The sequence below is a fragment of the Musa acuminata genome, chromosome BXJ1-2 (genome assembly GCF_036884655.1).
Source record: "Musa acuminata AAA Group cultivar baxijiao chromosome BXJ1-2, Cavendish_Baxijiao_AAA, whole genome shotgun sequence".
NCBI lineage: Eukaryota > Viridiplantae > Streptophyta > Magnoliopsida > Zingiberales > Musaceae > Musa > Musa acuminata.
Genome location: NC_088328.1, coordinates 6,562,920 through 6,707,098, shown reverse-complemented (window position 1 = coordinate 6,707,098; position 144,179 = coordinate 6,562,920). Strand labels below are relative to the sequence as shown.

The 144,179-nt window shown below is 39.8% G+C and overlaps 1 protein-coding gene across 2 annotated transcripts; it reads right to left on the bottom strand.

Moving 5' to 3' along the window:
- Nucleotides 1-39,580: 39,580 nt before the first annotated feature.
- On the bottom strand, nt 39,581-95,292 carry LOC103988827 (RING-H2 finger protein ATL2). Of its 2 annotated transcripts, XM_065086105.1 has the most exons (3): nt 94,702-95,292; nt 84,983-85,091; nt 39,581-39,769 (listed from the first exon to the last, which is right to left on the bottom strand). In XM_065086105.1, exons 1-3 carry the CDS (start codon nt 95,182-95,184, stop codon nt 39,750-39,752), a joined length of 612 nt encoding a protein of 203 aa, XP_064942177.1. In that variant the 5' UTR covers nt 95,185-95,292; the 3' UTR covers nt 39,581-39,749. The 2 variants fall into 2 exon arrangements, 1 of the variants encoding a protein (XP_064942177.1); XR_010480353.1 differs by lacking the exons at nt 84,983-85,091; nt 94,702-95,292 and adding an exon at nt 41,776-43,546.
- Between the last annotated feature and the right edge of the window lie 48,887 nt (nt 95,293-144,179).

Here is a 144,179-nt window from a genome sequence, read left to right as displayed (position 1 = left end):
TAAGTTGGAAATGGGAGGTGATCCCATTAACTTAATCTTGGGGCAATTGGGCCCCTAAAAAACCCAAATTGGGCCGAATGGATCAACCCATTGGGACCCTGATTGCTGTGGGAGGTGCAACCGCCCAAGCCAAGAGGTAGCACCGCCTAGGCTAAGTCTCCGAGTGAGACTAGGCGGTGCAACCGCCCCAGCCAGGAGGTAGCACCGCTTGGGCTCAGTCTTCGAGCGAGACTAGGCGGTGCAACCTCCCCTAACAAGAGGTGGCACCGCCTGAGCTCGGTCTTCGAGCTCTGCCAGGCGGTACAACCGCCTTAGTCAAGAGGTGCAACTGCCTGAGCTCAGTCTTCGAGCTTTGGCAGGAGGTGCAACTGCCCCTGACAGGAGGTGACACCGCCTAGAGGCTCAGTCTTCGAGCTTTGCCAGGCGGTGCAACCACTTTAGTCAGGAGGTGCAACCGCCTGATCCCGGGATTCCGGGAATTGACAGTTTTGAGCTCCAAATTTGAACTGGGTTGGGGCCTATAAATACCCCACCCATTCAGCACTGAAAGGGTATGAACTTACACCGAAATCTTGATCCTTTCTATGATTCTTAGAGCTCAAAATTGTTGTAAAGGCCAAAAGTTCTTCTCCCTCTGTTCTTCCATGTTCTGAGTTGTAAAGAGAGGAGAGAAAATTTTGTAAGGGTTGTCTCCTAAGCCCGTCAAAAAGAGTAAAACTGTAAAAGGGTGTTTGGCCTTCGCCTATTGAAGGAAGACCTCTAGTTGACGTCGGTGACCTTGTCGGTGGAGGAAGCCAAAAGTGGAGTAGGTCAAGATTGACCGAACCACTCTAAATCTCGGTTTGCATTTACTTTGAGCATATTATCTTTACTGCAAACCTCCTCAGAAGCTTACTGCTTTCTACGCATATACAATTGGGTTTCAAGCCTTTCACTTTCCGAATCAGCATTTAGACGTAAATCTATTTTTTCGTACGATCATCATATTTCATATTGCGTGTACGTTTTGAGCTCTACCGTAACTGCAAACTGCCTTTATACTCTTGCTTAAATTGCATCTTGCTTAGAATCGGCTTTCACACAGAAATCATTTTTATCGTTCGAACGCAGTTTCGTTTTAATCGCAGAAAGTTTTCCGTTGCACTAATTCACCCCCCCCCCCCTCTTAGTGCTCTTGATCCTAACAATTGGTATCAGAGCCCGGTATTTCTCATTTCGAATTTACACCCGAGAGAAATGGCTCTTCAAGAGGGCTTATCAATTGTTCATCCACCGTTGTTTAACGGATTGGACTACTCTTATTGGAAAACTCGAATGAGAGTTTTCTTGATTTCTATGAATCTGGATTTATGGAATATCATTGAAAACGGTTTTCAACTTCCCTCTAAACCGATGAACAAATGGTCGGATTTGGAGAAAAAGTATTTTTCTTTAAATGCAAAGGCTATGAATGTGTTATTTTGCGCTTTGGACAAAAATGAGTTCAATCGGATTTCTACGTGCGTAACAACTTTTGACATTTGGCGAACACTTGAAATCACGCACGAGGGAACTAGTAGAGTCAAAGACTCGAAAGTTAACATTTTATTCCATGATTTTGAGCTTTTTCAAATGCAACCAAGCGAGATTATAGGCGACATGTACATCCGTTTCACGGATGTCGTCAATAGTTTAAGAGCTCTTGGAAAATGTTTTTCGAATTTTGAACTCGTAAACAAGATTTTGCGTTCTCTTTCTAAGAAGTGGGATTCAAAAGTAACTACAATACAAGAAGCTAAAAACCTAAACAACTTACCACTTGAAGAACTAATTGGTTCATTGCTGACATATGAAATGGTGCACAATGCACATGATGAACATGATGAACAAAATCACCTTCCAAAGAACAGGAAGGATTTGGTACTCCGGACAAATGAATACCACTTGAGCGATGACTCAAGTGATGAGGACAATGATGAACTTGAACTTCGAACACTAAATCTTAATAAGTTTATTAAACAAAAATCTAAAATAAACAATAAACTTGAACGAAGGAAGAGGTCAAAGAAGAAGAACACAAAGTGGGATGAATCGAGCTCCTCTGAAGACAAGGAGAAAATCAAGAAAGGCGAGGTAGCAAACTACGCCTTAACCACTTTCAATGATGAGGTAATCGAAATCCCCCTAATTTATTTTGAAATTACTTGATGCTTTCATGATATATTTTCTTTTTTAATTAATGTTTAAAGAAAAAAATATATATATATTATGATCATGCTAGTAATTTCGAAAATGATAATATTGCATATTTTATGATAAACAAACAAAATAATTTTGATTTAAATATGAAATAATAGTTAAGAAGTAATAATGTGTATCATGTTGATGTCCATTGTTATTTCTCGATTTTGAGTATATTAAATCATGTTTAATTTGAAGTTATGATTAATGAGTATATATTTTTGAAATTATATGTGATGATATGAATACATGAAATATTCATTAATTTATTTTGATGTATACAAATGAAAGGTTATGATCATGCATGGTAGGATATAATTTAACAAAATTGATACCATCATGATATGAAACATTTATGATTTGCAATGATGCACGCAATACTTGAGCTTTTTAATTATGATGTGATGTTTTGCATATGATGTGAATCATGATTTAAAATGCTATGAGTTGTTGCTAAAATGAAATATTCAAGATAAATGATGATAATGTCATGAATGCTCTAAATGATGAATGTTTGGTATCATGATCAAAATGAAGTGATAAATACTTTAAAAATAAATGTTTGTATCATGTTAGATGGTTTGACATATTGTGCATGATAAGCTATAAAGATGATTGAAACAATGATTGAAATAATAGGAATGATGATTTGGAATCATATAATAATGAGTTTATATGTTTTAAAAATATATATGATGATAATGATGCATGCAAAGATGAAATATTCATTATAAAATAATTGTTTTGACATTCAAGACTTGAATTTTCATCAATGCTATTTACCTTTGTCATAATTTAGAAATTAACGTAAAAGGTCTTCCCTTCTTTTTGATAATGACAAAGGGGGAGCAAAACATGCTTGAAAGCTAATTTGCTAGTTCATATAATTCAAAAAAGGGAGAAAGAAAATAATTACACTTCTCAAAAGAAAATGAATTGCTATCTTGAACATCACCAAGAAGTGCTATCTTACAAATCTCAAGATGCACAAATGCAAACATGCAAAATTTGTAATTTTGCACATCATTAAAATTTATGATGCTTTGGTGATTATGCATGTTCTAAAATGTTATAAGATTCACTAGCTTGCATGATGTAGAACTTGCTATATTGAACATCACCAAGGAATGATATCTTGCAGAAGCAAAAAGTTAACTTGCACATGTAGCAAAACTTATATTTCAAGAAGCAAGAGTTGCTTTCTTGAACATCTTAAAATTACTAGCTTGCGTGTCTTAAAATTGTAAACTTGCCATCGTACTACCATGTTGATGAGTCAAATTTGAATCATGCCTTATCTTCATGATTGTATTTGAAAAACTATGGCAAAAATACGTCCTAATGATTGAACGTGTTAAAATTATTTTTTGATTGAATGATCAAATCACTTGATTGGCATAATGATTTTACACAATTACATGTTGGAAATTATGTGCTTGAATACAAAACTTCCATGATAACAAGCATGCTTTACCTTCATGATTGTAATTGAATATCTATAGCAAAACCTTGTCCGAATGCAAGAAAGAGTCAAATTTCATTTTCGGATTCTCGTGATCCTAACATATCAAGTTTACTCTCTTCCGAACTTAACAAGCATATGTCATATCAAGTTTAATTCATATCATTAATTTTTGACATATGGAATCAATCAGCAAATACATCTCTTATACACTTATCATGTGAACAATATTTTGTTTTGAGAAATGGAATGATTCCTGCTTATAAATTCCTTCTTGAAAAAGGAAGTCATTTTTACGTACAAGGATTTGATACATATCTTGATACTTGTAAAAATGAAGCGTGCTTTAATATCTTATTGATTTTAACTTCATTCGAGTAAGCTCAGAAATAGCTTTCCTCCGTCATGCAAAAAGAAAATAACAAATAAAATGGAAGAAGATTTCAAAGCTATCTCCATGTCATGTTTTCGTTGAAATGTTTGAATATTTGGTATCTTATCACTTTTTGTTGAAAAATGACATGAACCTGCTTATGGCATCGCACTTATATTTAAAATTTGGTCATATCGTTCTCCTTTTTGTTGACGACAAAGGGGGAGAAATATATGAATTGATGCTATGAACACTGATGCTATGATTGCCAAATTTGCATTATGCCATGTCTGCATCATGTGTTAAGATGTCAAGAACTTGTATCGTAATTTTACGCGTTGATATCTTACCATTTGATGAAATGCTACAATTGATAAACACTTGAAATGTTTACGTTATGATATCACAAGCTTACATCGCAATTTTACATGTTGATATTTGATAATAGCAAACTTGCATGATGATAAAACTTGATATTATGTTTTTCATGCAATGAGTTGAACCAATATCACAAACGCTTGATTGTGGTACTTCTCCTTTTTGTTGATGACAAAGGGGGAGAAGTATGATGTTATGCATAAGTTTATGCATAAGTTCATGATGACGTGTTGCAAGTATTCATGATGAATATTGCAATGACTTGAATTCAGTTTGAATTCAAGGTTCTATCAATATGGCATATTGATAGGGGGAGTTTGTTTAAACTCCGGGAGTTTGTTTAAACTCCGGGAGTTAAGTTTAACTCCGTCATCAAGTGGTTGTCATCATCAAAAAGGGGGAGATTGTTGAATCTCGTATATTGATGATGAAACCACTTGATATATGTTTATGATTTAATCTGCGTTTTGAGTGACGCAGGATGCTTCGATCAGGATGAGACAATTAAAGCAGGAAAATCATGTTGTGCCGAAGGAACATGTCAGAAGATTGGACGTCGGGCCGGTGGATCAGTCGACGTATCGACACAAGGCTTCGGGCCGTGGACTCGGGCATCGGGCCAAGAAGAGCGGGTATTGTGCCAAGGATATCGGAGTTGCGGAGTCAACTGGCCGATTGGGCAATAGGCTGCAGGAAAGGACGATGCGTCGAAGAATCGGACGAAGCGTCGAGGGACCAATGACATGCCGGACAACTTGGTTAATTGCATAGGATTAATTGTCTCGATCGAAGTTTTGTTTACATGTGCAGAATTAACTATGATGAAAGTAAGACATGCAGTAGGAGTTGCGCTGGAGTCAAGACAATGATCACGTTGGGAGTTCGAGAGTTCGACGGAAGTTCGGACAGTCGTCGGAAGTTCTGCGGGACGAATCCGAGAAGTCCATAAGCTTGCCAAAGAAGCTCGTCGGAACTCGCCAAGTGGATCGTCGCAAGTCCAGGAGTTTGCCGAAAGTCCGCAGGAGCATCACCGAGGGTTCATCGGATGATCGACGGAAGTTCGCCGGAAGCTCGCCGGAAGAAGCGATTGACGCACCGGAGCTAGTTGCAGTAAATGTTGAATCTCGGATTTTGATGATGAAGTCAATTGTCATTTGTTGTCTAATCTATGTGTTGAGATAAGTGTGCAGGATTAACTACGATGAAAGTTAGACAAGCAGCAGGAGTTGCGCTGGAGTCAAGTTCATGATCACGTTGGGAGTTCGAGAGTTCGACGGAAGTTCGGACGGTCGTCGGAGGTTCTGCGAGAACAGATCCGAGAAGTCCAGAAGCATGCCAAGCGAAGCTCATCGGAACTTACCAAGTGGATCGTCGCAAAGTCCAGGAGTTTGCCGGAAGTCCGCAGGAGCATCACCGAGGGTTCATCGGATGATCGACGGAAGTTCGCCGGAAACTCGTCGGAAGAAGCGATTAACGCACCGAAGCAAAGCTGCAGAAATTGTCTTAGATTTAATCATAGTTAGCATGTTGATTAAGTTGGAAAATGGGAGGTGATCCCATTAGCTTAATCTTGGGGCAATTGGGCCCCTGAAAGACTGAAATTGGGCCGAATGGAGTTAACCATTCGGACCCTGATTGCACCAGGAGGTGCAACCGCCTAGGCCAGGAGGTGGCACCGCCTGGGCTAAGTCTCCCAGCGAGACTGGGCGGTGCAACCTCCCCAGCCAGGAGGTGGCACCGCCTGAGCTCAGTCTTCGAGCTAGACTGGGCGGTGCAACCTCCCTGACAGAGAGGTGGCACCGCCTGAGCTCAGTCTTCGAGCAAGACTGGGCGGTGCAACCTCCCTGACAGAGAGGTGGCACCGGCCTGAGCTCGGTCTTCGAGCTCTGGCAGAGAGGTGCAACCGCGTCAGTCAAGAGGTGGCACCGCCTGGGCTCAGTCTTCGAGCTCTGCCAGGCGGTACAACCTCTCTAGTCAAGAGGTGCAACCGCCTGACCCCGGAATTCCGGGATTTGATCGTTTTGAGCTCCAAATTTGAATTGGGTTGGGGCCTATAAATACCCCACCCATTCAGCACTGAAGAGATATAGATCCACACCGAATTCTTGATCTTTTCAGTGATTCTAAGAGCTCAAATTTGTGTAAAGTCCAAAAGTTCTCCTCTTTTCTGTCCTTCAAGTCTTGAGTTGTAAAGAGAGGAGAGAAAGGATCTGTAAGGGTTGTCTCCTGAGCCCGTCAAAAGGAGAGAAACTGTAAAAGGGCAGTTGGCCTTCGCCCATTGAAGGAAGGCCCCTAGTTGACATCGGTGACCTCGCCGGTGGAGGAAGCCAAAAGTGGAGTAGGTCAAGACTGACCGAACCACTCTAAATCTCTGGTTTTTGTTTATTTTGAGCACTTTATCATTACTGCAAACCTCCTACATAGCTACTGCTCTCTGCGCTTTTACGAACAAGTTTCTAAGCTCTAATCTTTCCGAATCTGCATTCAGACGTCAAAAGGTGTTTTCGTACGATCTTTACATTGCAGCTTACATTTACGTCTTGAATCTGTTTATAACTACGAACTGTCTTCTGCGCTTTTACGAACGAGTTTCTTTGCAGTTTACATTTACATTTTGATTCTATTTATAACTGCAAACTGTCTTCTGCAATTTTACGAACGGGTTTCAACATTTAGACGTAAAACTGCATTTAGACGTAAATCGGCTTTCATCGCACAATCATCAGATTTCAGTTTACGTTTACGTCTTGATTTCAACTGCATACTGCCTTCTGCGAGTATACAAACGACTTTCAAAGTTCAGACGTAAATCTGCGTTTAAGACGTAAATCTGCATTTAGACGTAAATCTGCGTTTAGACGTAAATATGCTTTTTGCAGATTGCTTTTTGAGCTGTACAATAGCAGCACATTATACTTCTGCTTAAACTGCGCTTAGACGCAAACTGTGTTTAGACGCAAACTGCGCTTAGACGCAATCTGCGCTTAGACGCAAACTGCGCTTAGACGCAATCTGAGTTTAGACGCAATCTGCATTTAGACGCAAACTGCGTTTAGACGCTAACTGTGTTTAAACGTAAACTGCACTTAATCATAAGTAATCTTAGAATCGGCTTTTGCATCAAAATAGTTTTTATCGAACGAACGCAGCTTTCGTTTTTAATCGCTGAAAGATTTCCGCTGCACTAATTCACCCCCCCCCCCTCTTAGTGCTCTCGATCCTAACAATTGGTATCAGAGCCCGGTTAACTCTCAAACGGATTAAAATCCAAGAGAGATGGCTTACGCCGGAAACCAAGAGGGCCATTCCATTACACGTCCACCCATGTTCAGTGGGACGGACTACACCTACTGGAAGACCCGAATGAGGATCTTTCTTATTTCTATGGATTTTGAACTGTGGAATCTTGTTGAAAACGGATTTTCGAAGTCTTCTCTTCCAATGATCGATTGGAATGATTTGGAGAAGAAGGCTTTCGCTCTTAATGCAAAGGCTATGAATGCCTTATTTTGTGCACTTGATAAAAACGAGTTTAACCGTGTTTCAACTTGTGAAACTGCATTTGATATTTGGCACACACTCGAAGTGACCCATGAGGGCACAAGTAGAGTAAAAGAGTCAAAAATCAATTTGTTATTACATTCTTTCGAACTTTTTCAGATGAAACCGAGTGAAACCATTGGCGACATGTTTACCCGTTTCACGGATGTCGTCAACGGTCTAAAAGGACTCGGAAAGAGCTTTTCAGATTTTGAGCTTGTTAATAAGATACTAAGATCCCTTCCTAAGAGTTGGGATCCTAAAGTCACTGCTATTCAAGGGGCAAAAGATCTACGAAATTTCCCTCTTGAAGAACTAATCGGGTCACTAATGACCTACGAAATGACTTGTAAAGCTCATGAAGAGCAAGAAGACATCCTTCCAAAGAACAGGAAGGATATGGCACTCAAAACTTCTGAATGCCACTTGAGAGAAAACTCAAGTGAGGAGGACTGTGATGATGACTTGGCACTTCTAACAAGAAAGTTTAAAAAGTTCTTTAAAAGAAACAAGTTTAAGAATGATGCAAAAAATAAACTTGAACCCAAGAAGGACCAAGTAATCTGCTATGAATGCAAAAAGCCGGGACACTACAAGAGTGATTGTCCCCAAGTCAAAAGGAGAACATCAAAGAAGAAGGCGCTTCAAGCAACATGGGATGACTCGAGCGCATCCGAAGAAGAGGAGTTCAACACCGAGCAAGTTGCTCATTACGCCTTAATGGCCATCGAAGATGAGGTAACAAATTCAATAGATGCAGATTTATCATTCGATGAATTATTAAATGCTTTCCATGAATTGTTTGATGAGTGTAAGACTATCAGTAGTAAATACAAATTGCTAAAAAAGGAGCATGATAGTCTTATTTGTAATTTCGATAAGTTAAATGCTGAACATCATGATAATTTAAGCCCATGCATAAAATACCATGATCTAGAAACTCTCCAAAAAGAAAACTTGCTACTTAAGGACACCTTGAAGAAATTCGAGGTTAGTAGCAAGTCATTGAACAAGATCCTTACAAACAAGGGTCACATTCCCAAAAGAAGTGGAATTGGATTCGTGAGAAGTCCTCACCAAAATTCAACCACCTTCATAAAAGGCTCCATCTTACATATTCGACATCAAGACAAATGTAACTTCTGTTGTAAATTTGGACACAAGACACATTGTTGTCCATTCAAGAAAATAAGTCCAAACAAAAAGGAACCATGATAAACTCTATGCAACATGATAAACAATGCAGATCTATCTTTGAGGCACCCAAAAGCAAATGGGTACCTAAAAATCATCCTTTCGTGTAGAAACACACGCCATCGCAAGCTAGGAGCAAGAGATGGTACCTTGATAGTGGATGCTCAAGGCATATGACCGGAGATCCATCTCAATTCTCTAAGCTCACTAGCATAGACGAAGGCTATGTCACCTTCGGAGACAACAACAAGGGTAAAATCATTGGCAAAGGAACCATAGGTAACAAATCCAACCTTTTTATTGAAGATGTTCTGTTAGTTGATGGTTTAAAACATAACCTCTTGAGTATTAGTCAATTATGTGATAAAGGATATACTGTCAAATTCGAATCTAATGCTTGCATCATTGAAAAACCACATAAAAATATGTCTATGATTGCATTAAAACAAAATAACGTATACACTATTGACATCAATGACTTATGTGATGAAATGTGTTTTCGGTTATTAATGAGGATGCTTGGCTATGGCATAGAAGATTAGGTCATGCTAGCATGAAACTAATCACTCAAGTATCATCTAGGGAACTTGTAAGAGGAATTCCTCATATCAAGTTCATCAAAGACAATGTATGTGATGCTTGCCAATTAGGTAAACAAATTAAGGGTAGTTTTAAAGCTAAGAATCAAATAAGCACCTCTAGGCCCTTACAATTGATCCATATGGACTTGTTCGGACCAATCTCTACATCGAGTCTAGGAGGTAGCAAATACGCCTTTGTCATTGTTGATGACTATAGCAGATATACATGGACCTACTTCTTAAAACAGAAAAATGAATGCTTTAGATATTTTACCAAGTTTTGTAAACTTGTTGAAAATGAGAAGGGATCTATGATTTCGTCAATTAGAAGTGATCATGGTGGAGAATTTCAAAACCATGATTTCTAAGAATTCTGTGAACTCAATGGATACAAACATAATTTCTCTACTCCAAGAAATCCTCAACAAAATGGGGTAGTAGAAAGAAAAAAATCGAAATTTACAAGAAATGACAAGAACCATGTTGAATGAACTTGGCCTACCCAAATATTTTTGGGCCGAAGCTGTAAACACTGCATGCTATATTTTGAATAGAGTTCTAGTAAGACCCTTACTCACCAAAACTCCTTATGAGTTATGGAATAACAAAAAACCCAATGTCTCATATTTTAAAGTCTTTGGGTGTAAGTGTTTTATCTTGAATGAAAAGGATAACTTAGGAAAATTCGATGCTAAATCTGATGAAGGAATCTTTCTTGGTTATTCTTCGGTTTCTAAAGCTTTTCGTATTTTCAATAAAAGAACCTTAATTATTGAAGAATCCATCCATGTTGTTTTCAATGAGATTTCCGAAATTAAGAAAAATGATCTTGATGATGATGTTAACTTTGATTCTTTGAATTTAAACGAAACCCCGTCTCCAACTAGCAACTTGGATGCATCCACTTCCTTACCCAAGGATCCTCTTTTCAGAATTCTAAGGAGCTAATCTTAGGAGACACATCAAAGGGGGTTCAAACACGATCCTCTTTTCAGAATTTTTGTGCCAACGCCGCCTTTCTCTCGCAAATTGAACCCAAATGTGTTGATGAAGCCATGAAAGATGATTCATGGATTATCGCAATGCAAGATGAATTGAATCAATTTGAGAGAAATGAGGTGTGGACGCTTGTTCCTAGGCCAAATGACCATTTAGTTATTGGTACTTGTTGAATCTCGGATTTTGATGATGAAGTCAATTGTCATTTGTTGTCTAATCTATATGTTGAGATAAGTGTGCAGGATTAACTACGATGAAAGATAGACAAGCAGCAGGAGTTGCGCCGGAGTCAAGTTCATGATCACGTTGGGAGTTCGAGAGTTCGACGGAAGTTCGGACGGTCGTCGGAGGTTCTGCGAGAACAGATCCGAGAAGTCCAGAAGCTTGCCAAGCGAAGCTCGTCGGAACTTGCCAAGTGGATCGTCGCAAAGTCCAGGAGTTTGCCGGAAGTCCGCAGGAGCATCACCGAGGGTTCATCGGATGATCAACGGAAGTTCGCCGGAAACTCGCTGGAAGGAGCGATTGACGCACCGAAGCAAAGCTGCAGAAGTTGTCTTAGATTTAATCGTAGTTAGCACGTTGATTAAGTTGGAAAATGGGAGGTGATCCCATTGGCTTAATCTTGGGGCAATTGGGCCCCTGAAAGACTGAAATTGGGCCGAATGGAATGAACCATTCGGACCCTGATTGCACCAGGAGGTGCAACCGCCCAGGCCAGGAGGTGGCACCGCCTGGGCTAGGCCTCCTAGCGAGACTAGGCGGTGCAACCTCCCCAGCAGAGAGGTGGCACCGCCTGAGCTCAGTCTTCGAGCTAGACTGGGCGGTGCAACCTCCCTAACAGAGAGGTGGCACCGCCTGAGCTCAGTCTTCGAGCAAGACTGGGCGGTGCAACCTCCCTGGCAGAGAGGTGGCACCGCCTGAGCTCGGTCTTCGAGCTCTGCCAGGCGGTGCAACCTCTCCAGTCAAGAGGTGCAACCGCCTGATCCCAGAATTCCGGGATTTGATTGTTTTGAGCTCCAAATTTGAATTGGGTTGGGGCCTATAAATTCCCCACCCATTCAGCACTGAAAAGATAAAGACCTACACCGAAATCTTGATCTTTTCTGTGATTCTAAGAGCTCAAAAGTGTTGTAAAGCCTTTAAGTCTCCTCCTTCTGTTCTTCAAGTTTTCAGTTGTAAAGTGAGGAGAGAAAGGTCTGTAAAGGTTGTCTCCTGAGCCTGTCAAAAGGAGAGAAACTGTAAAAGGGCAGTTTGGCCTTCGCCTATTGAAGGAAGGCCCCTAGTTGACGTCGGCGACCTCGTCGGTGGAGGAAGCCAAAAGTGGAGTAGGTCAAGGCTGACCGAACCACTCTAAATCTCTGGTTTGCGTTTATTTTTTAGCACTTTATCATTACTGCAAACCTCCTTCATTACTACTGCTCTCTGCGCTTTCACGAACAAGTTCTAAGTGCTGTTCTTCCGAATCTGCATTCAGACGTAAATTCATATTTTCGTACATTACAGTTTACGTTTACGTTTGATTCTGCAGAACTATCTTCCGTGCTTTTACGAACGAGTTTCTTTGCAGTTTACACTTACATTTTGATCCTATTGATAATTGCAAACTGTCCTCTACAATTTTACGAACGAGTTTCAACATTTAGACGTAAAACTGCATTTAGACGTAAATCGGCTTTCCTCGCACAATCATCATATCTCAGTTCACGTTTACGTCTTGATTTCAACTGCATACTGCCTTCTGCGAGTATACAAACGAGTTTCAAAGTTCAGACGTAAATCTGCGTTTAAGACGTAAATCTGCGTTTAGACGTAAATCTGCGTCTAGACGTAAATCTGCGTTTAGACGTAAATCTGTTTTTTGCAGATTACTTTTTGAGCTGTACAATAGCAGCACATTGTCTTTATACTTCTGCTTAAACTGCTCCTAGACGCAAACTGTGTTTAGACGCAATCTGCGCTTAGACGCAATCTGCTCTTAGACGCAATCTGCGTTTAGACGCAATCTGCGCTTAGACGCAATCTGCGCTAAGACGCAAACTGCGCTTAGACGCAATCTGAGTTTAGACACAATCTGCATTTAGACGGAAACTGCGTTTAGACGCTAACTGTGTTTAAACGTAAACTGCACTTAATCATAAGTAATCTTAGAATCAGCTTTTGCATCAAAATAGTCTTTATCGAACGAACGCAGCTTCCGTTTTTTAATCGCTGAAAAATATCCGCTGCACTAATTGACCCCCCCCTCTTAGTGCTCTCGATCCTAACAATTGGTATCAGAGCCCGGTTAACTCTCAAAAGGATTAAAACCCAAGAGAGATGGCTTACGCCGGAAACCAAGAGGGCCATTCCATTACACGTCCACCCATGTTTAATGGGACGGACTACACCTATTGGAAGACCTGAATGAGAATCTTTCTTATTTCTATGGACATTGATCTTTGGAATCTTGTCGAGAATGGTTTTTCAAAGTCTTCTCTTCCAATGATCGATTGGAATGATTTGGAGAAGAAGGCTTTCGCTCTTAATGCAAAGGCTATGAATGCCTTATTTTGTGCACTTGATAAAAACGAGTTTAACCGTGTTTCAACTTGTGAAACTGCGTTTGATATTTGGCACACGCTCGAAGTGACCCATGAGGGCACAAGTAGAGTAAAAGAGTCAAAAATCAATTTGCTGTTACATTCTTTCGAACTTTTTCGGATGAAACCGAGTGAAACCATTGGCGACATGTTTACCCGTTTCATGGATGTCGTCAACGGTCTAAAAGGACTCGGAAAGAGCTTTTCGGATTTTGAGCTTGTTAATAAGATACTAAGATCCCTACCTAAGAGTTGGGATCCTAAAGTCACCGCTATTCAAGAGGCAAAAGATCTGCGAAATTTCCCTCTTGAAGAACTAATCGGGTCATTAATGACCTACGAAATGACTTGTAAAGCTCATGAAGAGCAAGAAGACATCCTTCCAAAGAACAGGACGGATATGGCACTCAAAACTTCAGAATGCCACTTGAGAGAAAACTCAAGTGATGAGGACTGTGATGATGACTTGGCACTTCTAACAAGAAAGTTTAAAAAGCTCTTTAAAAGAAACAAGTTTAAGAATGATGCAAAAAATAAACTTGAACCCAAAAAGAACCAAGTAATCTGCTATGAATGCAAAAAGCCGGGACACTACAAGAGTGATTGTCCCCAAGTCAAGAAAAGAACAACAAAGAAGAAGGCGCTCCAAGCAACATGGGATGATTCGAGCGCATCTGAGGAAGAGGAGTCCAACACCGAGCAAGTTGCTCATTACGCCTTAATGGCCATCAAAGATGAGGTAACAAATTCAATAGATGCTGATTTATCTTTCGATGAATTATTAAATGCTTTCAATGACTTATTTGACGAATGCAAGAGTATAAGTAGAAAATATAAATTGCTGAAAAAGATGCATGATAGTCTTACTTGTGAGTTTGATAAGTTAAAAGTCGAACATCATGATAGTTTAAATTCATGTAACAAATGTCATGATTTAGAAACTTTGCAAAAAGAAAACCTGCTACTCAAGGACACCTTGAAGAAATTCGAGGTTGGTAGCAAGTCATTAAACATGATCCTTGCAAACAAGGGTCACATTCCAAAAAGGAGCGGAATTGGATTTGTGAGAAGTCCTCACCAAAATCCAACCACCTTCATAAAAGGCTCCATCTTACATGTTCAACACCAAACCAAGTGCAACTTTTGTTGCAAATCTGGACACAAGACACATTGTTGTCCATTCAAGAAAATAAGTCCAAACAAACTAATCTGGGTTCCTAAAGGAACCATGACAAATTCTATGCAACATGATAAGAAATGTAGATCTATTTATGAGGCATCCAAAAGTAAATGGGTACCTAAACATCATCCTTTCTTGTAGAAAACTAAACCATCGCAAGCTAGGAGCAAGAGATGGTACCTTGATAGTGGATGCTCAAGGCATATGACCGGAGATCCATCTCAATTCTCTAAGCTCACTAGCATAGACGAAGGATATGTCACCTTCGGAGACAACAACAAGGGTAAAATCATTGGCAAAGGAACCATAAGTAACAAATCCAACTTCTCTATTGAAGATGTTTTACTAGTTGATGGTTTAAAACATAACCTCTTGAGCATTAGTCAATTATGTGATAAAGGATATACTATAAGATTTGAATCTAATGCTTGCATCATTGAAAAACCACACAAAAATATATCTATGATTGCATTAAAACAAAATAACGTATACACTATTGACATCAATGACTTATGTGATGAAATGTGTTTTGCCGTTATGAATGAGGATGCTTGGCTATGGCATAGAAGATTAGGTCATGCTAGCATGAAACTAATCACTCAAGTATCATCTAGAGAACTTGTAAGAGGAATTCCTCATATCAAGTTCATCAAAGATAATGTATGTGATGCTTGCCAATTAGGTAAGCAAATTAAGGGTAGCTTCAAAGCTAAGAATCAAATAAGCACCTCTAGGCCCTTACAATTGATCCATATGGACTTGTTCGGACCAATCTCTACATCGAGTCTAGGAGGTAGCAAATACGCCTTTGTCATTGTTGATGACTATAGCAGATATACATGGACCTACTTCTTAAAATAGAAAAATGAATGCTTTAGATATTTTACCAAGTTTTGTAAACTTGTTCAAAATGAGAAGGGATCTATGATTTCGTCAATTAGAAGTGATCATGGTGGAGAATTTCAAAACCATGATTTCCAAGAATTCTGTGAACTCAACGGATACAACCATAATTTCTCTACTCCAAGAAATCCTCAACAAAATAGGGTAGTAGAAAGAAAAAATCGAAATTTACAAGAAATGGCAAGAACCATGTTGAATGAACATAGCCTACCCAAATATTTTTGGGCTGAAGCTGTAAACACTGCATGCTATATTTTAAATAGAGTCCTAGTAAGACCCTTACTCACCAAAACTCCTTATGAGTTATGGAATAACAAAAAACCCAATGTCTCATATTTTAAAGTCTTTGGGTGTAAGTGTTTTATCTTGAATGAAAAGGATAACTTAGGAAAATTCGATGCTAAATCTGATGAAGGAATCTTTCTTGGTTATTCTTCGGTTTCTAAAGCTTTTCGCATTTTCAATAAAAGAACCTTAATTATTGAAGAATCCATCCATGTTGTTTTCAATGAGATTTCAGAAATTAAGAAAAATGATCTTGATGATGATGTTAATTTTGATTCCTTGAATTTAAACGAAACCCCGTCTCCAACTAGCAACTTGGATGCATCCACTTCCGAAACATCCTTACCCAAGGATTGGAAGTATGTAGATGCTCATCCTAAGGAGCTAATCCTAGGAGACACATCAAAGGGGGTTCAAACACGATCTTCTTTTAAAAACTTTTGTGCCAACACCGCCTTTCTCTCCCAAATTGAACCCAAATGTGTTGATGAAGCCATGAAAGATGATTCATGGATTATCGCAATGCAAGATGAATTAAATCAATTTGAGAGAAATGAGATGTGGACGCTTGTTCCTAGGCCAAATGACCATTTAGTTATTGGTACTAAATGGGTCTTTAGAAACAAGCAAGATGAAAATGGTATCGTGGTTAGAAACAAGGCTAGATTAGTGGCCAAAGGTTTCAACCAAGAAGAAGGTATCGATTACGAAGAAACCTTCGCACCTGTGGCTCGATTGGAAGCCATAAGGATGCTCCTTGCCTATGCTAGTTGTAATAATTTTAAGTTATTTCAAATGGATGTTAAAAGCGCTTTTCTAAATGGTTTTATTTCCGAAGAAGTTTATGTTGAACAACCTCCTGGATTTGAAAATAATAGCCTCCCTAATCATGTGTTTAGATTAACTAAAGCTCTCTATGGTTTAAAACAAGCCCCAAGGGCTTGGTATGAGAGACTTAGTTCTTTTCTCATTGAAAATAATTTCATAAAAGGCAAGGTTGATACTACATTGTTTATCAAGAATTTTGAAAATAATTTTCTCATTGTTCAGATTTATGTTGATGATATCATCTTTGGCTCTACAAATGAATCTCTTTGTGAATCTTTTGCTAAAACTATGAGTCTTGAATTCGAAATGAGCTTAATGGAAGAATTAACATTCTTCTTAGGTTTACAAATCAAACAACTAAGCAATGGCATCTTTATTAGTCAAACTAAATATGCCATGAATTTATTAAAAAGGTTTAACATGAACAACTCAAAGGCTAGTAACACTCCTATGAGCACCTCCACTAAGTTAGAAATTGATGAAAGTGGAGAAAGCTTTGATCAAAAAACTTATAGGGGTATGATAGGAAGTTTACTTTACCTCACTACAACCAGACCAGACATCATGTTCAGTGTAGGACTTTGTGCTAGATTTCAATCAAACCCTAAGATATCTCATCTCAAAGCAGTTAAAAGAATATTTAGATATCTTAATGGTACCATAAATCTAGGATTATGGTACCCAAAATCAGAGAATTTTGAGTTAATTGCTTATGCTGATGCTGACTTTGCTGGCTGTAGATTAGATAGAAAAAGCACATCAGGATCATGTCAATTTTTAGGACATGCCCTTGTTTCCTGGTCATCAAAGAAACAAAACTCGGTTGCACTATCAACAACCGAAGCTGAATATATTGCAGCTAAACATCAACTAGCTGACATTTTTACAAAACCTCTAAGTGAAGAACAATTTGATTTCATTAGAAGAGAATTAGGAATGTTGATGTGTCCGAACAGATAAATTTGTTAAAATCATTTTTTTTTCGGACTATATTGTATGATCAAATCACTTGATTTCCATGATTATATGTGAAAATCTGCAACAAAATCTTGTCCGAATGCATCTTATTTATGAAACAGATTTTCTCGTACACCTTCATGAAAATTGAGTTTCTGAAATAGATTTGTTGAAGTGATTCATGTGTATGTATTCCATCCTGCAAAATCTTTACAATGGATTATAACACAAAGGGGAAGAAGTATTTAAAACAATCTATGTAAAATTCCTCTATAAGCTTGCTATTATTTTCTGGTTACTATGATTTTTGTTGATGACAAAGGGGGAGATATATATGAATTGATAAACACTGCCATGATTAGAAATACTATGAATGATGCTATAAACACTACTATGATTATGCCATCCTTGCATCACCAAGAGATATATGAACATGTGCTAAAGTTTGCATTATGCCCTGAGTTGATATCTTATCATGTGACGAAAATACAAAACTTGCTAGAATATTTCAAATGTGTGCATCATGTAATAAGTTTCACAGCTTTATATGATAATGTTCAAACTACATGATGAATAGTTACAAACACAATCATACAAACTTATTGATGTATGTCAAACCTTGACATCATCCTTGAAGAGATACATCATGATGAGTATCATGATGGGAGTATTGATAAGTTTAACTGATCTAACTTATCAATACGACACTTGAATTCTTAGGTCTTGAATTCAAGGTTGACTTATCTCAAATATGGCATATAGACAGGGGGAGTTAAGGATAACTCCATTATCAATTGATTGTCATCATCAAAAAGGGGGAGATTGTTGAATCTCGGATTTTGATGATGAAGTCAATTGTCATTTGTTGTCTAATCTATGTGTTGAGATAAGTGTGCAGGATTAACTACGATGAAAGATAGACAAGCAGCAGGAGTTGCGCCGGAGTCAAGTTCATGATCACGTTGGGAGTTCGAGAGTTCGACGGAAGTTCGGACGGTCGTCGGAGGTTCTGCGAGAACAGATCCGAGAAGTCCAGAAGCTTGCCAAGCGAAGCTCATCGGAATTTGCCAAGTGGATCGTCGCAAAGTCCAGGAGTTTGCCGGAAGTCCGCAGGAGCATCACCGAGGGTTCATTGGATGATCGACGGAAGTTCGCCGGAAACTCGCCGGAAGGAGCGATTGACGCACCGAAGCAAAGCTGCAGAAGTTGTCTTAGATTTAATCATAGTTAGCACGTTGATTAAGTTGGAAAATGGGAGGTGATCCCATTGGCTTAATCTTGGGGCAATTGGGCCCCTGAAAGACTGAAATTGGGCCGAATGGAATGAACCATTCGGACCCTGATTGCACTAGGAGGTGCAACCGCCCAGGCCAGGAGGTGGCACCGCCTGGGCTAGGCCTCCCAGCGAGACTGGGCGGTGCAACCTCCCCAGCAGAGAGGTGGCACCGCCTGAGCTCAGTCTTCGAGCTAGACTGGGCGGTGCAACCTCCCTGACAGAGAGGTGGCACCGCCTGAGCTCAGTCTTCGAGCAAGACTGGGCGGTGCAACCTCCCTGGCAGAGAGGTGGCACCGCCTGAGCTCGGTCTTCGAGCTCTGCCAGGCGGTGCAACCTCTCCAGTCAAGAGGTGCAACCGCCTGATCCCAGAATTCCGGGATTTGATTGTTTTGAGCTCCAAATTTGAATTGGGTTGGGGCCTATAAATTCCCCACCCATTCAGCACTGAAAAGATAAAGACCTACACCGAAATCTTGATCTTTTCTGTGATTCTAAGAGCTCAAAAGTGTTGTAAAGCCTTTAAGTCTCCTCCTTCTGTTCTTCAAGTTTTCAGTTGTAAAGTGAGGAGAGAAAGGTCTGTAAAGGTTGTCTCCTGAGCCTGTCAAAAGGAGAGAAACTGTAAAAGGGCAGTTTGGCCTTCGCCTATTGAAGGAAGGCCCCTAGTTGACGTCGGCGACCTCGTCGGTGGAGGAAGCCAAAAGTGGAGTAGGTCAAGGCTGACCGAACCACTCTAAATCTCTGGTTTGCGTTTATTTTTTAGCACTTTATCATTACTGCAAACCTCCTTCATTACTACTGCTCTCTGCGCTTTCACGAACAAGTTCTAAGTGCTGTTCTTCCGAATCTGCATTCAGACGTAAATTCATATTTTCGTACATTACAGTTTACGTTTACGTTTGATTCTGCAGAACTGTCTTCCGTGCTTTTACGAATGAGTTTCTTTGCAGTTTACACTTACATTTTGATCCTATTGATAACTGCAAACTGTCCTCTACAATTTTACGAACGAGTTTCAACATTTAGACGTAAAACTGCATTTAGACGTAAATCGGCTTTCCTCGCACAATCATCAGATCTCAGTTCACGTTTACGTCTTGATTTCAACTGCATACTGCCTTCTGCGAGTATACAAACGAGTTTCAAAGTTCAGACATAAATCTGCATTTAAGACGTAAATCTGCGTTTAGACGTAAATCTGCGTCTAGACGTAAATCTACGTTTAGACGTAAATCTGTTTTTTGCAGATTACTTTTTGAGCTGTACAACAGCAGCACATTGTCTTTATACTTCTGCTTAAACTGCTCCTAGACGCAAACTGTGTTTAGACGCAATCTGCGCTTAGACGCAATCTGCGTTTAGACGCAATCTGCGCTTAGACGCAATCTGCGCTAAGACGCAAACTGCGCTTAGACGCAATCTGAGTTTAGACGCAATCTGCATTTAGACGCAAACTGCGTTTAGACGCTAACTGTGTTTAAACGTAAACTGCACTTAATCATAAGTAATCTTAGAATCGGCTTTTGCATCAAAATAGTCTTTATCGAACGAACGCAGCTTTCGTGTTTTAATCGCTGAAAAATATCCGCTGCACTAATTCACCCCCCCCTCTTAGTGCTCTCGATCCTAACAGTACTAAATGGGTCTTTAGAAACAAGCAAGATGAAAATGGTATCGTGGTTAGAAACAAGGCTAGATTAGTGGCCAAAGGTTTCAACCAAGAAGAAGGTATCGATTACGAAGAAACCTTCGCACCTGTGGCTCGATTGGAAGCCATAAGGATGCTCTTTGCCTACGCTAGTTGTAATAATTTTAAGTTATTTCAAATGGATGTTAAAAGCGCTTTTCTAAATGGCTTTATTTCCGAAGAAGTTTATGTTGAACAACCTCCTGGATTTGAAAATAATAGCCTCCCTAATCATGTGTTTAGATTAACTAAAGCTCTCTATGGCTTAAAACAAGCCCCAAGGGCTTGGTATGAGAGACTTAGTTCTTTTCTTATCAAAAATAACTTTACAAAAGGCAAGGTTGATACTACATTGTTTATCAAGAATTTTGAAAATAATTTTCTCATTGTTCAGATTTATGTTGATGATATCATCTTTGGCTCTACAAATGAATCTCTTTGTGAATCTTTTGCTAAAACTATGAGTCTTGAATTCGAAATGAGCTTAATGGGAGAATTAACATTCTTCTTAGGTTTACAAATCAAACAACTAAGCAATGGCATCTTTATTAGTCAAACTAAATATGCCATGAATTTTTTAAAAAGGTTTAATATGAACAACTCAAAGGCTAGTAACACTCCTATGAGCACCTCCACTAAGTTAGAAATTGATGAAAGTGGAGAAAGCTTTGATCAAAAAACTTATAGGGGTATGATAGGAAATTTACTTTACCTCACTGCCACTAGACCAGACATCATGTTCAGTGTAGGACTTTGTGCTAGATTTCAATCAAACCCTAAGATATCTCATCTCAAAGCAGTTAAAAAAATATTTAGATATCTTAATGGAACCACAAATCTAGGATTATGGTACCCAAAATCAGAAAATTTTGAGTTAACAGCTTATGCTGATGCGGACTTCGCTGGCTGTATACTAGATAGAAAAAGCACATCAGGATCATGTCAATTTTTAGGACATGCCCTTGTTTCCTGGTCATCAAATAAACGAAGCTCGGTTGCTCTATCAACAACCGAAGCTAAATATATTGCAGCAAGTGCATGCTGTGCACAAGTTGTATGGATGAAAAACACTTTAGAAGATTACAAAGTTAATCTTAAAGATATTCCCATTAAATGTGATAACACGAGTGCAATATGCTTAACTAAGAATCCTATACAACACTCAAGAACAAAACATATTGATATTAGACATCACTTTATACGAGATCATGTCACTAATCATGACGTAACCATAGAGTTCATTGATACTAAACATCAACTAGCTGACATTTTTACAAAACCTCTAAGTGAAGAACAATTTGATTTCATTCGAAGAGAATTAGGAATGATGATGTGTCCGAATAGATAAACTTGTTAAAATTATTTTTCGGACTATATTGAATGATCAAATCACTTGATTGCCATGTTTCCATGATTATATATGAAAATCTGCAACAAAATCTTGTCCGAATGCATCTTATTTATTCGAATGCTATAAAACAAATTTTCTCGTACACTTTCATGAAAAATAAGTTTCTGAAATAGATTTGATGAAGTGATTCATGTGTATGTATTCCATCCTGCAAAATCTTTACATAGACAATGGATTATAACAAAAAGGGGAAGAAGTATTTAAAGCAATCTATGTAAAATTCCTCTATAAGCTTGCTATTATTATTTTCCTGGTATCATAATTACTATATTTTTTGTTGATGACAAAGGGGGAGATATATGAATTGATAAACACTGCCATGATTAGAAATACTATGAGTGATGCTATAAACACTGCTATGATTATGCCATCCTTGCATCACCAAGAGATATATGAACATGTGCTAAAGTTTGCATTATGCCCTGAGTTGATATCTTATCATGTGACGAAAATGCAAAACTTGCTAGAATATTTCAAATGTGTGCATCATGTAATAGTGCTTCACAGCTTTATATGATAATGTTCAAACTACATGATGAATAGTTACAAACACAATCATACAAACTTGATGATGTATGTCAAGCCTTGACATCATCTTTGAAGAGATACATCATGATGAGTATCATGATGGGAGTATTGATAAGTTTAACTGATCTAACTTATCAATACGTCACTTGAATTCTTAGGTATTGAATTCAAGGTTGACTTATCTCAACTATGGCATATAGACAGGGGGAGTTAAGGATAACTCCATTATCAATTGATTGTCATCATCAAAAAGGGGGAGATTGTTGAATCTCGGATTTTGATGATGAAGTCAATTGTCATTTGTTGTCTAATCTATGTGTTGAGATAAGTGTGCAGGATTAACTACGATGAAAGTTAGACAAGCAGCAGGAGTTGCGCCGGAGTCAAGTTCATGATCACGTTGGGAGTTCGAGAGTTTGATGGAAGTTCGGACGGTCGTCGGAGGTTCTGCGAGAACAGATCCGAGAAGTCCAGAAGCTTGCCAAGCGAAGCTCGTCGGAACTTGCCAAGTGGATCGTCGCAAAGTCCAGGAGTTTGCCGGAAGTCCGCAGGAGCATCACCGAGGGTTCATCGGATGATCGACGGAAGTTCGCCGGAAACTCGCCGGAAGAAGCGATTGACGCACCGAAGCAAAGCTGCAGAAATTGTCTTAGATTTAATCGTAGTTAGCACGTTGATTAAGTTGGAAAATGGGAGGTGATCCCATTAGCTTAATCTTGGGGCAATTGGGCCCCTGAAAGACTGAAATTGGGCCGAATGGAGTTAACCATTCGGACCCTGATTGCACCAGGAGGTGCAACCGCCTAGGCTAGGAGGTGGCACCGCCTGGGCTATGCCTCCCAGCGAGACTGGGCGGTGCAACCTCCCCAGCCAGGAGGTGGCACCGCCTGAGCTCAGTCTTCGAGCTAGACTGGGCGGTGCAACCTCCCTGATAGAGAGGTGGCACCGCCTGAGCTCAGTCTTCGAGCAAGACTGGGCGGTGCAACCTCCCTGACAGAGAGGTGGCACCACCTGAGCTCGGTCTTCGAGCTCTGGCAGAGAGGTGCAACCGCCTCAGTCAAGAGGTGGCACCGCCTGGGCTCAGTCTTCGAGCTCTGCCAGGCGGTACAACCTCTCCAGTCAAGAGGTGCAACCGCCTGACCCCGGAATTCCGGGATTTGACCGTTTTGAGCTCCAAATTTGAATTGGGTTGGGGCCTATAAATACCCCACCCATTCAGCACTGAAGAGATATAGATCCACACCGAATTCTTGATCTTTTCAGTGATTCTAAGAGCTCAAATTTGTGTAAAGTCCAAAAGTTCTCCTCTTTTCTGTTCTTCAAGTCTTGAGTTGTAAAGAGAGGAGAGAAAGGATCTGTAAGGGTTGTCTCCTGAGCCCGTCAAAAGGAGAGAAACTGTAAAAGGGCAGTTGGCCTTCGCCCATTGAAGGAAGGCCCCTAGTTGACGTCGGTGACCTCGCCGGTGGAGGAAGCCAAAAGTGGAGTAGGTCAAGACTGACCGAAAGACTCTAAATCTCTGGTTTGCGTTTATTTTGAGCACTTTATCATTACTGCAAACCTCCTACATAGCTACTGCTCTCTGCGCTTTTACGAACAAGTTTCTAAGCTATAGTCTTTCTGAATCTGCATTCAGACGTCAAAAGGTGTTTTCGTACGATCTTTACATTGCAGCTTACATTTACGTCTTGAATCTGTTTATAACTGCGAACTGTCTTCTGCGCTTTTACGAACGAGTTTCTTTGCAGTTTACATTTACATTTTGATTCTATTTATAACTGCAAACTGTCTTCTGCAATTTTACGAACGGGTTTCAACATTTAGACGTAAAACTGCATTTAGACGTAAATCGGCTTTCATCGCACAATCATCAGATTTCAGTTTACGTTTACGTCTTGATTTCAACTACATACTGCCTTCTGCGAGTATACAAACGAGTTTCAAAGTTCAGACGTAAATCTGCGTTTAAGACGTTAATCTGCGTTTAGACGTAAATCTGCGTTTAGACGTAAATCTGCTTTTTGCAGATTGCTTTTTGAGCTATACAATAGCAACACATTATACTTCTGCTTAAACTGTGCTTAGACGCAAACTGTGTTTAGACGCAAACTGCGCTTAGACGCAATCTGCGCTTAGACGCAAACTGCGCTTAGACGCAATCTGAGTTTAGACGCAATCTGCATTTAGACGCAAACTGCGTTTAGACGCTAACTGTGTTTAAATGTAAACTGCACTTAATCATAAGTAATCTTAGAATTGGCTTTTGCATCAAAATAGTTTTTATCGAACGAACGCAGCTTTCGTTTTTAATCGCTGAAAGATTTCCGCTGCACTAATTCACTCCCCCCCCCTCTTAGTGCTCTCGATCCTAACAGTAAACGTATTAGAAAATATCGTAGTTAGCATAATGATTAAGTTGGAAATGGGAGGTGATCCCATTAACTTAATCTTGGGGCAATTGGGCCCCTAAAAAACCCAAATTGGACCGAATGGATCAACCCATTTGAACCCTGATTGCTGTGGGAGGTGCAACCGCCCAGGCCAGGAGGTAGAACCGCCTAGGCTAAGTCTCCGAGTGAGACTGGGCGGTGCAACCGCCCCAGCCAGGAGGTAGCACCGCCTGGGCTCAGTCTCCGAGCGAGACTGGGCGGTGCAACCTCCCTTGACAAGAGGTGGCACCGCCTGAGCTCGGTCTTCGAGCTCTGCCAGGCGGTGCAACCGCCTCAGTCAGGAGGTGCAACCGCATGAGCTCAGTCTTCGAGCTCTGGCAGGAGGTGCAATCGCACTTGACAGGAGGTGGCACCGCCCAGAGGCTCAGTCTTCGAGCTCTGCCAGGCGGTGCAACCGCTCCAGTCAGGAGGTGCAACCGCCTGATCCCGGGATTCCGGGAATTGACAGTTTTGAGCTCCAAATTTGAACTGGGTTCGGGCCTATAAATACCCCGCCCATTCAGTACTGAAAGGGTATGAACTTACACCGAAATCTTGATCATTTCTGTGATTCTTAGAGCTCAAAATTGTTGTAAACGCCAAAAGTTCTTCTCCCTCTGTTCTTCCATGTTCTGATTTGTAAAGAGAGGAGAGAAAATTTTGTAAGGGTTGTCTCCTAAGCCCGTCAAAAGGAGTGAAACTGTAAAAGGGTGGTTGGCCTTCGCCTATTGAAGGAAAGCCTCTAGTTGACGTCGGTGACCTCATCGGTGGAGGAAGCCAAAAGTGGAGTAGGTCAAGATTGACCGAACCACTCTAAATCTCGGTTTGCATTTACTTTGAGCATATTATCTTTACTGCAAACCTCCTCTGAAGCTTACTGCTTTCTGCGCATATACGATCGGGTTTCATGCCTTTCACTTTCCGAATCAGCATTTAGACGTAAATCTATTTTTTCGTACGATCATCATATTTCAGATTGCGTTTGTTGAATCTCGTATTTTGATGATGAAACCAATTGATAATTATGTATATGTTTAACAGCATTTTAAGTGTTGCAGGTCTACTCGATCAGGATTAGACAGTTAACGCAGGAGGAATTGACGTTGCGCCGGAGGAGATCACAACAAGATATTGGACGGCAGAAGGCTTCAGACGTCGGACATCGGGCCAAGGAGAGCGAAATTACGCCAAGGATATCGGGGTTGCAGAGGTCAACCGCCGATTGGGCAACAAGCTGCAAGAGAGGACGATGCACCGAAGAATCGGACGAAGCGCCAACCAATGACGTGCCGGGCAACAGAATGTCAATTCGCGTTGTAATAATTGTCTAGACCGGAGTAGAATTTTAGCTTGTGTGTGCAGGATTAACTACGATAACGACGAAGACATAAAGCAAAACAAAGTGTCGGAGTCAAGCACGAAGGATTCATTGCGAGTTCAAGAGTTCGACAGAAGTCCGAAGGTTCGTCGGGAATGCTGCCGGAACTAGCCGAGAATGAGTAGGGAGCTTGCCGAAGGGTTTTTCGGAAGCTCGCCGAAAGGTTCGTTGGAAGTTCGCGGAGCTCACCGAGAAAGATTGGAGCTTGCCAAAGAAGCTCGTTGGAACTCGTCAAGATCAAATCGTGAAGTCTAGGAGCTTGCCGAGAGTCCGCAGAATGGTTTCCGAGAGTTTATCGGAAAACCGTCGGAAGTTCGCCGGAAGTTCGCCGGAAAAAGTCTTGACTTACGGACTTTGTAATAGCTTAGAAAATGTCTTTAAATTCGTAGTTAGCACATTAATTAGGGTTAGGATTAGGTGTTAATCTTATAACCCAAGTAGGGGCCAATTGGGCTCGAGTTCGGACTGGTTTGGGCCAAGTTTGGAGCCCAACCAGTGAGCTGAATTGGCCTAGGCGGTGGCACCGCCTAGACTGAGCGGTGGCACCGCCCAGCACTATCAATGTCTGACAGTGACAGGCGGTGGCACCGCCAGCATCGGGAACATAAGAGAATTCAAATTTTTTGGAGCCCAAATTTGAATCCTCTTGAGGCCTATAAATACCCCTCAAGTCTCAGCTGAGAACACAACTTTTTGAGCAGCAAGTGATCGAGAGAAAAGTCTTAGAAGAGTCTTTGCTAGTCTTGTTTACAATTTGCTAGTGTTCACCTCCTTCTTTCTTGCTGAAAATCTGTAAGAGAGTGAACCGCTTGTAAAAGTTGTAAGAGGGGTATTTACCCTTCCCTTTCAAGAGATTTGCTAGTGGAAGGTGGGAGCCTCATCGAAGAGGGGCCTCACAAGTGGATGTAGGTCATTTGACCGAACCACTATAAAATCGACGTAATATCTAGTTTGCATTTACTTATTGTCATTTATATTACTGCAAACCATTTGCACTTTAATGCTATACTGCTTTGTCTCCGTCTTACTTATCTCTTCAAGTTAAAACGCAATCGAAACGGTTTTAAACGAAAACGTTGCTTTTATCGTACGAAGTTTCCGAAAAGTGTTTAAATCGTGAAAAGTTTATCGCACTTCACCACTGTACTAATTCACCCCCCCCCCTCTTAGTGCCGCTCCGATCCTAACAATTGGTATCAGAGCCACGTTTTTCTACCTTGGTTTAACACCCAAATAGAAATGGCTCTTTACGGCTTTTAAGAGGGTCACTCTCTTATTTGTCCTCCCTTTTTCAATGGGACGGACTACACTTATTGGAAAACTCGAATGAGAGTTTTCTTACTTTCTTTGGATTTGAATTTATGGCACATAGTCGAAAATGGATTTGAAATGTCTTCTCTTCCAATAAACCATTGGAATGATTTGGAGAAGAAGATGTTTTCTTTAAACGCAAAGGCTATGAATGCCTTATTTTGTGCTTTGGACAAAAATGAGTTCAATCGGATTTCTATGTGCGAAACGGCTTTTGATATTTGGCGAACACTTGAAATCACGCACGAGGGAACTAGTAGAGTCAAAGACTCAAAAGTTAACATTTTAATGCATGATTTCGAACTTTTTCGAATGAAGCCGAGCGAAACCATTGTTGACATGTACACCCGTTTTACGGATGTCATCAATGGTTTACAAGCTCTTGGCAAATGTTTCTCAAATTTTAAACTTGTTAGTAAAATTTTACGATCACTTTCTAAGGCTTGGGAATCAAAAGTAACGGCAATACAAGAAACAAAAGATTTAAATATTTTTCCACTTGAAGAACTTATCGGCTCATTAATGACATATGAAATGGTGCGCAATGCACATGATGAACACAATGAACAATTGAACCACCTTCCAAAGAATATGAAGGATTTGGAACCCCGGACAAATGAATACCACTTGAGCGATGACTCAAGTGATGAGGACAATGATGAACTTGAACTTCGAACACTAAATCTTAATAAGTTTATTAAACAAAATTCTAAAATAAACAATGAACTTAAACGGAGGAAGAGGCCAAAGAAGAGGAAGGCAACCAAGGATGAATCAAGAAGTTCCAAAGGTGAAACGGCGAATTGGGCTTTGACGGGCTTCGACTACAAGGTAAGTAACTCAACTCTCTTGAATTATTTTGAAATTACTTGATGTTTTCCATGATGCATTTTCTCTTTTCTTTTGAATAATTATTTTTCTTGAAAATTGTATGTTTTATGTTAATAGAATAAAATGTTAGATTTAAATAATCATATATATGTGCTTGAGAAGTAAGAATGTGCATTTTGATGATTTTCATATTAACTTTCAATGATGATGCATGGTTTTTATATGGAAGGCTTGATGATATTTTTTTTAAACCTTGTCTTTGGTTTTCAAACATGATGTATGTTTTTGACATAAGAATAAAACTTGAGCATGCTAATATAAAGTCAATCACATAAATTAAAACTAAAGAAGTTTTAGTTATCTATAAGAATCATTCAAAATTATGTTCAATGAAACCATTGCATAATGATGTAATGAAAATATTAAACATTTTAAAACCATGTTTTAGTGTCATGCATAATGATCATGCTTAATAAATTTCAAAATTATGCATATGAATCTTGTGATTTATGGATTATTGATTTTTACCATAATGAAAGTGCCTTATTAATCTTTGTTGTAATAAATCTTGCACTTTCGGTTTTAAACATTATACATGTTTTTATTTGGTATAAGTGAAATAAAATCATATGAATTGAAACAACTAAAAAGAGGAAAATATTTTTTTCCTTGAAAAATTATTTTTCTCTATCCTATTGATCTTGATGTTTATTATGATAAATCTATGTATACCATTTTGAATCTCTTGAAAGTAATGTTGATATTTTGATGATTTAAATTTGAAATGAGTTTTATCAAAATCATGATATTGATTTCTTGGAATAACATGAGATTACCTTTGATGATCATTTTGATTCATGGAATTTTGGATTCATGACTTGGTCTTACATTTGTTTATGAGATGGTTGAAATCTTTGTACGTTTGAATTCTTCCCTTCTCCTTTCAATTTATGCATGTTATATGTTAAAGATTTAAAACCATGTTTTGGTATCATGCGTATCTAAGAAATATTGATGTGACAAATTGAATAAGTTGAAAATGAATGATGATTTTTCTCTTGAATATAACTTGTGATATTTTTTTTATATAAATCATCATTTTGATTTCTCGACATTCGATACATGAGATTTTATTATAAATCAAAATTTCTCATTAATCAATCTTCTACGATTTTACTTGATATTCTCTTGAGAGGAGATTTTCTAAATGAATCATGATTTTTCCTTGTGAGTTCTTGGAGTTATTACTTGATTTTTCTTTTAAAACAAGATCTCTTCTTTGTACTCCTATGATTTTTCTTGATATTTTATTTAAAGAAGATATTTACTATATGAATCATGTCTTTTGGTATTCAAATGATTTTATCCTTCATGACATGATTTCTTTGTATTTATGGCTTGCATGGCTTGAAATGTTTTGGTATGATGCATGCAATGATGAAATATTCATAAAGTTAAAATGATGTATGCAATACTTATGATAATGATGTACATGATGTATTTATTGCATATGATGTGTATCATGAATGCTTTAAATGATGAATGTTTGGTATCATGATCAACATGTTGATAAATGCTTGAAAATTTTAATGTTTGAGTATCATGTATGATATGCTTATTAATGATGATTGATTTATTTTTCGGTATCGTGCATGAAAAATAAGGTTATTGAAATTGTGTATGTTTTAATTTGAATATATAATGATGCACAAATAAGAATGATACTTACTTTTGTCATAATATGAAAATTGATATAAGGGTCTTCCCTTCTTTTTGACAATGACAAAGGGGGAGCAAGAATTTCTAGCGTGGACATCATGAAAAGAGGCAAACTAACTAGCTTGCACAATTCAAGATGAAAGCAAAAATTGCACTTCTCAAAAGAGAAGATGCAAATGTAACATTTGCCAAATTGTTTGCTTGCCTCATTTAAAACATTATCTCTTGCTAGTTTGACATTTTTGCTAGCTTGTATGTTGCAAAACTTGATCACTTTTTTAAACATTTTGCTAGCTTACATTTTGCAAAGAAAGCAAAAATGACACTTCTAGAAGAAAGAGCTTGTTATTTTGAACATCACAAGCTTGCCTATCTTAAGAAACAAAAATTGCAAAAGTGCTATCTTGCCTATCTCAAGAAGCAAAACTTGCAACTTGCACATTGCAATAGGAAGCAAGAATTATGAGCTTACACAAGAAAGCTATCTTGCATTTCCTTTCGAAATTTTTGCTAGCTTGTATATTGTGAAACTTACATATCGTAAAAATTGCTAGCTTGTAGTCTAAAGAGAAGCAAAAAGTTGCTTTCTCAAAAGAAGCAAATGTGCTATCTTTCCTATCTTAAGAGGCAAAAATGCTAACTTGCACATCTAGCAAAACTTGACAAATTTGCATATTTCAAGAAGCAAGAGTTGCTTTCTTGAACATCTCAATATTGCTAGCTTGCATGATGTAGAACTTACTATCTTGAACATTACCAAAAGTGCTATCTTGTATGCTGTAAAACTTGCATATCTAAAACTTGATAGCTTGAATGTCCTAAGCATGATGCATTACTTGCTAAATTTTCTAGCTTCAAAACTACATGATGATAAAACTTAATATTATGTTTTTTCATGCAATGAGTTGAACTTATATTACAAACACAAAGAATAGTTGTACTTCTCCTTTTTGTTGATGACAAAGGGGGAGAAGTATGTTGATGACATGATATGCATATGTTCATGATGATGTGTTGCAAGTATTCATGATGAATATTGCAATGACTTGAATTCAGTTTGAATTCAAGGTTCTATCAATATGGCATATTGATAGGGGGAGTTTGATTAAACTCCGGGAGTCAAGTTTAACTCTGTCATCAATTGGTTGTCATCATCAAAAAGGGGGAGATTGTTGAATCTCGTATTTTGATGATGAAACCAATTGATAATTATGTTTATGTTTAACTACATTTTGAGTGATGTAGGTCTACTCGATCAGGATTAGACAGTTAACGCAAGAGGAATTGACGTTGCGCCGGAGGAGATCACATCAAGATATTGGACAACAGAAGGCTTCGGACGTCGGACATCAGGCCAAGGAGAGCGAAATTACGCCAAGGATATCGGGGTTGCGGAGGTCAACCACCGATTGGGCAACAAGCTGCAAGAGAGGACGATGCACTGAAGAATCGGACGAGGCGCCAACCAATGACGTGCCGGGCAACAGAATGTCAATTCGCGTTGTAATAATTGTCTAGATCGGAGTAGAGTTTTAGCTTGTGTGTGTAGGATTAACTACAATAACGACGAAGACATAAAGCAAAACAAAGTGTCAGAGTCAAGCACGAAGGATTCATTGCGAGTTCAAGAGTTCGACGGAAGTCTGAAAGTTCATCGGGAATGCTGCCGGATCTAGCCGAGAATGAGTAGGGAGCTTGCCGAAGGGTTTTTCGGAAGCTCGCCGAAAGGTTCGTTGGAAGTTCGCGGAGCTCGCCGAGAAAGATCGGAGCTTGCCGAAGAAGCTCGTTGGAACTCGTCAAGATCAAATCATGAAGTCTAGGAGCTTGCCGGGAGTCCGTAGAATGGTTTCCGAGAGTTTATCGAAAAACCGTCGGAAGTTCGCCGGAAGCTCGCCGGAAAAAGTCTTGACTTACGGACTTTGTAATAGCTTAGAAAATGTCTTTCAATTCGTACTTAGCACGTTAATTAGGGTTAGGATTAGGTGTTAATCTTATAACCCAAGTAGGGGCCAATTGGGCCCGAGTTCGGACTGGTTTGGGCCAAGTTTGGAGCCCAACCAGTGAGCTGAATTGGCCTAGGCGGTGGCACCGTCTAGGCTGGGCGGTGGCACTGCCTAGGCTGGGCGGTGGCACCGCCCAGCACTATCAATGTCTGATAGTGACAGGCGGTGGCACCGCCAGCATCGGGAACATAAGAGAATTCAAATTTTTTGGAGCTCAAATTTGAATCCTCTTGAGGCCTATAAATACCCCTCAAGTCTCAGCTGAGAACATAACTTTTTGAGCAGCAAGTGATTGAGAGAAAAGTCTTAGAAGAGTCTTTGCTAGTCTTGTTTTCAATTTGCTAGTGTTCACCTCCTTCTTTCTTTCTGAAAATCTGTAAGAAAGTGAACCGCTTGTAAAAGTTGTAAGAGGGGTATTTACCCTTCCCTTTCAAGAGATTTGCTAGTGGAAGGTGGGAGCCTCATCGAAGAGGGGCCTCACAAGTGGATGTAGGTCATTTGACCGAACCACTGTAAAATTGGCGTAATCTCTGGTTTGCATTTACTTATTGTCATTTATATTACTGCAAACCATTTGCACTTTAATGCTATACTGCTTTGTCTCCGTCTTACTTATCTCTTCAAGTTAAAATGCAATCGAAACGGTTTTAAACGAAAACTTTGCTTTTATCGTACGAAGTTTCCGAAAAGTGTTTAAATCATGAAAAGTTTATCGCACTTCACCGCTGCACTAATTCACCCCCCCCTCTTAGTGCCGCTCCGATCCTAACAGCGTTTACGTTTTGAGCTCTACCATAACTGCAAACTGTCTTTATACTCTTGCTTAAACTGCATCTTGCTTAGAATCGGCTTTCACACAGAAATCGTTTTTATCGTTCGAATGCAGTTTCGTTTTAATTGCAGAAAGTTTTCCGCTGCACTAATTCACCCCCCCCTCTTAGTGCTCTTAATCCTAACATATAGATTCTCACAACTATGGACTTATGATGTGGTTATGGTTTAGTTAAGTTACCTTTGGATTTTAAGAATCATCTAGTAACATGATGTATGATTATAAACTATACAGGTTTTGTGAATTGTGGATTGTAGAGGTGAATGACTTGAATGTTTTTCTTAGTGACCTCAAATGTGTGATTGGATCCTGGATTGTTTATTGAATTATAATATTATCAATTTTGAGTTAGGTTCACACCTCCTGAATGAAAATTAAATTCAGGGGGCGTGACACCTTTGCTGCCATCTACCACAGATTTAAAACTTTCATCCGTAGCCCTAAAATTTTACCAAACTATACCCTCAAACTGTACCCAAAACAGCCATAAAACAAACCTAAACCGCAACCTACATCCACCAATCCACCAACCCTTTCGACCATCACTTCTCTCAACCTATACATGCCTTTAACCTGACAACAAAAGAGAGATCTTAACATCACATATTTGGAGGCATATATTATGGCATCTGAGAAGGCAATCAATGCTAAATTCGAAGCCTTCGAGGTGTGAATGGAGGATAAGATTCAGACGCTCTTTACCAAACTCAGATTGGGCCGACCACTAAGCCCAAAGAAATCACATCAAGGAGAGAGCTTTGCCTAATCGCACCAAGCCCGAGAGATGACTTCCAAGGGAGGGGAGGCTCTATGACCGACCCAACTATCCATGCATGAGGGTGGACTTCCCTAGATGGGAAGATGGAGATCTGATTAGTTGGATCTCGTGTGTGGAGAGATATTTTCGGTACCACAAAATCACAGATGCATCTATGGTGAAAATTATGACTCTACATCTTGAAGGGGATGCCATACAATGATTTGACTGGTTTGAATACACTCATGGAATCCTCTCATGGCGACAATTCAAAGAAGGACTGCTAATCCGCTTCGGACCAACTAATTACGAGAACATTGACGGACAACTAACAAAGATCCGACAAACCTCCACTATTCAAGAGTACTAAACCAGGTTTGAAAGGTTATCTAATCAAACTCATGATTGTTCTCAAGCTATTGGGGACCTTCATTGAGGGCTTGAAGCCGGAGATTCGGGGAGAAGTTAAAGCGCGATAATCGTTTATGCTTATGGCAGCCATCTCTTTCGCACGACATCAAGAGGAGCAATTGAACCATGAAGCTTGAAGGACTAGGGTCACTCCTCGACCAGCAATACTAAAGCCCTCAGCCCTCCCTACTATCGAACGACTCCCTACATAAAAGAGGTTAACAAGAGAAGAGCTTCGGGACCAATATACGAAGGGGTTATGTTGGCATTGCGACGAGCCGTCTGTTAGGACTCTAACTAGGAGAGTCCTAATTGAGAGGGACATTCATGTAAAACCTACCTAAGTCAACCCCTATTAAAGAGGTGAAGAGGCCGGCTAGGGTTAGGAGGTTGTTTCTTAGAGATGAATTAGGAGTTGTAAAGGAATAGGAGTCTTGAGTAGAAGTCCTATTAGGAGTTGATTAGACGTAGGAGTCTTGAGTAGGAGTCCTATTAGGAGTTAGGGTTTAGAAACCCTATAAATAGCCATGTATTTCTCCTCTTTTGATAAGCAATAGATGAATCTTTTCTGCAGCCTTTGAGCAGCAACTTGGAGGGAGGAACCCCTATAGAGTTCCAAGGAGGCCGATCCCCGAAAGAGATCAACCCCAAGTTTAGAATCTGCAAGGGTTCTATCACCTGGTATCAGAGCAGCGTTCTTGGCATCTCGCTGCCCTTCCACAGCCATCTATCAACCCTCCACAACCACCTAAAGCAATTCCCACAATTGCTTAAGCGATCGTTACCAAATTCCGCCGTCATCTCCACCACCACGGATCATCCTTTGATCTCCCCGTGAATTGCAACAGGTTCTGGTTTTCTACCTTACTACTGTTGCAATTTAGTTATTCTTATTTAAAAATCCTAAATAAATTATTCCTATATTGCTGCATAAACTTTTCATCATAAAGTTTACATCTCTACAACGAAAGATACATTGCAGAATTCCAAACGTATAGCACCGTCTGTTTGATATTGCTACTGTGTTTTTCCTATCCAAATCTCTACGAAATTTTTATAACATCTTTGACATTTCCTACCAGCAGATTTCCTTTGATTTTGTCAAAAAATTCTCAATATAAACCATTGATATTTTACCTCTAATCCGCTATACTTGAAAATCTGCACTATAAAATTTCAGCCGCATAGCATTGTTTGTTTGACACTTCCTAACAGTAGAATTCCCTTTGGTTTCATAAAAAAATTCTCAATATAAACCACTGATCTTTTACGTCCAATCTGCTATACTTAAAAATCTGTGCTGCAGAAAATTTCAGCCGCATATTGTTGCCTTAACCCATCTATTTGCAATCTTTTTTGAATGAAATTTCTTATACACTTTATAGATCATCTTAGCTTCCATCTAAGATTGTTCTATTAAGAAATTCATCTCTAAAAACTATTTTGTGTTACTGTAAATTTTCGTTGTAACCTATTGAAATTTCTCGACGAGAATTCTGGAATCGCAACTTGCACCAATTTCCTTGCTGTTATACTGCCGAAATTTTCTTGATTAAATTAGATATCCTTGCTGTCATATAAACTGTGATTTTGCTATCAATTCCCTCCTCAATTATCTCAAGTTTTTGGTGGAAATTACGTCGAGAAACCGTTGTTTCTTCGACGACAATTCTACTCTAACAAGACAGCACATACTTGCTGCAACTTCCACTTATTTCTATCAAACCTTTGCTACCATCTACCACAGATCCAAAACTTTGATCTACAGCCCTAAAACTCCACCAAACCACACCCTCAAACTGCACCCAAAATAGCCACAAAACAAGCCTAAACCGTAGCCTACATTCACCAATCTACCAACCCTTTCGATAATCACCTCTCTCAACCAATACATGCCTTTAACCCGACAACAAAAGAGAGATCTTAACATCATAGATTTGATGGCATATACTATGGCATTTGAGGAGGTAATCAATGCTAAATTCGAAGCCTTCGAGGCGCGAATGGAGGATAAGATTTGGACGCTCTTTACCGAACTCAGATTGGGCCGACCACAAAGCCCGAAGAAATCACATCAAGGAGAGAGCTTTGCCCAATCGCACCAAGCCCAAAGATATGACTTCCAAGAGAGGGGAAGCTCTATGACCAACCCCAACTATCCATGCATGAGTGTGGACTTCCCTAGATGGGAAGAAGGAGACCCGATTGATTGGATCTTACGCGCGGAGCAATATTTTCGGTACCATAAAACTGCGGATGCATCTATGGTGAAAATTGCAGTTATACATTTTGAAGGGGATGATATACAGTGGTTTGACTAGTTTGAACATACTTATGGAGTCCTTTCATGGCGACAATTCAAAGAAGGACTGCTGATCCGCTTCAAACCAACCGATTACGAGAATATTGACGGACAACTAGCAAAGATCCGACAAACCTCTACCATTCAGGAGTATCAAATCAGGTTTGAAAGGTTATCTAATCAAACTCGTGATTAGTCTCAGAAATAGCTATTGAGGACCTTCATTGAGGGCTTGTGTCATGCCCCTCAAATAATATCGATGATATTAAAAATTTTCAACACAAACCAATCCAGGATCCAAACACACATTTGAGGACACTGAAAAATATTCTATCAAATTCACATCTATAAAACCTGTGCAGTTTATAATCATATATCACATCACTCGATAATTCACATTTATGGCAACCCAAGCTAACTTGACAAACATGAACAATATTTATAAATCCACAAGCTAAATAAATTATACAATCAGAACTCCAACTATTCACCACAAGTGCATATCATTATAAATTAGACTTAACATTCCGAAATTCCAAATAAGAGAGATCTTCTAACACTTTTACACAGTATATCCATTTCGATTCATCGACAATATTTCATTACATACAAAATATACTTATACAACAATAATATAATAACCAACAAGACTTGCCCATAATTCTGAATAGCTCTCCACTGCCTCAACCCAATTCAAACATCTCAAAGAGTGACAAGCTGACCTGAAAGATTTATATAACAACGGAGTGAGCTAAAAACAGCTCAGCAAGTAACAAAGCATATTCAGAACAAAAGAAACGATTTCAAACAAGTAAGATATCATAATGCAAGGCATAATACAAGAATTCTCAAAGATACCATCTCATTAGATACAAAATCATATGTGTCATGTCATTCAAAACCTATTTGGTTCATAACAGATGGAGCATAGAGTAATTGGAGCATATCAATAGCGTACGAGATGTTCCGGAGCATATCAATGGCAGATAGGACATTTCAGAACATATCAGTTCATAGCAAATGGAGCACAAAGTAACTGGAGCATATCAATAGCGTATGAAATGTTCCGGAGCATATCAATGACAGATGGAACATTTCAAAGCGTAACAATAACAAATGAAACATTTCGGAGCATATCAAAGGCGTATGAAATGTTTCGAAGCATATCAATGACAAATGAAACATTTCGGAACATATCAATGGCATATGGACCATTTCGAAGCATATCAAAGAACGAATACGAAATAGAAGCTCAGACGTCGTACCCTAGCATAGTGCATGTGAGGTTTAACTCAGTGGTGGCTCCACGCCGTGATGAGTTCTCGACTCCATCCATGGGTAGCCCTTTCCTACTCGAGCCCTCTCACCCTACCCAAGTGCTAGGTCAGCTCTGAATTTCATATCAAATAGTTAGAAGGTGAAGTGGGATTCCAAACATAATATGGTCTATTCATTTCTGAATGACCACCAAACATAATCTAGAGCATCGCGGGCTCTAAGCACATACCCTTTACCATTTCTGGCAAAGGTCCAAATAATCCCACAAACACCAGAGTACAAAAGGGTATTGTGAACAATAAATTGGGACATATCGGAAGCACATGCGGAACAATGAAATGTACATGTGCCTTTATGAAACATTACGATACAAACATGAAGTTTACATAACAGATTTAGGTATCCAAATACATGTAGGACAAGAGCATATAAGAATTCAAAGCAGTAATATAAAGCTCAATTGAATAAGAAAGCCAAAGGATATCAATTTCCAAAGGAATGAAACTAGAATATGCGAAATCGACCAAAGCTCGATTTATGGGAGAATTCAAGAGGCACATTGAACAAATGATTCAAACTATCAATCGTGCTCCAATATACTCAAGAAAGCTATCAAAAGAAAGGTTTATGAGTCTATATTTTGATCAAATAATTTTTGTCCAAATCAGAGGTCAATACATGAAGTTATAATCATAATAAGGTAGAAAGGTCAGAATCTCAGACGTTGCACAGATTCGGATCGATATGTCTAAACAAGAGATATATCAAATGCAAGGCTAGAACAATTCAAAGTTCCTCATATTCAAATCAAATGTAGAGATATAATTTCAGTAAGGAAAGATCAAGACACTTGCAATAGGAAAGATTAGAACAATAACAGGAGAAACGATCGGGAAACTTGCAATAGGAAAGATTAGAACAATAACAGGAGAAACGATCGGGAAACTTGCAATAAGAAAGATTAGAGCAATTACAAGATAAACGATCGGGAAACTTGCAATGAGAAAGATTATAGCAATTACAAGATAAACGATCGGGAAACTTGCCATAGGTAAGATCGGAACACTGACAATAGGAAGGATTGGAACACTTGCACGAGGAAGATCATAATACTTACAATAAGAAAAATTAGAACAATTACAGGAGAACGATCGGAAAACTTGCAATAAGAAAGATTAGAGCAATTACAAGATAAACGATTGGGAAACTTGCAATAAGAAAGATTAGAACAATAACAGGAGAAACGATCGGGAAACTTGCAATAGGAAAGATTAGAACAATAACAGGAAAAACGATCGGGAAACTTGCCTTTTGAAGGTTTTGATCCAAAGATTCGAAGAAGGTGTATGCTCGAATCCTTTTTCTACTTTTCCTCCGTCCCCTCCTTGTTTCGTTTTGTGTACTCGTTTTCTATCTTTCTTCGCAACTACACCACGTGTCGAAGATCGAGGCATAGTCACCTGCTCTCTCTTACTCTCATTCCTTCTTTATCTTTCCCAAATGCAGCTGCCATAGCCACCGCCGCTGCCGCTGCCACAGTCACAGCCCCTTCCACCACACTACCTTCCTTCCTCCCTTCTCTCGTTCCTACTTTTTCTTTCCCAAACACAGTTGTCGCAGACGCAATCGCCACCACCGCAGTCGCAATCACGGCCACTGTCACGCCCCTCAAAATATCCATGATATTAAAACAATTTCAACACAAACCAATCCAGGATCCAAACTCACATTTGAGGACACTGAAAAACATTATATCAAATTCACATATATAAAACATGTGCAGTTTATAATCATATATCACATCACTCGATAATTCACATTTATGACAACCCAAGCCAACTTAACAAACATGAACAACATTTATAAATCCATAAGCTAAGTAATTTATACAATCAGAACTCCAACCATTTACCACAAGTTCATATCATCGTAAACTAGACTTAACATTCCGAAATTCCAAATAAGAGAGATCTTCTAACACTTTTACAAGGTATATCCATTTCGGTTCATCGACAACATTTCATTACATACAAAATATGCTTATACAACAATAACATAATACCCAATAAGACTTGCCCATAATTCAGAATAGCTCTCCACTGCCTCAGCCCAATTCAAACATCTCAAAGAGTGACAAGCTGACCTGAAAGATTTATATAACAACGGAGTGAGCTAAAAACAGCTCAGCAAGTAACAAAGCATATATAGCATGAGAAGGGACAGTTTCAAACAAACAAGATATCACAATGCAAGACAGAATCCAAGAGATTCAAGGATATCATCTCATTAGATACAAAATCGCAAATGTTATTTCATTCATAACATATTTGGTTCATAACAAATGGAGCATAGAGTAATTGGAGCATATCAATAGCGTACGAGATGATCCGGAGCATTTTAATGGCAAATAGGACATTTCAGAATATATCAGTTCATAGCAAATGGAGCACCGAGTAATTGAAGCATATCAATAGCGTATGAAATGTTCCGGAGCATATCAATGACATATGGTACATTTCGAAGCGTAACAATAATAGATGAAACAAATAGAAGGTGAAGTGGGATTCCAAACATAATATGGTCCATCCATTTCTGAATGACCACCAAACATAATCTAGAGCATCGTAGGCTCTAAGCACATACCCTTTACCATTTCTAGCAAAGGTCCAAATAATCCCACAAACACCAGAGTACAAAAGGGTATTGTGAACAATAATTTGAGACAATAGCAGATGAAGCATTTCGGAGCATATCAATGGCGTATGAAATGTTCCGGAGCATATCAATGACATGGAACATTTCGAAGCATAACAATAACAGATGGAATATTTCGGAGCATATCAATGGCCTATGAAATGTTTCGGAGCATATCAATTACAAATGAAACATTTCGGAACATATCAATGGCATATGGACCATTTCGAAGCATATCAAAGAAAGAATACGAAATAGAAGCTCAGACGTCGTACCCTAGCATAGTGCATGTGAGGTTTAACTTAGTGGTGGCTCCACGCCGTGATGAGTTCTCGACTCCATCCACGGGTAGCCCTTTCCTACTCGAGCCCTCTCACCCTACCCAAGTGCTAGGTCAGCTCTGAATTTCATATCAAACAGATAGATGGTGAAGTGGGATTCCAAACATAATATAGTCCATCCATTTCTGAATGACCACCAAACATAATCTAGAGCATCGCGGGCTCTAAGCATATACCCTTTACCATTTCTGGCAAAGGTCCAAATAATCCCACAAACACCAGAGTACAAAAGAGTATTGTGAACAATAAATTGGGACATATCGGAAGCACATGCGGAACAACGAAATGTACATGTGCCTTTATGAAACATTACGATACAAACATGAAGTTTACATAACAGATTTAGGTATCCAAATACATGTAGGACAAGAGCATACAAGAATTCAAAGCAGTAATATAAAGCTCAATTGAATAAGAAAGTTAAAGGATATCAATTTTCAAAGGAATGAAACCAGAATATGAGAAATCGACCAAAGCTCGATTTCTGGCAGAATACAAGAGGCACATTGAACAAATGAATCAAACTATCAATCGTGCTCCAATTTTACTCAGAAAATATATCATTGGAAAGATATTTCAATCTAGTTTCTAATGAAATAAATTTCGTACGAATCAAGGTTTTCAACAAGGAGTTACCATAGATTTAGTAACCCAATATCAAAGAACAAATCTCAATTGTTACAGAATTCACAGGGTCGGTTTCAATAGAAAACTGGGCAGAAAAACTTACTCCGAATTCCTAAAATAAGCTATCAAAAGAAAGGTTTATGGGTCTATATTCCGATCAAATAAGTTTTTTCTAAATCAGAGATCAATACATGAAGTTATAACCATAACAAGGTAGAAAGGTCAGAATCTCTGAAGTTACACAGATTCGAATCGTTACGTCTAAACAGAAGATATATCAAATGCAAGGCTAGAACAATTCAAAGTTCCTCACATTCAAAGCAAATATAGAGATAAAATTACAGTAAGGAAAGATCAGGACACTTGCAATAGGAATGAATTGAAAGCTTGCAATAGGAAGGATCGGAACACTTGCAATAGAAAGGATCAGAACACTTGCAATAAGAAAAAATAGAACAATTACAGGAGAAACGATCGGAAAACTTGCCTTTTGAAGGTTTTGATCCAAAGATTCGAAGAAGGTGTACGCTCGAATCCTTTTTCTACTTTTCCTCCATCCCCTCCCTGTTTCGTTTTGTGCACTCGTTTTCTTTCTTTCTTCGCAACTACACCACGTGTTGAACATCGAGGCACAGTCACCTACTCTCTCTTACTTTCATTCCTTCTTTTTCTTTCCCAAACGCAGCTGCCACAGCCGTCGCCGCTGTCGCTGCCACAATCGCAGCCCCTTTCACCGCACTACCTTCCTTCCTCCCTTCTCTCGCAGACATAACTGTTGCATACGCAGTCGCTGCCGCTGCGGCCGCAATCCCGTCCGCAGCCCCTTTTTTCCCCTTTCCTTTCTTTTCTTTCCCAGCTGCAACTGCCGCAGTCGCAGTCGCAGCCATGGCCGCAGCCACCACAGCCGCAGCCTCTTCTTCCTCCCCTGCTCTATTTCCTCTCCTTCTCTTCCCGCTGCAGCTGCCACTGCCACAGCTGCCTCCCCTTCTCCTCTTCCTCTCTTCTTCCCTTTTCCTTTCTCTTCTTCTTCCTTTCCTTCTCTTCTTTCCCAGCTGCACTGCTGCAGTCGCAGCCTCAGCCATGGCCACAGCCTCTTCTTCCTCCCCTGCTCATCTTCCTCTCCTTCTTCTCTTCCAACTGCAGCTGCCATCGCCGCAGCCGCAGCCCCTTCTTTCCCTTCTCTTCTTCCTCTCCTTCCCTTCATCCTTTCTCTTCCTCTTTCCCTGCCATAGCTGCAGCTGCCACAGCCGCAGCCGCAGCTACTTCTTTCCCTTCTCCTCTTCCTTCTCCTTCCTTTCTTCTTCTTCTGTTCTTCTCCTTCCTCCCCTTCTTCTCCCCGACGAACAGCACCTCCTTTCCTCTGTTTCCTGCTGCAGGAAACAGAGGTTCCGCCTCTTCACCCGCTTCTACTTCTTCTCTTCTTCCTCACCATCTCTTCCTCTCCTTCTCTTCCAGCTGCAGCTTCCAACGCCGCAGCCGCAGCTCCTTCTTTCCCTTCTCTTCTTCTTCTCCTCTTCTTCTTCCCTCCTCCTCCCCGGCGTCACACACACCCTCTCCTCTGTTTCCTCTGCAGGAAACAGAGGTATCACAACCTCTTCTCCTGCTTCCTCTTCCTCTTCTTCTTCTTCTCCTCTTCGAACGCCCCACACCTCTCCTCTGTTTCCACCTGCAGGAAACAGAGGTGCTGCAGCCCTAGCTGCTGCCACCTCTCGCTCCTCTCCCTCTTCCCTCTCTTTTCTCTCTTCTTCTCCTCTTCCCTTTTCCTCCCCAACGCCACACCCCTCCTCGCTGCAGCCTTGCCACAGCTATCCTCCTCTCTTCTTCTTCTTCTTCTTCTACTTCCCTTCTCCTTCCCAACGCCCCACACATCCTCTCCTCTGTTTCCACCTGCGGGAAACAGAGGCGCTGCAGCCCTAGTTGCAGCTGCTGCCTCTCTCTCTCTCCTCTCCATCTTCCCTCTCTTCTTCTTCTTCTTCTTCTTTTCTTCTCTTCTCCCTCTTCTTCCTCTTCTTTTCCCTCTTCTTCTCTTCTTCTTCTCCCCACGCCCCACCTCTCGTCTCTCTGTTTCTCGAAAGAAACAGAGAGACGTGGGAGGCGGTGGGATAAAACCTGAAATTTTCGGTTTTCTTTATTTTTTTCTTTTTGTAACTTAACAGTTTAGTCCTTGAAATTTCTATATTTACATATAGATCCTCCAATTTACATATAAATCCTTATTAATAAATTTTCAAAAGTGAGGGATATTACAGCCACAGCCCCCTTTTTTTTTCCCTTTCCTTTCTTTCTCTTTCCCAAAAGCAGTTACTGTAACCACCACCGCTGCCGCAGCTACCGCAGCCAACGTCGCAACCGCAGCCACAGTCGCAGCCACGGCCGCAGCCACCACACTCGCAGCCTCTTCTTCCTCCCCTGCTCTGTTTCCTCTCCTTCTCTTCCGCTGCCTCCCCTTCTCCTCTTCCTCTCTTCTTCCCTTTTCCTTTCTCTTCTTCTTCCTTTCCTTCTCTTCTTTCCCAGCTGCACTACTACAGTCGCAGCCTCAGCCACGGCCACAGCCTCTTCTTCCTCCCCTACTCATCTTCCTCTCCTTCTTCTCTTCCAACTGCAGCTGCCATCGCCGCAGCCGCAGCCCCTTCTTTCCCTTCTCTTCTTCCTCTCCTTCCCTTCTTCCTTTCTCTTCCTCTTTCCCTGCCATAGCTGCAGCTGCCATAGCCGCAGCCGCAGCTACTTCTTTCCCTTCTCCTCTTCCTTCTCCTTCCTTTCTTCTTCTTCTCTTCTTCTCCTTCCTCCCCTTCTTCTCCCCGACGAACAGCACCTCCTTTCCTCTGTTTCCTCCTGCAGGAAACAGAGGTGCCGCCTCTTCACCCTCTTCTACTTCTTCTCTTCTTCCTCACCATCTCTTCCTCTCCTTCTCTTCCAGGTGCAGCTTCCACCGCCGCAGCCGCAGATCCTCCTTTCCCTTCTCTTCTTCTTCTCCTCTTCTTCTTCCCTCCTCCTCCCCGGCGTCACACACACCCTCTCCTCTGTTTCCTCTGCAGGAAACAAAGGTATCACAACCTCTTCTCCTGCTTCCTCTTCCTCTTCTCCTCCTCTTCTTCTTCTTCTCCTCTTCGAACGCCCCACACCTCTCCTCTGTTTCCACCTGCAGGAAACAGAGGTGCTGCAGCCCTAGCTGCTGCCACCTCTCGCTCCTCTCCCTCGTCCCTCTCTTTTCCCTCTTCTTCTCCTTCTCTTCTTCTCCTCATCCCTTTTCCTCCCCAACGCCACACACCACCTCGCTGCAGCCTTGCCACAGCTATCCTCCTCTCTTCTTCTTCTTCTTCTTCTTCTTCTTCTTCTTCTTCTTCTTCTTTTTCCTCTTCCCTTCTCCTCCCCAACGCCCCACACATCCTCTCCTCTGTTTCCACCTGCGGGAAACAGAGGTGCTGTAGCCCTAGCTGCAGCTGCTGCCTCTCTCTCTCTCTCCTCTCCATCTTCCCTCTATTCTTCTTCTTTTCTTCTATTCTCTCTCTTCTTCCTCCTCTCTTCTTTTCCCTCTTCTTCTTCTTTTCTTCTCTTCTCCCTCAACTTCTCTTCTTCTTTCTCCCCACGCCCCACCTCTCCTCTCTCTGTTTCTTTGGGAGGCGGTGGGATAAAACCGAAATTTTTGGTTTTTTTTATTTTTTTAGTTTTTTGTAACTTAACAGTTTAGTTCTTAAAATTTCTATATTTACATATAGGTCCTCTAATTTACATATAAATCTTTATTAATAATTTTTAAAAAGTGAGGGATATTACAGCTTGAAGCCGGAGATCCGAGGAGAAGTTAAAGTGCGACAACCATATATGCTTATGGTAGCCATCTCTTTCGCACGATATCAAGAGGAGCGATTGAATCATGAAGCTTGGAGGACTAGAGTTGCTCCTCAACCAGAAATACTGAAGCCCTCAGCCCCCCCTACTGTCGGTCGAGTCCCTACAACAAAGAAGTTGACAAGAGAAGAGCTTCGGGAGCAATCTGCGAAGCGGTTATGTTGGCATTGCGACGAGCCATGGAGTTACAAGCATTGCTGTAGAAAAGAGAGACTTTTATGATTGAACCAATAGAAGAAGAGGTCATTGAACATTCAGAAGAGATCCTTGAACATAAAGAAGATGTGGAAGAAGAGTCACAACTGACTGACGTTACAGTACACACACATGCCGGCTACTCAAACCCGCAAACGATGAAAGTTGGAGGCCTTCTCAAACAACAACCGATCACTGTTCTCATCGACATGGGCAGTACTACTAACTTCCTAAATAGTAAGCTTGTTGTTCAGATATCATTACCTATCAAGAATCGCTGCAGGTTTGATGTTAAGGTCACCGACGGACAGATTTTGAATTATGATCGTAGGCGCCCGCAGGAGAAACTATTGCTGTAGGACCAAGAGATAATTGCATATTTCTTCCTTCTCCCTCTTAACAATCACGAGGCCATGCTCATAATTAAATGGTTGATGACATTAGGTGATATTTTCTGAAATTTTATGAAACTAATTATGAAATTTTACAATAAGGAGAAATAGGTGACATTGCACGGGAAATGTAGGGGTGACATAACAACAATTTGCACACAACAAATGGAGATGGTTTTGCATAAAACATGCAGCGGCTTTTTAGTACAACTTGAGCAGCAAACTAAGAGAGAGCCAACAGAATTTGAAGATTCAAATCTACTTCCTTTGCTTGCTGAATTTTCAAATATATTTGATGAACCGTGCAACCTACCTCTTACCCGTCGGCATGATCATTGTATAACGATCCTTCCAGAAAAATCTTAAGCAAATGGTCGGCCATATCAGTATCAACATCTCTAGAAGGATGAAATAGAAAGAATTGTAAAAGAGATGCTCGAAATAGGAGTTATTCGGCCAAGTTGCAATCTCTACTCTTCACCGGTGCTACTTGTACGCAAGAAGGACGGAACAAGGCGATTATGTATTGATTACCGAGCTCTCAATGGCATAACCATCAAGGACAAATACCTTATTCCAGTAGTAAATGAATTGCTAGATGAAAGGGAGCACAAATCTTCACAAAGCTGGACCTTTGATCCGGGTATCATCAAATACAAGCGTGCGAAGAAGACATACCGAAAACCACCTTTTGAACACTCAACAACCACTATGAATTTTTTGCTTTCTTCATCAGAAGGTGGAATATCTTGGGCATATCATATCAGAGGAAGGTATGGTAGTGGACCCCTTCAAAATTGGAGCAATGTAAAACTTGCCGACCCCGAGAAACATAAAATTGCTACATGGCTTTCTGGGTTTAATAGGCTACTACCGCAAGTTAATGAAAAACTATGGAAAGATCAATGCACCACTTACTTCCTTACTGGAAAAAGATGTCTTCCAATGGTTGGATAGAGCCTCCGCTTCTTTCGACAAACTTAAGGCAGCCATGACGACGACGCCGGTGGTAACACTACCAAATTTCAACCGACCCTTCATTATTGAGGTCGATGCATTTGGAGTCGGAATTAGAGCCATTCTCATACAAGATGGTCGATCACTCGCATACACTAGCAAGACATTATCTCCCTCCCATCAAAATAAGTCAATATATGATAAGGAGATGCTCGCCATTGTGCGCGCAGCAACGAGATGGAGACCCTACTTGATTGGTCGACGATTTCAAATTAAAACCGACCATAAAAGCCTCAAGTACTTTTTGGAGCGAAAGATATCATCCCCTGATCAGCAAAAATGGGTAACAAAACTTCTTGGATTTTATTATGAAATAACTTACAAAAAGGGGAAAGAGAATATTCTTGCAGATGCGCTTTCGCAGCTACCCGAGCAAGCTGAAGTTTTGGCCGTTTCACTTCCGACTAGCGACTTCCTTGAGGATATTAAGATGGAATGGCAGGAAGATTCAGAGACTAGTAAGATTATAAAAAATTTGGAGGAAGCACCAAGCTCTGTGGCTCATTACAATTGGGACTCAAAAGAATTACACTATAAGGGACGCATTGTGCTTATGATAAATTCTACTTGCATCTTCACGAGCAGATTTTGGACAAAGTTATTCCATATGCAGGGTACTAAATTGAAAATGAGTACGGCATATCACCCACAAATCAACGGCGAGACAAAAGTTGTAAATAGGTGCTTGGAGACAGCCCAAAGCCACCCACCAAATATGACTATCCAAGGAGAACTCCAAACCCAGCCAAGTGCCATTATTGATCGACGGATCGTGACTCGACGACGACGACCCACTACTAAAGTGCTAATACAGTGGGTGAACCTACCAACAGAAGATGTCACTTGGGAGAACTATGACAACTTGAAGATCAAATTCCCAAAATTCATGAATCGTCAGCCTCGAGGACAAGGCTAGCTAGGAGAGTCCTAATTGAGAGGGGCATTCATGTAAAACCTACCTAAGCCGACCCCTATTAAAGAGGTGAAGAGGCCGACTAGGGTTAGGAGGTTGTTTCTTAGAGATGAATTAGGAGTTGTAAAGGAATAGGAGTCTTGAGTAGAAGTCCTATTAGGAGTTGGATAGAAGTAGGAGTCCTATTAGGAGTTAGGGTTTAGAAACCCTATAAATAGCCATGTATTTCTCCTCTTTTGATAAGCAATAGATGAATCTTTTCTGCAGCCTTTGAGCAGCAACTTGAAGGGAGGAACCCCTATAGAGTTCCAAGGAGGCCGATCCCCTAAAGAGATCAACCCCAAGTTTAGAATATGCAAGGGTTCTAACACCGTTGAACCGTGAGCATCGCTATAGTAACGGGAAACTTCTTATTATTGAACCAGTAGAAGAAGAGGTCATTGAATATCCAAAAGAGAGCCTTAAACTTGAAGAAGGAGATGCAGAAGAAGGGCCATAACCGACCGAAGTTACGGTACATGCACTAGCCGACTACTCAAACCCGCAAATGATAAAAGTTAGAGGCCTTCTCAAACAACAACCGATCACTGTTCTCATCGACACAGGCTGTTGAATCTCATATTTTGATGATGAAACTACTTGATATATGTTTATGATTTAATCTGCGTTTTGAGTGACGCAGGATGCCTCGATCAGGATGAGACAATTAAAGCAGGAAAATCATGTTATGCCGGAGGAACATGTCAGAAGATTGGACGTCGGGCCGGTGGATCGGTCGACGTATCGACAGAAGGCTTCAGGCCGTGGACTTGGGCATCGGGCCAAGAAGAGCGGGTATTGTGCCAAGGATATCGGAGTTGCGGAGTCAACTGGCCGATTGGGCAATAGGCTGTAGGAAAGGACGATGCACCGAAGAATCGGACGAAGCGTCGAGGGACCAATGACATGCCGGACAACTTGGTTAATTGCTTAGGATTAATTGTCTCGATCGAAGTTTTTGTTTTGAGTGTGCAGGATTAACTATGATGAAAGTAAGACATGCAGCAGGAGTTGCGCCGGAGTCATGACAATGATCACGTTGGGAGTTCAAGAGCTCGGCGGAAGTTCGGACAGTCGTCGGAGGTTCTGCGGGAACAAATCCGAGAAGTCCATAAGCTTGCCAAAGGAGCTCGTCGGAACTTGCCAAGTGGATCGTCGCAGTCCAGGAGTTTGTCGGATGTCCGCAGGAGCATCACCGAGGGTTCATCGGATGATCGACGGAAGTTCGCCGGAAACTCGCCGGAAGAAGCGAGTGACGCACCGAAGCAAGTTGCAGAATATATCTTAGGAAATAATCGTAGTTAGCACTTTGATTAAGTTAGAAATGGGAGGTGATCCCATTAGCTTAATCCTGGGGCAATTGGGCCCCTGAAGAACTCAAATTGGGTAGAATGGTTCAACCCATTCGGACCCAGGTTGCTGTGGGAGGTGCAACCGCCCAAGCAGGGAGGTAGCACCGCTCAAGCTATGTCTCCCAGCGAGACTGGGCGGTGCAACCGCCCCAGCCAAGAGGTGCAACCGCCCAGGGCTCAGTCTCCGAGCGAGACTGGGCGGTGCAACCTCCTCTGTCAGGAGGTAGCACCGCCAGAGCTCAAGTTTCGAGCTCTGCCAGGCGGTGCAACCGCTCCAGTCAGGCGGTGCAACCGCCTGAGCTCGGTCTTCGAGCTCTGGCAGAGAGGTGCAACCGCCCCTGACAGAGGTAGCACCGCCCAGAGGCTCAGTCTTCGAGCTCTGCCAGGCGGTGCAACCGCCCTAGTCAGGAGGTGCAACCGCCTGATCCCGGAATTCCGGGATTTGATCGTTTTGAGCTCCAAATTTGAACTGGGTTGGGGCCTATAAATACCCCACCCATTCAGCACTAAAAAGACATAGACCTACACCGAATTCTTGATCTTTTCTGTGATTCTAAGAGCTCAAATTTGTGTAAAGTCCAAAAGTTCTCCTCTTTCTGTTCTTCAAGTCTTGAGTTGTAAAGAGAGGAGAGAAAGGTTTTGTAAGGGTTGTCTCCTGAGCCCGTCAAAAGGAGTGAAACTGTAAAAGGGCAGTTGGCCTTCGCCTATTGAAGGAAGACCTCTAGTTGACGTCGGTGACCTCGTCGGTGGAGGAAGCCAAAAGTGGAGTAGGTCAAGACTGACCGAACCACTCTAAATCTCTGGTTTGCTTTTATTTTGAGCACTTTATCATTACTGCAAACCTCTTACATAGCTACTGCTCTCTGCGCTTTTATGAACAAGTTTCTAAGTTCTGATCTTTCCGAATCTGCATTCATACGTAAATCGATGTTTTCGTACGATCTTTACATTGCAGTTTACATTTACGTTTTGATTCTATTTATAACTGCAAACTGTCTTCTGCGCTTTTACGAACGAGTTTCTTTGCAGTTTACGTTTACGTTTTGATTCCATTTATAACTGCAAACTGCCTTCTGCACTTTTACAAACAAGTGTCTAAGTTCAGATCTTTCCGAATCTGAGCTTAGACGTAAACTGCGCTTAGACGCAAACTGTGTTTAGACGCAAACTGCGCTTAGACGCAATCTGCGCTTAGACGCAAACTGCGCTTAGATGCAATCTGAGCTTAGATGCAATATGCATTTAGACGCAAACTGCATTTAGACGCAAACTGCATTTAGACGCAAACTGCGCTTAGACGCAAACTGTGTTTAGACGTAAACTGCACTTAATCATAAGTAATCTTAGAATCGGCTTTTGCATCAAAACAGTTTTTATCGAACGAACACAACTTTCGTTTTTAATCGCTGAAATATTTCCACTGCACTAATTCACCCCCCCCCCCCCTCTTAGTGCTCTCGATCCTAACACGGGTAATACTAATAACTTCATAAATAGTAAGGTTGCTATCCGAATGGCCTTACCTATCAAGAATTGCATCAGGTTTGACGTTAAGGTCACCGACGGATGGATTTTAAAGTATGATCGTAGGAGCCTGTAACACCCCTCATTTCCGAATTTTCGTATAATATTTCTGGTGATAATGTAAGCATCTATTTTTAATTGACACAAGAAATAGAGTATGAATCAGAGGTAACTTATTTTTAAGATTTGGGAGATCTGTTCAAAAAAAAAAAAAAAGAAAGAATCTGAGGACCTATATGTAAACCCTAAGGACCTAATCGTGAATATGATAAAAACGAGGACTAAACTGCAAAATGCACCAAATGACAAATTCCACCGTTTAAGCCTCTCTGCCTTCGTTGTTAAGGAAGCAGAGGAGGCAGCTCGTGGGTGACCAGGGAAAGAAAAGAAGAAAAAGAAGAAGAAGAAGAAGAAGGAGAAGAGAAAGAAAATTTGGGGCTTTTAGGGTTTTTGCTTTAATCTTGTTACTTCGGGTCAAAATTTGCAAAGGCAAGTGTTCTAACCCCATCCTACATAAGTATTTGACTCTGTTTTTATGTTGATTCAAAATAAATTGGAAGATTTCTATTTAGAGACTGATATGTCTCTCTTTGGACTTAAACCATGGATTCTGAAAGTCTTTCGGTAAACTGACCCCTAAGCACTGTTTCGGCTATAAGTTTTAATATAGAATGAGAATTCAGGCAGGAACTATTTTGTTTGAAATTAGACTCGTATGTGTTTCTTTTGACACCGATTTTGTAGATTTTGGACACCGAATACTTACCCAAAAATTTGTTTCAAAAGAGCCTATAGACGCTGTAAAACAGAGTTCAGATTTCTGACCTTTCGATACAAAAACGCCTATAACTTCCTGTTGAAAATTCTGATTTGTATCAAACTGATTTTATTTGAAACTAGACTTGAAATTCTCTCTTTTGACATATAGTTTGAAAATTTTGGAGTTCAATTGCCCACCCTATCGTCTGTTGATTCCGACCTTATAAATTCTGTAACACAGTGATTGTGATTTTGACCTTGTGTTACCAAATCAGAGGTAACTCAGTGTTGGGAGCCCTGTTTCATATGAAATCTGTTCCATCTTAATATAGATTGATATATGATTCGACCATAGCCTTATTATGGGTATTGGAGCATAATTGTTATTCTAAAATATTTGTTTGATGTGCCACTGGAATTCTGTCCGAAAACGAGCTTTGGTCGATTTCGCGTATTTGGTTCCATTCCTTTGGATATCTGAATTTGTCTAACCTTCTTATTGGAATTGAGCTGATTATGATTGCTTGGAATCCCTGTACACTCTTGCTTTCAATTCTTTCCTAAAATGAATACTTTTGTGAGAGATTTGTTCCTTGCATCATTGTTTTGAAAAGGCACATGTACGTTTGGTTGTTCCGCGTGTGCTTCCGTTATATGCTGCTTATTGTTGAAACTGCCTTCTTGTACTCTGGTGTGTGGGATATTGTGAACCTTTGCCAGAAATGGTAAAGGGAGTTGTGAACCTTTGCCAGAAATGGTAAAGGGAGTTGTGAACCTTTGCCAGAAATGGTAAAGGGAGTTGTGAACCTTTGCCAGAAATGGTAAAGGGAGTTATGCATAGAGCCTGCGATGCTCTGCCGGCCCCCTCTGACTTCACCTAGACGTGGGTGGATGGAGCTCCCAGACGTGGGAGACTTTTGTCAGGTGATCATTCAGAAATGGATGAATCACATTCTGACTGAGATCCCACTACACCCTCTATATGTTTGATATGACATCCAGAGTTTTGGTGAGTTATTTCTGTTCGTGCTCTGGATAAGTATGATATGATTGCAACGTCAAGGACGACGTTTGAGCTTCTGTACGACATATGAGTTTGATATGCTCTGAAATGCTTCATTCACTATTGAGTTTGCTTCGTAATGTTCCATAGATCGTTGATGTGTTCTGGAACATTTTACATGCCATTGATAAGCTCCGATATGTTTCCTTTGTTTCTGATATGCTCCAATTACTCTATGCCCCATCTGTCAGGAACCAAATATGTAGGATTAAAAAGGACAATTATGATTCTGCTCCTAATGATATTATGTATACGAAATCGTATATTCTGCTTTTGTGTTTTGATACTGAATCTCTTTGGAAATTGTACTATTTTGATATGGATATGTTAGTCACTTGCTGAGCTCTTTATGCTCACCCCGTTTGTTGATAAATTTTTCAGGATAGCGTATCGCTTGCTTAAATGTTAAGAATGGGCTGAGGCAGTGGAAAGTTTAGAAGACGTTGGGCAGAATTTTTGTTAGCATATATGTAGTTGTGTATAAGCTACCTTGCATCTAATGAAATGTGACTATGAATCTAAACCTGTGGATTTTGTGTAAGTTAAAGGATCCCTCATGTATAGGGTTTTGGAATGTTAAATTAAATTTGTGTAATGATATGAACTTATGGTAAATCGATGGTTGTGGTGACTGCATAGATTTCCCCACTTGTGGACTTATATTGTGGTTTTTACTTTGATGAGTCGGGTACAGATGGTATAAATTTTCGAGTGATGTGTGCTATGTTTATGAATTGCACAGGGATATGAATTGGTAGATTATAGAAGCGAAATTTTTGATTTGAATGTTTTCTTAGTGACCTCAAATGTGTGTTTGGATCCTGGGTTAGTTGTGACGAAAGATTTTAAATATCATGTATATTTTTAGGGGTGTGACAGAGGTGGTATCAGAGCATGATTTGAGACTCACTAAGAATGTTATGTTTTTTTTTGAGGTTTATTGACTATCATTTAGAGATTGATCACAGAAAATGTTCTTTTGATGTTTTAGGAAGCAAGGATGACGAGATCATCTGGTTCTCCTGTTGCATCTACTACTGATCAATTGAGTGGTATTATGCGGACTTTGGAGACTATGGCACAAGTGATGCAACAACAACAACAACCTGTCCAACAAGGAAGTAATGATGGAATAGAGACATCAAACCGGACGGGGTTGGGAATTGGACAGTTTAAGAAGCTTAGTCCTCCCAGTTTCAGTGGTGAGTCTGATCCAATGGTGGCGGAACGATGGATGATGCAGATAGAGAAAATATTTGATGCCCTAAGTTACTCTGATGAACGAAAGGTTTTTCTTGCCACCTTTATGCTGGAAGGAGAAGCTGAACACTGGTGGAGAATGATTAAGAGGATGTCTGAAATCAAACATGAGCAAATGACATGGAAGTTATTCCAAGAAAAGTTTTACGACAAATATTTTCCCGATTGTATGAGAGAGCAAAAAGAAATGGAGTTCTTGAACCTTATCCAGGGAAGTATGACGGTTACAAAGTATGAATCTAGATTTACTGAGCTCTCCAGGTTTGCCACACATATGACTGATGATGAATCTAGAAAGGCAAGAAGGTTTGAAAGGGGATTACGGCCAGCAATAAGAAGCCGAATGTCAGCTTTAAAATTACAAACATATGCTGATACGGTAGAAAGAGCTTTGAAAATTGAAAGAGACATGGAGGAAATTCAAGAAATCATTGGCAAGAACCAAAGGGACAAATTTACTAGCAAAAGCAGGAGAGAAAATAAATATGAAGATAGTAACAAGAGGTTTAAGACATCTGGATTTGAGAAAAGGAAACCATGGGGGAGGACTCAGTTATGTGAAAAATGTGGATAAAATCATGAAACGAGTCGGTGTTTTCGGGTGACTGGAGCATGTTTTAGTTGTGGAAAGCTAGGTCATCAAATAAAAGATTGCCCACTGAACAGGAAAAGAGAGCCACTGTCTCCTAGACCCTCAGCCCATGCTAGAGTGTACGCTATCACGGAACAAGATTCTAAAGCTTCTAAATCTATGGTGGAAGGTATTCTTCATGTTTCTAAAAGAAATGCAAAAGTTTTGTTTGATCCCGGCTCCAACTTATCATTTGTTTCACAACACTTTGCTTGTCACTTGGATATTCTACCTAAACCCCTGGATTATATGCTATATGTAACAACTGCTGTTGGAGATTCATTGGCAACAAACGTAGTCTACCCATCTTGTTTGATCTCTATTGGAGACCATGAACTCCTTGCTGATTTGATTCTCCTAGAGATCCAGGGTTTTGATATTATACTTGGCATGGATTGGTTATCTTCTCATCACGCTAGTATTGACTGTTACAAAAAAATAATTACCTTCTGCATACCAGATCAGCCTATATTTTTCTTTGAGGGCATTAAGCATGATTTGCCTCCTTGCTTGATATCCGCACTTCAAGCTTATCATCTTATGCAGAAAGGTTGTCTTTGTTATATGGTGTGTGTAAAGGAGCATTCAAATCAGGAAACCCACATAGATGAAATTTCAGTGGTCAAAGAATTCCCTGATGTATTTCCTGATGACTTGCCTGGTTTACCTCTAGATAGAGAGGGTGAATTTGCTATTGATCTAGTCCCCAGTACAACCCCAATATCTAAGCCTCCCTACAGAATGGCACCACTTGAGTTAGAAGAATTAAAGAAGCAAATACAAGAATTATTAGATAAGGGTTTCATACGACCCAGTGTATCCCCATGGGGTGCTCCGGTACTATTAGTGAAGAAGAAGGATGGAACATTGAGGCTTTGTATTGATTATAGACAGTTGAATCAGGTGACCATCAAAAACAAATATCCCATACCTAGAATTGATGATTTGTTTGATCAACTGCAGGGTGCACAAGTATTCTCTAAGATTGACCTGAGGTCAGGTTACTATCAGTTGAGGATCAAAGAGGAGGATATTTCAAAAACAGCCTTCAGAACTCGATATGGTCATTATGAATTCTTGGTGATGCCTTTTGGTTTGACTAATGCCCCTGCAGCTTTTATGGAACTAATGAATAGGACATTTCAACAGCTCTTGGATATCTGTGTAATTGTATTTATTGATGACATATTGGTGTATTCAAGGAGTAATCAGGAGCATGAGGAACACTTGAGGAAGGTATTGTCCATACTAAGAGAAAAGAAGTTGTATGCAAAGTTCAGCAAATGTGAATTTTGGTTGAATGAAGTTGCCTTCTTAGGCCATGTGATTTCAGGAAAGGGTATATCTGTTGATCCAAGGAAAATAGAAGCTGTAGTTGAATGGGAAGTACCAACAAATGTGACAGAAGTTAGGAGCTTCTTGGGCATGGCAGGTTATTATAGGAGATTTGTGGAGGGATTTTCTCGAATTGCTCAACCTCTCACCAAACTCATTAAGAAGAATATGAAATTTGTATGGGGTGATGATTGTGAGCAAAGTTTTCAAGAGTTAAAAAGAAGATTGACTAGTGCCCCTATTCTCACTATTCCAAGGGGTAATGATGAGTTTGTAGTTTATACTGATGCTTCAAGTAAGGGCCTAGGATGTGTTTTGATGCAGGAAGGGAGAGTAATTGCGTATGCTTCTAGGCAACTTAAAGGTTATGAACTGAATTACCCAACTCATGATTTGGAATTGGCAGCAATTATTTTTGCTTTAAAGATTTGGAGACATTATTTGTATGGTCGGCAGTTTGAAATCTTTACTGATCACAAGAGTTTAAAATATATTTTCACTCAGAAAGAGTTAAACATGAGGCAGCGAAGATGGATTGAACTTCTGAAGGATTATGATTGTACCATCCGTTATCACCCGGGCAAAGCCAATGTTGTAGCTGATGCACTTAGTAGGAAATCTACAAGTTTTATGGCTAGTCTGGTCGTGAAGCAATGGAAGCTAATAGAAGAAAATTTTGATTTGAAAGCTTTGAGGAAAGAGCAAGACTCGATGATTCTGATGGCCTCCATTCAAGTGCAGTCTGATCTTATGCAACAAATTAAGGAAGGACAATTACGAGATCCACATTTAATCTACTTGAGGAGTGAAGTAGAAAAGGGATTGAAGCCACAATTTCAAATTTCAAAGGATGGCCTATTGAGATTTGGGGAGAGAGTATGTGTACCAAATGAACTAGTTATCAAGAATCAAATCCTAACTGAAAGTCATACTTCAAAGTACACCCTACACCCTGGGAGCACTAAGATGTATAGAGATCTTCGAAGTCATTATTGGTGGAAAGGCATGAAGAAAGAAATGGCAATGTATGTTTCTAAATGTTTGACTTGTCAGCAAATCAAAGTGGAACACCAAAGACCTGGAAGGTTGTTGCAACCTTTAGTTATTCCTGAATGGAAATGGGAATGTATTACTATGGATTTTGTTTCAGGACTACCCAGAACCTCGAGGAAGCATGATGCTATTTGGGTTATCATTGATAGGTTAACAAAATCTGCGCATTTCCTACCGATTAATATGACTTATTCACTTGATAGACTTGCAGATTTATATGTTAATGAAGTAGTAAGACTTCATGGTATTCCAAAGGAGATTATCTCTGATAGAGACTCCAGATTTCTCTCTAGATTCTGGAGAAAATTGCAGGAGTCGATGGGCACTAAAGTCAAGTTTAGTACTGCATATCATCCTCAGACTGATGGTCAGTCAGAAAGAACAATTCAAACACTTGAGGATTTGCTTAGAGCCTATGTTATAGATTGGAAAGGTGAATGGGATAAGGATATTTCACTTGTTGAGTTCACGTATAATAATAGTTATCATTCAAGTATTCAGATGGCTCCTTATGAAGCTCTATATGGGCGAAAGTGCGTAACACCTGTATGTTGGGAGGAAGTTGGAGACAGAAAGCTATTAGCACCGGACAAGGTACAAGAAACTACCGAGAAAATTCAAGTAATAAGGAAAAGGTTAAAAACTGCTCAGAGTCGTCAAAAGAGTTATGCTGACAATAGAAGACGAGATATTGAGTTTGAAATCGGAGATTTTGTATTCTTAAAAGTCTCCCCTTCCAAAGGCATTATGAGGTTTGGGAAGAAAGGAAAATTAAGCCCAAGATTTATTGGACCTTTTGAGGTTCTTGAGAGGGTTGGTTCTGTCGCTTACAGGATTGCCTTGCCACCAGCATTGAGCCATGTCCATGATATATTTCATGTCTCGATGATTAGAAAGTATATGTATGACCCTTCTCACATCATTAAGTATGAGCTGGTGGAGTTCGATAAAGATCTATCCTATGTGGAAGAGCCTATTCAGATTATTGATAAGAAAGAAAAAGTCCTAAGGAATCGGGTCATCCCACTGGTTCAAGTAAATTGGAGACATCATTCTGGAGAAGAGACAACTTGGGAGCTAGAAGAGGAAATGAAAAAGGTGTATCCTCGTCTTTTCATCGAATAGAGGTACGATAAATTTAGAGGACTAAATTTTTCTTGTAAGGGGGGGAGAGTGTAACACCCCTCATTTCCGAATTTTCGTATAATATTTCTGGTGATAATGTAAGCATCTATTTTTAATTGACACAAGAAATAGAGTATGAATCAGAGGTAACTTATTTTTAAGATTTGGGAGATCTGTTCAAAAAAAAAAAAAAAAAAAAAAGAAAGAATCTGAGGACCTATATGTAAACCCTAAGGACCTAATCGTGAATATGATAAAAACGAGGACTAAACTGCAAAATGCACCAAATGACAAATTCCACCGTTTAAGCCTCTCTGCCTTCGTTGTTAAGGAAGCAGAGGAGGCAGCTCGTGGGTGACCAGGGAAAGAAAAGAAGAAAAAGAAGAAGAAGAAGAAGAAGGAGAAGAGAAAGAAAATTTGGGGCTTTTAGGGTTTTTGCTTTAATCTTGTTACTTCGGGTCAAAATTTGCAAAGGCAAGTGTTCTAACCCCATCCTACATAAGTATTTGACTCTGTTTTTATGTTGATTCAAAATAAATTGGAAGATTTCTATTTAGAAACTGATATGTCTCTCTTTGGACTTAAACCATGGATTCTGAAAGTCTTTCGGTAAACTGACCCCTAAGCACTGTTTCGGCTATAAGTTTTAATATAGAATGAGAATTCAGGCAGGAACTATTTTGTTTGAAATTAGACTCATATGTGTTTCTTTTGACACCGATTTTGTAGATTTTGGACACCGAATACTTACCCAAAAATTTGTTTCAAAAGAGCCTATAGACGCTGTAAAACAGAGTTCAGATTTCTGACCTTTCGATACAAAAACGCCTATAACTTCCTGTTGAAAATTCTGATTTGTATCAAACTGATTTTATTTGAAACTAGACTTGAAATTCTCTCTTTTGACATATAGTTTGAAAATTTTGGAGTTCAATTGCCCACCCTATCGTCTGTTGATTCCGACCTTATAAATTCTGTAACACAGTGATTGTGATTTTGACCTTGTGTTACCAAATCAGAGGTAACTCAGTGTTGGGAGCCCTGTTTCATATGAAATCTGTTCCATCTTAATATAGATTGATATATGATTCGACCATAGCCTTATTATGGGTATTGGAGCATAATTGTTATTCTAAAATATTTGTTTGATGTGCCACTGGAATTCTGTCCGAAAACGAGCTTTGGTCGATTTCGCGTATTTGGTTCCATTCCTTTGGATATCTGAATTTGTCTAACCTTCTTATTGGAATTGAGCTGATTATGATTGCTTGGAATCCCTGTACACTCTTGCTTTCAATTCTTTCCTAAAATGAATACTTTTGTGAGAGATTTGTTCCTTGCATCATTGTTTTGAAAAGGCACATGTACGTTTGGTTGTTCCGCGTGTGCTTCCGTTATATGCTGCTTATTGTTGAAACTGCCTTCTTGTACTCTGGTGTGTGGGATATTGTGAACCTTTGCCAGAAATGGTAAAGGGAGTTGTGAACCTTTGCCAGAAATGGTAAAGGGAGTTGTGAACCTTTGCCAGAAATGGTAAAGGGAGTTGTGAACCTTTGCCAGAAATGGTAAAGGGAGTTATGCATAGAGCCTGCGATGCTCTGCCGGCCCCCTCTGACTTCACCTAGACGTGGGTGGATGGAGCTCCCAGACGTGGGAGACTTTTGTCAGGTGGTCATTCAGAAATGGATGAATCACATTCTGACTGAGATCCCACTACACCCTCTATATGTTTGATATGACATCCAGAGTTTTGGTGAGTTATTTCTGTTCGTGCTCTGGATAAGTATGATATGATTGCAACGTCAAGGACGACGTTTGAGCTTCTGTACGACATATGAGTTTGATATGCTCTGAAATGCTTCATTCACTATTGAGTTTGCTTCGTAATGTTCCATAGATCGTTGATGTGTTCTGGAACATTTTACATGCCATTGATAAGCTCCGATATGTTTCCTTTGTTTCTGATATGCTCCAATTACTCTATGCCCCATCTGTCAGGAACCAAATATGTAGGATTAAAAAGGACAATTATGATTCTGCTCCTAATGATATTATGTATACGAAATCGTATATTCTGCTTTTGTGTTTTGATACTGAATCTCTTTGGAAATTGTACTATTTTGATATGGATATGTTAGTCACTTGCTGAGCTCTTTATGCTCACCCCGTTTGTTGATAAATTTTTCAGGATAGCGTATCGCTTGCTTAAATGTTAAGAATGGGCTGAGGCAGTGGAAAGTTTAGAAGACGTTGGGCAGAATTTTTGTTAGCATATATGTAGTTGTGTATAAGCTACCTTGCATCTAATGAAATGTGACTATGAATCTAAACCTGTGGATTTTGTGTAAGTTAAAGGATCCCTCATGTATAGGGTTTTGGAATGTTAAATTAAATTTGTGTAATGATATGAACTTATGGTAAATCGATGGTTGTGGTGACTGCATAGATTTCCCCACTTGTGGACTTATATTGTGGTTTTTACTTTGATGAGTCGGGTACAGATGGTATAAATTTTCGAGTGATGTGTGCTATGTTTATGAATTGCACAGGGATATGAATTGGTAGATTATAGAAGCGAAATTTTTGATTTGAATGTTTTCTTAGTGACCTCAAATGTGTGTTTGGATCCTGGGTTAGTTGTGACGAAAGATTTTAAATATCATGTATATTTTTAGGGGTGTGACAGAGCCCATGAGTGAAACTGTTGCTACAGGGCCAAGAGATAATTACATATTTCTTCCTCCTCCCTCTTGATGATCATGAGGCCATGCTCAGAATTAAATGGTTGATAACAGTAGGTGATGTTTCTTGAAATTTTATGCAACTAATTATGAAATTTTATAGTAAGGAGAAACAAGTGATACCGGGAAACATGGGGGCGACGTAATGACGATTTGCACACAACAAATGGAGAAGGTTTTGCCTAAAGCATGTAGCAGCTTTTTGGTACAACTTGAGCATCAAACTAAGGGAGAGCCAATATAATTTGAAGATCCAAACCTACTTCCTTTGCTTGCTAAATTTTCAGATATATTTGACGAATCGCATAACCTACATCTTACCCGTTGGCATGATCATTATATAACGATTGTTCCAAGAAAACCTCCAGAAAATACTCAGCTATATCAGTATCTACATCTCCAGAAGGATGAAATAGAAAGGATTGTAAAAGAAATGCTTGAAACAGGAGTTATTCGGCCAAGTTGCAGCCTCTACTCTTCACCAGTGCTGCTTGTACGTAAGAAGGATGCAACATGGCGAATATGCATTGATTACCGAGCTCTCAATGGCATAACCATCAAGGATAAATACCCTATTCCAGTAATAGATGAATTGCTAGATGAAAGGGAGCACAAATCTTCATAAAGCTAGACCTTTGATCCAGGTGTCATCAAATACGAGTGTGTGAAAAAGGCATACCGAAAGCCGCCTTTCAAACACACAATGGCCACTATAAATTTTTTGCTTTCTTCAACAAAAGATGGAATATCTTGGGCATATCATTTCAGAGGAAGGTGTGATGGTGGACCCCTCCAAAATAGAAGCAATGCAGAACTGGCCGACCCCGAGGAACATAAAATTGCTACATGGATTTCTGGGTTTAATAGGCTACTACAGCAAGTTCATGAAAAACTATGGAAAGATCAGCATACCACTTACTTCCTTACTGAAAAAAGATGTCTTCCAATGGTCAAACAAAGCCTTCGCTACCTTCGACAAACTTAAGGCAGCCATGACGATGACGCCGGTGCTAGCACAACCAGATTTCAGCCGACCCTTCATTATTGAGACCAATGCATTTGGAGTCAAAATTGGAGCCATTCTCATGCAAGATGGTCGACCACTCGCATACACTAGCAAAGCATTGTCTCCCTCCCATCAAAATATGCCAACATATGATAAATAGATGCTCGCCATTGTGCACGCAGTAACTAGGTGGAGACCTTACTTGATCAGTCGATGATTTCAAATTAAAACTGACCATAAAAGCCTCAAGTACTTTCTAGAGCAAAATATATCATCCCTTGAGTCGCAAAAATGGATAACAAAACTTCTTGGATTTGATTATGAAATAACTTACAAAAAGTGGAAAGAGAATGTTATTGCAGATGTGCTTTCACAACTACCCAAGCAAGCTGAAATTTCGATCGTTTCACTTCCGACCAGCAACTTCCTTGAGGATATTAAGATGAAATGGTAGGAAGATTCAGAGACTAGTAAGATAAAAAAAAAATTGGAGAAAGCACCAAGCTCTGTGGCTCATTACAATTGGGACTCAAAAGAATTACACTATAAGGGACGCATTATGCTTGTGACAAATTCTACTTGCATATTCACGAGCAGATTTTGGACAAAGTTATTCTATATGCAGGGTACTAAATTGAAAAAGAGTACGACATATCACCCACAAACCGATGGCTAGACGAAAGTTGTAAATAGGTGCTTGGAGATAGCCCAAAGCCACCCACCAAATATGACTACCCAAGGAGAACTCCAGGCCTAGTCAAGTGCCATTATTAATCGACAGAATATGACTCGACGACAACGACCCACTACTGAAGTGCTAATATAGTGGGCGAACCTACCAACAGAAGATGCCACTTGGGAGAACTATGACGACTTGAAGATCAAATTCTCAGAATTCATGAATCGTCAACCTCGAGGACAAGGCTGATTTGAAGAGGGTGGGTCTGTTAGGACCCTAGCTAGGAGAGTCCTAATAGAGAGGGACATTCATGTAAAACTTGCCTAAGCCAAACCCTATTAAAGAGGTGAAGAGGTCGGCTAGGGTTAGGAGGTTATTTCTTAGTGAAGAATTAGGAGTTGTAAAGGAATACGAGTCTTGAGTAGGAGTCCTATTAGGAGTTAGGGTTTGGAAGCCCTATAAATAGCCTTGTATTCCTTCTGTTTCCATAAGCAATAGATGAATCTTTTCTACAGCCTTTGAGCAGCAACTTGGAGGGAGGAACCCCTACAGAGTTCCAAGGAGGCCGATCCCATAAAGAGATAAACCCCAAGTTTAGAATCTGCAAGAGTTCTACCAGATACCTCTTAGCTACTAGCCTTGCTTTATAGGTCTCTATCTTTTCATCTACTCTGATCTTTTTTTTAAAGATCCACTTACAACCGATGGGTACAATACCTTCGGGCGCATCAACTAGGTTCCAAACTTTGTTAGACTACATGGAATTCTTCTCAAAATTCATGACTTCTTGCCACTTCCCGGAGTCTATACTCATAATAGCCTTTGTTAGGATCGGAGCGGCACTAAGAGGGGGGGGTGAATTAGTGCAGCGGATTAAAACTTCGATTTTAATCAAAATCTTTCGTACGTTAAGAACGAAACTTGAGAAATTTAACTTGAAGGCGTATTCTTAAAGTTGCGCAGCAAGAGTAATGAGGAACTAAAGCAGTAAGAAGATTTGCAGTAATGTAAATGACAATAATAAAAAGCAAACCAGAGATTACGCCGATTTTTAGAGTGGTTCGGTCAAATGACCTACTCCACTTGTGAGGCCTCTCTTCGATGAGGCTCCCACCTTCCACTAGCAAGTCTCTTGAAATGGAAGGGTAAACACCCCTCTTACAACCTTTTACAAGCAGCTCAACCTCTTACAAATTTTCAATAAGAAAGGAGGAGGAGAACTCTCTAGCAAATTGAAAACAAGACTTGCTAAGACTTTCTAAGACTTTTCTCTCAATAAAAAATGTTTCTCAAAAGTTGTAACCTCAGTTGAGATTTGAGGGGTATTTATAGGCCTCAAGAGGATTCAAATTTTGGGCTCCAAAATTTGAATTTTCTTAGGGTTTCCGGTGCTGGAGGTGCCACCGCCCAACCAGGCGGTGCCACCGCCCAACGCTCGGGTGCTGGACGGTGCAACCGCCCAGCCAAGGAGGTGTCACCGCCCAGCTCTCGGGTGCTGGGCGGTGCCACCGCCCAGCTAGGCAGTGCCACCGCCTACAGTGTTTTCAGCCCGACTACAGTGTTTTCAGCCACTAGTTGGGCTTCAATCTTGGCTCTCTAGTTCGCTGGTTTAGCTTAATTTTTAGCCTAAACCAACTCTGACTTTGGGCCCATTTGGCCCCTAACCAGGATATAGGATTATCTCTTAATCCTAATCCTAATTACAAGTGGACTACATAACCAAAACACATCATAAGCAAATTTTCAACCGCGAACGTCGAGTCTTGTTCTGGCGAGCTTTCCGACGAACTTTCTGCCGACGGGCTTCTAGCAAGCTCCCGAACTTGTGATGACTTTAATGAGTAGCCGAGCCTTCTCGGTGATCTCCGTGAACCTCCGACGATCTCTTCGGCGAACTTCCGAAAATTCCGACAGGTTCCCGATTTCTTCTCGGTTGGTTCTAGCAGAATCTCCGACGATTCTTCGGACTCTTAAACGTCCATCGAACTTGACTCCGGTATTCTCGCTTTGTGTTTTCTGGTTATCGTAGTTAATCCTGCACACTTAACTCAATAATATGGATTAGATCAAATAACCCATCAATTGATTTTATCATCAAAATCTGAGATTCAACAATCTCCCCCTTTTTGATGATGACAATCAATTGATGACGGAGTTAAACGTAACTCCCCCTATCTATATGCCATATTATGAGAAGATAAAACACTTGAATTTCATCATTGAATTCAAGTATAAACCGATAAGCTCTAACCGTAGAACTTATCGTTATTCTCATTAAGCATAATGTAAATGCGAAACTTTGATGAAAATCTTTTTCAAGTCGAAAGATAAGAGACAAATTTTACTATGACAAGAGATAAAGATTTTCAACTTGAATTGCATGATTATACATTTTAGACATGCATTCAATATGATCAATCAATCTTACGATATTTTTAAGGATTTTGCAAGGCATATAAGATAATCATCGATCGATCACTTTTCTCAAGGATTTTGCAATTCATATTTTGTCATGCTATTAAGAATGATATAAGTCATCACTTTTCTCCCCCTTTGTCATCAACAAAAAGGAAAATGAGACTTGAAGCACATATTTTGTCATACAACGATTTTAACATTGAAAATTAAGTATGCAAAAATATTTACGCAGAGTTCATTTTAGAGGAAAATTCAGCATGCATTCATATTATCTAATCTCTTCTTTCTATGAATAATAGAAATTGTAGATGTATAAGAGAGAGAGATTAGTAGTAATTTCACGAAGTCAAGATCATAATTCGAATACAAACTCATTCAAATCGTCAAATTCATGAAAATCTCAACATTACTTTTTAATCATCACATAAGGCATTTAAAGAATTTTTTAAACATAGGAGAATGATGAATTTAAGCATACAATGTTTCAATCAAATTCAAGTCATGAATGCCAATACTTTCATATTTGTAAGTATCAATTCATGAATGCCAAAAGATATTATTTGTGATTCCAATTTTGCAAGATCAAGATTATGATTTAGATAAAACTTATTTAAATCAAATCGCTAACTTGAAATTCATAATCAAGTCATCAAAGTCGATTTCGAGATTTCACAACATGTCATATGGAATTTGAAGGAGAATGAGAGATGGAAAGAGGATGAAAAACTTTACGGAAAATCCAATCAAACAAGTTTATTGTTTAGGGACAATTTAACATACCTAATTCCCTTCTAATGAATTCAAATTGGTCTTCATTCAAGGCTTTTGTGAATATATCTGCTAATTGATGCTTTGTGTCAATGAATTCTAGAACAACATTATTGTTAAGGACATGATCGCGTATGAAATGATGCCTAATGTCGATGTGCTTAGTTCTAGAGTGCTGAATTGGATTTTTAGTAAGACATATGGCACTAGTATTATCACATTTTATGGGAATGTTTTTAAAGTGAATTCCATAGTCTTCTAATGTATTTTTCATCCAAATGACTTGTGCACTGTTGAATCTCGGATTTTGATGATATAATCAATTGGTGGATTAATTGATCTAATCCATATTATTGAGTTAAGTGTGCAGGATTAACTACGATAACCAGAAAACATAAAGCAAGGATACCGGAGTCGAGCTCGATGGACGTTTAAGAGACCGAAGAATCATCGGAGATGCTGCCGGAACCATCCGAGAAGAAATCGGGAACATGTCAGAAGTTCGCCGAAGAAATCGTCGGAGGCTCGTGGAGATCACCGAGAAGGCTCGGCTACTCGTTAAAAGTCATCACAAAGATTGGGAGCTCGCAGGGAGTCCGTCGGAAGAAGTTCGTCGGAAAGCTCGCCGGAACAAGACTCGACGTTCGCGGTTGAAAATTTGCTTAGGATGTGTTTTGGTTATGTAGTCCACTTGTAATTAGGATTAGGATTAAGAGATAATCCTATATCCTGGTTAGGGGCCAACTGGGCCCAAAGTCAGAGTTGGTTTAGGCTAAAAATTAAGCTAAACCAGCGAACTAGAGAGCCAAGATTGAAGCCCAACTAGTGGCTGAAAACACTGTAGTTGGGCTGAAAACACTGTAGGCGGTGGCACCGCCTAGTTGGGCGGTGGCACCGCCCAGCACCCGAGAGCTGGGCGGTGACACCTCCTTGGCTGGGCGGTTGCACCGTCCAGCACCCGAGCGCTGGGCGGTGGCACCGCCTGGTTGGGCGGTGGCACCTCCAGCACCGAAAACCCTAAGAAAATTCAAATTTTGGAGCCCAAAATTTGAATCCTCTTGAGGCCTATAAATACCCCTCTAATCTCAGCTGAGGTAACAACTTTTGAGAAGCATTTTGATTGAGAGAAAAGTCTTAGAAAGTCTTAGCAAGTCTTGTTTTCAATTTGCTAGAGAGTTCTCCTCCTTCTTTCTTATTGAAAATTTGTAAGAGGTTGAGCTGCTTGTAAAAGGTTGTAAGAGGGGTGTTTACCCTTCCATTTCAAGAGACTTGCTAGTGGAAGGTGGGAGCCTCATCGAAGAGGGGCCTCGCAAGTGGAGTAGGTCATTTGACCAAACCACTCTAAAAATCGGCGTAATCTCTGGTTTGCTCTTTATTATTGTCATTTACATTACTGCAAATCTTCTTACTGCTTTAGTTCCTTATTATTCTTGCTGCGCAATTTCAAGAATACGCCTTCAAGTTAAATTTCTCAAGTTTCGTTCTTAACGTACGAAAGATTTTGATTAAAATCGAAGTTTTAATCCGCTGCACTAATTCACCCCCTTAGTGCCGCTCCGATCCTAACAAGTGGTATCAGAGCAAGGTTATCTCTCATATTTGGTTTAATACCTAAGAGAGATGGCTTACTCCGGCATGCAAGAGGGCCATTCTATTGCACAACCACCTTTGTTTAATGGGTCGGATTACACATATTGGAAGACTCGCATGAGGATCTTCCTCATTTCTATGGACTTTGAGCTTTGGTCTATTGTTGAGAATGGATTTCAAAAATCTTCTCTTCCGATGAAGGAATGGAATGAATCGGAGAAGAAGGTTTTTGCTTTAAATGCAAAGGCTATGAATGCCTTGTTTTGTGCATTAGACAAAAACGAATTTAATCGTGTTTCAATGTGTGATTCGGCTTTTGATATTTGGAGAACTCTTGAGGTCACTCATGAAGGCACTAGCCGAGTGAAAGAGTCCAAAATCAACATCCTTGTGCACTCTTACGAACTTTTCTGAATGAAACCAAGTGAGTCCATCGGAGACATGTACACCCGGTTTACGGATGTCATCAATGGACTCAAAGCTCTTGGTAAAGATTTTACTAACTTTGAACTAGTAACTAAAATCTTAAGATCCCTCCCTAAAAGTTGGGATCCAAAAGTTACGGCCATTCAAGAGGCCAAAGACCTTAAAGCATTCCCTCTTGAAGAACTCATTGGGTCTCTAATGACCTACGAAATGACATGTCAAGCTCATGACGAGCTTGAGAACCCCCTTCCAAAGAACAGGAAGGATATGACACTCAAATCACAAGAAGACCACTTGAAAGGAACATCAAGTGATGAGGACAGTGACAATGACATTGCACTTTTGACTCAAAAATTTAAAAAATATTTAAGAAAGAACAAACTTAAAAATAATGTAAAAAATAAATTTGAACATAAGAAGGACCAAGTGATTTGCTATGAATGCAAAAAACCGGGACACTACAAGAACGATTATCCTCAAGCCAAAAAGAGGACATCAAAGAAGAAAGCGCTCAAGGCAACATGGGATGATTCAAGCGCGTCCGAAGAAGAGGAGTCCAACACCGAGCAAGTTGCTCATTACGCGCTAATGGCGTTAGGAGAAGAGGTATGTGATTTATTTAATGAAGATTTATCTTTTGAAGAACTATCTATCGCTTTTCATGAATTATTTGATGAATGTAGAACTGTTAGCAAGAAATTAAGTATCTTAAAGAAAGAGCATGCTTTGCTACAAGATAAGTTTGATAGTCTTCAAACTCCTCCATGCTCTAAGTGTGAGCACTTAGAAGCAATAAAAAATGAAAATTTGCTTCTTAAGGAAACCTTAAACAAGTTTAAGGTTGGTAGCAAAGGATTAGATATGATCCTTGCACACAAGGGTCACATCGCAAATAGAAATGGAATTGGATTTGTAAAAGGATTACATCAAAATCCTACCACTTTCATAAAAGGACCTACATTACATGTTTCCTCTTATATGAAATGCAACTTTTGTTGCAAATCCGGACATATTGCCTACAAATGCCCATTTAGGAAAATTAGTTCACAAAAATTAATATGGGTTCCTAAAGGAACTATAAAGAATTCAATCATAAATAACAAAGTTAGTGGGTCAATTTTTGAGGCACCCAAAATCAAATGGGTACCTAAAAATCATCCTCTTTTGTAGACAAACCCACAAGCTAGGAGCAAGAGATGGTATCTCGATAGTGGATGCTCAAGACATATGACTGGAGATCCATCTCATTTCTCTATGCTCACTAGCAAAGAAGAAGGGTACGTTACCTTCGGAGACAACAACAAGGGCAAAATCATGGGCAAGGGAACTATTGGTAACAAATTTAATTTTTCCATTGATGATGTCTTACTAGTTGATGGATTGAAACATAATCTCTTGAGTATTAGTCAACTATGCGATAAAGGTTACATCGTTAGATTTGAATCAAATATGTGCATTATTGAAAAACCAAATCATAACATGACTATGATTGCTTTAAAACAAAATAATGTCTATACCATCAATCTTGATGAACTAAGTAATGAAATGTGCTTCTCCGCCGTAAATGATGATGCTTGGCTTTGGCATAGGAGATTAGGCCATGCAAGCATGAAAACAATATCTAAGATCTCATCTCAAGAATTAGTACGAGGAATTCCAAATATAAAGTTTATTAAGGACAAAGTATGCGATGCATGTCAACTAGGCAAACAAATAAAAACAAGCTTCAAACCAAAAAATCAAATTAGCACTACTAGACCATTACAATTGATCCATTTGGACCTATTTGGACCAATTGATACAACAAGTCTAGGTGGAAGCAAATATGCTTTTGTGACTGTGGATGACTACTCTAGATACACTTGGACCTATTTCTTAGCTCACAAAAGTGATTGCTTCAAGTGTTTCTCTAAATTTTGTAAACTCACTCAAAACGAAAAAGGCTTCATGATTTCATCAATTCGGAGTGATCATGGTGATGAATTCCAAAACCGTGACTTTCAAAATTTTTGCGAAAGTAATGGGTACAAGCACAACTTCTCAACTCCAAGAAATCCTCAACAAAATGGAGTAGTTGAAAGGAAAAATAAAAACCTACAAGAAATGGCAAGAACTATGTTGAATGAACATAGTTTACCTAAGTACTTTTGGGCCGAAGCCGTAAATACGGCTTGCTACATCATGAATAGAGTCCTAATAAGACCATCCTTATCCAAAACTCCCTATGAATTATGGAATAACAAAAAACCAAACATATCCTATTTTAAAGTTTTTGGTTGTAAATGCTTTATTTTAAATGAAAGGGATGCTTTAGGAAAATTTGATGCTAAATCCGATGAAGGCATCTTTCTTGGTTACTCTTCCGTTTCTAAAGCTTTTCAGGTTTTTAATAAAAGAACTTTAGTAATTGAAGAGTCTATTCATGTAGTTTTTAATGAAATTTTCGATTTAAAGAAAAATGATTTTGATGATGATCTTGGTTTTGATAATTTTAATTTAAATGAACCCTCTCCTCAAAATAGCCATTTGAATGCATCTTCTTCCGAAATTTCTTTACCAAAAGAATGGAAGTATGTAGATGCTCATCCAAAAGAGCAAATTATAGGAGATACATCAAAAGGGGTTCAAACTCGTTCTTCTTTCAAAAATTTCTGTGCTAACGCCGCTTTCCTTTCTTAAATTGAACCTAAATGCATTGACGAAGCCTTAAAAGATGATTTTTGGATCATTGCAATGCAAGAAGAATTGAACCAATTTGAGAGGAATGAGGTATGGAAGCTTGTTCCTAGACCAAGTGACCACTTAGTCATAGGTACTAAGTGGGTCTTTAGAAACAAGCAAGACGAAAATGGTATCGTGGTTAGAAACAAGGCTAGATTAGTGGCCAAAGGTTTCAACCAAGAAGAAGGTATCGATTACGAAGAAACCTTCGCTCCCGTGGCTCGATTAGAAGCCATAAGGATGCTCCTTGCCTATGCTAGTAGTAATAATTTTAAACTATTTCAAATGGATGTTAAAAGTGCTTTCTTGAATGGTTTTATTTCCGAAGAAGTATTTGTCGAACAACCTCCCGGATTTGAAAATTCTCTTCTTCCTAATCATGTATTCAAATTGACTAAAGCTCTCTATGGCTTAAAACAAGCTCCTAGAGCTTGGTATGAAAGGCTTAGTTCCTTTCTTATTTTAAATAATTTTACCAAAGGCAAGGTTGATACTACATTGTTTATTAAACATTTTGAAAATAATTTTCTTATTGTGCAAATTTATGTTGACGATATTGTGTTTGGCTCTTCGGATGAATCACTATGTGAATCATTTGCCAAATGTATGAGTCTTGAATTTGAAATGAGTTTAATGGGTTAATTAACTTTCTTTTTGGGATTACAAATCAAACAACTTAAGGATGGTATATTTCTTAACCAATCTAAATACACATTAGAATTGTTAAAACGATTTAACATGGATAATTCAAAAGCAATAAACACTCCTATGAGTACTGCGACTAAGTTAGATATGGATGAAAATGGTGAAAGTTTCGATAAAAAAATATATAGGGGAATGATAGGTAGTCTACTCTACCTCACTGCGACTAGACCGGATATTATGTTTAGTGTAGGACTTTGCGCTAGGTTTCAATCTAATCCTAAATTATCTCATCTTAAGAGTGTTAAAAGAATATTTAGGTATCTTAAAGGAACTCCAAATTTAGGATTGTGGTATCCAAAATCTGAAAAATTTGATCTAATAGCTTATGCAGATGCCGATTTTGGCGGATGCAGGATAGATAGAAAAAGTACATCCGGAACATGCCAATTTTTAGGATATGCACTTGTTTCTTGGACTTCCAAGAAACAAAATTCAGTTGCACTATCTACGGCGGAAGCCGAATACATTGCTGCAAGTGCATGTTGTGCACAAGTAATTTGGATGAAAAATACATTAGAAGACTATGGAATTCACCTTGAAAATATTCCCATAAAATGCGATAATACTAGTGCCATATGCCTTACTAAAAATCCAATTCAGCATTCTAAAAATGTTTAATAAACAATGTAGTATCAACCTTGCCTTTGGTAAAATTATTTAAAATAAGAAAGGAACTAAGCCTTTCATACCAAGCTCTAGGAGCTTGTTTTAAGCCATAGAGAGCTTTAGTCAATTTGAATACATGATTAGGAAGAAGAGAATTTTCAAATCCGGGAGGTTGTTCGACAAATACTTCTTCGGAAATAAAATCATTCAAGAAAGCACTTTTAACATCCATTTGAAATAGTTTAAAATTATTACTACTAGCATAGGCAAGGAGCATCCTTATGGCTTCTAATCGAGCCACGGGAGCGAAGGTTTCTTCGTAATCGATACCTTCTTCTTGGTTGAAACCTTTGGCCACTAATCTAGCCTTGTTTCTAACCACGATACCATTTTCGTCTTGCTTGTTTCTAAAGACCCACTTAGTACCTATGACTAAGTGGTCACTTGGTCTAGGAACAAGCTTCCATACCTCATTCCTCTCAAATTGGTTCAATTCTTCTTGCATTGCAATGATCCAAAAATCATCTTTTAAGGCTTCGTCAATGCATTTAGGTTCAATTTGAGAAAGGAAAGCGGCGTTAGCACAAAAATTTTTGAAAGAAGAACGAGTTTGAACCCCTTTTGATGTATCTCCTATAATTTGCTCTTTTGGATGAGCATCTACATACTTCCATTCTTTTGGTAAAGAAATTTCGGAAGAAGATGCATTCAAATGGCTATTTTGAGGAGAGAGTTCATTTAAATTCAAATTATCAAAACCAAGATCATCATCAAAATCATTTTTCTTTAAATCGGAAATTTCATTAAAAACTACATGAATAGACTCTTCAATTACTAAAGTTCTTTTATTAAAAACCCGAAAAGCTTTAGAAACGGAAGAGTAACCAAGAAAGATGCCTTCATCGGATTTAGCATCAAATTTTCCTAAAGCATCCCTTTCATTTAAAATAAAGCATTTACAACCAAAAACTTTAAAATAGGAGATGTTTGGTTTTTTGTTATTCCATAATTCATAGGGAATTTTGGATAAGGATGGTCTTATTAGAACTCTATTCATGATGTAGCAAGCCGTATTTACGGCTTCGGCCCAAAAGTACTTAGGTAAACTATGTTCATTCAACATAGTTCTTGCCATTTCTTGTAGGTTTCTATTTTTCCTTTCAACTACTCCATTTTGTTGAGGATTTCTTGGAGTTGAGAAGTTGTGATTGTACCCATTACTTTCGCAAAAATTTTGAAAGTCACGGTTTTGGAATTCACCACCGTGATCACTCCGAATTGATGAAATCATGAAGCCTTTTTCGTTTTGAGTGAGTTTACAAAATTTAGAGAAACACTTGAAGCAATCACTTTTGTGAGCTAAGAAATAGGTCCAAGTGTATCTAGAGTAGTCATCCACAATCACAAAAGCATATTTGCTTCCACCTAGACTTGTTGTATCAATTGGTCCAAATAAGTCCAAATGGATCAATTGTAATGGTCTAGTAGTGCTAATTTGATTTTTTGGTTTGAAGCTTGTTTTTATTTGTTTGCCTAGTTGACATGCATCACATACTTTGTCCTTAATAAACTTTATATTTGGAATTCCTCGTACTAATTCTTGAGATGAGATCTTAGATATTGTTTTCATGCTTGCATGGCCTAATCTCCTATGCCAAAGCCAAGCATCATCATTTACGACGGAGAAGTACATTTTATTACTTAGTTCATCAAGATTGATGGTATAGACATTATTTTGTTTTAAAGCAATCATAGTCATGTTATGATTTGGTTTTTCAATAATGCACATATTTGATTCAAATCTAACGATGTAACCTTTATCGCATAGTTGACTAATACTCAAGAGATTATGTTTCAATCCATCAACTAGTAAGACATCATCAATGGAAAAATTAAATTTGTTACCAATAGTTCCCTTGCCAATGATTTTGCCCTTGTTGTTGTCTCCGAAGGTAACGTACCCTTCTTCTTTGCTAGTGAGCATAGAGAAATGAGATGGATCTCCAGTCATATGTCTTGAGCATCCACTATCGAGATACCATCTCTTGCTCCTAGCTTGTGGGTTTGTCTACAAAAGAGGATGATTTTTAGGTACCCATTTGATTTTGGGTGCCTCAAAAATTGACCCACTAACTTTGTTATTTATTATTGAATTCTTTATAGTTCCTTTAGGAACCCATATTAATTTTTGTGAACTAATTTTCCTAAATGGGCATTTGTAGGCAATATGTCCGGATTTGCAACAAAAGTTGCATTTCATATAAGAGGAAACATGTAATGTAGGTCCTTTTATGAAAGTGGTAGGATTTTGATGTAATCCTTTTACAAATCCAATTCCATTTCTATTTGCGATGTGACCCTTGTGTGCAAGGATCATATCTAATCCTTTGCTACCAACCTTAAACTTGTTTAAGGTTTCCTTAAGAAGCAAATTTTCATTTTTTATTGCTTCTAAGTGCTCACACTTAGAGCATGGAGGAGTTTGAAGACTATCAAACTTATCTTGTAGCAAAGCATGCTCTTTCTTTAAGATACTTAACTTCTTGCTAACAGTTCTACATTCATCAAATAATTCATGAAAAGTGATAGATAGTTCTTCAAAAGATAAATCTTCATTAAATAAATCACATACCTCTTCTCCTAACGCCATTAGCGTGTAATGAGCAACTTGCTCGGTGTTGGACTCCTCTTCTTCGGATGCGCTTGAATCATCCCACGTTGCCTTGAATGCCTTCTTTGATGTTCTCTTTTTGGCTTGAGGACATTCGTTCTTATAGTGTCCCGGTTTTATGCATTCATAGCAAATCACTTGGTCCTTCTTTTGTTCAAATTTATTTTTTGTATTATTTTTAAATCTGTTCTTTCTTAAATATTTTTTAAATTTTTGAGTCAAAAGTGCAATGTCATTGTCACTGTCCTCATCACTTGATGTTCCTTTCAAGTGGTCTTCTTGTGATTTGAGTGCCATATCCTTCCTGTTCTTTGGAAGGGGATTCTCAAGCTCGTCATGAGCTTGACATGTCATTTCGTAGGTCATTAGAGACCCAATGAGTTCTTCAAGAGGGAATGCTTTAAGGTCTTTGGCCTCTTGAATGGCCGTAACTTTTGGATCCCAACTTTTAGGGAGGGATCTTAAGATTTTAGTTACTAGTTCAAAGTTAGTAAAATCTTTACCAAGAGCTTTGAGTCCATTGATGACATCCGTAAACCGGGTGTACATGTCTCCGATGGACTCACTTGGTTTCATTCGGAAAAGTTCGTAAGAGTGCACAAGGATGTTGATTTTGGACTCTTTCACTCGGCTAGTGCCTTCATGAGTGACCTCAAGAGTTCTCCAAATATCAAAAGCCGAATCACACATTGAAACACGATTAAATTCGTTTTTGTCTAGTGCACAAAACAAGGCATTCATAGCCTTTGCATTTAAAGCAAAAACCTTCTTCTCCGATTCATCCCATTCGCTCATCGGAAGAGAAGATTTTTGAAATCCATTCTCGACAATAGACCAAAGCTCAAAGTCCATAGAAATGAGGAAGATTCTCATGCGAGTCTTCCAATATGTGTAATCCGACCCATTAAACAAAGGTGGTCGTGCAATAGAATGACCCTCTTGCATGTCGAAGTAAGCCATCTCTCTTGGGTATTAAACCAAATATGAGAGATAACCTTGCTCTGATACCACTTGTTAGGATCGGAGCGGCTCTAAGAGGGGGGGGTGAATTAGTGCAGCGGATTAAAACTTCGATTTTAATCAAAATCTTTCGTACGTTAAGAACGAAACTTGAGAAATTTAACTTGAAGGCGTATTCTTAAAGTTGCGCAGCAAGAGTAATGAGGAACTAAAGCAGTAAGAAGATTTGCAGTAATGTAAATGACAATAATAAAAAGCAAACCAGAGATTACGCCGATTTTTAGAGTGGTTCGGTCAAATGACCTACTCCACTTGCGAGGCCCCTCTTCGATAAGGCTCCCACCTTCCACTAGCAAGTCTCTTGAAATGGAAGGGTAAACACCCCTCTTACAACCTTTTACAAGCAGCTCAACCTCTTACAAATTTTCAATAAGAAAGGAGGAGGAGAACTCTCTAGCAAATTGAAAACAAGAATTGCTAAGACTTTCTAAGACTTTTCTCTCAATAAAAAATGCTTCTCAAAAGTTGTAACCTCAGCTGAGATTTGAGGGGTATTTATAGGCCTCAAGAGGATTCAAATTTTGGGCTCCAAAATTTGAATTTTCTTAGGGTTTCCGGTGCTGGAGGTGCCACCGCCCAGCGCTCGGGTGCTGGACGGTGCAACCGCCCAGCCAAGGAGGTGTCACCGCCCAGCTCTCGGGTGCTGGGCGGTGCCACCGCCTACAGTGTTTTCAGCCCGACTACAATGTTTTCAGCCACTAGTTGGGCTTCAATCTTGGCTCTCTAGTTCGCTGGTTTAGCTTAATTTTTAGCCTAAACCAACTCTGACTTTGGGCCCAGTTGGCCCCTAACCAGGATATAGGATTATCTCTTAATCCTAATCCTAATTACAAGTGGACTACATAACCAAAATACATCATAAGCAAATTTTCAACCGCGAACGTCGAGTCTTATTCTAGCGAGCTTTCCGACGAACTTTCTGCCGACGGGCTTCTAGCAAGCTCCCGAACTTGTGATGACTTTAATGAGTAGCCGAGCCTTCTCGGTGATCTCCGTGAACCTCCGACGATCTCTTCGGCGAACTTCCGAAAATTCCGACAGGTTCCCGATTTCTTCTCGGTTGGTTCTAGCAGCTTCTCCGACGATTCTTCGGACTCTTAAACGTCCATCGAACTTGACTCCGGTATTCTCGCTTTGTGTTTTCTGGTTATCGTAGTTAATCCTGCACACTTAACTCAATAATATGGATTAGATCAAATAACCCATCAATTGATTTTATCATCAAAATATGAGATTCAACAGCCTCCTCGTAGGTCTGAGGATCAATATCCTCAACATCCTCTCCTCTAATATGTCCAACATATCTCTCAGAAGGATGTGATACTCTGTCGGACCTACATAAAGTTGAAACTTGTGTATTAGGTACCTAAATAAACTCGGGTTGTAGGGTGGTACTTGAGCTAGGTTCTCCAACCTCGCTCAATTCTATCATGCTCCCATGGTCTCCGCCAAGAATGTGTTTCTTCTCAACGAATATTGCTATCTTGGCTACAAAGACCTTTTGGTCCTCGAGATGATAGAAATAATACCCACAAGTTTCCTTGGGGTATCCCATGAACTTGCACCGCTCCGTCCTTGATTCTAACTTATTTGGGTTGTGTCTTTTAATGGAGAAGTATCTAGATAACCAAGTCTTTACTATGGATAATATTCCTATATCATTCCTAATGATCAGGATATCATCCACATATAATACCAAAAAGGTGATAGCGCTCTCACTTACCTTCTTGTACATACAAGGTTCATCTTTATTCTTAACGAAGTCATAAGATCTGATTGCCTCATCAAATCTTATGTTCTAACTTCGGGAAGCTTGCTTTAGTTTATAAATGGATCTAAGAAACTTACACACCTTATTTGGGCAGTCCTTGGACACGAATCCCTTGGATTGTATCATATAAATCTCCTCCCCGAGGTTCCTATTGAGGAAGGCAGATTTCACATCTATCTGCTAGATTTTATATTATAGTGTGCTGCAATAGCTAATAAAATTTGGATAGATTTTAGCATTACTATGGGTGAGAAGGTTTCGTCATAGTCAACATCTTGCCTTTGATGATACCTCTTAGCCACTAGCCTTGATTTATAGGTCTCTCTATCTTTTCATCTACTCTGATCTTTTTTTAAAAGATCCACTTGCAACCGATGAGTACAATACCTTCGGGCGCATAAATTAGGTTCCAAACCTTGTTAGAGTACATAGAATCCTTCTCAGAATTCATGGCTTCTTGCCACTTCCCATAGTCTATACTTATAATAGTCTCCTCGTAGGTCTGAGGATCAATATCCTCAACATCCTCTCCTCTAATATGTCCAACATATCTCTCAGAAGGATGTGATACTCTGTCGGACCTACATAAAGTTGGAACTTGTGTATTAGGTACCTAAATAAACTCGGGTTGTAGGGTGGTGCTAGAGCTAGGTTCTCCAACCTCGCTCAATTCTATCATACTCCCATTGTCTCCGCCAAGAATGTGTTTCTTTTCAAGGAATATTGCTCTCTTGGCTACAAAGACCTTTTGGTCCTCGAGATGATAGAAATAATACCCACAAGTTTCCTTGGGGTATCCCATGAACTTGCACCGCTCCGTCCTTGATTCCAACTTATTGGGGTTATGTCTTTTAATGGAGAAGTGTCTAGATAACCAAGTCTTTACTATGGTTAATATTCCTATATCATTTATAATGATCATGATGTTATCCACATATAATACCAAAAAGGTGATAGCGCTCTCACTTACCTTCTTGTACATACAAGGCTCATCTTCATTCTTAACGAAGTTATAAGATCTGATTGCCTCATCAAATCTTATGTTCCAACTTTGAGAAGCTTGCTTTAGTTTATAAATGGATCTAAGAAAATTGCACACCTTATTTGGGCAGTCCTTGGACACGAATCCCTTGGATTGTATCATATAAATCTCCTCCTCGAGGTTCTTATTGAAGAATGCGGATTTCACATCTATCTGCTAGATTTTATAATTATATTGTGCTTCAATAGCTAATAAAATTTGGATAGATTTTAGCATTACTATGGGTGAGAAGGTTTCGCCATAGTCAACATCTTGCCTTTGACGATACCTCTTAGCCACTAGCCTTACTTTATAGGTCTCTATCTTTTCATCTACTCTGATCTTTTTTTTAAAGATCCACTTGCAACCGATGGGTACAATACCTTCGGGCGCATCAACTAGGTTCCAAACCTTGTTAGAGTACATGGAATCCTTCTCAGAATTCATGGCTTCTTGCCACTTCCCAAAGTCTATACTCATAATAGCCTCCTCGTAGGTCTGAGGATCAATATCCTCAACATCTTCTCCTCTAATATGTCGAACATATCTCTCAGGAGGTTGGGATACTCTACCAGACCTATGTAAAGCTGGAACTTGTGTATTAGGTACTTGAACAAACTCGGGTTATAGGGTGGTGCTTGAGCTAGGTTCTCCAACCTCGCTCAATTCTATCATGCTCCCATTGTCTCCGCCAAGAATTTGTTCCTTCTCAAGGAACATTGCTCTCTTGGCTACAAAGACCTTTTGGCCCTCAAGATGATAGAAATAAAACCCATAAGTTTTCTTGGGGTATCCCATGAACTTGCACCGCTCCGTCCTTGATTCCAACTTATCGGGGTTGTGTCTTTTAACGTGGGCAGGGCAACCCCAAATCTTAACAATCATAAGATCATGCTCCTTCCCTTTCCATATCTCATATGGTGTAGACACTATCGACTTAGTTGGAACTCTGTTAAAAGGGGAAGCACAGTCTCTAGGGCATATCCCCATAATAAGATGGGTAGGTCAGCGAAACTCATCATGGATCGTACCATGTCTAATAATATATGATTTCTCTTTTCAAACACACCATTGAGCTGAGGTGTATAAGAAGGTATCCATTGGGATAAAATCTCATAGTCCTTAAGGAATTGGGTAAACTCTATACTTAAGTACTCACCTCCATGATCTGATCGAAGAGTCTAAATACTCTTTCTAGTTTGGTTCTCCACTTCATTCTTATATTCTCTAAATTGTTGTTAGGACTCTAGCTAGGAGAGTCCTAATTGAGAGGGACATTCATATAAAACCTACCTATGCCGACCCCTATTAAAGAGGTGAAGAGGCCGGCTAGGGTTAAGAGGATGTTTCTTAGAGAAGAATTAGGTGTTGTAAAGGAATAGGAGTCTTGAATAGGAGTCCTATTAGGAGTTGGTTAGAAGTAGGAGTCTTGAGTAAGAGTCCTATTAGGAGTTAGGGTTTAGGAGCCCTATAAATAGTCATATATTCTACCTCTTTTCATAAGCAATAGATGAATCTTTTCTGCAGCCTTTGAGCAGCAACTTGGAGGGAGGAACCTCTATAGAGTTCCAAGGAGGCCGATCCCCTAAAGAGATCAACCCCAAGTTTAGAATCTGTAAGGGTTCTAACACCTGGTATCAGAGCAGCGTTCTTGGCATCTAGCTGCCCTTCCACAGCCATCCATCAACCCTCCACAACCGCCCAAAGCAATTCGCATAATTGCTTAAAAGATCGTCGCCAAATTCCGCCGTCATCTCCACCACCACGGATCATCCTTTGATCTCCCCGTGAATTGCAACAGGTTCTGGTTTTCTACCTTACTGCTGCTGCAATTTAGTTATTCTTATTTGAAAATGCCAAAAAAATTATTCCTATATTGCTGCATAAACATTTCGTCATAAATTTTTCATCTCTACGACGAAAGATACATTGCAAAATTCCTACCGTATAGCACCGTCTGTTTAATCTTGATACTATGTTTTTTCTATCCAAATCTTTACGAAATTTTTATGACATCTTTAGCATTTCCTAACAGAAGATTTCCTTTGGTTTTGTCAAAAAATTCTCAATATAAACCATTGATATTTTACGTCTAATCTGCTATACTTGATAATCTGCACTATAAAATTTCAGCCACATAGCACTGATTTTTTGATCTTGATACTACGTTGTTTCTATCCAAATCTCTACGAAATTTTTATGATAGCTTTGTCACTTCCTAATAGTGGATTTCCCTTTGGTTTCATCAAAAAATTCTCAATATAAATAACTGATCTTTTATATCCAATCTGCTATACTTAAAAATCTGTGGTGCAGAAAGTTTCAGCCACCTATTGTTGCCTTAACCCATCTATTTACAATCTTTTTTGAATGAAATTTCTTATACACTTCATAGATCATCTTGGCTTCCATCTAAGATTGATCTATTAAGGAATTCATCTCTAAAAACGATTTTGTGTTGCTGTAAATTTTTGTCGTAAGCCACTGAAATTTTTTGACAAGAATTCTACAATCGCAACTTGCACCAATTTCCTTGCTATTATACTGCCAAAATTTTCTTGATTAAATTAGACACCCTTTCTGTCATATAAACTGTGATTTTTCTATCAATTCCTTCCTCAATTCTCTCATGTTTTTGGTGGAAATTACATTGAGAAACCATAGTTTCTTCGATGACAATTCTACTCTTACAAGACAGCACATACTTGCTGCAACTTCCGCTGATTTCTATCAAACCTTTGCTACCATCTACCACAGATCCAAAACTTTCATCCATAGCCCTAAAACTCCAACAAAGCACACCCTCAAACTGCACCCAAAATAGCCACAAACAAGCATAAACCGTAGCCTACATCCACCAATCCACCAACCATTTCGACCATCACCTCTCTCAACCAATACATGCCTTTAACCCGACAACAAAAGAGAGATCTTAACATTACAGATTTGGCGGCATATACTATGACATCTAAGAAGGTAATCAATGCTAAATTCGAAGTCTTCGAGGCGCTAATTGAGGATAAGATTCGGACGCTCTTTACCGAACTCAGATTGGGCCGACCACTAAGCCCGAAGAAATCACATCAAGGAGAGAGCTTTGCCCAATCGCACCAAGCCCGAAGATATGACTTCCAAGAGGGGGGAAGCTCTATGACTGACCCCAACTATCCATGCATGAGAGTGGACTTCCCTAGATGGGAAGAAGGAGACCCGATTGGTTGGATCTTACGTACGGAGCGATATTTTCGGTACCACAAAACCGTGAATGCATCTATGGTGAAAATTGCAGCTATACATCTTGAAGGGGATGCTATACAATGATTTGACTGGTTTGAACATACTTATGGAGTCCTTTCATGGTGACAATTCAAAGAAAGACTGCTGATCCGCTTCAAACCAACCGATTATGAGAATATTGACGGACAACTAGCAAAGATCCAACGAACCTCCACCATTCAGGAGTACCAAACCAGGTTTGAAAGGTTATCTAATCAAACTCGTGATTGGTCTCAAAAATAGCTATTGAGGACCTTCATTGAGGGCTTGAAGCCGGAGATCCGAGGAGAAGTTAAAGCGCGACAACCGTATACGCTTATGGCAGCCATCTCTTTCGCACGACATCAAGAGGAGCAATTGAACCATGAAGCTCGGAGGACTAGGGTCACTCCTCAACCAATAATATTGAAGCCCTCAGCCCCCCCTACTGTCGACCAAGTCCCAACACCAAAGAGGTTAACAAGAGAAGATCTTTGGGAGCGATATGCAAAGGGGTTATGTTGGCATTATGACGAGCCGTGGAGCCGTGAGCATCGCTGTAGTAAAGGGAGACTTCTTATAATTAAACCAATAGAAGAAGAGGTCATTGAACATTCAAAAGAGAGTCTTGAACATGAAGAAAAAGATGCAGAAGAAGAGCCACAACCGACCGAAGTTATGGTACATACACTATCCGGCTACTCAAACCCGCAAACGATGAAAGTTGGAGGCCTTCTCAAACAACAACCGATCACTGTTCTCATTGACACAGGCAGTACTAATAATTTTTTAAATAGTAAGGTTACTATCCATATGGCCTTACCTATCGAGAATTGCAGCAGGTTTGACGTTAAGGTCGCCGATGGATGGATTTTGAAGTATGATCATAGGTGCCCGCAAGTGAAACTGTTGTTGATCATGAGGCCTTACCAAGAGATAATTGGATATTTCTTCCTTCTCCCTCTTGATGATCATGAGGCCATGCTCAAAATTAAATGGTTGATAACATTATGTGATATTTCTTGGAATTTTATGCAACTAATTATGAAATTTTATAATAAGGAGAAACAGGTGATACTGAATGGGAAACGTGGGGGCGACGTAACGACGATTTGCACACAACAAATGGAGAAAGTTTTGCATAAAATATACAGCAGCTTTTTGATACAACTTGAGCAGCAAACTAAGGGAGAGCCAATAGAATTTGAAGATCTAAACCTACTTCCTTTGTTTGTTGAATTTTCAGATACATTTAACGAACCACACAACCTACCTCTTACCCGTCGGCATGATCATTATATAATGATTCTTTCAGGCAAACCTCTAGCAAATACTCAGTCATATCAGTATCTACATCTCCAGAAGGATGAAATAGAAAGGATTATAAAAGAGATGCTCGAAACAGGAGTTATTCGGCCAAGTTGCAACCTCTACTCTTCACCGGTGCTACTTGTACGCAAGAAGGACAGAACATGGCGAATATGCATTGATTACCGAGCTCTCAATGGCATAACCATCAAGGATAAATACCCTATTCTAGTAGTAAATGAATTGCTAGATGAAAGGGAGCATAAATCTTCACAAAGCTGGACCTTCGATCCGGGTATTATCAAATACGAGTGTACGAAGAAGTCATACCGAAAACCGCCTTTCGAACACACAACGGCCACTACGAATTTTTACTTTCTTCAACAAAAGGTGGAATATCTTAGGCATATCATATCAGAGGAAGGTGTAACGGTGGACCCCTTCAAAATTAAAGTAATGCAAAACTGGCCTACCCCGAGGAACATAAAATTGCTACATGGCTTTTTGGGTTTAACAGGCTACTACCATAAGTTCGTGAAAAACTATGGAAAGATCAGTGCACCACTTACTTCCTTACTGGAAAAAGATGTCTTCCAATGGTCGGATAGAGCCTCCATTGCCTTCGATAAACTTAAGGTAGCCATAACGACGACGTCGGTGCTAGCGCTACCATATTTCAACCGACCCTTCATCATTAAGGCCGATGCATCTGGAGACAGAATGAGAGACGTTCTCATGCAAGATGGTCGACCACTCACATACATTAGCAAGGCATTGTCTCCCCCTTATCAAAACATGTTAACATATGATAAGGAGATGCTCGCCAATGTGCACGCAGCAACAAGGTGGAGATCGTACTTGATCAGGCAATACTTTCAATTCAAGACCGACCATGAAAGCCTAAAATATCTCTTGGAGCAGAAGATATCTTCCCCCGAGCAGTAAAAATAGCTACCTAAGCAAGCTGAATTTTTGATCGTTTCACTTTCGACCAGCGACTTCCTTGAGGATATTAAGATGGAATGGCAGAAAGATTCAGAGACTAGTAAGATCATAAAAAAATTGGAGGAAGCACCAAGCTTCGTGGCTCATTACAATTGAGACTCAAAAGAATTACACTATAAGAGACGCATTGTGCTTATAATAAATTCTACTTGCATCTTCATAAGCAGATTTTGGACAAAGTTATTCCATATGTAGAGTACTAAATTGAAAAGGAGTATGGCATATCACCCACAAATCGACGGCCAGACAGAAGTTGTAAATAGGTGCTTGGAGACAGCCCAAAGCCACCCACCAAATAAGACTACCTAAGGAGAACTCCAGACCCAGCCAAGTGCCATTATTGATCGACGGATCGTGACTCGATGATGATGACCCACTACTAAAGTGCTAATACAATGGGCGAACCTACCAATAGAAGATGCCACTTGGGAGAATTATGATGACTTGAAGATCAAATTTCCAGAGTTCATGAATCGTCAGCCTTGAGGACAAGACTGATTTAAAGAGGGTGAGTCTGTTAGGACTCTAGCTAGGAGAGTCCTAATTGAGAGGGACATTCATGTAAAACCTACCTATGCCAACCCCTATTAAAGAGGTGAAGAGGCCGGCTAGGGTTAGGAGGTTGTTTCTTATAGAAGAATTAGGAGTTGTAAAGGAATAGGAGTCTTGAGTAGGAGTCCTATTAGGAGTTGGTTAGAAGTAGGAGTCTTGAGTAAGAGTCCTATTAGGAGTTAGGGTTTAGAAGTCCTATAAATAGTCATGTATTCTACCTCTGTTCTTAAACAATAGATGAATCTTTTCTGTAGCCTTTGAGCATCAACTTGGAGGGAGAAACCTCTATAGGGTTCCAAAGAGGCCGATTCCCTAAAGAGATCAACCCCAAGTTTAGAATCTGCAAGGGTTCTAACAATTGCTCAAAGGCCTCGGACTTGTACTTCAATAAGTACATATATCCATATCTTGAGAAATCATCAGTGAAGATAATGACATAAGAGTAACCACCAATGGCATGAGTTGACATAGGTCCATATACATCATTATGTGTGAGTTCCAGCAGCTTAGTGGCTCTCTCTCCAATTCCACTAAATGGAGAGTTGGTAATTTTTCCACGAAGGCAAGGCTCATAAGTTGTATATGACTCATAGTCGAATGGATCTAGATATCCATCCTTTAGTAATTTTTTAATCCTTCCCTCATGGATGTGATATAGCCTACAATGCCACAAGTATGCACTGTACGCCTCATCTCGTTTCCTCTTAGACACACTTACATTCATGATATGTGAAGTAGTGTCTAGCATAAACAAACCATTATGCAATGTTCCTTTCGTGATAATTTCATTATCTAATAATATTGAATAACCATTATTCTTAAAAACTAATTTATTTCCACTAACTATCAAACATGAAATGGAGATAATATTTTTGATAATAAAGGGAACAAAATAACATGCATCTAATGTAATAATAGCTCTACCAAGCATATGTAGGGCGACCTCGCCAATAGCTACTGCAGCAACTTTTGCTCGATTGTCCATCTTGAGGTCCATCTCGCCTCTCGCCAATCTCCTAGGCCTTGCTAGAACCTACAATGAATTGCATATATGATAAGCACTACCGATATCCAATACCCATGTGTTATCATAAGAGTCTGACAAATGGAGACTAGTCATGAATATACCTTAAGCTTCTCCAAGCTTATGTTTCACCCTCTCTATAATGTACTCTTTGCAGTTCCTCTTTTAGTGCCCATTTTTGCAATCTTTACTTTACATGGTTTACCCTTGCCCTTCTTAAGGGACTTTTCTACTTTTCTTTTCTTTCTGGTCTCACCAACGTAGAGAACTGGCTTCTCCTTTTTGACAGTGCTCTCTACCTCCCTCGATATATTGAGGAGCTCTGGGAGAGTCACCTCAAGCTTGTTTATATTAAAATATATTATGAACTATGAAAAGGAATCTGGTAGGGACTAAAGCACAATGTCTACACACTAGTTATCCTCTAGGACCATTCCTAGACTTATGAGTTTCTTTATCCACTCAATCATTTTTAGCACATGGTTCTGAACCGATGTCCCCTCAGTCATCCTAGCGCGGAAGAGGCTCTTAGATATCTTATATCATTGAGTCCTTCCCTATTCCTCAAACAGTTTGCAGACATGTAGAAGAATGGATCTGGCATCTATCTATTTCATGTTGTCTCTATAACTCAGGAGTCATAGAGCCCAACATGTAACACTGAGCAAGAGTGGAGTCATCAATGTATTTCACGTAGCAAGCGATCTCATCCTCGCTTGCCCCTTCCTCGAGCGTAGGCATCACTGTATCAAGGACATATGTGATTTTCTCCACCGTGAGAACAATTCTCAAGTTGCGGAGCCAATTCGTGTAATTTGGACCAGTGAGGCGGTTGACATCAAGATGCCACGTAAGGGATTTGAAAGCGATATTTTATAAAAATAAAGATGTAGTAGAAATAAATAACATGCAGATTTTGTAGAAAGAAACAATCAAGATATAGACTTCTAACTTAATATGCTCCCACTATTTTACTGACAAGTCACACGACACCCTTAGCATGTGAAACGAAAATCTCCAACAGACTTCTAGTAGGGATCAGGATCCAATCAGCGTCTTAGTGTAACCTCGAGGGACTCGACCAATCACACTAAGCCTGAAAGGTAGGGAACTCCTGTCGATCACAACACCTTGTGATTCCCATCCTGTTCGTCCTCCGAATCACCATGGTCTTGAGGGACTCCACCAACCATGATGTTCGGTTAAGTCAATACCATCGTTACAAGATGAGTCTGATTCGATGATATACCCTCGAGGGACTCGACCAAGCATACCATGTCCTTAGGTCATCGGTGACATCTCTATGTCATAGGTAAGATAGCGAATCGCGATGTAGGTGAGCCTCGAGGGACTCGACCAACTCAACCTATACCGGGAATCGATCCCTACCTATAACAATGAAAGGCCACGTGGGTCAATCTAATTGCCTCACTTTTACCGACTTAATATTATCGAGAGAAGGGTTTCCATGATTTGGTCTCCTAATATGACATGTCACACATATACATATTTCATATATATCCATATCGCATACAAATATATATATATATATATATATATATATTTATTTATTTATTTATATATATACATATCTAGTATGTATAAAGTAATTACACCAGATGATCATGGACCACAGCCTAATCTAATCAGGCCCGAGCCAATGGGCCTAATCACTTATCTCAAGATCTATGTGTGCAGCGGGGCATCTCCATGCCCTATGATCGTCCATCTTGTCCTCATCGGTTCCATCGACATCTGACGCATCTCCATGCATCGCGATCGTCCATCTCGTGGGTCCCGCTATCGCTTCTATGCTCTCACTATGCCTCCTTGTATGATTACAACTTAATCATAGGCATACAGGCCTGACAATAAACGAGAAATATAATGGAGGCTCATAGGCCCCAATAATAATAATCACAAATACACACATAACACGGTCCATGATCATCCGCCCACACATCATACATCACATATATAAATAATCATCATGTAGGACTACTAGATAATAATAAAAATAACAATCAATTAAACCTTTTAATTAATTAATATTTATGAAATTAGGGACATGTAGGGAATTTTATGAATTTTGAGGGGGTATTTTCATAATTTAGGAAAAAAAGATAGAATTTAGAATTTCTAAAATTCCGAGAGGCAAAACTATCTTTTATCATAAAACCCTAATGCCCTTCTCCCTCTCCCCTGTTGCTACCGCCGCCACCCTACCGGCGGCAGCATGTGCGGCGTGGGGGCAGTGCGCTGCCCTTGCATGTGGGCGATGTGCTCGCAGGTGGTGTGCTCGCGACCTATGCCACCACTATAGTTGGGCACACTCGGAGGCAGGCGCCCCTACGGGCACCGCCACCCCTCCAAGCGGTTCTGCCTATGGGGTTGTTACTGCAACCACCGCCCCCGCGGGCGAGCAACGCTGGCTGCTTGCGAGTAGGCATCGCTGTGGGCGTTATGCCCATAGGCGGTGATCGTGGGTGTCGACGCCGCCCCTTGCACACCGCAGGCGGCTCTACCTATGAGCGACCGACTGCCTACGGCCATAATTATGAGCAACAACTATTACTGTGCGTAGGTGGCTTGCCTGCCCGAAGATGTCAAGCTGCCATCTTCGAGCGCAACAAGGGCAACAACAGTTGCTGCCCTTCCTCACCTTTTGCGTTAACAATTTTGATGTCAAAAGTATTGCACAAACATAACACATGCAATTCAAAACCAATCTTTCGCACGAACAACCTGGCTCTAATACCACTATTGGAAAATCTTAGGGGCGACATCACATGCGCAGTAGAAGAACAGAAAACAAAATCCCTAATTTCCAAAGATATGTTTGTCATCGTGCGAAGATTGTTGCGTAAAAATCCGCAAAACTTAAAACTACGTATAGAATAGATTATGCTACCAAGGGAGATCGTATATCCCTGAATCCCTACAGATCTCTAGGAGAGGGTGAAGGAGGTCAAGTGCCCTCCTCTCTAGCGGTGATCCATATAGCAGGGCTACGATGATGCTCCTCCAAACTCCAGGCCTACTCTAAGGTGGAGAGGGGGAGGAGAATAGTATAGGCAAGCAAAAGCTCTAGCCTATGAACCACTGAATCCCTCCTATTTATAGAGGTCCCCTATCAACTTATCCCTAATAGATCCTCTCATATTGGGTATTGGATCTTCATCCAACTACCCAAGCCTCCTAGATTAGTGGATCTTTATCCAATAATCTCTCACGAGCTCTTATTGGATTTCGTCCATTGGATCCAATAATTCAGGGGTTTATTCGATATCTAATAAAATAGGGGCTCTAGCGGATATCTCATATCCGAACCTTTACTCATCGTAATGCCTACCATATGTGTAACCCTCTAGGCACAATATTGAGCTGGCCATGAGTCATACCTATCAGAACTCCTTCTTACTAAGTGAATTATCATCTTTATAATAATTCACTCGACTCATCGACTACGGATGTACTAGGCAACTACGCCACAGTCCTCAAACGATACAGGGGAATCCAATCCATTAGACCTGTTTGTCCTTAGTTACCATGTACCTATAGTCCCTCATCCATCTAATATCTCAAAGACCATATACCGGGCATGGTACTATCAGACCCATATGATTTTTACTCGAGTCTTGCTCTAATTGGATTCTCCCAGAGAACTTTTTCTCTCTCAATCCAAATGACCCTAGCCAAGGATTTGTCTAAGCAAGAATATATGAGATATTTTTCTCATGACACCGAGAGTGGATGATCCTCTATCGACACTCAATAGCCATCGTAAGGTTGACTGTCACTCCCAATGACCGACCGTACTAGATCTAGGACATCCAAACCTATCAGTCTAGTATCAAAGAATGGAGCACTCATACAGGACATCCTCAGTGTCTCAAGTCTAAGGACCAAATACATCATTAAGACTATGGAATCACTATCAGACAATAAGGTATCATCAACCATCTAGCATTCCATAAGCGGATCAATCAGTGAACTCATTCTCCAATGAGCACCTGTATTGCATCCCTAGTGTCCCCACACGAGCAGCTATGAGATTAGCTGCATCCATCATATGGACGGGTATATAGCACACTAGTCTGTCCAATTATCTTGATTTCCCTCTTGAGTAACCTATGACCAGGATTATTTAGGATTTGTGTTTAAAGGTGAATCGGTCTCATTATCGTGATCTCATCACGATCCAATTCCCATTGTACAGATTCAAGGACATCATAATATATACATGCATATATGCAATAGTCAATATAAAGTGATAAATACCAAAGTATAATAAGTAAAATGATTGTGTGTCAAGTCATACATGTCATCACTCACGTGATTGGCTTGTTGGGCACCTATAACTAGTAGTATAAAAGATAGAAAAAGCATATATGGAACATGTCATCTCTTGGGTCATGCATTTATTTCTTAGTCTTCCAAGAAATAAAATTTTGTTGCATTATCTACAACCGAGGCTAAATATATAATAGCAAGTATATGTTGTGCACAAGTTATTTGGATGAAAAATATTTTAGAATATTATGGGCTTTACTTCAAAAATAACTCTTGGTTCGTCCCAGTAGGGGTATGGGATAGAATTATAATACTAGATGAATATGTTTAACAAAGAATCTCATTCAACATTCTAGAACTAAACAAATTGATATTAGATATCATTTCATTATAGATCATGTTAATAATCATGATATATTTTTAGATTTTATTGATACGAAATATCAATTAGCAGATATTTTTATAGAACCATTGAATGAGGAATAATTAGAAGAGAACTAGGCATGTTAACTCTTTCAAATGCATAAATTTATCTTTTATATTTTTCATATCATTATCTTGATTTCTTGGTTTTCATGACTTGAGTTTTCTTTTTGAATCAAAAAATGACTCATGATCTTTCGGTTTTCTTGAGATGTGCAAGTTTGCAAGTTTTGTATCTTGAGATCGGCATGCTAACACTTTGCAAGTTTGCACTTTTGATCTTTCATATGCTTCTCTTTTGAGATGTGCAAGTTTGTAATTTTTGTATTTTGAGATGGCAAGCTAGCACTTTTGCTTCTTTGATATGTGCAATATAACACTTCTCTTTCTCCCCTTTGTCACTATGTAAAAACAAAAAAAAATAAGAAGAGTGGAAGAATTCAATGGTGCAAAATTGTTGCGGGATGTCAACATGTCGATGGATCGGGCAATACACCAAAGGAGAGGACGATGCACCGAAAATTCGAACGAAGCATCGGATGAACCACTGATATGCCAAACAACATATGATTCATGTTTGTAATCGGTTGTGTCTTATCAAAGTAGTTTAGGTTTTAATTAAGTTAGTTTTGGATGTAACCCTGTCAACTTAATTAGAGGCCCATTGGGCTTGAATCAAGGTTGAATTAGGCATATTAAAAGGCCAATTCAGTGACATGAAATTAGGCATATTGAAATGCTAATTTAGTGACCTGAAGTTGGGCCAAGCGGTGGAATAGCTTTTGAGTTGGAAAGTACAGAATGTATTTTCTTGAAAAACCTAGCGGTGGTGCCACCCAAACTAGGTAGTGGTACTACCAATGCCTAGGGTGGTAGGTAGCGGTATTGCCCAATGTAGGCATTGGTATCGCTAGTACCTTGAAAACCTGGGGATTTAAATTTTTGGCTTTATGTCTAAAGTCATTTGGGGCATATAAATACCCCACTCATTCTTACTTAGGATAACAAGTAAAAGAGTAGAAAGGGGAAAGAATTCTTGAAGAAAAAGTGTTGTAATCTCTCTTGAATTGTTGAGTCTCTTCCTCTTAGAGTTTAGAAGTTGTCTATGGGAGGGGTGATGTCTTTTGTAAAAAAGAGGTATGAAGGTTCTCTTCTGAGCCTATGAAAAGGAGAAGTAGTCGTAACGAGGTAATTGATCTTTGCCCATTGAAAAGAAGATTGATAGTGAAAGCCAGTGAACTTGAGTAAAGAGGAATAGGGAGTGGACGTAGGTCAAGACAACCGAACCACTATAAATCTGGTTTGCATTTATGTTTATGCTTTTTCTTGTAGTCATTTACTGATTTACTTGCTTACTACTCTTATGTATGTTTTAAGTTAAATGTATTTTCGATATAGGTTTCATCGAATGAAAGTCTTTGAATCATCGTAATTTTTCGAAAGCACTAATTACCCCCCTAGGGCCTTTACCATCTTAATAGTAGGCCTAATATTGAGCTTGCCATGAGTCATACTTGTCAGAACTCTTTCTGACTTAATAAATTATTATCTCCATAATAATAATTATTATGGAGATCATAATTCACTTGACTATCAACTACAGATGAATTGGGCCACTATGTCATAGTCCCTATATGATATAAGAGAATCCAATATATTAGACCTATCAGTCCTTAGTTACTATGTATCTATAGTCTCTCATCCTTATAATATTCCAAATACCGTATACTATGAATGGTGCTATCAGGCCCATATGGCTTCTACTATAATCTTGCTGTAGTCGGATTCTCCGAGAAAACTTTTTCTCTCTCAATCTGAATGATCTTTGCCACGAATTTGCCTAAGTAAGAACATATAAGATATTATTCTCATGACACTAAGAGTGGATGATCCTCTATTGACACACAATAGCCCTCGTAAGTTTGGTTGTCACTCATGATAACCGGTTGTGCTAGATCTAGAACTTCTAGGTTTATAAGTCTGGTATCAAAGAGTAGAGTACTCATATAGGATATCTTTTGTATCTCAAGTCTAAGGACCAGATACACCATTGTGATGACGGAATCACTGTCTGACAATAAGATATCATCAACCATCCAGTATTCCGTGAGCAGGTCAATAAGTGAACTCATTCTCCAATGAGCATCGACATAGTATACCTAGTGTCCCCACATGAGCAACTATGAGACCAACCACCTCCATTATATAGATGGGTGTACAGCAGCACTCTAGTCTATCTAGTCATCTCGATGTCTCTCTCGAGTTGTCTCTAATCGAGATTATTTATAGTCTATGTTTAATGGCAAATCAGTCTCAATATTGTGATCTCATCATGATCACAATAATACATGTAATAAACAATACAAAGTGAAAAAAATATCAAATAAATAATAAGTAAATAGAGTATATATCATGTCACATATATCATCACTCACATGATTGGCTTGCAAGGCATCAATTACTAGCATGATGCACTATCATTTGTACTCATCTTATCAACATAAGAGGTTGATGCTGATAAAATATATAAATCTTTGACTCTTTTACTAGTCTATACTATATCTATATTTAATTCTTTTATATTGCAAAGATACTTGATTTCATTAGGACAAAAAAGGAATATAATTTTCAACATCAATTGCATTTGTAATAAAAAAAGAGATATTTTTTCATTCCTAGAGCATGGTACACACTCTTTAATATAATAAGATCATTGTCTTAATATGAGATTATAATAGTACTTTCCTTTTCCACTTAGGGAATAGTACTATCTATCATGATAATTATATTATTACCTTCATATTGATGAAGATTTACGTATTTGGTACCTACTAGTGAGATGATGATCATATCCTAAATCAATAATTCAGTCATTTTAAAAAATTGATAGATGTCATGGCCTCAATAGTTTCAACCACAAAGCATTTGCCCCAATTTTCACCAGTAGCATTAGAACAATCTTCTTTATTTGCAATATTTTTTTTTTAATATTTACATGATATTTTTTCTTAATGTGGCCTAACTTGTCATACTTATAACATTGATCTTCTTTCAATTTGCACCATTGTTTGAAGAAGACTCTTGCTTGCTGATAACATCATCCTTCTTCTCTTTATCATTATTATTACCTTTTTACTTATTTATAATAAGGGCATCTCCATCTCCCCCTAAAGTAGAAACTCCCACCATTTGATGAGCTAAGGATTCTTAAGAAGGAAAAAAAAATTTCAACTCTACTAAGGATGGTTGTTGAAATCATGTTTGAATAGATATAATATAAATAATATATTCTTTTCGAAGACTACAAATAATATAATATTTCATTAGTACATCAAAAGCTCATTTGGATCTAAGAGTGATATATTTGAACATAATTTTTTAGTCTAAAAATTTGAGAGATCACCTTGGATAGTATTTGTCAAATCATTCTCTAAACACTAAATTCAAGCCATATTCTTTTTGTTGAGCAATGTATCAAGAGTGATCCAAATCTTTGAAGCTGATTTGCAATGAATAATATATTCAAAGAGATCATGAGAAATAGATCTTTTTAATACAAATTCAATCTTTGCATTTAAAGTCCTCCATATCTTTATGGCGTCTCCATATGTAGCATCGAGTGCTATTGTTACATTGTCACCAACCATATCTAATAGATCTTCCCCTATGAGTTTAGATTCCAAACAAGTTTTCTAGATATTATAGTTAGACTAATTGAGAAGTTCAATGCCAAATCTACTAACTTAATTATAATATTCTATAGTCGAAAAAGGTTATCTTTTTGTACCAAGGTTATCTTGAAAACACATATTACCAATGACCCTGCTACTATATGAAGAAAGGGAGGATTAGATGCAAATATAACTCTTTCTCAAATAGTAGTAATAAGGTACCATTAGCTTAAGATTAAACCAAATAGAAGAAGAATAAACCAAGACGAAAAAGAAAAACTTTATTGAATTTCTCAAAAAGAAAAAACTTATAGATCTTGAATGACTTGTAGACTTGACTTATACTTGAGACCTTGATTGATCTACACATGTAGATACAACCTATTTATAGATGTAAAATATAAGTGTCTCTAATTTCTACGACTCTATCTAATCTTAGTTGAAATCTTCTAAAATATATTTTAAACTAAGAATTCCTTATCCTAAAACTCTATCTAATTTGATTTAAAAGATAAAATATTAATTTATGATATTTAAAAATATTTTTTAACTTCTTAACATGGAATATATAAAGACAGTAATAATTATGAATCTCCGCTCAAGCTAAGCCTGTCTTTGTCGTAGTGTGATGACTTAAAAAAATAATATAGAGAACTTATAATTTAGATCATGAAGGGAAATTATTTTTGATTAACTAATTTATGCATAACGAGAGGTTTTGAGTTGGTACAAAAGGGAGATAAAAGGATATGCTTTATGTTCCGTGAAGGGGTTGGCAGACATAATTGATCCTAACTTAATTGTCGTATGGATCAGTACGCTAACAATTTGATATATATTAGATCTAGGACCAACATAAGATCAAACTGGAACGACTCTCCATCTGATGAATTCCGTTCGTGTCTTATGTGACTATGAAGCATATATGACGAAGAATACTCCGTTTCTACTGTTCCTTTCTGCTCAATTTTGTGTAACCAAGTTGTACTTTGGTTCATTAGAATCATATAAGAAGGAAACAAATGAAATGCTAAAGAGCAATGGACAGAGAAAGTTTACATATGTACATGCCAGTAACAATGAGGTTTATTTAACAAGCCACACATATATACCATCTACGATGACAGGCCCAATGCATGTAAACTGTAAGCTAGAATTAAGGTTAGCAATCACTAGATTGTTTCTGCAACCACAAAAGCACACATAGAAGAAAAGCAAAGTGGAATTCATACTGCCTCATCTGATCCCGGAGCTTTAGGTTCAATGGCGGACCGGCAAATGGGGCAGGTGGAATGGGACTGAAACCACATGTCGACACAGTCGGCATGGAATCTGTGGCTGCATCTCGGAAGGAGCCGCCCCTTATCGCCTTCCTTGAACTCCGTTAAGCACACGCTGCACTCCAGTTTGCCCTCGTTCGCCATGGAGTACACGAAGACGGGTAGTGACGGAAACACGTCTGGTTTGAGCCTGGCGTGGCGCAGGGAGGACGAGGGAGAGGTGCTGGCGGAAGAAGCAGCGGTCGTGTTGGTCTCATTCAATTGCTGAGACTTTTTGCACAGTTTCCGCGAGATGTAGCAGTACAAGAAGAGGATAAGAACAACGTTGAGGATGGCGAAAAGAGGATAAAGAACACGGCCATGGCCATGACTGAGCCAATAAGGAGGGTGCGTAGTTGGAGAGCCATTAGGACTTCCCTGGTTCGTATCGGCCATTTTCTTCCTGGTGTAGTGAGTTAAGGAGCGATGATAGATGCCTCGATAGGGTATAAACAGGAGAAGGGTGTGAACTGGCAAGTAGGAGACTGAGAAGAAGTTGTCTAACCTCAGGCACAAACATATATACAATCATTGATTTCTTCTCTTCCTCTATGTAGATTAGAAATACAGTTGAAAGGTCAGATGGTGGTGTCGCTGAGGTTCAAGATATATATATTTTATCCTTCTTCCTTAGTTTGGTGCAGTCCAATATTAATGCAACGCTACGTGAACATAGGAGTGCACCGAGCTTAATTTTTATCGACTGATGTGGCAGCAGAAAGGTCCTACAGTTGCCTGCAGAACGAAGTGTGGCCCATGAGATCAAGATACTCCACTTACGCACTGATACGTCGGCTGAGGTAAAATTGTTGGTAGCTGAATGCGTGGGCGTATTCCCCCTCATAAATATTGAAACGCTCCCACTTGACATCCTGACCTGCACCGCTCGCCCATAGAATAAGGGAGGGAACAGTACATTAGTTATTGACTTCGCAATGCAGAATGCAGAAGGATGGTGACGGGCTGAGCGGGGAAGAATTCTTTTTTGAACTATCTTTAAGTCAGATTTGAATCCTACAAATCTACGTCGGAGCATTCATAATAATATTCCTCCGATACTTAAAGCCGTAAGCAAGTAAGATAGGTTCAAAATGTTTCGAGCTTTAGTGTGTCTTGGGACATACTTGTAGAATCCTTTTTATAGTGGGTTTTTAGGATCGTTACCTTCGGATGATGCATTACTAGTAGGAATGTGGAGAGCTAATCTCGAATGTAATTATCACTAGCCATGTCAACTTCGAGATGATGTCACATTCTGACACATGGCGTGTATCAAACAATGGGTGCGGCCAGTAGGCTGTAAAAGGTAGGGCCATAGGGTGTTGGCTTACTAGCCACATGGTATTGTTTGGTGGTGGTGTGCCATCCGCGCAAGGCCAAAGGTTTGGCTATATAGTGTTGATGTGGCATCGAAGTATCGATCACATGGCATCAACATGTTGGCTCTAATCATCTAGTTGTCAGCCATGTGGTATCATCAAGTTACCCATGCAGTGCCTAGTTGTCAACACGCCATGTCAAGGTATCAACCATCTAGGGTTGATTCATCAATTCTATTTTATTGAGGTGTTGACATCATGGTGCTATCGACTTTATCAATGTTTTCCTAATACATGCACCCCCACTTCTCAGTTTGTGAGGTGTAGTTGGGAAGTTTTATTTGATTAGCCATTGACACCAAGGCTTTGGGAAATTCTTATAGTCTTGAGAATCTTTATGGTGTTGAATCTCAGATTTTGATAATAAAATTATTTGATAAGTTTATTGGACTAAATATATTTTTGAGATAAGTGATAAACAAAATACTTTAATCACAAACTTGAATAATCAAAGGGCCAACTATTGAGCAGGAGAGTAAGACGTTTCGCTAAATAATTGTTACGTTGAAATTGGATGTTGAGCCAAAAGATTGGTCGATGTGTTGAAGATTGAACTGTTAGGACACTAGCTAGGAGAGTCCTAATTGAGAGGGACATTCATGTAAAACCTACCTAAACCGACCTCTATTAAAGAGGTGAAGAGGCCGGCTAGGGTTAGGAGGTTGTTTCTTAGAGAAGAATTAAGAGTTGTAAAGGAATAGGAGTCTTGAGTAGAAGTCCTATTAGGAGTTGGTTAGAAGTAGGAGTCTTAAGTAGGAGTCCTATTAGGAGTTAGGGTTTAGAAACCCTATAAATAGCCATGTATTCCTCCTCTTTTGATAAGCAATAGATGAATCTTTTCTGCAGCCTTTGAGCAGCAACTTGGAGGGAGGAACCCCTATAGGGTTCCAAGGAGGCCAATCCCATAAAGAGATCAACCCCAAATTTAGAATCTGCAAGGGTTCGAACAAATGGTATCAGAGCAGCGTTCTTGGCGTCTCGCTGCCCTTCCACAGCCATCCATCAACCCTCCACAACTGTCCAAAGTAATTTCCACAATTGCTTAAAAGATCATCGCCAAATTCCGTCGTCATCTCCACCACCACGGATCATCCTTTGATCTCCCCGTGAAGTGCAACAGGTTATGGTTTCCTACCTTACTACTGCTGCAATTTAGTTATCTTTATTTAAAAATCTCAAAAAAATTATTCCTATATTGCTGCATAAACTTTTCGTCATAAAGTTTTCATCTCTACGATGAAAGATACATTGCAGAATTCCAACCGTATAGCACCGTCTGTTTGATCTTGCTATTGTGTTTTTTCTATCCAAATCTCTATGAAATTTTTATGACATCTTTGACATTTTCTAACAGCAGATTTTCTTTGGTTTTGTTAAAAAATTCTCAATATAAACCATTGATGTTTTACGTCTAATCTGCTATACTTGAAAATCTGCACTGTAAAATTTCAGCCGCATAGCACTGTTTGTTTGATCTTGATACTATGTTGTTTCTATCCAAATCTCTAAGAAATTTTTATGATAGCTTTGACACTACCTAACAGTGGATTTCCCTTTGGTTTCATCAAAAAATTCTCAATATAAACTACTGATCTTTTTCGTCCAATCTACTATACTTAAAAATCTGTGTTGTAGAAAGTTTCAGCCGCATATTGTTGCCTTAACCCATCTATTTGCAATCTTTTTTGAATGAAATTTCTTATACACTTCATAGATCATCTTGGTTTCCATCTAAGATTGATCTATTAAGGAATTCATCTCTTAAAATGATTTCGTGTTGTTGTAAATTTTCATCACAATCCGCTGAAATTTTTCGATGAGAATTCTGCAATCGTAACTTGCACCAATTTCCTTGCTGTAATACTGCCGAAATTTTTTTGATTAAATTAGACATCCTTGCTGTCATATAAACTATGATTTTGCTATCAATTCCCTCCTCAATTCTCTCAAGTTTTTGGTAGAAATTACGTCGAGAAACCGTTGTTTTTCGATGACAATTCTACTCTTACAATACAGCACATACTTGCTGCAACTTCCACTTATTTCTATCAAACCTTTGCTACCATCTACCACAGATCAAAAACTTTCATCCACAGCCCTAAGACTCCACTAAACCACACCCTCAAACTGTACCCAAAACAGTCACAAAACAAGCCTAAACCGCAGCCTACATCTACCAATCCACCAACCCTTTCGACCATAACCTCTCTCAACCTATACACGCCTTTAACCTGACAACAAAAGAGAGATCATAACATCATAGATTTGGAGGCATATACTATGGCATCTGAGGAGGCAATCAATGCTTAATTCGAAGCCTTTGAGGCACGAATGGAGGATACAATTCGGACACTCTTTACTAAACTCAGATTGGGCCGACCACTAAGCCCGAAGAAATCACATCAAGGAGAGAGCTCTGCCCAATCGCACCAAGCCTGAAGAGATGACTTCCAAAAGAGGGGAGATTCTATGATCAATCCCAACTATCCACGCATGAGGGTGGACTTCCCTAGTGTTAGGATCGGAGCGGCACTAAGAGGGGGGGGTGAATTAGTGCAGCGGATTAAAACTTCGGTTTTGATAAATCTTTCCTACGATGAAAAGCAATATCAATGGAAGCCGATTTTAGAAGCTTGATAACTTAGAAACATATAGAAGCGTAGTAACTAAGTAGATAAGTTTGCAGTATGTAAATGGCAAGAGTAGGATGCAAACCAGATAACGTAGCAGTTTTTAAAGTGGTTCGGTCAAAATGACCTACATCCACTTGCGAAGCCTTCTTCGAAGAGGCTTCCAACTTCCACTAACAAATTTCTTGTAGGGGAAGGACTAATACCCCTCTTACAACCTTTACAAGTGGTTCACACTCTTACAATTCTTTTCAACAAGATGGGAGGAGGTGAACACTTAAGCAATATGAAAAACAAGGCTTGCAAAGACTATTCTAAGGCTCTTAACTTAAACTATTGCTTTTCAAAAAGTTGTTATCTCAGTTGAGATTTGAGGGGTATTTATAGGCCTCAAGAGGATTCAAATTTGGGCTCCAAAATTTGAATTCTCTTTGGTTTCCGAGGCCGGCGGTGCCACCGCCTGTCAGTGGCGGTGCCACCGCCTGTCAGTGTCTGACATTGATAGTGGACTGGCGGTGCCACCACCTAGTCAAGCGGTGCCATCGCCCAGTCTGGGCGGTCCCACCGCCTAGGCCAATTCAGCTCACTTGTTGGGCTCCAAACTTGGCCCACACCAGTCCGAACTCGGGCCCAATTGGCCCCTACATGGGTTATAGGATTAACACCTAATCCTAACCCTAATTAACATGCTAACTATGAATTTAAAGATATTTTCTAAGCTATTACAAAGTCCGTAAGTCAAGACTTCTTCCGGCGAGCTTCCGGCGAACTTCCGACGGTCTTCCAATAAACTATCGGAAACCATTCTGCGGACTCCCGACAAGCTCCTAGACTTCACGATTTGATCTTGGCGAGTTCCAACGAGCTTCTTCGGCAAGCTCCGATCTTTCTCGGTGAGCTCCGCGAACTTCCAACGAACCTTCCGGCGAGCTTCCGAAAAATCCTTCGGCAAGCTCCCTATTCATTCTCGGCTAGTTCCGGCAGCATTCCCGACGAACTTTCGGACTTCCGTCGAACTCTCGAACTCCCAACGAATCCTTCCCGCTTGACTCCAGCACTTTGTTTCACTTTATGTCTTCATCGTTATCGTAGTTAATCCTGCACACACAAACCAAAACTCAACTCCGATCTAGACAATTATTACAACGCGAATTGACATTCTATTGCCCGGCACGTCATTGGTTGGCGCTTCGTCCGATTCTTCGGTGCATCGTCCTCTCTTGCGGCTTGTTGCCCAATCGACGGTTGACCTCCGCAACCCCGATATCCTTGGCGCAATTTCGCTCTCCTTGGCCCGATGCCCGACGTCCAAAGCATTCAGCCATCCAATATCCTGACGTGATCTCTTCTAGCGCAACGTCAATTCCTCCTGCGTTAACTGTCTAATCCTGATCGAGTAGACCTGCATCACTCAAAATGCAGTTTAAATTATAAACACATATCAAGTGGTTTTATCATCAAAATACGAGATTCAACAATCTCTCCCTTTTTGATGATGACAACCACTTGATGACGGAGTTAACCTTAACTCTCGGAGTTTAAACAAACTCCCCCTATCAATATGCCATATTGATAGAACCTTGAATTCAAACAAAATTCAAGTCATTGCAATATTCATCATGAATACTTGCAACACATCATCATGAACTTATTCATCACATGTCATGTCATCAACATACTTCTCCCCCTTTGTCATCAACAAAAAGGAGAAGTACCACAATCAAGTGTTTGTTATATGGGTTCAACTCATTGCATGAAAAACATAATATTAATTTTTTATTATCATGCAATCTAGCAATTTTACAATGTTTTAGAACTTGCAAGCTAGCAATTTAGAGATGTTCAAGAAAGCAACTCTTGCTTCTTGAAATATGCAAGTTTTATAAGCTAGCAAATTCAAATATATGCAAGTTGGCATATTTGCTTTTCTTGAGATAGGCACGATAGCACATTTTTGCATTTTCTTGATGTTTCAAGCTAGCAATTCTCTATGATGTTCAAGATAGCAATTTCTTCTCTTTTGAGAAGTGCAATTTTTGTTTTTTTCTTGAATTGTGCTAGCAATCTATCTCCCCCTTTGTCATTATCGAAAAGAAGGGAGAACTCAATGGCTAAAAATTTCAACCATTCAACAAGCCAAATATGCAAAGAATTCATGAAAGATATCAATAAGGATCAATTCGTGAATACCAAAGATATGATTCATGGTTCAGTAAAATTCTTCTTAACAAGTTCACGATCAAGATTCATATAATTCATAATAAAGCAAATTGATGTACAATCATCACACAAGACATACAAGGCAAAGAAATCTTGTTATTTCTATATTATGAAATATATTATATCAAGGCTCATGATTCATTTGAAAAGATATAGCACAAAGAGCAACTTGAAACATTCTTATCAAGATCACATTTTAAAATATTCCAAGTATCAAGATATCAATATGACACTTCATTGAATTCTGAAAAATCAAAAGACAAGTTACAAAAAAAAAAAAAAAAATCATAATCAAATTATCATTTTTGAGATTCATAACATGTTATTACTATTTCATCAAAATCAATTTCGAGATTCACACAATATCATGAAATCATTAATCTCGATAAGATGGAAAAGCATTTTCTTTTTAAGTGATTCTTTTAACACATCATAAAAAAAAAAACTCATTCATAATTCAAGTGATTTACAAGATATCATAAATGAATTTATCACTTGTATTTCATCAAAATCGAGAACTCTAGAGATAGAAAATGATTGAAGCATTTAACATGATTGAAGCATGATTCATATTTAAAATGTATCTTATGTCATAAATACGAATCAAGCATTTGTCAAATCTGAAATCATCTTTAAAATTACATTTAATAAATTCATATATGACAAGCATAGATTTATTGAAAAATCAATAAGATAGAGGATTACATTTCATTTTTATAAATTTCTATTCATGTGATTTGCTTCTTATAAGCATGCCTTTGCTTTAAAAAAAAATGTCAACATTCAAGATAGAAAGGTAAATTTCGTAAAATAAATTATCAAGCATGATTCCATGATAACATCCTTTTAATATCTTGATATTCATTATCAAGTATGATTTCAAAAAGTATGTTCAAGAGAAATCATTAAGACCAAATGCATGATACACTCATTTGTTTTCAAAATATTCATCATGTTTATTTTCATGAGATTCACAAGATTGGTAAACTAAATTCATTAATCTCGATAGGATATAAAATTCATTTCCATTTCATACAATTGATTTCATGTGAGGGTGTTCAAGTCTTTTTGTGAAAACATGTATCATCATTTAAAATCAAAACATAAGTTTTGTCATAAAGCCATCAAGACCAAACACATCAAAAATAAAACATCATGATATCACATCTATCGTCAAAAGACTATCAAGAAATTCATACATAGATGTACATGCACTATGTCATCTTAATATGTCATGAGAATGTCATCTTAATTCGTCATAAAAATGATTAAACCAAAAACATGTTAATCCAAAATGAGAGTATCAAATCAACATTTACTTCAAAAACTCATGCATAATATAAAATCCTCAAAATACACATGCGTGAATTAATCCTAAGCATTATCACATATCATATAACTATCATCCATAATGTTGCATACATCATTCAACATTTCAAAACATAACATGCATGAAATCTTAGCAATATACTTTTCATGATCAAATTTTTTAGTTTTTCAAAGATGCTAAAAAGAAAAACAGGATATAATTTTTGTAAAATAATTTTTTTATTTCTTATTCCTACTATCTGAATTAAGCACTCATGAACAACTTCAAGTAATTTCAAAATAATTCAAGAGAGTTGAGTTGCTTACCTTGTAGTCGAAGCCCGTCAAAGCCCAATTCGCCGTTTCACCTTTGGAAGTTCTTGATTTGTCCATGGGTGCCTTCCTTTTCTTTGGCCTCTTCCTCTGTTCAAGTTCATTGTTTATTTTAGATTTTTGTTTAATGAACGTATTAAGAGTTGGTGTTCGAAGTTCAAGTTCATCATTGTCCTCATCACTTGAGTCATCACTCAAGTGGTATTAATTTGTCCAGAGTTTCAAATCCTTCCTATTCTTTGGAAGGTGGTTCAAGTGTTCATTGTGTTCATCATGTGCATTGCGCACCATTTCATATGTCATCAATGAGCCGATAAGTTCTTTAAGTGAAAAAATATTTAAATCTTTTGTTTCTTGTATTGCCATTACTTTTGATTCCCAAGCTTTAGAAAGTGATCGTAAAACTTTACTAACAAGTTCAAAATTCGAGAAACATTTGCCAAGAGCTTGTAAACCATTAATGACATCCGTAAAACGGGTGTACATGTCAACAATGGTTTCGCTCGGCTTCATTCGAAAAAACTCGAAATCATGCATTAAAATGTTGATTTTCGAATCTTTAACTCTAGAAGTGCCTTCATGTGTGATTTCAAGAATGTGCTCGAAAGTCGTTTCGCACAAAGAAACTCGATTGAACTCATTTTTGTCCAAAGAGCAAAATAAGGCATTCATAGCCTTTGCGTTTAAAGAAAACATCTTCTTCTCCAAATCATTCCAATGGTTCATTGGAAGAGAAGACATTTCAAATCCATTTTCGACTATGTGCCATAAATTCAAATCCAAAGAAAGTAAGAAAACTCTCATTCGAGTTTTCCAATAAGTGTAGTACAATCCGTTAAACAACGGTGGACGAAAAATCGATAAGCCCTCTTGAAAGCCATGAATAGCCATTTCTCTCGGGTGTAAATCCGAAATGAGAAATATCGGGCTCTGATACCAATTGTTAGGATCGGAGCGGCACTAAGAGGGGGGGTGAATTAGTGCAGCGGATTAAAACTTCGGTTTTGATAAATCTTTCGTACGATGAAAAGCAATATCAATGGAAGCCGATTTTAGAAGCTTGATAACTTAGAAACGTATGGAAGCGTAGTAACTAAGTAGAGAAGTTTGCAGTATGTAAATGGCAAGAGTAGGATGCAAACCAGATAACGCAGTAGTTTTTAAAGTGGTTCGGTCAAAATGACCTACATCCACTTGCGAAGCCTTCTTCGAAGAGGCTTCCAACTTCCACTAACAAATTTCTTGTAGGGGAAGGACTAATACCCCTCTTACAACCTTTACAAGTGGTTCACACTCTTACAATTCTTTTCAACAAGATGGGAGGAGGTGAACACTTAAGCAATATGAAAAACAAGGCTTGCAAAGACTATTCTAAGGCTCTTAACTCAAACTATTGCTTTTCAAAAAGTTGTTATCTCAGTTGAGATTTGAGGGGTATTTATAGGCCTCAAGAGGATTCAAATTTGGGCTCCAAAATTTGAATTCTCTTTGGTTTCCGAGGCCGGCGGTGCCACCGCCTGTCAGTGGCGGTGCCACCGCCTGTTAGTGGCGGTGACACCGCCTGTTAGTGTCTGACACTGATAGTGGACTGGCGGTGCCACCGCCCAGTCTGGGCGGTGCCACCGCCTAGGCCAATTCAGCCCACTGGTTGGGCTCCAAACTTGGCCCAAACAAGTCCGAACTCGGGCCCAATTGGCCCCTACTTGGGTTATAGGATTAACACCTAATCCTAACCCTAATTAACATGCTAACTATGAATTTAAAGACATTTTCTAAGCTATTACAAAGTCCGTAAGTCAAGACTTCTTCCGGCGAACTTCCGACGGTCTTCCGATAAACTCTCGGAAACCATTCTACGGACTCCCGGCAAGCTCCTAGACTTCACGATTTGATCTTGACGAGTTCCAATGAGCTTCTTTGGCAAGCTCCGATCTTTCTCGGTGAGCTCCGCGAACTTCCAACGAACCTTCCGGTGAGCTTCCGAAAAACCCTTCGGCAAGCTCCCTATTCATTCTCGGCTAGTTCCGGCAGCATTCCCGACGAACCTTCGGACTTTCGTTGAACTCTCGAACTCCCAACGAATCCTTCGCGCTTGACTCCGACACTTTGTTTCTCTTTATGTCTTCATCGTTATCGTAGTTAATCCTGCACACACAAACCAAAACTCAACTCCGATCTAGACAATTATTACAATGCGAATTGACATTCTGTTGCCCGGCACGTCATTGGTTGGCGCTTCGTCCGATTCTTCGGTTCATCGTCCTCTCTTGTGGCTTGTTGCCCAATCGACGGTTGACCTCCACAACCCCGATATCCTTGGCGCAATTTCGCTCTCCTTGGCCCAATGCCCGACGTCCGAAGCATTCAGCCATCCAATATCCTGACGTGATCTCTTCCTGCGTTAACTGTATAATCCTGATCGAGTAGACCTGCATCACTCAAAATGCAGTTTAAATTATAAACACATATCAAGTGGTTTCATAATCAAAATACGAGATTCAACACCTAGATGGGAAGAAGGAGACCCGATTGGTTGGATTTCGCGTGCGGAGCGATATTTTTGGTACCACAAAACCGCGGACGCATCTATGGTGAAAATTACAGCTATACATCTTGAAGGGGATGCCATACAGTGGTTTCACTAGTTTGAACACACTTATGGAGTCCCTTTATGATGATAATTCAAAAAAGGATTGCTGATCCGCTTCAGACCAACCTATTACGAGAATATTGACGGACAATTAGCAAAGATCCGACAAACCTCCACCATTCAGGAGTACCAAACCAGGTTTGAAAGTTTATCTAATCAAACTCATGATTGGTCTAAAAAATAGCTATTGAGGACCTTCATTGAGGGCTTGAAGCCAGAGATCCAGGGAGAAGTTAAAGCACGACAACCATACACGCTTATGGCAGCCATCTCTTTCGCACGACATCAAGAGGAGCGATTGAATCATGAAGCTTGGAGGACAAGAGTTGCTTCTCAACCAGAAATACTAAAGCCCTTAGCCCCCCCCCCCCCCCTATTGTCGATCGAGTCCCTGCACCAAAGAAGTTGACAAGAGAAGATCTTCGGGAGCAATCTGCGAAGCGGTTATGTTGGCATTGTGACGAGCCGTAGAGTTACAAGCATTGCTGTAGATAAGGGAGACTTCTTTTGATTGAACTAGTAGAAGAAGAGGTCATTAAGCATTCAAAAGAGGGCCTTAAACATAACGAAGAAGATACGGAAGAAGAGCCACAACCGACCAACGTTACAGTACACACACTAGCTGGCTACTCAAACCCGCAAATAATGAAGGGGAGACTTCTTATGATTGAACCAATAGAAGAAGAGGTCATTGAACATTCAGAAGAGAACCTTGAACATAAAGAAGAGCCACAACCGACAAACGTTACAGTACACGCACTAGCCGGCTACTCAAACCTGCAAACGATGAAAGTTGGAGGCCTTCTCAAACAATAATCGATCACTGTTCTCATCGACATGAGTAGTACTACTAACTTCCTAAATAGTAAGCTTGCTGTTCGGATAGCATTACCTATCGAGAATCGCTGAAGGTTTGATGTTAAGGTCACCGACGGACAGATTTTGAATTGTGATCGTAGGCGCCCGCAGGAGAAACTATTGCTGCAGGACTAAGAGATAATTGCAGATTTCTTCCTTCTCCCTCTTAACAATCATGAGGCCATGCTCAAAATTAAATGGTTGATGACATTAGGTGATATTTCCTAAAATTTTATGAAACTAATTATGAAATTTTACAGTAAGGAGAAACAAGTGACATTGCACGGGAAACGTGGGGGCGACATAACAACGATTTGCACACAACAAATGGAGAAGGTTTTGCATAAAGAATGCAGCGGATTTTTGGTACAACTTGAGCAACAAACTAAAGGAGAGCCAACAGAATTTGAAGATCCAAATCTACTTCCTTTGCTTGTTGAATTTTCAAATATATTTGACGAACCGCGCAACCTACCTCTTACCCGTCGGCATGATCATTGTATAACGATTCTTCCAGGCAAATCTTCAGCAAATGCTCAGCCATATTAGTATCCACATCTCTAGAAGGATGAAATAGAAAGGATTGTAAAAGAGATGCTCGAAACATGAGTTATTCGGCCAAGTTGCAACCTCTACTCTTCACCGGTGCTACTTGTATGCAAGAAGGACGGAACAAGGCGAATATATGTTGATTACCGAGCTCTCAATGGCATAACCATCAAGGATAAATACCTTATTCCAATAATAGATGAATTGCTAGATGAAAGGGAGCACAAATCTTTACAAAGTTGGACCTTTGATCCAGGTATCATCAAATACGAGCATGCGAAGAAGACATACCGAAAACCACCTTTTGAACACACAACAACCACTATGAATTTTTGCTTTCTTCAACAGAAGGTGGAATATCTTGGGCATATCATATCAGAGGAAGGTGTGGCAGTGGACCCCTTCAAAATTGGAGCAATGCAAAATTAGCCGACCCCGAGAAACATAAAATTGCTATATGGCTTTCTGGGTTTAAGAGGCTACTACCGCAAGTTCATGAAAAACTATGGAAAGATCAATGCACCAATTACTTCCTTACTGGAAAAAGATGTCTTCCAATGGTTGGACAGAGCCTCCACTTCCTTCGACAAACTTAAAACCATAACGACGATGCCAGTGCTAACACTACCAGATTTCTACCGACCCTTCATTATTGAGGTCGACGCATCTAGAGTCGGAATTGGAGCCATTCTCATGCAAGATGGTCGACCACTCACATACATTAGCAAGACATTACCTCTCTCCCATCAAAATAAGTCAATATATGATAAGGAGATGCTCGCCATTGTGTGCGCAGCAGCAAGGTGGAGACCCTACTTGATTGGTCGACGATTTCAAATTAAAACTGACCATAAAAGCCTCAAGTACTTTTTGGAGCGAAAGATATTATCCCTTGAGCAGCAAAAATAGGTAACAAAATTTCTTGGATTTGATTATGAAATAACTTACAAAAAGGGGAAAGAGAATATTCTTGCAGATGCGCTTTCGCAACTACTCGAGTAAGTTGAAGTTTCGGCCGTTTCACTTCCGACCAGCGACTTCCTTGAGGATATTAAGATGGAATGACAGGAAGATTCAGAGACTAGTAAGATTATAAAAAATTTGGAAGAAGCACCAAGCTCCGTGGCTCATTACAATTGGGACTAAAAAAAAATTGCACTATAAGGGACGCATTGTGCTTATGATAAATTCTACTTGCATCTTCACGAGTAGATTTTGGACAAAGTTATTCTATATGCAGGGTACAAAATTGAAAAGGAGTATGGCATATCATCCACAAATCGACGGCCAGACAGAAGTTGTAAATAGGTGCTTGGAGACAGCCCAAAGCCACCCGCCAATTATAACTATCCAAGGAGAACTCCAGACCTAACCAAGTACCATTATTGATCGACGGATCATGACTTGACGACGATGACCCACAACTAAAGTGCTAATACAGTGGGTGAACCTACCAACAGAAGATGCCACTTGGGAGAACTATGACGACTTGAAGATCAAATTCTCAAAATTCATGAATCGTCAGCCTCGAGAACAAGGCTGATTTGAAGAGGGCGGGTCTGTTAGGACTCCAACTAGGAGAGTCCTAATTGAGAGGGACATTTATGTAAAACCTACCTAAGCTGACCCCTATTAAAGAGGTGAAGAGGCCGGCTAGGGTTAGGAGGTTGTTTCTTAGAGAAGAATTAGGAGTTGTAAAGGAATATGAGTCTTGAGTAGAAGTCCTACTAGGAGTTGGTTAGAAGTAGGAGTCTTAAGTAGGAGTCCTATTAGGAGTTAGGGTTTAGAAACCCTATAAATACCCATGTATTCCTCCTCTTTTGATAAGCAATAGATGAATCTTTTCTGCAGCCTTTGAGCAGCAACTTGGAGGGAGGAACCCCTATAGAGTTCCAAGGAGGCCGATCTTCTAAAGAGATCAACCCCAAGTTTTGAATCTGCAAGGGTTCTAACATGAACTTCATACTATAAATTTAGGCATTATGCTGGAAGGATTAAATATTATGTCAAAAGATTAGATATCATTAGAAAGGCAATATTCTAGCGGAATAGGCGATATGCCAATGGAATGAACGATGTGTTAGAGGTTCGAACGAAGTGCCGAAAGATTGAATGATATGTTAGAAGAGCGTACAACATACCGAAAGCTTTATAAATATATTGGATATGTGGTTGATTTGTTAAAGCATTGATCAAGATAATTTTGGACCAATTTGAGTTAGTATTGGGTTCAAACCATGCCAACTTGTTAAGGAACCCATTGGGCTTGAATCAAAACCAAATTGGACTTGTTAAAAAGCCAAATTGGTGGCCTAAACTAGGCTTAAGTGGTGGGTACTATCAGGCCCAAGAGGTTGTACCACTTGAGTTAGCCGAAAAATACTATTTGTGCTTTTTCGATATTTTTAATGATTGTACCGCCTATACTAATGGTAAAACCACCAATATCAGTGATAGTACTTGCCAGTTATAGGTGCCATACAAGTCAATAATGTGAGTAATGACACGTGTGACACGACACATATTCTTTTTACTTATTATATTTTGATATTTTATCACTTTATATTATTTGTTGCATATATATACATATATGTATATACATATATTTATATATGTATATATACATATACATATATGAATATACATATATGTATATATATATATATGTATATATATATGTATATATATATATGTATATATATATGTATATATATATACATATATAAATATATATATACATATATATTGTGATGTCCAGAAATCTATGCAATGAGAATCGGATCGTGATGAGATCACAATAATGAAACTGATTCACCTTTAAATATAGACTATAAATAATCTTGGTCATATGTTACTCGAAAGGGATATCGAGATAACCGGAGAGACTAGTGTGCTATATACCCATCCATATTATGGAGGCAGCTGATCTCATAGCGTTAGGACTCTAGCTAGGAGAGTCATAATTGAGAGGGACATTCATGTAAAACCTACCTAAGCCTCCCCCTATTAAAGAGGTGAAGAGGCCGGCTAGGGTTAGGAGGTTATTTCTTAGAGAAGAATAGGGAGTTGTAAAGGAATAAGAGTCTTGAGTAGGAGTCATATTAGGAGTTGGTTAGAAGTAGGAGTCTTGAGTAGGAGTCATATTAGGAGTTGTTTAGAGGTAGGAGTCTTAAGTAAGAGTCCTATTAGGAGTTAGGGTTTAGAAGCCCTATAAATAGTCATGTATTTCTTCTCTTTTCTTAAGCAATAGATGAATCTTTTCTGCAGCCTTTGAGCAGCAACTTGGAGGGAGGAACCCCTATAGAGCCGATCCCCTAAAGAGATCAACCCCAAGTTTAGAATCTGCAAGGGTTCTACCACCTGGTATCAGAGCAGCATTCTTGGCATCTCGTTGCCCTTCCACTGCCATCCATCAGCCCTCCACAACCGCCCAAAGCAATTCCCACAATTGCTTAAAAGATCATCGCCGAATTTCGCCATCATCTCCACCACCGCGGATCATCCTTTGATCTCCCCGTGAATTGCAACAGGTTTTGGTTTCCTACCTTACTGCTGCTGCAATTTAGTTATCCTTATTCGAAAATCCAAAAAAAAAAAAAAAACTGTTCCTATATTGCTGCATAAACCTTTCGTCACAAAGTTTTCATCTCTACGACGAAAGATACATTGCAGAATTCCAGCCGTATAGTACCATCTGTTTGATCTTGCTACTATGCTTTTTCTATCCAAATTTCTATGAAATTTTTATGACATCTTTGACACTTCCTAATAGCAGATTTCCCTTTGGTTATTTCAAAAAATTCTCAATATAATCCATTGATCTTTTACGTCAAATCTGCTATACTTGAAAATCTGCACTGTAAAATTTCAGCCGCATAGCACTGCTTGTTTGATCTTGATACTACATTGTTTCTATCCAAATCTCTACGAAATTTTTATGATAGCTTTGACATTTCCTAACAGTGGATTTCCCTTTTGTTTCATCAAAAAATTCTTAATATAAACCACTGATCTTTTACGTCCAATCTGCTATACCTAAAAATTTGTGCTGCAGAAAATTTCAGCCGCATATTGTTGCCTTAACCCATCTATTTGCAATCTTTTTTGAATGAAATTTCTTATACACTTCATAGATCATCTTGGCTTCTATCTAAGATTGATCTATTAAGAAATTCATCACTAAAATTGATTTTATATTGCTGTAAATTTTCATCGTAACCCGCTGAAATTTTTCGACAAGAATTCTGCAATCGCAACTTGCACCAATTTCCTTACTGTTATACTGCCGAAATTTTCTTGATTAAATTATATATCCTTGCTGTCATATAAACTATGATTTTGCTATCAATTCCCTCCTCAATTCTCACAAGTTTTTGGTGGAAATTACATCGAGAAACCGTTGTTTCTTCGACGACAATTCTACTCTTACAAGACAACACATACTTGCTGCAACTTCCACTTATTTCTATCAAACCTTTGCTACCATCTACCACAGATCCAAAACTTTCATCTATAGCCCTAAAACTCCACCAAACCACATCCTCAAACTGCACCCAAAATAGCCACAAAACAAGCCTAAACCGTAGCCTACATCCACCGATCTACCAACCCTTTCGACCATCACCTCTCTCAACTAATACATGCCTTTAACCCGACAACAAAGAAGAGATCTTAACATCACAGATTTGTCAGCATATACTATGGCATCTGAGGAGGTAATCAATACTAAATTCGAAGCCTTCGAGGCGCGAATGGAGGATAAGATTCAGACGCTCTTTACCGAACTCAAATTGGGCCGACCACTAAGCACGAAGAAATCACATCAAGGAGAGAGCTATGCCCAATCGAACCAAACCCAAAGATATGACTTCCAAGAGAGGGGAAGCTCTATGACTGACCCCAACTATCCATGCATGAGAGTGGACATCCCTAGATGGGAAGAAGGAGACCCGATTGGTTGGATCTCGTGCGCGGAGTGATATTTTCAGTACCATAAAACCGCGGATACATCTATGGTGAAAATTACAACTATACATCTTGAAGGGGATGCTATATAGTGGTTTGACTGGTTTGAACATACTTATGGAGTTATTTCATGGTGACAATTCAAAGAAGGATTGCTAATCCGCTTCAGACCAACCGATTACGAGAATATTGACGGACAACTAGCAAAGATCCGACAAACCTCCACCATTCAGGAGTACCAAACTAGGTTTGAAAGGTTATCTAATCAAACTCATGATTGGTCTCAAAAATAGCTATTGAGGACCTTCATTGAGGGTTTGAAGCCGGAGATCCGAGGAGAAGTTAAAGCGCGACAACCGTATACGCTTATGGCAGCCATCTCTTTCGCACGACATCAAGAGGAGCAATTGAACCATGAAGCTCGGAGGACTAGGGTCGCTCCTCAACCAGTATTGTTGAAGTCCTCAGCCCCCCCTACTATCGACCAAGTCCCTACACCAAAGAGGTTAACAAGAGAAGAGCTTCAGGAGCGATATGCGAAGGGGTTATGTTGGCATTGTGACGAGCCGTGGAGCCGTGAGCATCGCTGGAGTAAAGGGAGACTTCTTATGATTGAACCAATAGAAGAAGAGGTCATTGAACATCTAGAAGAGAGCCTTGAACATGAAGAAGAAGATGCAGAAGAAGAGCCACAACCGACTGAAGTTACAGTACATGCACTAGCCGGCTACTCAAACTCGCAAACGATGAAAGTTGGAGGCCTTCTCAAAGAACAACCGATCACTGTTCTCATCGACACAAGCAGTTCTATTAACTTTCTAAATAGTAAGGTTACTATCCAGATGGCCTTACCTATTGAGAATTGCAGCAGGTTTGATGTTAAGGTCGTCGACGGACGGATTTTGAATTGTGATCGTAGGCGCCCGCAGGAGAAACTATTGATGCAGGACCAAGAGATAATTGCAGATTACTTCCTTCTCCCTCTTGATGATCATGAGGCCATGCTTATAATTAAATGGTTGATGACATTAGGTGATATTTCTTGAAATTTTATGCAACTAATTATGAAATTTTACAGTAAGGAGAAACAGGTGATACTGAACGGGAAACGTGGGGGCGACATAACGACGATTTGCACACAACAAATGAAGAAGGTTTTGCATAAAGCATGTAGCGGCCTTTTGGTACAACTTGAGTAGCAAACTAAGAGAGAGCCAATAGAATTTGAAGATCCAAACCTACTTCCTTTGCTTGCTGAATTTTCAGTTATATTTGATGAACCGCACAACCTATCTCTTACCCGTCGGCATGATCATTATATAACGATTCTTTCAGGAGTTATTCGGCCAAGTTGCAACCTCTACTCTTCACCGGTGCAACTTGTACGCAAGAAGGACGGAACATGGCGAATATGCATTGATTATCGAGCTCTCAATGGCATAACCATCAAGGACAAATACCTTATTCCAATAGTAGATGAATTGCTAGATGAAAGGGAGCACAAATCTTTACAAAGCTAGACCTTTGATCCGGGTATCATCAAATATAAGTGCGCAAAGAAGACATACCGAAAACCACCTTTTGAACACACAACAACCATTACGAATTTTTGCTTTCTTCAATAGAAGGTGGAATATCTTGGGCATATCATATCAGAGGAAGGCGTGATAGTGGACCCCTTCAAAATTGAAGCAATGCAAAACTGGCCTACCCCGAGGAACGTAAAATTGCTACATGGCTTTCTGGGTTTAACAGGCTACTACTGCAAGTTCGTAAAAAACTATGGCAAGATCAGTGCACCACCTACTTCCTTACTAAAAAAAGATGTCTTCCAATGGTCGGACAGAGCCTCCGCTGCCTTCGACAAACTTAAGGCAACCATGACGTCGACGCCGGTGCTAACACTACTATATTTTAACCGACCCTTCATTATTGAGGCTGACGCATCTGGAGTCGGAATTGGAGCCATTCTCATGCAAGATGGTCAACCACTCGTATATACTAGCAAGGCATTATCTCCCTCCCATCAAAATAAGTCAACATATGATAAGGAGATGCTCGCCATTGTGCACGCAGCAACGAGGTGGAGACCCTACTTGATTGGTCGACGATTTCAAATTAAAACTAACCATAAAAGCCTCAAGTACTTTTTGGAGCGAAAGATACCATCCCCTGAGCAGAAAAAATGGGTAACAAAACTTCTTGCATTTGATTATGAAATAACTTACAAAAAGGGGAAAGAGAATGTTCTTGTAGATGCGCTTTCGCAGCTACCCGAGCAAGTTGAAGTTTCGGCTGTTTCACTTCCGACCAGTGATTTCCTTGAGGATATTAAGATGGAATGGCAAGAAGATTCAAATACTAGTAAGATTATAAAAAAATTGGAGGAAGCACCAAGCCCCATGGCTCATTACAATCGGGACTCAAAAGAATTACACTATAAAAGACGCATTGTGCTTATGATAAATTCTACTTGCATCTTCACGAGCAGATTTTGGACAAAGTTATTCCATATATAGGGTACTAAATGGAAAAGGAGTATGGCATATCACCCACAAATCGATGGCCAGACGAAAGTTATAAATAGGTGCTTGGAGACAGCCCAAAGCCACCCACCAAATATGACTACCCAAGGAGAACTTCAGACTCAGCCAAGTGCTATTTTTGATCGACAGATCGTGACTCAACGACGACGATCCACTACTGAATTGCTAATATAGTGGGCAAACCTACTAACAGAAGATGCCACTTGAAGATCAAATTCCCAAAATTCATGAATCATCAGCCTCGAGGACAAGGCTGATTTGAAGAGGGTAGGAGAGTCCTAATTGAGAGGGACATTCATGTAAAACCTACGTAAGTCACCCCCTATTAAAGAGGTGAAGAGGCCGGCTAGGGTTAGGAGGTTATTTCTTAGAGAAGAATAGGGAGTTGTAAAGGAATAGGAGTCTTGAGAAGGAGTCATATTAGGAGTTGGTTAGACGTAGGAGTCTTGAGTAGGAGTCATATTAGGAGTTGTTTAGAAATAGGAGTCTTAAGTAAGAGTCCTATTAGGAGTTAGGGTTTAGAAGCCCTATAAATAGTCATGTATTCCTTCTCTTTTCTTAAGCAATAGATGAATCTTTTCTGCAGCCTTTGAGTAGCAACTTGGAGGGAGGAACCCCTATAGAGTTCCAAGGAGGCCGATCCCCTAAAGAGATCAACCCCAAGTTTAGAATCTACAAGGGTTCTACCACATAGCTACTCATATAGGGACACTAAGGATATAGTGAAAGTGCTCATTAGAGAATGAGTTCACTGATTGATCCACTCATAGAATACTAGATGGTTGATGATGCCTTATTTATCAAACAGTGATTCCATAGTCCTAGTAGTGTATCTAGTCCTTGTTGAATCTCGTATTTTGATGATGAAACCACTTGATATGTGTTTATGATTTAAACTATATTTTGAGCGATGCAGGTCTACTCGATCAGGTTTAGATAGTTGACGCAGGAGGAATTGACGTTGCGCCGGAAGAGATCATGTCAGGATATTGGATGGCTGAATGCTTCGGACGTCGGGCATCGGGCCAAGGAGAGCGAAATTGCGCCAAGGATATCGGGGTTGCGGAGGTCAACCGCCGATTGGGCAACAAGCCGCAAGAGAGGACGATGTACCGAAGAATCGAATGAAGCGCCAACCAATGACGTGCCGGGCAACAGAATGTCAATTTACGTTGTAATAATTGTGTAGATCGGAGTTGAGTTTTGGTTTGTGTGTGCAGGATTAACTACGATAACGATGAAGATATAAAGCGAAACAAAGTGCTGGAGTCAAGCGCGAAGGATTCGTTACGAGTTCGAGAGTTCGACGAAAGTCCGAAAGTTCGTTGGGAATGCTGCCGGAACTAGCCAAGAATGAGTAGGGAGCTTGCCGAAGGGTTTTTCGGAAGCTCGCCGGAAGGTTCGTTGGAAGTTTGCGGAGCTCGCCGAGAAAGATCGGAGCTTGCCGAAGAAGCTCATCGGAACTCGCCAAGATCAAATCGTGAAGTCTAGGAGCTTGCCGGGAATCCGCAGAATGGTTTCCGAGAGTTTATCGGAAGACCGCCGGAAGTTCGTCGGAAGCTCGCTAGAAGAAGTCTTGACTTATGGACTTTGTAATAGCTTAGAAAATGTCTTTAAATTCATAGTTAGCATGTTAATTAGGATTAGGATTAGGTATTAATCCTATAACCCAAGTAGGGGCCAATTGGGCCTGAGTTCGGACTGGTTTGGGCCAAGTTTGGAGCCCAACCAGTGAGCTGAATTGGCCGAGGCGGTGGCACCGCCTAGGCTGGGCGGTGGCATCGCCCAGCACCCGAGTGCTGGGAGGTGGCACCGCTTGGCTGGGCGGTGGCACCGCTAGCATCGGGAACATAAGAGAATTCAAATTTTCAGAGCCCAAATTTGAATCCTCTTGAGGCCTATAAATACCCCTCAAGTCTCAGCTGAGAATATAACTTTTTGAGCAGCAAGTGATTGAAAGAAAAGTCTTAGAATAGTCTTTGCTAGTCTTGTTTTCAATTTGCTAGTGTTCACCTCCTTCTTTCTTGCTGAAAATCTGTAAGAGAGTGAACCGCTTGTAAAAGTTGTAAGAGGGGTATTTACCCTTCCCTTTCAAGAGATTTGCTAGTGGAAGGTGGGAGCCTCATCGAAGAGGGGCCTCGCAAGTGGATGTAGGTCATTTGACCGAACCACTATAAAATCGGCGTAATCTCTGGTTTGCATTTACTTATTGTCATTCATATTACTGTAAACCATTTGCACTTTAATGCTATACTGCTTTGTCTCCGTCTTACTTATCTCTTCAAGTTAAAACGCAATCGAAACGGTTTTAAACGAAAACGTTGCTTTTATCGTATGAAGTTTCCGAAAAGTGTTTAAATCGTGAAAAGTTTATCGCACTTCACCGCTGCACTAATTCACCCCCCCCCCCTCTTAGTGCCGCTCCGATCCTAATAATTGGTATCAGAGCACGGTATTTCTCATTTCGGATTTACACCCGAGAGAAATGGCTCTTCATGGCTTTCAAGAGGGCTTATCGGTCTTTCGTCCACCGTTGTTTAACGGATTGGACTACCCTTATTAGAAAACTCGAATGAGAGTTTTCTTGATTTCTATGAATTTGGATTTGTGGAATATCGTTAAAAACGGTTTTCAACTTCCCTCTAAACCGATGAACGAATGGTCGGATTTGGAGAAGAAGTATTTTTCTTTAAACGCAAAGGCTATGAATGCCTTATTTTGTGCTTTGGACAAAAATGAGTTCAATCGAATTTCTACGTGCGAAACGGCTTTCGATATTTGGCGAACACATGAAATCACGCACGAGGTAACTAGTAGAGTCAAAGACTCGAAATTTAACATTTTATTGCATGATTTTGAGCTTTTTCAAATGCAACCAAGCGAGACTATAGGCGACATGTACACCCGTTTCACGGATGTCGTCAATATTCTAAGAGTTCTTGGTAAATCTTTTTCGAATTTTGATCTCGTAAGCAAGATCTTAAGATCCCTTCCAAAAAGGTGGGATTCTAAAATAACCGCAATACAAGAAACAAAAGATTTAAATATTTTTCCACTTGAAGAACTAATTGGTTTGTTGATGACATATGAAATGGTGCACAATGCACATGATGAACAAAATCACCTTCCAAAGAACAGGAAAGATTTGAAACCCCGAACAAATGAATACCACTTGAGCAATGACTCAAGTGATGAGGACAATGATAAACTTGAACTTCGAACACTAAATCTTAATAAATTTATTAAACAAAAATCTAAAATAAACAATGAACTTGAACGGAGGGAGAGGCCAAAGAAATGGAAGGCAACCAAGGATGAATCAAGAACTTCCAAAGGTGAAACGGAGAATTGGGCTTTGACGGGCTTCGACTACAAGGTAAGTAACTCAACTCTCTTTAATTATTTTGAAATTACTTGATGTTTTCCATGATGCATTTTCTCTTTTCTTTTGAATAATTATTTTTCTTGAAAATTGTATGTTTTATGTTAATAGAATAAAATGTTAGATTTAAATAATCATATATATGTGCTTGAGAAGCAAGAATGTGTATTTTGATGATTTCCATATTAACCTTCAATGATGATGCATGGTTTTTATATGGAAGGCTTGATGATTTTTTTTTAAACCTTATCTTAAGAATAAAACTTCAATGATGATGTATGTTTTTGACATAAGAACAAAACTTGAGCATGCTAATATAAAGTCAATCACATAAATTAAAACTAAAGAAGTTTTAGTTATCTATAAGAATCATTCAAAATTATGTTCAATGAAACCATTGCATAATGATGTAATGAAAATATTAAACATTTTGAAACCATGTTTTAGTGTCATGCATAATGATCATGCTTAATAAATTTCGAAATTATGCATATGAATCTTGTGATTTATGGATTATTGATTTTTACCATAATGAAAGTGCCTTATTAATCTTTGTTGTAATAAATCTTACACTTTCGGTTTTAAACATTATACATGTTTTTATTTGGTATAAGTGAAATAAAATCATATGAATTGAAACAACTAAAAAGAGGAAAATATTTTTTCCTTGAAAAATTATTTTTCTCTATCCTATTGATCTTTATGTTTATTATGATAAATCTATGTATACCATTTTGAATCTCTTGAAAGTAATGTTGATATTTTGATGATTTAAATTTGAAATGAGTTTTATCAAAATCATGATATTGATTTCTTGGAATAACATGAGATTACCTTTGATGATCATTTTGATTCATGGAATTTTGGATTCATGACTTGGTCTTACATTTGTTTATGAGATGGTTGAAATCTTTATACGTTTGAATTCTTCCCTTCTCCTTTCAATTTATGCATGTTATATGTTAAGGATTTAAAACCATATTTTGGTATCATGCATATCTAAGAAATATTGATGTGACAAATTGAATAAGTTGAAAATGAATGATGATTTTTCTCTTGAATATAACTTGTGATATTTTTTTTTATATAAATCATCATTTTGATTTCTCGACATTCGATACATGAGATTTTATTATAAATCAAAATTTCTCATTAATCAATCTTCTACGATTTTACTTGATATTCTCTTAAGAGGAGATTTTCTAAATGAATCATGATTTTTCCTTGTGAGTTCTTGGAGTTATTACTTGATTTTTCTTTTAAAACAAGATCTCTTCTTTGTACTCCTATGATTTTTCTTGATATTTTATTTAAAGAAGATATTTACTATATGAATCATGTCTTTTGGTATTCAAATGATTTTATCCTTCATGACATGATTTCTTTGTATTTATGGCTTGCATGGCTTGAAATGTTTTGGTATGATGCATGCAATGATGAAATATTCATAAAGTTAAAATGATGTATGCAATACTTATGATAATGATGTATTTATTGCATATGATGTGTATCATGAATGCTTTAAATGATGAATGTTTGGTATCATGATCAACATGTTGATAAATGCTTGAAAATTTTAATGTTTGAGTATCATGTATGATATGCTTATTAATGATGATTGATTTATTTTTCGGTATCGTGCATGAAAAATAAGGTTATTGAAATTGTGTATGTTTTAATTTGAATATATAATGATGCACAAATAAGAATGATACTTACCTTTGTCATAATATGAAAATTGATATAAGGGTCTTCCCTTTTTTTTTTTTTGACAATGACAAAGGGGGAGCAAGAATTTCTAGCGTGGACATCATGAAAAGAGGCAAACTAACTAGCTTGCACAATTCAAGATAAAAGCAAAAATTGCACTTTTCAAAAGAGAAGATGCAAATGTAACATTTGCCAAATTGTTTGCTTGCCTCATGTAAAACATTATCTCTTGCTAGTTTGGCATTTTTGCTAGCTTGTATGTTGCAAAACTTGATCACTTTTTCAAACATTTTGCTAGCTTACACTTTGCAAAGAAAGCAAATATGACACTTCTAGAAGAAAGAGCTTGTTATTTTGAACATCACAAGCTTGCCTATCTTAAGAAACAAAAATTGCAAAAGTGCTATCTTGTCTATCTCAAGAAGCAAAACTTACAACTTGCACATCGCAATAGGAAGCAAGAATTATGAGCTTACACAATAAAGCTATCTTGCATTTGCTTTCGAAATTTTTGCTAGCTTGTATATTGTGAAACTTACATATCGTAAAAATTGCTAGCTTGTAGTCTAAAGAAAAGCAAAATGTTGCTATCTCAAAAGAAGCAAATGTGCTATCTTTCCTATCTTAAGAGGCAAAAATGCTAATGCACATCTAGCAAAACTTGACAAATTTGCATATTTCAAGAAGCAAGAGTTGCTTTCTTGAACATTTCAATATTGCTAGCTTGCATGATGTAGAACTTACTATCTTGAACATTACCAAAAGTGCTATCTTGTATGCTGTAAAACTTGCATATCTAAAACTTGATAGCTTGAATGTCCTAAGCATGATGCATTACTTGCTAAATTTTCTAGCTTCAAAACTGCATGATGATAAAACTTAATATTATGTTTTTCATGCAATGAGTTGAACTTATATTACAAACACAAAGAATAGTTGTACTTCTCCTTTTTGTTGATGACAAAGGGGGAGAAGTATGTTGATGACATGATATGCATAAGTTTATGCATATGTTCACGATGATGTGTTGCAAGTATTCATGATGAATATTGCAATGACTTGAATTCAGTTTGAATTCAAGGTTCTATCAATATGGCATATTGATAGGGGGAGTTTGTTTAAACTCTGGGAGTTAAGGTTAACTCCGTCATCAAGTGGTTGTCATCATCAAAAAGGGGGAGATTGTTGAATCTCGTATTTTGATGAAGAAACCACTTGCGATGCAGGTCTACTCGATCAGGTTTAGACAGTTGACGCAGGAGGAATTGACGTTGCGCCGGAAGAGATCATGTCAGGATATTGGATGGCTGAATGCTTCGGACGTCGGGCATCGGGCCAAGGAGAGCGAAATTACGCCAAGGATATCGGGGTTGCGGAGGTCAACCGCCGATTGGGCAACAAGCCGCAAGAGAGGACGATGCACCGAAGAATCGAATGAAGCGCCAACCAATGACGTGCCGGGCAACAGAATGTCAATTTGCATTGTAATAATTGTCTAGATCGGAGTTGAGTTTTGGTTTGTGTGTGCAGGATTAACTACGATAACGATGAAGACATAAAGCGAAACAAAGTGCTGGAGTCAAGCGCGAAGGATTCGTTGCAAGTTCGAGAGTTCGACGGAAGTCCGAAGGTTCGTTGGGAATGCTGCTCGAACTAGCCAAGAATGAGTAGGGAGCTTGCCGAAGGGTTATTCGGAAGCTCGCCGGAAGGTTCGTTGGAAGTTTGCGGAGCTTGCCGAGAAAGATCGGAGCTTGCCGAAGAAGCTCATCGGAACTCGCCAAGATCAAATCGTGAAGTCTAGGAGCTTGCCGGGAGTCCGTAGAATGGTTTCCGAGAGTTTATCGGAAGACCGCCGGAAGTTCTTCGGAAGCTCGCTAGAAGAAGTCTTGACTTACGGACTTTGTAATAGCTTAGAAAATGTCTTTAAATTCGTAGTTAGCATGTTAATTAGGATTAGGATTAGGTATTAATCCTATAACCCAAGTAGGGGCCAATTGGGCCCGAGTTCGGACTGGTTTGGGCCAAGTTTGGAGCCCAACCAGTGAGCTGAATTGGCCTAGGCGGTTGAACCGTCCAGCACCCGAGAGCTGGGCGGTGACACCTCCTGGGCTGGGCGGTGGCACCGCTTGGCTGGGCGGTGGCACCGCCAGCATCGTGAACATAAGAGAATTCAAATTTTTGGAGCCCAAATTTGAATCCTCTTGAGGCCTATAAATACCCCTCAAGTCTCAGCTGAGAATATAACTTTTTGAGCAGCAAGTGATTGAAAGAAAAGTCTTAGAAGAGTCTTTGCTAGTCTTGTTTTCAATTTGCTAGTGTTCACCTCCTTCTTTCTTGCTAAAAATCTGTAAGAGAGTGAACCGCTTGTAAAAGTTGTAAGAGGGGTATTTACCCTTCCCTTTCAAGAGATTTGCTAGTGGAAGGTGGGAGCCTCATCGAAGAGGGGCCTCGCAAGTGGATGTAGGTCATTTGACCGAACCACTATAAAATCTGCGTAATCTCTGGTTTGCATTTACTTATTGTCATTCATATTACTGCAAACCATTTGCACTTTAATGCTATACTGCTTTGTCTCCGTCTTACTTATCTCTTCAAGTTAAAATGCAATCGAAACGGTTTTAAACGAAAACATTGCTTTTATCGTACGAAGTTTCCGTAAAGTGTTTAAATCGTGAAAAGTTTATCGCACTTCACCGCTGCACTAATTCACCCCCCCCCCCTCTTAGTGCCGCTCCGATCCTAACAGTCCTTAGACTTGAGACACCAAGGATGTCTTGTATGAGTACTCCACTCTTTGATATGAGATTTATATATTTGAAAGTTTTAGATCTAGTACAATCGATTATTGGGAGTGACAGCCAACCATACGAGGGCTATTGAGTATCGATAGAGGATCATCCACTCTCGGTATCGTTAGAGGAATATCTCGTGTGTCCTTGCTCAAATAAATCCTTGGCCTAGGTCATTCAGATTGAGAGATAAAGAGTTCTCCGGGAGAATCCGATTAGAGCGAGACTCAAGGAGAAACCGTATGGGCTTGACAGCACCATGCTCGATATATGGTCTTTGGGATATTAGATAGATGAGAGACTAAAGGTACATGGTAATTGAGGACAGATAGGTCTAAAGGATTAGATTCCTTTGTATCATCTGAGGACTAAGGTATAGTGTCCTTGTACGTCCATAGTCGATGAGTCGAGTGAATTATTATGGAGATAATAATTCACTAAGCTAGAAGGAGTTCTGACAGGTATGACTTATGACCAGCTCGATATTAGGCATAGAGGATCACACACATATGGTAGGTGTTGCGATAAGTAGAGTTTCAAATATGAGATATCCGCTGAAGCCCCTATGTTATTGGATATTCAATAAGCCCCGGAATTATTAGATCCCATAGATGAGATCCAATAAGAACTAATAAGAGATTATTAGGTAGAGACCCACTAATCTAAGAGGCTTGGGTAATTAGATGGAGATCCAATACTCGATAGGGTAGGATCCATTATGGTTAATTGGGGGCTTCTATAAATAGGAGGGAACTAAAGACCCATAGGCAAGGGGCTTCTTGGTTGCCACCTCCTATTCTCCTCTCCCATTCTCCTCTTCAGAGATCAGGCCTAGAGATTTGAGGAGCATCATTGCAGCCCTTCTGTGTGGATCACCGCTAGAGAGGAGAATGCTTGATCTCCTTTATCCACTCCTATAGATCTGTAGAGATTCAGGGATATATGATCTCCCTGAGTAACATAACTATCTCACACGTGATTTTCTATTTCGCGGGTTTTGTGCACCAATCTACACATGATGACGAACACGTACTGAGAAATTTAGTGTTTTTGTTTTATGTTCTTGCGTTGCACTTGTGATATCACCCCTAGATTTCCCTATAGTGGTATTAGAGCTAGGTTGTTCATGTGAAAGTTTGGTTTTGAACTATGTGTGTTGTGCTTTGGAGAAGCTTTTGAAGTTAAAATCGCAAAAATGAGAAAGGACATCAATTGTTGCTATCCTCGCAGATGGCATTTGCGTTCATGTAGCCACTTGCAACGGCTACCGTAGGTAGCTAGCATAGCATTGGTGTATGTGTTGGTGCTACATTTATAACAATTGGCCGCTTGCGGTCTATAGACTGTAGCCTGCAAGCTGGTAGCTGTAGGGATGGCCTGCCCCCAAGGGCGGGCAGCACCCGTAGTGGTGGCTACGAGCGCTGCGCCTGCGGGCAAAGGCTCCGTAGGTAGCGGTGCCTATGGCTAGGGGCGCCATGGGGCAACGATGCCTAGGGGGGCTGCGCCCACGATCAAAGCCATCGTCGTAGAGGGCCGCCGCCGGTAGGGTGGTGGTTGCCGCATCAAGTAAGCAAGAGAAGTGTTAGGGTTTTTATGGACAAAAAAGATAATTTTGCCCCTATGAATTTGAGAAATTCTAATTTTATCCCTTTTATCCAAATTATCAAAATACCCTTCATAATTCTGAAAATTCCCTACATGTCCCTAGTTTAAGAAAATATTAGTTAATTAAAAATTTTAATTATTATTATTATCTAGTAATTCTACATGATAATGATGAATATATGTGATGTATGATATGAACAGATAATCATGGACCGTGAGATAAGTGTGTACAAGTGATTATTATTATTTTTAGGACATGCGAGCCTCAAATTTTATTCTCATTTATTATTGAGCTTGCATGCCTATAATTAAGTTATAATCACATGAGGAGGCATCGCGGGAGCATGGAAGCGATGGTGAGACCCACGAGGTCGAGACGGACGATAGTGACGCATGGAGATACGCCGAGATGCCAACGGAACCGATAAGGATGAGATGGATGATCACAGGGCATAGAGATGTACTGTTGCCCACATAGATCTTGGTGTGAGTGATTAGGCTCATTGGCTCGGGCCTGATCATATTAGGATGTGATTCATGATCATCTGATGTGATTACTCATATGATATATAATTACTTGTATACCTACTAGATATATCTATATATATTTACATGCGATGTAGATATATATTAAATATATATGTGTGTGACATATCATACTAGGAGACCAAATAAAAATTTCCTTTCTTTATAATATTAAGTCGATAAACGTGAGGCAATTAGATTAACCTTCGTGGCCTTCCATCATTATAGGTAGGGACCGATTCCCGATGTAGGTTGTGTTAGGATCAAGAGCACTAAGAGGGGGAGGGGGGTGAATTAGTGCAGCGGAAAACCTTCTAAGATTAAAATCAAAAACTGCATTTGTTCGATAGAAGTGATTTTGGTAAGAAAGCCGATTCGTAAATCACTTCAACTTTTGACTAGGAGAGATGTAGCAAAGATATGAACGCAGTTTGCAGTTATGATGGAAATCAGAATATAAGCGCAAACTAAAATACGACGTTCGTATGATAAAAGTGATTTCGGTATAAAAGCTGATTCGTAAACTACTTTAACTTGAGATAAGGCGAGATGCAGTCAAAGCAAAGATATAAAGGCAGTTTACAGTGATAATGGAAATCAGAATGTAAGCGCAAACTGAAATACGACGTTCATACGATAAAACTGATTTGCGTCTTAAACCCCGATTGAAAAGCACTGAACTTTGAAACACGTTCATAAAAACACAGAAGGCAGTAAGCTATTGAGGAGGTTTGTAGTAAAGATAAGATGCTCAAAGTAAATGCAAACCGAGATTTAGAGTGGTTCGGTCAATCTTGACCTACTCCACTTTTGGCTTCCTCCACCGACGAGGTCACCGACGTCAACTAGAGGCCTTCCTTCAATAGGCAAAGGCCAACCACCCTTTTACAGTTTCACTCCTTTTGACGGCCTTAGGAGACAACCCTTATAGAATTTTCTCTCCTCTCTTTACAGCTCAGAACTTGGAAGAAAAGAGGAAGAAGAACTTTTGGCCTTTACAACAATTTTGAGCTCTAAAAATCACAGAACAAGATCAAGATTTCGGTGTTAGTTGTGTGCTTTCACTGCTGAATGGGTGGGGTATTTATAGGCCCCAACCCAGTTCAAATTTGGAGCTCAAAACTGTTAATTCCCGAAATTTTGGGATCAGGCGGTTGCACCTCCTGACTGGAGCAGTTGCACCGCCTAGTAGAGCTCGAAGACTGAGCCTCTGGGCAGTGCTACCTCCTGTCAGGGGTGGTTGCACCTCTTGCCAGAGCTCGAAGATCGAGCTCAGGTGGTTGCACCTCCTGACTGAGGCGGTTGCACCGCTTGGCAGAGCTCGAAGACCGAGCTCAAGCGGTGCCACCTCCTGTCAAGGGAGGTTGCACCGCCAGTCTCGCTCGGAGACTGAGCCCAAGCGGTGCCACCACCTGGCTGGAGTGGTTGCACCTCCCAGTCTCACTCGGAGACTAAGCCCAGGTGGTGCAACCTCCTGCCTTGGGTGGTTCATTTACTGCAACTTGCTCCGGTGCGTCAATCGCTTCTTCCGGAGAGCTTCCGACGAACTTCCGTCGATCATCCGATGAACCCTCGGTGATTCTCCTGCGGACTTCCGGCAAACTCCTAGACTTGCAACGATTCACTTGACAAGTTCCGACGAGCTTCTTTGGCAAGCTTATGGACTTGGATTTGTTCCCGCAGAACCTCCGATGATTGTCCGAACTTCCGTCGAACTCTCGAACTCCCAACGTGATCATTGTCTTGACTCGGGCGCAACTCCTACTGCATGTCTTACTTTCATCGTAGTTAATCCTGCATACTTATCTCAACATATAGATTACATAACAAATGACAATTGACTTCATCATCAAAATCCGAGATTCAACAGGTTGAGTTAGTCGAATGACTTGAGGCTCACCTATTTTATTATTCGCTATCTTGCCTATAACATAGAGACGTCACCAGTGACTTGAGGACATGGTATGTTAGTCGAGTCACGCGAGGGAATATTGTTGAATCAGACTCATATTGTAACGATGGTTATAACTTAGCCGAACACCATGGTTGGTCTAGTCAGTCGAGGCCATAGCGGTTCGAAGGTCGAACAGGATAGGAATCACAAGGAGTTGTGATTAGTAAGAGTTGCCTACCTTTATAGGCTTAGCGTAATTGATCGAGTCACTCGAGGTTATGTTAAGATGCTAATTGGATCCTAATCCCCACTAGAGATTTGTCGAGGGTCTTCGATTTACATACCGGAGGGAGTTGTGTGATTCAAAAGAAAATAGTGAGAGCAGATTAAGATATGAGTCCTTATCTTAATTGTTTATTTTTTATAAAATCTACATGTTATTTATTTATGCTACATCTTTATTTTTAGAAATATATCGCATTCAAATCCCTTACATGGCATACAATAAGAGAATCATTCTCATGGTAGAGAAAATCGTGTATGTCCTTGATACATTAATGCTTATGCCTGAGGAAGGGGCAAGCGAAGATGAGATCGCTCGCTACGTGAAGTGCATACACGATTCTACTTTTGCTCGATATTACATGTTGGGCTTTATAACTTCTGAGTTATAGAGACAGTATGAAAACATGGATGCCAGATCCATTCTCCTGCATCTCTATAAATTATTTGAGGAATAGGGAAGGACTCAAAGATATGAGATATCCAAGTGTCTCTTTCGTGCCAAGATGATTGAGGGGACACCGGTTCAGAACCGTATCCTTAAGATGATTGAGTGGATAGAGAAACTCACAGGTTTAGGGATGACCCTAGAGGATGACCTTTGTGTAGACCTTTTCAGTCCCTACTAGATTTGTTTTCTCAGTTCATAATAAATTTTAATATGAACAAGCTTTAGGTGACTCTCCCTGGGCTCCTCAATATATTGAGGGAGGCAGAGAGTACCATCAAGAAAGTGAAGCTAGTTCTCTATGTTGGTGAGACCAGGAAGAAAAGGAAGGCATAAAAGTCTCTTAAGAAGGGAAAGGGCAAGGGCAGATCGAGTAAAGCAAAGGTTGCTAAGAAAGTCCCCAACAAATGATAAAGGTCAGTGCTTCCACTACGGTAAAGATGGGCACTGGAAGGGGAACTACAAAAGTACTTTGCAGAGAGGGCAAAATAGAAGCTTGGAGAAGCTTCAGGTACATTCATGATAAGTCTTTAGTTGTTAGATTTTTGTGATAGTGCATGGTATTGGATACCAGTAGTGCTTATCACATCTGTAATTTGTTATAGATTCTGGCAAAGCCTAGGAGATTAACGTAAGGATCTTTGCATAATGGTTTATTTATGCTACACATTACTCCACATATCATGAATATAAGTGTGTCCAAGAGGAAACGAGATGAGGTGAATAGTACATAACTATAGCATTGTAGATTGTGTCACATCAATGAAGAAAGGATTCAAAAGTCACTAAAGGATAGATATTTAGATACATTCTACTATGAATCATATGCAACTTGCGAGCATTGTCTTCGTGAAAAGATAACCAACTCTCTATTTAGTGGAATTGGAGAGACAACCACTTAATTGCTTAAACTCATACATAGTGATGTATGTGGTCCCATGTTAACTCATGTCATAAGTGGTTATTCCAACTTCATTACATTTACTGATGATTTCTCAAGGTATGAATATGTGTACTTGATGAAGTACAAGTCTGAGGCCTTCGAGAAATTCAGGGAGTATAAGAATAAAGTAGAGAATCAGACTGGAAAGAGTATCAAGACTCTTCGATCAGATCGAGGAGGTGAGTACTTGAGTATAGAGTTTACCCATTTCCTCAAGGACTATGAGATTCTGTCCCAATGGACACCTCCTTATACACCTAAGCTTAATGGTGTATCCAAAAGTAGGAATCACACACTATTAGGCATGGTGCGGTCCATGATGAGTTTCGTCGCCCTTCCTATCTCATTCTGGGGATACGCCATAGGGACCGTAGCTTACCTTTTGAATAATATTCTAACTAAGTCGTTAGTGTCTACTCCATATAAGATATTAAAAAGGAAGAAGCCTGACCTTAAGGTTGTTAAGATTTGGGGCTGCCTTGCCCATGTCAAAAGACACAACCTGGATAAATTGGAATCTAGGACGGAACTATGCATATTTATGGGATATCCTAAGGAAACTAATGGGTATTATTACTATCATCCCGAGGACCAAAAGCTCTTTGTAGCCAAGAGAGCAGTATTCCTTGAGAAGGAACATATTCTTGGTAGGGATAGTGGGAGCATGATAGAGTTGAGCAAGGTTGGAGAACCTAACTCAATCTCTATTCCACAGCCCGAGTCTGTTCAGGTACCTAGCATACAAGTTCCAACTTTACATAGATCCGATAGAGTATCTCATCCTCCTAAGAGATATGTGAGAAATATTAGAGGAGAGAATGTTGAGGATATTGATCCTCAGACCTACGAGGAGGCTATTACGAGTATAGAATCCGGGAAGTGGCAAGAAATCATTAATTCTAAGATGGATTCCATGTACTCCAATAAGGATTGGAACCTAGATGATGCACCCAAGGGTATTGTACCCATTGGTTGCAAGTGGATCTTCAAGAAGAAGATCGGTGTAGATAGGAAGGTAGAGATATATAAAGCAATGCTAGTGGCTAAGGGGAATCGTTAAAGGCTAGGTTTTGACTATGACGAAACCATCTCACTTGTAGCTATGTTAAAATCCATCTAAATTCTATTGCCTATTGTAGTACACTATAATTATGAGATCTAGCAGATGGACGTGAAAATCATGTTCCTCAATGGTAACATTGAGAAAGAGGTGTATATGATACAGCCTGAGGGATTCGTGTCCAATGATTGTCCAGATAAAGTGTGTAGCATACTTAGGTCGATTTATGGACTGAAAAAAGCTTCTCAAAGTTGGAACATGAGATTTGATGAGACGATCAGATCTTATGACTTCATTAAGAATGATGATAAGCCTTGTGTATACAGGAAGGTAAGTAGGAGCGTTATCACCTTTTTAGTGTTATATGTGGATGACATCTTGATCATTGGGAATGATATAGGAATGCTATCCATAATAAAGACTTGATTATCTAGATACTTCTCCATAAAGGACCTAGGGGAAGCATCCTATATCTTGGGGATTTAGAACTATAGAGATAGATACAAGAGGATGCTTAGCTTGTCCCAATCCAGGTACATAGACACCATTTTCAAAAGGTTTGGTATGAAAATTTCCTAGAAGGTCTCAGACCGATGAGACATAGGATATCACTTTCTAGGAGTATGTCCCCAAAGACTCCTAAAGAAAGGGCGAACATGTTGGGAAATCATGGGGGCGACATCAATGCGCAGCGGAAGAACAAGAAAATAAAATCCCCGATTCCCAAAAAGATGTTCGTCGTCGTGCAAAGATTGGTGAGCAAAATCCGCGAAACTCAAAATTGCGTATTAAGTAGATTGTGTTACCTAGGGAGATCGTATATCCCTGTTTCCTTACAGATCCTTAGGAGAGGGTGAAGGAGGTCAAGCGTCCTCCTCTCTAGCGGTGATCCACACAGCAGGGTTGCGACGACACTCCTCAAAACTCCAAGCCTGCTCTAAGGTGGAGAGGGAGAGGAGAATAGGAAAGGCAAGCAAAGACTCTAGCCTATGAGGCTCTGAATCCCTCCTATTTATAGAGGTCCCCTGTCAAACCCTAATGGGTCCTCCCCTAGTGGGTATTGGATCTGCATCCAATAAGACAATGGCTCCGTCGGATATCTCATATCCGAACCTCTACTCATCGCAATACCTACCATATATGTGTGACCCTCTAGGCCCAACATCGAGCTGGCCGTGAGTCATACACGTCAGAACTCCTTCTAACTCAGTGAATTATTATCTCTGTAATAATTCACTTGACTCATTGACTACGGACGTACTAGGCCACTACGTCGTAGTCCCTAGACGATACAGGGGAATCCAATCCATTGGACCTGTCTGTCCTCAGTTACCGTGTACCTATAGTCCCTCATCCATCTAATATCCCAGAGACCGTATATCGAGCATGGTGTTGTCAGACCCATACAGTTTCTACTCGAGTCTCGCTCTAATCGAATTTTCCCGGAGAACTCTTTCTCTCTCAACCCGAATGACCCTGGCCAGGGATTTGTCTGAGCAAGAACACATGAGATATTCCTCTCATGACGCCGAGAGTGGATGATCCTCTATCGACACTCAATAGCCCTCGTAAGGTCGACTACCACTCCCAATGACCAACTGTACTAGATCTGGGACAGCCAAACCTATAAGTCTGGTATCAAAGAGTGGAGCACTCATACAGGACATCCTTGGTGTCTCAAGTCTAAGGACAAGATACACCACTAGGACTACGAAATCGTTGTTTGACAATAAGGCATCATCAACCATCCAGCATTCCGTAAGCGGATCAATCAGTGAACTCATTCTCCATTGAGCACCTGTACTGTATCCCTAGTGTTCCTACACGAGCAGCTATGAGATCAGTTGCATCCATCATATGGACGGGTATACAGCACACTAGTCTATCCGGTTATCACGATGTCCCTCTCGAGTAACCTATGACCGGGATTATTTAGGATATGTGTTTAAAGGTGAATCGATCTCATTATCGTGATCTCATCACAATCTGATTCCCATTGTACAAATCCAAGGACATCACAATATATATATGCATTTATGCAATAGTTATAAAGTGATATACGCCAAAATATAATAAGCAAAAAGATTCTGTATCAAGTCACACGTGCCATCACTCACGTGATTGGCTTGCTGGGCACCTATGACTAGCAATCTCCCACTTGACCTAAAACCAATCACCTATGTGTTTGATCCCCATCAGACCCCTGTGACGCTCAAAGATAAAATGAGACAACGGCTTTGTCAGTGGATCTACAATGTTATCTTCGGATGGAACTCTTTCTACTGCTACATCTCCTCGGGTTACGATCTCTCTGATAAGGTGGAACCTCCTCAGAACACTTCTGATGAGACCCGGGTTCCCTTATTTGAGTAATCGCCCCATAGTTGTCGCAATATAAGGAAGTCGACTTCTCGCTATCCGGAACGACTCCCAAATCTGTGATGAACATCTTCAACCAGACTCCCTCCTTTGCTGCATCTGATACAGCAATGTACTCCGCCTCTGTGGTCGAGTCAGCAGTGGTATCTTGCTTGGAACTCTTCCAGCACACTGCTCCTCCATTCAAGGTGTACACATACCTTGAATTCGACTTGCTATCATCGACATCAGACTGAAAACTTGAGTCTGTGTAGCCTTCAACCTTAAGGCTATTACCTCCATAGTAAAAGATCCTTAGTCTTTCTTAAAGACTTAAGTATACACTTTACTGCTTTCCAGTGCTCCAAGCCTGGATCCGCCTGATACCTGCTCGTGACACTCAGAGCATGCACTATATCAGGCCTAGTACATAGCATGGCATACATGATAGACCCTATTGCTGAGGCATAAGGTATCATATTCATGTTCGCCCATTCTTCTGGAGTCTTTGGGGACATACTCGTAGAAAGCGATATCCCATGTCTCATCGGTATGAGACCTCTCTTGGAATTTTCCATGCCAAACCTTTTGACAATGGTTTCTATGTACCTAGACTGGGACAAGCCAAGTATCCTCTTGGATATATCTCTATAGATTCTAGTCCCCAAGATATAGGATGCTTCCCCTAAGTCCTTCATGGAGAAGTGTCTAGATAACCAAGCCTTTACTGTGGATAGCATTCCTACGTCATTCCCAATGATGAGGATGTCATCCACATGTAACACCAAAAAGGTGATAGCGCTCCCACTTACCTTTCTGTATACACAAGGCTCATCTTCGTTCTTAACGAAGTCATAAGGTCTGATTGCCTCATCAAATCTTATGTTCCAACTTCGGGAAGCTTGCTTTAGTCCATAAATGGATCTGAGCAACCTACACACCTAATCTGGGCAGTTCTTGGACACGAATCCCTCAAGTTGCATCATATACACTTCCTCCTTGAGGTTCCCATTGAGGAATGCGATTTTCATATCCATCTGCTAGATCTCATAATCATAGTGTGCTGCAATAGCCAATAGAATTCTGATGAATTTTAGCATTGCTATGGGTGAGAAGGTTTCGTCGTAGTCAACACCTTGCCTTTGACGATACCCCTTAGCCACTAGCCTTGCTTTATAGGTCTCTACCTTTTCATCTACTCCGATCTTTTTCTTAAAGATCCACTTGCAACCAATGGGTACAATACCTTCGGGCGCATCAACTAGGTTCCAAACCTTATTGGAGTACATAGAATCCATCTCAGAATTCATGGCTTCTTGCCACTTCCCGGAGTCTATACTCATAATAGCCTCCTCGTAGGTCTAAGGATCAATATCCTCTACATCCTCTCCTCTAATATGTCCCACATATCTCTCAGGAGGATGGGATACTCTATCAGACCTGCGTAAAGTTGAAACTTGTGTATTAGGTACCTGAACAGACTCGGGCTGTAGAGTGGTGCTTGAGCTTGGTTCTCCAACCTCGCTCAATTCTATCATTCTCCCACTGTCTCCGCTAAGAATGTGTTCCTTCTCAAGGAACACTGCTCTCTTAGCTACAAAAACCTTTTGGTCCTCGAGATGATAGAAATAATACCCACAAGTTTCCTTGGGGTGTCCCACAAATTTGCATTGCTTTGTCCTTGATTCTAACTTATCGGGGTTGTGTCTTTTAATGTGGGCAGGGCAGCCCCAAATCTTAACAACCTTAAGATCAGGCTTCTTCCTTTTCCATATCTCATATGGTGTAGACACTACCGACTTAGTTGAAACTCTGTTCAGAAGGTAAGCTGCGGTCTCTAGGGCATATCTCTAGAATAAGATGGGTAGGTCAATTAAACTCATCATGGACCGTACCATATCTAATGGCGTACGATTCCACCTTCCAAAGACATCATTGAACTGAGGTGTATAAGGAGGTGTCCATTGGGATAATATCCTATGGTCCTTGAGGAACTGAGTAAACTCTGTACTTAAGTACTCACCTCCTTGATTTGATCGAAGAGTTTTGATACTCTTTCCAGTTTGGTTCTCCACCTCATTCCTATACTCTCTGAATTTCTCAAAGGCCTCGGACTTGTACTTCATTAAGTACACATATCCATACCTTGAGAAATCATCAGTAAATGTAATGAAGTAGGAGTAACCTCCAATGGCATGAGTTGACATGGGTCCACATACATCACTATGTATAAGTTCCAACAGCTGAGTGGCTCTCTCTCCAGTTCCACTAAATGGAGAGTTGGTCCGTTTTCCACAAAGGCAAGGCTCGCAAGTTGCATATGACACATAGTCGAATGGATCTAGATATCCATCATTTAGCAACTTTTGAATCATTCCCTCATGGATATGACCTAACCTACAATGCCATTGGTATGCACTGTTCACCTCATCTCGTTTCATCTTAGACACTTACATTCATGATATATGGAGTAGTGTCTTGCATAAACAAACCTTTATGCAATATTCCTCTCGTCAATCTCCCCTCGGCTTTGTTAGAATTTACAATAAATTGTAGATGTGATAAGCAATACTGGTATCCAATACCAATGCACTATCACAAAAATCTGACAATTGGAGATTGATCATGAATGTACCTGAAGCTTCTCCAAGCTTCTATTTCGCCCTTTCTGCAAGGTACTCTTTGCAGTTCCTCTTCCAGTGCCCATCTTTACCACAGTGGAAGCACTAGCCTTTGTCCTTTGCTGGGTCTTTCTTAGCAACCTTTGCTTTACCTGGTCCGCCCTTGCCCTTTCCCTTCATAAGGGACTTTTCTTCTTTCCTTTTCTTTCTAGTCTCACTAGTGTAGAGAACTGGATTCTCTTTCTTAATAGTACTCTCTGCTTCCCTCAACATATTGAGGAGCTCTGGGAGAGTCACCTCAAGCTTGTTCATATTAAAATTCATTATGAACTGTGAAAAGGAATATGGTAGGGACTGAAGCACAATGTCCACACACAAGTTATCCTCTAGGACCATTCCTAGACCTGTGAGTTTCTCTATCCACTCAATCATCTTTAGGACATGGTTCTGAACCGGTGTCCCCTCAGTCATCTTAGCGCGGAAGAGGCTCTTGGATATCTCATATCGCTGAGTCCTTCCCTGTTCCTCAAACAATTTACGGACATGTAAGAGAATGGATATGGCATCCATCTTTTCATGTTGTCTCTGTAACTCAGGAGTTATAGAGCCCAACATATAGCACTGAGGAGTCATCAATGTACTTCACGTAGCGAGCGATCTCATCCTCGCTTACCCCTTCTTCGGGCGTAGGCATCACTGTATCAAGGACGTACACGATTTTCTCTGCTGTGAGAACAATTCTCAAGTTACGGAGCCAATCCGTATAATTTGGACCAGTGAGGCGGTTGACATCAAGTATGCCACGTAAGGGATTTGAAAGCGACATTTTCTGAAAATAAAGATGCAGCAGAAATGAATAACATGCAGATTTTGCAAGAAATAAACTATCAAGATATTGACTTCTATCTTAATATGCTCCCACTATTTTACTAACGAGTCACGCGACACCCTCAGCACGTGAAACGGAAGTCTCCGGCAGACTTCTAGTGGGGATCAGGATCCAATCAGCGTCTTAGTGTAACCTCGAGGGACTCGACCAATCACACTAAGCCTAAAAAGTAGGCAACTCTTGCCGATCACAACTCCTTGTGATTCCCGTCCTGTTCGGCCTCCGAATCACCATGGTCTCGAGGGACTCAACCAACCATGATGCTCGGTTAAGTCAACACCTTCGTTACAAGATGAGTCTGATTTGATGATATACCCTCGAGGGACTCTACCAAGTATACCATGCCCTCAGGTTACCGGTGACATCTGTATGTCGTAAGCAAGATAGCGAATCGTGATATAGGTGAGTCTCGAGGGACTCGACCAACTCAACCTACACCGGGAATCGGTTCCTACTCATAACGATGGAAGGCCACGTGGGTCAATCTAATTGCCTCACGTTTACCGACTTAATATTATCGAGAGATGTTTCTATGCTTTGGTCTCCTAATGTGACATGTCACACATATACATATTTAATATATATCTACATCGCATGCAAATATATATACATATCTAGTATGTGTATAAGCAATCACACTAGATGATCATGGACCACAACCTAATATGATTAGGCCCGAGTTAGTAGGCCTAATCACTCACATCAAGATCTATGTGTGCAACGGTGCATCTCTATGCCCTGTGATCGTTCATTTCGTCCTCGTCGGTTCCGTCGACATCTTGATGCATCTCCATGCATCACGATCGTCCGTCTCGTGGGTCCCGCTATCGCATCCACGCTCCCACTATGCCTCCTCATGTGATTACAACTTAATCATAGGCATGCAGGCCCGACAATAAACGAGAAATATAATGGAGGCTCGCAGACCTCAATAATAATAATCACATGTACACACATCACACGGTCCATGATCATCCGTCCATACATTATACATCACATGTATAAATAATCATCATCATGTAGGACTACTAGATAATAATAAAAATAATAATCAACTAAACCTTTTAATTAATTAATATTTTCTGAAATCAGGGACATGTAGGGAATTTCTGAATTTATAGAGGTATTTTCGTAATTTGGACAAAAGACAGAAACTGGAATTTCTCAAATTTCGAGGGCAAAACTGTCTTTTGCCCAGAAAACCCTAATGCCCTTTCCCCCTTTCGCTGCTGCCGCCGCCGCCACCCTACCGGCGACGGCCTGTGCGGCGGGGCGAGGGCACTGCCCTCGCCTACAGGCGGCATGCCCGCTGGCGGCGATGCCGCTGCGGGTGGGCGCCCCCTTCGGGCGCCGCTGCCTCCGCAGGCGGTGCTGTCCCGCCGGGCGGCCGCCCCTATGGGAGGGGTTTCGCCCGCGGGAGCAGCGGCGGTAGGCGTCGCTGCCCTGCGGCGGCAGGCGCCGCTTCCTTGCGGCGGCAGTCGCCGCTTCCTTGCGGCAGCAGGCGCCGCTGCCCTACGGCGCCTTTGCCCATGGGCTGCCAGCACCGCCGGCAGCAAGCCTGCTACAGCAGACGCAGCCCCTGTGCTGCCCGCCTTCGGCTGCGCTTCACGCACGTAGATCGAGGGCAACAACTGTTGCTGCCCTTCCTTGTTTTTGCGTCAACGATTTTGACGTCAAAATTCTTCCTAAACACAACACACGCAGTTCAAAACCAATCATTGACACGAACAACCTGGCTCTGATACCACTATTGGAAAATCTTGGGGGCGACATCACATGCGCAGCGGAAGAACAAGAAAACAAAATCCCCGATTCCCAAAAAGATGTTCGTCGTCTTGCGAAGATTGGTGGGCAAAATCCGCGAAACTCAAAACTGCGTATTAAGTAGATTGTGTTACCTAGGGAGATCGTATATCCTTGTTTCCTTACAGATACTTAGGAGAGGGTGAAGGAGGTCAAGCGTCCTCCTCTCTAGCGGTGATCCACACAACAGGGTTGCGACGACGCTCCTCAAAACTCCAAGCCTGCTCTGAGGTGGAGAGGGAGAGGAGAATAGGAAAGGCAAACAAAGACTCTAGCCTATGAGGCTCCGAATCCCTCCTATTTATAGAGGTCCCCTGTCAAACCCTAATGGGTCCTCCCCTAGTGGGTATTGGATCTGCATCCAATAAGACAAGGGCTCCGTCGGATATCTCATATCCGAACCTCTACTCATCGCAATACCTACTATATGTGTGTGACCCTCTAGGCCCAATATCGAGCTTACCGTGAGCCATACTCGTCAGAACTCATTCTAACTCAGTGAATTATTATCTCTGTAATAATTCACTTAACTCATCGACTACGGATGTACTAGGCCACTACGCCGTAGTCCCCAGACGATACAGGGGAATCCAATCCATTGGACCTGTTTGTTCTCAGTTACCGTGTACCTATAGTCCCTCATCCATCTAATATCCCAGAGACCGTATATCGAGCATGGTGTTGTCAAACCCATACGGTTTCTACTCGAGTCTCGCTCTAATCGGATTTTCCCGGAGAACTCTTTCTCTCTCAACCCGAATGACTCTGGCCAGGGATTTGTCTGAGCAAGAACACATGAGATATTCCTCTCATGACGCCGAGAGTGGATGATCCTCTATCGACACTCAATAGCCCTCGTAAGGTCGACTACCACTCCCAATGACCAGCTGTACTAGATCTGGGACATCCAAACCTATAAGTCTGGTATCAAAGAGTGGAGCACTCATACAGGACATCCTTGGTGTCTCAAGTCTAAGGACCAAATACACCACTAGGACTACGAAATCACTGTCTGACAATAAGGCATCATCAACTATCCAGCATTCCGTAAGCGGATCAATCAGTGAACTCATTCTCCAATGAGCACCTGTACTGTATCCCTAGTGTCCCTACACGAGCAGCTATGAGACCAGCTGCATCCATCATATGAACGGGTATACAGCACACCAGTCTATCCGGTTATCACGATGTCCCTCTCGAGTAACCTATGACCGGGATTATTTAGGATATGTGTTTAAAGGTGAATCGATCTCATTATCGTGATCTCATCACGATCCGATTCTCATTGCACAAATCCAAGGACATCACAATATATATATGCATTTATGCAATAGTTATAAAGTGATATACGATAAAATATAATAAGCAAAAAGATTCTGTATCAAGTCACACATGCCATCACTCACGTGATTGGCTTGCTGGGCACTTATGACTAGCAGAACATACACAGGATACCATATACATCAATGATAGGGTCTATCATGTATGCCATGCTATGTACCAAGCCTGGTATAGCCTATGCATTGAGTGTCACGAGCAAGTATCAGAAGGATCCAGGCTTGGTGCACTGGAAAGTAGTAAAGTGTCTCCTTAAGCACATGAGAAGGACTAAGGATCTTTTACTAGTATATAGAGGTAATAGCTTTAGGGTTGAAGGCTACACATACTTGAGTTTCTAGTTTAATGTCGATGATAGCAAGTCTAATTCAAGATGTGTTTGCCCTAAATGGAGGAGCAGTAAGATGAAAGAGTTCTAAGCAAGATACTACTACTGACTCGACCACAGAGGCAGAGTACATTGCTACAGCAGAGGCAACAAAGGAGAGAGTCTAAATGAATAAGCTTATCACATATCTAGGAGTCATGTTGGGCAATGTGGAGTCGATTCTATTATATTGTTATAACAACGGGGCAATTGCTCAAATGAGGGAACTCGGGTCTCATCAGAAGTGCTCCAAGGAGGTTCCAACTTATTAGAGAGATTGTGGCCAGAGAAGATGTAGTAGTAGAAAGAGTTTCATATGAATATAACATTGCAAATCCATTGACAAAGCCATTGTCTCAGATTATCTTTGAGCATTATGTTGAATCTCGGATTTTGATGATGAAGTCAATTGTCATTTGTTATCTAATCTATATGTTGAGAGAAGTGTGCAGGATTAACGACAATGAAAGTAAGATATGCAGCAGGAGTTACGCCGGAGTCAAGACTATGATCACGTTGGGAGTTTGAGAGTTCGACGGAAGTCCGGACGGTCGTTGGTGGTTCTGAGGGAACAAATCCGAGAAATCCAGGAGCTTGCAAAAGAAGCTCGTCGGAACTCGCCAAGTGGATCGTTGCAAGTCCAGGAGTTTGTTGGAAGTCCGCAGAAGCATCACCGAGGGTTCATCAGATGATCGACGGAAGTTCGCCGGAAGCTCGCCGGAAGAAACAATTGACGCACCGGAGCAAGTTGCAGTAAATGTCCTAGGAAACATCGTAGTTAGCACAATGATTAAGTTAGAAATGGGAGGTGATCCCATTAACTTAATCTTGGGGCAATTAGGCCCCTGAAAATCCCAAATTGGGCCGAATGGATCAACCCATTCAGACCCTGATTTCTGCCAAGCGGTTGAACCGCCTCAGTCAGGCGGTGGCACCGCCTAAGCTCGGTCATCGAGCTCTTGTAGGAGGTGCAACCGCCCCTAACAGGAGGTGGCACCGCTTGAGCTCGGTCTCCGAGCTCTGGCAGGCGGTTGAACCGCCTCAGTCAGGCAGTGGCACCACCAGAGCTCGGTCTTCGAGCTCTGGCAGGAGGTGCAACCGCCCCTGACAGGAGGTGGCACCGCCCAGAGGCTCAGTCTTTGAGCTCTACCAGGCGGTGCAACCGCTAGATCCCGAAATTCCGGGAATTGATAGTTTTGAGCTCGGAATTCAAACTGGGTTGGGGCCTATAAATACCCTACCCTTTTAGCACTGAAAGGGCACCCCAAAACCACAGAAATTCAGATTTTACTTTGTGATTTTAGAGCTCAAAAGTGTTGTATGAGTTGAAAGTTCTTCTTCCTCTTTTCTTCCAAGTTCTAATCTGTTAAGAGAGGAAAGAAAATTTTGTAAGGGTTGTCTCCTAAGCCCGTTAAAAGGAGTGAAACTGTAAAAGGGTGGTTGGCCTTCACCTATTGAAGGAAGGCCTCTAGTGGACGTCGGTGACCTCGTCGGAGGAGGAAGCCAAAAGTGGATATAGGTCAAGATTGAACGAACCACTCTAAATCTCGGTTTGTATTTACTTTGAGCATCTTATCTTTACTGCAAACCTCCTCAAAAGCTTACTGCCTTCTGCGCAAATACGATCGTGTTTCAAGCTCTGCATTTTCCCAATCAGCGTTTAGACGTAAATCGTTTTTATCGTACGAACATCATATTTCAGTTTGCGTTTTTGTTCTGATTTCTATCATAACTGCAAACTGCCTTTATATCTTAGCTTTAACTGCATCTTGCTTATTTAAAAGTTAAAGTTATTTATGAATCGGATTTTCTACCGAAATCGCTCTTATCGTACGAACGCGATTTTAATCGTCGAAAGTTTTCCACTGCACTAATTCACCCCCCCCACCTCTTAGTGCTCTTGATCCTAATAATTGGTATCAGAGCGGGGTTAACTCTCAAACGGATTAAAACCCAAGAGAGATGGCATACGCTAGAAACCAAGAGGGCTATTCTATTACACGTCCACCCATGTTCAATGGGACGGACTACACCTATTGGAAGACCCGAATGAGGATCTTTCTTATTTCTATGGATTTTGAACTTTGGAAACTTGTCGAAAATGGATTTTCGAAGTCTTCTCTTCCAATGATCGATTGGAATGAATTGGAGAAGAAGGCTTTCGCTCTTAATGCAAAGGCTATGAATGCCTTATTTTGTGTGCTTGATAAAAACGAGTTCAACCGTGTTTCGGTTTGTGAAACACATTTGATATTTGGCACACACTCAAAGTGACTCACGAAGGCACAAGTAGAGTGAAAGAGTAAAAAATCAATCTTTTGATACATTCTTTCGAACTTTTCTGGATGAAACCGAGTGAGACTATTGGTGACATGTTTACCCGTTTCACGGATGTCGTCAACGGTCTAAAAGGACTCGGAAAAAGTTTTTCAGATTTTGAGCTCATAAATAAGATTCTAAGATCCCTTCCTAAGAGTTGGGATCCTGAAGTCACTGCTATTCAAGAGACGAAAGATCTAAACAACTTCCCTCTTGAAGAACTTATCGGGTCATTAATGACCTACGAGATGACTTGCAAAGCTCATGAAGAGCAAGAAGACATCCTTCCAAAGAACAGGAAGGATATGGCACTCAGAACTTTAGAAGTGGAATCGGATGTGTAAGAAGTCCTCACCAAAATCCAACCACATTCATAAAAGGCCCCATCTTACATGTCCGACTCCAAAGAAAATGTAACTTTTGTTGTAAACATGGACACAAAACACATTATTGTCCATTCAAGAGAATTAGTATGAACAAATTAATTTGGGTTCCTAAAGGAACCATGATAAATTCTATGCAACATGATAAACAATATAGATCTATTTTTTAGGCACCCAAAAGCAAATGGGTACCTAAAGATCATCCTTTCTTGTAGAAACTTATACCATCGCAAGCTAGGAGCAAGAGATGGTACATTGATAGTGGATGCTCAAGGCATATGACTGGAGATCCATCTCAATTCTCTAAGCTCACTAGCATAGACGAAGGCTATTTCACCTTCGGAGACAACAACAAGGGTAAAATCATTGGCAAAGGAACCATAGGTAACAAATCCAACTTCTTTATTGAAGATATTTTGTTAGTTGATGGTTTAAAACATAACCTCTTGAGCATTAGTCAATTATGTGATAAAGGATATATTGTCATATTGGAATCTAATGCTTGCATCATTGAAAAACCACACAAAAACACGTCTATGATTGCATTAAAATAAAATAACGTATACACTATTGACATAAATGATTTGTGTAATGAAATGTGTTTTTCATTTTGAATGAGGATGCTTGGCTATGACATAGTAGATTAGGTCATGCTAGCATGAAACTAATCACTCAAATATCATCTAAAGAACTTGTAAGAGGAATTCCTCATATCAAGTTCATCAAAGATAATGTATGTGATGCTTGCCAATTAGGTAAACAAATTAAGGGTAGTTTTAAATCTAAGAATCAAATAAGCACCTCTAGGCCCTTACAATTGATCCATATGGACTTGTTCGGACCAATCTCTACATCAAGCCTAGGAGGTAGCAAATACGCCTTCGTCATTGTGGATGACTATAGCAGATACACATGGACTTACTTCTTAAAACATAAAAATGAATGCTTTAGATATTTTACCAAGTTTTGTAAACTTATTCAAAATGAGAAGGGTTCTATGATTTCATCAATTAGAAGTGATCACGGTGGTGAATTTCAAAACCATGATTTCCAGGAATTTTGTGAACTTAATGGATACAACCATAATTTCTCTACTCCAAGAAATCCTCAACAAAATGGAGTAGTAGAAAGAAAAAATCGAAATTTACAAGAAATGGCAAGAACCATGTTGAATGAACATAGCCTACCCAAATATTTTTGGGCTGAAGCTGTAAACACTGCATGATATATTTTGAATAGAGTTCTAGTAAGACCCTTACTCACCAAAACCCCATATGAGTTGTGGAACAACAAAAAACCCAATGTTTCATATTTTAAAGTCTTTGGGTGTAAGTGTTTCATCTTGAATGAAAAAGATGCCTTAGGAAAATTTGTTACTAAATCTGATGAAAGAATTTTTCTTGGTTATTATTCGGTTTCTAAAGCTTTTCGTATCTTTAATAAAAGAACCTTAATCATTGAAGAATCCATTCATGTTGTTTTCAATGAGATTTCCGAAATCAAGAAAGACGATTTTGATGATGATGTTAATTTCGATTCTTTAAATTTAAATGAAACCCCTTCTCTAACTAGCAACTTAGATACATCCACTTCCGAAACATCCTTACCCAAGGATTGGAAGTATGTAGATGCTCATCCTAAGGAACTAATCGTAGGAGACACATTAAAGGGGGTTCAGACACGTTCTTCTCTTAAAAATTTTTTTGCCAACATCGCTTTTCTTTCCCAAATTGAACCGAAATGTATTGACGAAGCCATGAAAGATGATTCATGGATTATCATAATGCAAGATGAATTAAATCAATTTGAGAGAAATGAGGTGCGGAAGCTTGTTCCTAGGCCAAATAGCCATTTAGTTATTGATACTAAATGGGTTTTTAGAAACAAGCAAGATGAATATGGTATTGTGGTTAGAAACAAGGCTAGATTAGTGGCCAAAGGTTTCAACCAAGAAGAAGGAATCGATTATGAAGAAACTGTTAGGACCGGAGCGGCATTAAGAGGGGGGGGTGAATTAGTGCAACGGTAAAGTATGATAAACTTTCGACGATTTAAACACTTTTGGAAACTTCGTACGATAAAATCAATGTTTCGTTTGAAACCGTTTCGATTGCATTTTAACTTGAAGGCAGTAAGCTATTGAAGGGGTTTGCAGTAAGGTAATAGCAGGAAGTAAATGCAAACCAGAGAAGACGGTAGTTTATAGTGGTTCGGTCAATCGTGACCTACATCCACTCCTCCGATTCCTCTTCCGTCGAGGCCACCGGCATCCACTAATGATCTTCCTATACTAGACGAAGATTAACCTCCTTCTTACACCTCTCTTACAACCTCTTACAAGTGGTTCACCCTTTTACAAAGATTTCAATAAAAAGAAATGAGGTGAACACTCAAGCTATTGAAAACAAGACTTTTCCTAAAGCTTTTCTCAACTTCTAGCTTCTCAAAAGGTTGTAATCTCAGATGAGAAATGAGGGGTATTATAGGCCCCAAGAGGATTCAAATTTGGGCTCCAAATTTTGAATTATCTTTGGTTTTCGAGGCCGACGGTGCCACCGCCTGTCAATGTTTAACACTGACAGTGGATTGGCGGTGCCACCGCCCAGTCAAGCGGTGCCACCGCCCAAGCCTCGGGTGCTGGGTGGTGCCACCGCCTAGGCCAATTCAGCTCACTGGTTGGGCTCCAAACTTGGCCCAAACCAGTCCGAACTCGGGCCCAATTGGCCCCTACTTGGGTTATAAGATTAACACCTAATCCTAACCCTAATTAACGTGCTAACTACGAATTTAAAGACATTTTCTAAGATATTACAAAGTCCATAAGTCAAGACTTCTTTCGGCGAGCTTCCGACAAAATTCCGACGATCTTCCGATAAACTCTCGAAAACCATTCTGCGGACTCCCGGCAAGCTCCTAGACTTCACGATTTGATCTTGGCGAGTTCCAACGAGCTTCTTCGGCTAGCTCTGATCTTTCTCGGCGAGCTCCGCGAACTTCCAACGAACCTTCCGGTGAGCTTCCGAAAAACCCTTTGGTAAGCTCCTTACTTATTCTTGGCTAGTTCCGGTAGCATTCCCGACGAACCTTCGGACTTCCGTCGAACTCTCGAACTCGCAACGAATCCTTCATGCTTGACTTCAACACTTTGTTTTGCTTTATGTCTTCATCGTTATCATAGTTAATCCTGCACACACAAGCAAAAACTCCACTCCGATCTAGACAATTATTACAACGCGA

Bases quoted from the DNA above. Each gene is read 5' to 3' on its own strand.
- LOC103988827 (XM_065086105.1), bottom strand. From the start codon at position 95,184: ATGGCCGATACGAACCAGGGAAGTCCTAATGGCTCTCCAACTACGCAC. The intron at 85,092-94,701 runs GTATGAATTCCA...AATTCATTGTAG, and splicing joins CTCCGGGATCAGATGAGGCA to GTTCTAGCAAGGCCTAGGAG. The intron at 39,770-84,982 runs GTAGAGCTATTA...TAAATCTTTCAG, and splicing joins GGTCGCCCTACATATGCTTG to GTCAGCTTGTCACTCTTTGA.